The following is a 128,094-nucleotide window of genomic DNA, read 5'->3' as shown; positions in this document are numbered from 1 at the left end:
AGCCCAGCAATCTCACATGACCTCACTCGTCTCGAGTGTGGGAAATGCGTCAGAAACCAGTTCACTTCCTCTGGGCTCCCTCTCCTGGGATATCGATACTTCTGAAAGCTCAACCTAAGGACAGGCATTTCTAATAGTGGAATTTCAGGACTCTGTAAGGGACGAGCCTGATTGAGGGGAGATGGGGAAGAGGAGCTCAGAACACAGCCTTTTATGGCACTTCCAGATCTGCCTGCCAGTGGAAAGAAGGGTGAAAGGAAGAGGCAGGCTCGTGCCAGAGCGAGAGACTGGGCAGTGGCCACAGGCAGGCCTCATGCATGCGGCAGGGGGTAGGTTTGTGTGTGTGCGCCCAGCCATACTCACCTCTGTAACCCCAGGGACTGTAGCTGCCAGGATCCTCCATCCATGGGATTCTCCAGGCAAGAATACTGTAGTGGGTTGCATTTCCTTCTCCAGGGGATCTTCCCAACCCAGGGATTGATCCCGTGTCTCCTATGACTCCTGCATTGGCAGGCAAATTCTTTACCACTGTGCCACGTGGGAAGCCCAAACCCAGCTTCTTTGTGTATAAAATGCAGCCTCCAGTGAGGGCAAACCTCATGTGGATTTGGGAAGTCATCCAGCCCCGGCCCAGGAGCTGATAACTCCCTTCCGGGAGTGGACGGCACCCACTGGTCCTCACCCCACCATCTGCCTGCTCCGTCGTTCCCATTGTTCAGCCTGGAGAACCAATCAAGCCAAGGGAAGCCTGGGCCTTGAACCCTCCAGCTACGTACTGCCTTGCACTTGGGCCCACAGCCCAGGAGGGTGCCACCGTGTGATGGACGCTGGCAGGCAAATTGTCCTCTTATTTTTGGTGCAAGGAATTTAATTTGCCTCACCTGTCACTGGTTACAAAAGCTGTCGTGAGCCTACTTACTGCTCAATTAGCCATAATTAAGGCAGTGGGACTGGGGGCGTGGGGAGAGTGGAAGGGAGAACACGATGGGGACTGTGTGTGTGCATGGGGGCACATGTGCATCAGTGCGTGCAGGGTGGAAAGAGGGGAGGGGCTGTGACAGAAGAGGGGCTGCACTGGGGGAGGTGGTGAACTGCCTTCTAAGTGGCTCCCTCCAGGCATGGGGTTTGGCCATTGTCACAGTCTGGCTGGGGCTCAGGTCTGCTCCATCATCACCTCTCCCCCATCATCACCTCCAACCCCCCCCCCCCGCCACCCCAGCAAATCCTTCTTTGTTCCTTTCTTCCCTCAGCTGCACCCTCTGTCCCAGGAGCTTCTTCCCCACAAGTCAGCCTTCTGGAGTTTAGAGCTGGGGAGACGATGCTGGGGGGTGCTGGGGAGACAGTTGACCAGAGTAAAGTCAGCTGTTCTCCAAGGCAGGGAGCTTTGCTGGGGCTGCAGGAGCCCGGGCCACCACTGGAGTTTATCACAGCGTGAAGCAGTGACATTATATTAACAAATGATAATAATTATGGTGGGCTTCCCAGGTGGCGCCAGTAGTAAAGAACCCGCCTGCCAGTCCAGGAGATGAGATGAGGGTTCGATCCCTGGGTTGGGTAGATCCCCTGGAGAAGGAAAAGACAATCCACTCCAATATTCTTGCCTGGAGAATCCCGTGGACAGAGGGGCCTGGTGGGCTACAGTCCATAGGATTGCACAGAGTCAAATATGACTGAAACGACTTTGCATGCACACACAAGCGTGCAAAACTTATGGTAACAATAAAATATGATAGCAGTATAAAAATAATAGCAATGCTCAAGCTAACTTTATTTGGACATCATCTCACTGAACTGTCAAAACCACCCTCCAAAGCACAAGGAGGTTAAGTCACTTATCCAGCATCACACAGCTCAGCAGCATCAGGGGCTGGAGGTGAGCTCAGCTAGCTCTGAGTCTGCATTTGGCCCTGGCCATGCTGCCTCCCGTTGAGGCTCCTTGGCCGGGTCTCAGGGTGGAACACCGGACTGGGCAGCAAAGTGTGTTTTATTTATTTACTTATTTATGAGTGTGCTCTGTCTTTTGTTGCTGCATGGACTCTGTCTAGTTGCAGTGAGCAGGGCCAGCTGTCTAACTGTGGTGCCCAGGCTTCAAGTTGCAGTGGTTTCCTTGTTGGGGAACTTGGGCTCTAGGACACATGGGGCCCAGTAGCTGTGGCATGTGGGCTTGCTGGTTGCCCCGAGGCACAGGGGATCTTAGTTCCCAGACCAGGCATCAAACCCGTGTCCCCCAAGGCACATGGGATCTTAGTTCCCAGACCAGGCGTCAAACCCGTGTCCCCTGCGTTGGCAGGCAGATTCTCAACCACTGGACCACCAGGGAAGTCCCAGAGTGGGTTTTTCACTTTTCAGAAAGATTGTGTCTGACAGGAAATGCCTTTGTGTTTGTTGAACTTATGTTGATGGTAATTGTTATGTTTTAGGGTTCTGTGCTTTGACCTGTGGTTTGAGTCAGGTTTCCTGAGATAGATGTTGGAACCATAAAAGGCAGAGACTTAAAGCCAGCTAAAGGGACTCAACTTTATTCTGAGGTTTGAGGGGAGCCCCCGAAGGTTCTGAGCAAGTGGGGAACCTGGTGGGAGCAGCACTGGGGGTGTAATCCTGAGTGTTGTGTGTCAATGGATTTAGTGGACCAGAGTTGGGAGAGAGAAGCCAGTGGGGATCTGAGAGTCATCAAGATGACCAAGCTCTGTAATTCACTAGCTGTGTGACCTTGAGAAAGTCCTCTCCCCTGTCTGGCTGGCCTCTCTTTTGCACATTCGTAAAAGTGAGGTGGTTGGAACTAGAAGACGTCTAAGATGTCTTGGGCATTCTGTGATTATTTGGATGACCTCAGCTGGTCAGTAGATGTTGGAAGAAAAGAGGACAGGAAGAAGGCTTTAAAGAGGAGGCTCTAGAGGATGTGGGATCTGACTGGATAGACAAGATGATGGAAAGGTAGTGGTGGGGGGGATCAATGATGGCTCCAACCTGCAAGGATATATTGATAGAATAGGGACATTGTGGGAAAGCAGTTTGGATTATACAATAGGCTGATAAACTTCTGCGTGCACACCCAGTAAGGCAGACCCCTCCCAGCAAAACAAACAGACCAAAAAATAAATAAATATCTAGAGAGAGAGATGGTAAGTTAATTAAAATGGCTAGATTAGTTAAAATTGAACATTTCTCTGTCAAGTTACATGGAAAAGATGCTCTTTTAGCATTTATGTAAGGATTGTGCTATTTCACAAAATTTGGTTTTTAACTTTTACATGTGGAAGGACAGCGTTTAATGTTTCAGACTTCTCAAGGGTCTTCATGGGACATGCTGGGCGGAGTTGTTTATGAGTGAGAGGAAAGGGAGGTTCGAGGTTCCTTAGGACTGGGGATGTTTTGGGCCAGTAACCAGTGAATGCTAAGGTTATGGGAGCATGGTTAGCCACCTACCAGGAAAAGGTCTAATGAGACCCTGTGAGAAGGTGAAGTTTCCAAGGGAGAGAAATTGGGGTGAAGAGGAGTCCACGTTAGTAAAGGACATTGGTTGGCACAGTCTCCCCAAATGTTGAAATGAGGGGATAATTTGGCTTTCTGATCTTCTTTTCCTGAACCAATTCCCCCCACCCTTCCAGACACAGTACCACCTGGCTCCCACTGGCTCAATCATCCTATTTACTTCCTTCATCTCATTTCTCAGGAAAATCACTTGATTTATTCGTTTAGTTCCAGAGTGTGAACTCCATCAGGAGAAAGAACCTTGACAAAGTTTGTCTGCGGCTGTATAATTCCTGGCCTTTAGAACAGAGCTGGCATAGAGCTGGAGTTCGTCAATATGTGTTGAATAGATCCAGGCATGCAGGCTTCCCAGGTGGCGCTAGTGGTAAAGAACCCACCTGACAATGTAGGAGCCATAAGGATGAGGGTTTGATCCCTGGGTCTGGAAGATTTCCCTGGAGGAGGGCATGGCAACCCACTCCAGTATTCTTGCCCGGAGAATCCTGTGGACAGAGGAGCCTAGCGGGCTACGGTCCATGGGGTCACAAAGAGCTGGACACGACAAGCAACTGAGAACGGCACAGCACAGTGGATACGCGCGTGCACACGTGGATAAACACAACGCTGGTATTTCAGGCCTCGAGAAGCCTGGGCCGGGAAGAAATTTAGGGCAACATGACCTTCCTCATATAACTCAGACAGCACCTGCTGCGGGGGCTGCCAGGACCATCGCTGGGCTGCCTCCCTCCTGATGGGCTCAGCACACACAGTCTGTCTATGGCTCTGTGAGAAACTCTGAGAAGCTATATATATCGTTCCCCTTTTGTTCTATTTTTTCCCTAAAATAATAAGGAGGTTTGAGGTGTGTGTGTGTGTGGGGGGGTGCTCAAGGAAGGCTTACAGCCTTGACAGCACTCCAGAGCAAGTGGGGTGGGGGAAAGCCTTTGCCCTCCACCGCTCACTTGGCTGCCTTTCCTGCAGCTGAAGCGGTTTCCCACAGCCCCGTCCCTGTCCAGATACCCGGCTTTTCTGTTAGCCCTTTGGGCTTCCCAGATGGCTCATTGGTAAAGAATCGACCTGCAATATATATAGGAAATGCAGGAGATGCAGGTTCAGTTCCTGGGTTGGGAAGAGCTCTTGTAGGAGGGTATGACAACTCACCCCAGTATTCTTGCCTGGAAAATCCCACGGACAAAGGAGGCTGGCAGGCTACAGCCCAAAGGGTGGTAGACTCAGACACGACTGAGCGCACACATAAGCCCTATGGACGGAAAGAGGTGTGTTGGGGTGGTAAGTGAGGGGATGGCCACAAGGTGTTTGGGTTACCCTTTTCTGTGAAGTGAAAATGTTATTTTCTTAGTCATGTCCTACTCTTTGTGACTCCATGGACTGTAGACCGCCAGGGTCCTCTGTTCATGGGATTTCCCAGGCAAGAATACTGGAGTGGGTATCCATGCCCTCCTCCAGGGGATCTTTCCAACCCAAGGATAGAAGCTACATCTCCTGTATTGCAGGTGGATTCTTTACCGTCTGAACCACTAGGGAAGCCCACCCTTTTCTGCACCACATGGTAAATCACCCCGGGTTTTACTAAGAGGCTTAAAAACAGTGCCATTCCATGTGCTCTGGTAAAGATTCTAGAAGGGCTGAATGGGGGAAATGAGCCTCTGCTTCATGAAGGTAGCATTCGCAGGTCATTCGCAGGACAACAGGACCTCTCTTGCTCCAGGGGGTCTCCCAGCAGATTTGAAGGGTTTCTCATATGGCAGCTTGTGGGCCCCAAGAGTATACGTAAAAGTGGAAGCTGCCAAGCTACGCCGGAACTGGTGGAGCATCACTTCTGCTGACTTGGATTAACTTAAGTGAGTCTCAGGGTCTGCCTGGACTAGAGGGGAGAGGGCAGGGTCATCAGTGGGGGCATATTCCCATGGGCGTCACCAATGCAGCAGCCTGCCAGCCTTGGGCCAGGTCTGGGAGAAGGGGGTCACCCAGACCTGACATGACATCTTTGCCCCAATACTGGGGTTCTGGATTTAGATGTGGGCTCCTGTCCAGGCTTGGCCAGCTGCCTGACCTTCTTTGCACTTTGATAGCTCACCCCCCACAATGCACCCCCACACTGGTGGGAAGGGACATCACCTTTCTTACTTCAAATGCAGGAGCTCCAGGGAGCTGCCATGACACAGACAGGGGAAGGAGGGTAGCTTGCTTGGGACGGTGCGGCCGCCTCCCCCCGCCGGCCCCCTGCACATCCCCTTCTGCCTCGCTGGCCTCACTGGCCTGTCACCTGTGCAGACAGGCAGGGAGACCACAGCTATGGGAAGGCCGCCCTGGGGTGCGCTGCTTGTCCTCCCTCTCCTCTCCACTCCTCCAATGTCCCACTCCTGCCCATCACCTTCCCGGAGACCCTGATCTTTCCCACCCAGAGGCACTAACATCTACCCAACAGGTGCTCCACAGGCTGCCTCGTATTTTTAATTCCCTCTTTACAAGTCCCTTCTGTCTCCTGCCACCTGAGTAGAAAAGCCCTTTGAGCTTCAAATCTGGGCCCCAGAGCAGTAGGGATTGCTTGTCAGGGTGAACAAGGCAGGCTGGCACAGAGAAGGCTGGACAGATGGCCACTGTGGTGACTGCAGCTTCCTAGCTGGGAGGCCCGGGGGTGGTGACGACAATAGCCACCCTGGTCTCCAGCCAATGAGGCCGTATGTAATAGGCCAAGGAGCTGGCTGGCGAGGTGAGCAGCTGGAGGGAAGAGGCAGGGAGGTCTGAGGCTGGGGCTGAGGGAAGGGGGCTCTCTTTCGGAAAACCCTCTGCCTTTGCAGGGGACCACAGCCCTTGGTTTCCTTTCCACCTCCTCAGGCTCTCCCCAAGACCTGGTCACACAGATAAGGTCACAGGGTTGGTGAGGGGCAGGGACCAGCTGAAGGTCTACCTGATGCCAAGGCCCCTGCTTTCCTACCAGCCAATACAGCCGCTATCAAAGCTGCCCCTAACCACCCCCCCGCCCCCGCATCCCTCCCTCCCCCACTGGCGGGAAGGGACATCACCTTTCTTACTCCAAATGCGGGAGCTCCAGGGAGCTGCCATGCCACATCCAGGGGAAGAAGGGTAGCTTGGGAGGGCATGAGAAATGGCATTCTTTATTCATAAATAAAAACATAAAATTACCAGAAATAGTTTACATGGCCAAAAGGGGGCATCAAAAATAAAGCTGTCAAAAGCAGAGCAAACCAAACAAGACACAACCAAGAGAAAAATGACTCTGTACATAGTCTTCCAAATGCCAGTCCATCCATAGTGAGCCTGGGCCGGGGTTCGCGCTTTGCTGAAGAGGAAGCGCAAGGGGGACCACAGATAGATGAGGAAGGCAGAGCATGGAAGCACACAGGCGCACACATAGGCGCGTGCCCTCCTGGCAGGGACAGCTGCGGCTCTGACCGCCCAGCCTGCCTTACCCCTAAGATCTCTCTCTCCTAAGAAGTGGCCCAGGCTAGGCCGGGAGGCGAGCAGGGGCAGAGGCTTGGCGGGTGCTTCTCAGGGTAGAGGTGCCCCCCAACCCCACCCCAATGCAGTCCCCATGGAACTCGGTGCTCATGGGGACCGACTGTGCCCAGCAGGGGTTAACCCGAACGCAGAGACCAGAGGATAAATCCAGGGTGGGCGCCGTATGAGAGTCTGGTCACTCCAAAGCCCAGAGGCAGAGCCGCCCTCGGCGTGGCTGACTCCTGGCTCCCAGCAGAGAGCTTCACCATCCTTTGGGTAGCAGAGCCGCGGCTCTGATCCAGCGAGCATGCGTGCTAGCAGCCGCGCTCGGGGAAAGGGGCGGCGAGCTCCCGCTGGCCCCGGGCCAGGCCGCCTGTTCCGAGGATTGCGTGGCCGACTTCTCCAGCCCTGCTCAGCCTCTGCTGCTCAGAGGCTCCTTCCGGAGAGAGGCTGGGTTTGGCAAGGTCCAGGAATAGCACGGAGGTTTTAGCACAGGGAAGGGAGGGGAAACCACACCGCGCGAGGTCGCTGTGCTATAGGACACTTGGATTCTGGGGCAGCTGGGCTACCCTGGAGCCTCGGGCTGGTGGCAACCCGGGGAGGGCTCCATGGGTTGGCCTGGGGCAGAGATGGGGATGGGGTGCAGGGCACTGTCACACTGAGGCGGAGCTGCTGTACCCCTGAGCTCCAGCCCCTGGGGCTTAGCCCCCACCTCTGCTCAATCTTAAGGGCAGAGCAATGGGCTTTTGGCTGCCCTTTGGGAGGGGAGGTCTCCAGCCTGAGGAGGGGGCAGAAGCCTCCTTTTCTATCTGGCAGGACAGTCTCTGGGAGGAAAGGACTCAGACAAGGCATAGGCTGGTGGAGATGGAGCAACCAAGAGACAAGGGGCGGGAAGTCTTTGACCTGGGGAACGGGGGTGATCTGCCTGTGTCCTGTGGAGGGGACTGGCCTCCAGGCAGAGAGAGGGCTCTGGGCCTGTGGATTCCGGGCTTAAGTCTAGCCTATGACTAAGGGTAATGGCTTGAAATTCCAGAAAGGCTCCTCTGTCACATGAAAGCAGGACAAGCGCAGCCTAACTTGGGGAATGGAAGGCAGACCCAGCATCCGGGAAGGCGGCCCTGCTCTCAGTCTAGGCTCAAGGAGGGACCCTGGCAGGATGGGGGGCTGGAGGAGAAGCAGCTCCCCACTACCACCTGGGGCCTGGAGGGGTCTGCAGTCGGGGACAGAACTGGGGAGCAACGGCCTGGGACTGCTGCATACTCAGACGTTCGGTGAACCCCCCTCAGCATGCGGGCGTGAGCCCAGGAATCCAGCCGGGGCTGGCTGTCCCAGGAACAGCAGCTGCAGCTCGAGGCAAAAATAGAACATGGAACAGCCTGGCTGCCTGTGAGATCTGGCTTGTGTCTGAAAAGACAAGAAAGGAAAAAGAAGAAGAAAATTCCCTGAACCAAGCAACTGAGAAACAATCTTTTCTCCGCACATCTTTGAAAGGGAAGGCCAGCCTTCTGCAGGCTTCTGCAGGGGTCCTTGACTACAGGGCTCAGGTGGGGCTAATGCAAGTGGCAGGGGTGCAGCCGGGGGCCCCAGGGTCGTTCAGAGGCTGTGTTTGAGCCTCTTACTGTCTTTGGACACTGGCAGTTTGCCCCCCCCCCCCCCCACCCCGACCTGTAAAGGCTCTGTCTGCACTTGGCCCTGGAGGTGAAAAGGGACATGACCGGCAGCAGGATGGAGCTGAAGGTGAAGGGGGAAGGCCGAGCCCAGCTGACCCTGTGCCATCTCAGCGGACACAGGTTAATCTGAGTTCAAGCAAAGACTTGGTTCTTAGGAATGAAAACCAATATAGGGTAACTGCTGAGCAACTTGAACAGGAGGAGAAATCCCTATCTCTGGTCTCATGATGAAAAGATCTGGGGGCTCCCCTGGGGACAGCTTGGAGTCACACACTCCCTGCATCACTAAGCCGTCAATCTTTCCTCCTCAGCACCCACCCCAGGGCCTTGGGGCTATGGCTATGAAGAGATCAAAGGCCACCAGTCACCCAGAGGCTGCTCACGTCCAGTCAGCAGGGCTAGAGGGTCTGGCTATCACCACCTAGCTTCTCCTTCAGACCCCCTCTGGTCTGGCTGAGTCTCGACACCCCCGGGGTGGCCCCAGCTTTCTTTCCCCTCCTTTCTGAGACCAACAGTGTCAGGAAGCTCTGATTGTTGTTTGGCCAGGTTCTCCACATCCCACTCCAACCCCTGTCCCTCCGGGGCTGGGGGAAATAGCTCAGGTATGACCAGGTCCGATTCCAAAGCTCCTGGTCATAAATGCTTGTGTTCTGTTCCCAAGGGGCATCTCAGTGTGTCGGGAGCGGGGATGGGGGGAGCGAGAAAAGTTGTAGGAAAAGAGGTGGAAGGGAGCTTCCGTCAGTCACCACCCTCTCTGGGACAGCATTTAGGGCACCCTCTAAATGCCTAGAGGGTTCAAAAATCTCTAAGCATTTTGAACAAAGACCAAGTTTTAGGAAGCCCTTAACCAAATCTTGATGATCCCAGGACTCCTCTCTTGGCAAAGCTGGAGGTCTGGCCGGCTGCAGGGCTGCTAAGCGCTGGATCTTGGGAAAGGCCAGGAGAGGCCCTGCAGCCGCAAGCGTCCCCCCACCCCCACCCCCCAACCAGTCTCCTCGCCCTGAAGTCTGCGCTGCTTTTCTCTGAGGCCTGAGCAGGGGAGCAGGGCACGGGAGCCCCCACTGACGACTCAGCTCCCGCCGCCCAATGCCAGGTCCCGCGCCCTCCCCCAGGAGGCCCCTCAGATCTCGGTGGCGATGATGTCCTCGTAGGGGATGTCAGCCCCTTCAAGGTCGATCTCAAAGGGCTCCCCCGCCCCGTCCCCGCGGGCCAGCTGCTGCAGCGCCTTCTCCAGGCGCTGGTTCCGCTGGTACATGGCCAGGTAGCTCTGCTGCAGCTGCTTCTGGTACTGGATCACTTTTTCCTTCTCCTCCTTCCACACCAGCCGCTCGTGCTGGAAGCCGGAGGACATCTGGTCGTGGCCCTGCCGCTGCTCCTGGAGTTCTGCGCGCAGCCGCCCCAGCTCGCGCTGCAGGGCGGGCACGTCGTCCGCGGCGGCGGGCCCCAGCGCGGCCGCGTCCCTGCCCCGCTGCAGGGCGGCCTGGGCCCGCAGCTCCAGCAGCTCCTGCTCCAGCAGGGTCACCTTCTCCCGCAGCAGCTCCGCCTCGTTCTTCTTGCGCTGCAGCTCGTTTTCGCAGACCTCCAGCTCCAGGCCCTTGGTGCGCAGCGCGCTCTCCAAGTCCTGCGTCTTCAGCTCCAAACTCTCCAGCCGGCCCCGCGTGTCCTTCAGCTGAGCCTTCAGGTTGAGGATCTCGCTGGCCTTGGCGTTGATCTCTGTTTGGGACTCCTTCAGCTGCTGCTTCAGGAGGGAGATCTCGCCGGACTTCTGGCACACCTGCCATGGGGCAGGGCAAGGCAGGGACAAGAGAGAGCCAGGGGGTGAGAGTCTGCACGTAGGGGGCAGGGGTCACACCTCACTGCTTAAAAGCACTTAATCCTACGCGATCCAGTGATTGGGACTCGTGGTTTTCACTGCCGATGACGCGGTTTCCATCCCTGATCGAGGAACTAAGCTCCTGAAAGCCACCCAGCGCGGCCCACCCAGTCCCTACAGGGTGCCTGGAAAGAGTCCCAGCATGGTGGTCTGGGTGACCCACGAAGGCCAAGCCCCTCTATGAGGCTCCTTTCATTCTGAATCTTGCTGGGTCTGTCCACAAGCCTATCTCACCCCCAATTCAGAGTCTAAATCTCAGTCCATACCCAAACCCATGTCCCTGCTGTTTAGTCGCTAAGTCGTGGCTCTGAGACCTCGTGAACTGTTTTTGTAGCCCACCAGGCTCCTCTGTCCATGGGATTCTCCAGGCAAGAATGCTGGAGTGCCATTTCCTTCTCCAGGGGATCTTCCCCACCCAGGGATCGAATCTGTGTCTCTTATGTCTACTACTTTGGCAGGGAGATTTTTTTTTTTTTTTTTTTTTACCACTGGGGAATTCCACCCAAACTTATAGTTATGTATAAATTAAGGGCCAGTGGTTTAATCTGCCCACAGCTGGTAGCTCCACTATCTACATTAACATCAATGATGTCAATTTTGGGTCTGCCTAATTTCTATCATCTGTGTATACTCTCTCACCCTCTGGCCTCACCCCTGCACATACTCTCTTCTCCCTCCTCCTGGGATAAAGACAATATTCACACAATCATGACTGCACCCCAGCAACCAACTGTGCTCAGAAACAGTGCCCAGCTGGCATCTGCCAAATGATGAGCCATTGTTCTCCCCAGTGCCCTCCACCATTTCTACTCCAATCTCCATCAAAAGTTGGCTAACAGCAGCAAACAAAACTAATGATACCAATGACACTGACTCAGACCCATGTGTCTGTGGAGTCCAGGCCACTGGGGGTCATGTGTCCAAGGCCAGTCTGTCTGGCTGAGTTACAAGAGCATTTTCTGCTGGCCTGCAGGGAAGATGGCCAGAATGAAGGCCAGGGCCTGGGCCTCCACAGAACAGATTCTTTGAGCAAGACTGGAAGTTTTAATATTTCCTCTTTTTTTCTTGAGATAGAGCCACCCCTTGCTCTCATGCACCACCTCCGAAGTGTGCACAGCCCCACCACCATGCTTGGCTGGGGCTGAAACAGCCTTCCGAGGGTGAGCCTGGATTTGTGTCTTGGAGGGGGCAGCAGAGCCGTGGCTGAGGACGGGGCCTCGCTTTGAATCCTGGCTCTACCAGAGTGACCCGGCCAATTCTGCATCCATTAGCACAGTGCCGTTATGAACATAAAACTCTGAACTCTGGGACCTAATTCAGGATCAGATCCTGGCTCTGATACCTGCTATATGGTGACTTTGGCAAGTCATCTAAGGAGCTCTTTGCTATTATAATTGTTCTCCATGCTTCAGTGTCCTAAACTCTAAATTGAGTTTCATAGGGCTGTCATAAAGCTTGAATGAAAGGACCTGGGGCCTGGCATTAATAAACACTCTATGAATTATCGTTATTACAAATATGTTTGTAATATATGTCTATGTTTTTGTGAAAATTTACTTCATTTATTGTTTTACTAATACTCTGGACACCCTGGGAGTGAGATCACAGCCATGTCCAGCTTAGTTCTAGATTAGACAAGCAAGGATGGATGCATAATGCTAGCATTGGCTTATGTTCTGAGATGGGCCAAAGTGTTCCCAAGTCCTGGCTGAGAAACCATGGCTGGGAGAGGGTCTCCTGAACCAACAGTGATGAGAAGAAGAAAAGCACTGGTCCCATGGCTGAGGTCCCTCCCTCTTTGGGAGACCACGCAGACAGAAAGTGACACTCCCTGCCCACCTCTCTAGTGCCTCTGTCCATCACTTCCTCAGAAAGGATCTTTCTCCTCTCCCCTTGGTAACATCTGTCGCTCTAATTTCCAGAGTAAGTACAGGAGATCAGTTCAGACAGATGGCTGTGTAGCTGATGGTGCGTCACCCCCACCTAGGGGTGATGCTGGTCTAACCAGACCCAGTGAGCCCTCAGCCCCTCCCCAGGGCAGAGTCTCTGGGGTGAATGCCATGCACGAGCCTCTTCTGGTCCCTGGGACCTTTAGAGGCCCATCAGGTGAGAACAGTGAGCAGGATGCGGGGCTTAGGCTGTTCTCCAGTGAGACCAGGTGCAGCCACCGAATTTCCAGGTGTGCCTGAGGATGTGCGTGTATATCTGAGTCCTCTTTCTTCCTGCTCTGTTCTTCCATCTCAGCCACCAGACAGAAGTTCCACTTGCACTTCTGTGAGGACTGGCCAACTCAGTCCCTGAGACCTGCATTGCTGTGACCACTCCCACCAGTGGGTGGAGTCCCTTTCCTCAAAAGTCACAGACGAGGGACTTCCCTGGTGGTCCACTGGTTGAGACTCCATGCTCCCAACGCAGGGAGCTTGGGTTCGATCCTTGTTCAGGGAACTAAGACCCCACATGCCATGTTGTAGCCAAAAAGTTAAAAAAAAAAAAAAAATCCCGCAGCTTTGGAACTGTGACGTTTTCCGAGTACAAACAGAGCCTTCCATAAAGAAAACAACAACCACAAAAAGATGAAGAAAAAATATCACAAATGGTGCTATGGTCTTTTGTGGCTTTGGGACCATCATGAACCAGGGATGGTTTGCGATCCTGCAGAGCCTCTGTGAGCAGATGCACCGAGGTGGCCCTCAGACAGCCTGGCTGGGACTTGGTTCTCTTGTTCGTTTCTCAGCCAATGACTCAATTAGTAAATTCAATTCTGGCCATGAGGCATGGGCTTGGGGAGATGAAGAAGCCCAGACTAAGAAAATCTCCATCATGGTTTCCTGGGGAGCCCTTTCTTTGGGTTAGGAAGCCAGCACTCCAGCCCAGTTTTCCAGGGCAATTGTGTTCCCACCCTTGTTGCTACGGTAGCTCAGCTGGTGAAGAATCTGCCTGCAATGCAGGAGACCCCGGTTCAATTCCTGGGTTGGGAAGATTCCCTGAAGAAAGGATAGGCTACCCACTCCAGTATTCTTGGGTTTCCCTGGTGGCTCAGATGGTAAAGAATCTGCCTGCAATGCAGGAGGCCTGGGTTTGATCCCTGGGTTGTGAAGATCCCCTGGAGGAGAGCATGGCAACCTGTTCCAGTATTCTTGCCTGGAGAATCCCCACGGACAGAGAAGCCTGGCGGGCTAGAGTCCATGGGATTGCAAAGAGTCGGACATGACTGAGCGACTTCACACTTCTCCCTGTTGCCTAGAGCCTGGAGGAGACCTGGAGAAAGTGGTGGGGAACGCAGGCACTGAACCCCTGCCCACCCCCCTGCCCATGCCCTCATCCTCACCTCCCACTGCGTCTCCTCCAGTGCGGGGGCAAAGCTGGTCTTCTCCTTCTCGTAAGACCTGAGTTTGGTCTCCAGCAGATCCTGCTCCTTCATGAGGCTCTCGAGTTCCTGCCGGAGCTGCCGTTTCTCCTGCTGGAGCTGGAGCACCTGGAGATGCAGGACCTGCTGGGCGCGCTGGCTCTTCTGCGCGGCCACCTTCAGCTTGCCCTTGGCCTCCAGCCCCTCCAGCTCGTCCTTGCCACGCCGCGGCCGCTCCTCGTAAGGCTGGCTGGCGGCCAGCTCCTTCTCCTCGAAGCTGCGGTGCAGCCTCTGCAGGTCGCCCTCCCTCCCCAGCAGCTGCTTCTCCAGCTCCTGGATGGTGCCCTGGTCCGTGGAGATGGGGGAGCGCACAGAGCCCTTGTCCTTGCTTGCGTGGGCCAGCTTGCTGCCCCCGTCAGAGAAAGACAGGGCCTTCAGGCTCATCATGTTGCTGTCCTGGAGGACAATGCCCTGTGTGATGTTGTGGGCTGAGCCCCCAAACCGGCTGGCGGGCCCCACCGGAGTGACCAGCGGGTCCAGCTGGTAGCTGCTGCTGGTACTGTGGGTGGGCAGGCTGGACATGGAGTTCCGGCCGGAGTCGGACAGTGCCCCAGAGCACAGGCTGGGCTTCAGCTCCTGCTCCTTGGGCTTGTCCAGAGGCACGGGATGCACCTGGTGGCCAGTGCTCTCAGGGGATGAGTGGAGGATGGCGCCTGACCGTGGCAGCACTGGCTTGAAGGCCGTGGGTCTCACGGCACCCTTCTCGGAACCCTGGGGAGGAAAACAGCCATACTTACCCGGTGTCTCCCTGCGTTGAGCCCTGAGTCAGGTATGTATGCCAGCTACATGGCACCTTCCTGGTCACGGGCTGCAGGTGACCTCACCTGTTACTCTGAAGGGGCCAAAGGTGGTGAATCTCCCTCAAGGAGGAGGAATTCCTCCATGCCTATCCTTAAAGATCATCGGGCCCTTTGTTTTGTGAACTACCAACCACTTTGTCACCAGTTTCTCCGAGACGACAGCCCTTTTAGGTTCAGTGGCTGAGGCCCCCATGCCAGGGTTCTGGGGCTCCGTGTGCTGCAGGTAAGGACAGTGGACACAGTCCTCAGGGAAGTTCACCCCGCTTCTTCCCCATTGCTTCCAGTTGGCCAGCAGCTGGAACTCTGGCCGTGGCCTCCCCCAGTGGTTGGGAGAACTGCTTGAAATAACAATCTTTTCCCTAAAGCCATCATTTTCATTATTAGAGGACTTCAGAGTTTACAAGCTCTTTACTTTGAAAAGCTTAAAACTCTGTCCAACATGTGGGCCATGTCCTAGCATATCAATGCATAGATTCATCCTCCCAGGTGAGGCCAGGGTGCTGACAGGAACAATGCTTCTAGCCTCGACTGGCAGGACCCATGAGAACTTAAAGTGGGACGAGGGCTGGATTTCTGAGCTCCTGGCACTCTCTGCCCTCATCCTTGCTACATTGGCGAGGATAACCCAAAGGATTTCCCTGGTGGTCCAGTAGTTAAGACTCCATGCATCCACTTCAGGGGGTGCGAGTTCCATTCCTGGTCAGGGAACTAAGATCCTGCAAGCCACAGAGCATGGCCAAAAACTAACTAACAAACTCACAGCTCTTATCCCGCCAAAGATGCTTTGGGGCTGGTTTGAGAGAGAGCTGCTGTCCCACCAGAGCAGTGGAGGAGGAGAAAGCCCACCTCCGTGAGTCCTAACAAGAGAGCCTGCCAGATCTCTGCAGGTGGGCTTTCCACCTGCTTTTCCAGATGGTAAGTGAGCCCCTCCCCATTCCCATGCACTTGAAAATGCTGCTCTTGGTCCTGCCTTGGCTATCCTGAGTTACAGTCCAGCAGAGTTCAGAAAGGCTTGCATTCTCTGATTGCTCTGTGCTAAAAGCTCACCCAGGACTTTTGCATTATGAGACTGATCAATGTGTTTATTCCTTTGTCCAATCTTGACCTCGGGTGTGGCTGAGTACTCCTGCCCTCTCTGCATCACTCAGTAATGTAAGCGTTCTCAGTGATGTAAGCATTTAAGACCTTCACCACCACCGCTTTCAGCCCCAGGCCTCTTTCCTGCCTTTCCAACCCAGCCACCCACACCAGAGACCTGTCCACTTACCATCTCCAGCTGATTGGAGAAGGGCATGAGCTTCGGTGGGGTGGACGGGTCGAAGTCCACCCCTGCCTGGCCCCCTAGGTCCCCGCTGGACAGTGCCGTGTAATCAGGGCGGTGGGAGCCCCGGGCCTTCTGGCTGACCTTGATGTAGAAGAAGTCTTCGCTCTTGCCCATTTTGGAGCTGGACTTGCCATGCCCCGAGTCCTGGGAGAAGCCAAACCTCAGCAGCCCGTCCGAATAGCGGTTGAGCTTCTTGAGGTGGGAAGACTTGCGCAGCTTGTATTGCGAGGCCCGGCAGTGCTTGCTGTGGAAGCCATGGCCAGAGATGAGGCTGCTGACGCTGCCCATGGTGATGCGGGCGCCGGGGACAGCTGGCGCAGAGCGGGGACCTGGCGTGGCCGGGGCGGCGGCGAGCGGCAGTCCTGGCTCCGAGAAGAGACTGCAGTCATAGCAGAAGCCTCACACGGCCTGGGGGAGCCAAGACCTGGAAGGAGACATAAGCAGAAGTCAGCCTGGATGGGGTGGTCATGGCACGTCCCCACTGGTGACCAACCTCGAGATCTGAGCAGCAGAGAAATGCGTGTTTCCCCTAACAGAGGCTCAGCCCTGTCTCTGTCTCAGCGGGCTCCCCTCTCATTCTTCCTTTGTCCTCTAAGCCAGCAAACATCTGCTAGAAGCCTACTATGGGATGGCCCTCTTCTTTTTCTTTTTTTAAATTTTTATTCTTTAACACCGAAACCATTTTGTATTGGGGTATAGCTGATTAACAATGCGGTGATGGTTTCAGGTGAACAACAAAGGGACTCAGCCATGCATATGCATGTGTCCATTCTCCCTCAAACCCGCCTCCCATGCAGGCTGGCACATAACACTGAGCAGAGCTCCACGTGGTATACAAAGTTTTCTGTTGGTTATTCGTTTTAAATATAGCAGTGCGTATGTGACCTTCCAGAAGTCCTTAACTATCCCTTCCCCCCAGCAACTGTGAGTTTGTTTTCTAAGTCTGTTAGTCTTTTTGTGTTTTTTAAGTCAGCTCGTTTGTATCATTCTAGATTCCACATAAAAGGGATGCCATGATATTTCTGCTTCTCTCTCTGACTTACTTCCCTCAGTGTGACACTCTCTACGTTCATCCATGTTGCTGCAAATGGCCTTATTTCATTCTCTTTAATGGCTGAGTAATATTCCATTGTACATATGCACCACCTCTTCTTTGAGATGGCTCTCTTCTCAGCACTGGGATGCAGGGGTGACTGGAAGTTACAGTCCCTGCACTCATGGGGCTTGTGTGTAGCGTAGAGTGGACTGGCCATAAACAGATCAACGTGTGTGACCTCAAGCGATCTGTGTGCTACAGGGGAGATAAAGCCAAGTGAATGGGATGGAATTCTGTTGTTGGGCTAGTTGCTCAGTCAGACTCCTTGTGACCCCACGGACTACAGCCCACAAGGCTTCTCTGTCCATAGAATTTTCCAGGCAAGAATACTGGAATGGGTAGCCATTCCCTTCTCCAGGGGATCTTCCCGGCCCAGGAATCGAACCCAGGTCTCCCGCACTGCAGGCAGACGTTTTGCCGTCTGAGCCACCAGGAAGGGGAGGTGGCTGCTTTATGCAGGGAATGCGAAGTATGCCTCTCTGTTTGGTGTCATTTAAAGAGACCCCAAGAAAATGAGGGAGAAAGCTATGTGGATACCTGTGGGGAGAAAGAGGAACCTCAGGGGTAGCCCCAAGTGCAAAGCCCTGAGTCCCTGAGTGGAATGTGTTGGGCATTTGTGAGACCAGCAAGAAGGCCGGTCTGGCTGGAGGGTAGTTAGCAGTGGGGGTTTGGAGGACGCAGACGTCAGAGAGCTAGTGGGGGCCAGGCAACAGATAGCCTGACTGGCCATAAGGGTTTCAGCTACAGTCTGAGATAAGAAGCCTCCAGATGGCTTTAAGCAGCTGACAACTTGGTCTGACTTGCGTTGTGGAGGGCCACTCTGGCTGCTGTGTGGAAAAGAGCCACTGAGGAGCTTGCGTGGAAGTTGGGCCTGTTATAGCAGGTGGGTGACTAACATGGCTAGGCTAGGGTGGTAGCTGTGGATTCAATTTTTTTTCAATTTTATTTATTTTTATTTATTTATTCTTGACTGTGCTGGGTCTTCACTACTTTGCGGGCTTTTCTCTAGTTGTGGAGAGAGGAGGCTATTCTCTAGTTGTGGTGCATGGGCTTCCCATTGCAGTGGCTTCTCTCGTTGCAGAGCGTGGGCTCTGGGGTGCACAGGCTTCAGTAGCTGCAGCTCCCGGGCTCCAGTGCACAGGCTCAATATTTGTGGCACACAGGCTTAGTTGCTCTGCTGCATGTGGGATCTTTCCAGACCAGGAATTGAACCCATGCCTCCTGCACTGGCAAGCAGATTCTTTACCACTGAGCAAGCAGGGAAGCCCTGGATTCAATTTTAGATGTAATTTTAAAGTTGAGCTGATGGTACTAGTTAAAAGATTGAATGTAGGGAGGGAAAGAGAGGAATCTAGGATGACTTCAATGTTTTTTATCCAAGTATCCAGAAGAAGTAAGTTGCCATTTATTGAGATGCAAAAGACCACAAAAGGAACCAGTTTAGGATGAAGTGGGGGTGGAAATAGGACTTTGGTTTTAAGACATTAAGATTGCAAAGCCCATTAGACATCCAAGCAGAGATGGAGAGTAGGCAGCAGAATGGGTGTGGAGCAGGGCAAGCGGCAGATTTCCTTGTATGAGTTGTTTGTGCATAGTCTCGGAGCTAGTTCTGAGACTAGATGAAAATGCAAGGGCAAGAAGGCAAGAGAAATGTGAGGACTGGTTCACAGAGCCCAGGAAGATGAGTGGGGATGAGGAAGAGACACTAAGAAGTCTCTGACAGGCATGCAGGAGCCCCGTGAAAGGTAAGGATGAAGATGGTGTCAAGTGACGCTGAACTAAGATGGCAACTAAGAATTGGCCAGTGGATTTGGCTCTGTGGAGGCACAAGTGACCTTGACAAGAGTGGTTTTGGGTGGAATGGGGTGAAGAACGGCCTGACTGGGGAAGGCTCACAAGAAGAGGCGAGAGACAGCTGCACCCTTGAAAAATGACTAGCAGCTTGGCCGACTTGGTTTGGGTTCCCAGTCATGCTCCCTGCCAGCCATGATGTGGGAGGTTAAACTCTCTTACATCTTTACCTTCAGTGTCAGAAACCAACGCTAAGATACACTTAAATTTTTTTTTTTTTTTTAAGTAATAGGACTGCATCTTATAATCAATGTTGAAAACAATAGCAACGGCCTTGCTGGTCATCAGACAGAGGAATGCACTAGAAGGCGATGCAGGCACCCTATAAGGCAAATTGCTCAAGGCTGGGTCACCTGATTTTCAGAGCTCGGAAATGCTGTGTGATTGTCATGCATTGAGAAGGAGTATTTCTCAGTCAGTCAAAAGACAGATGATTCAATTAAGAAGCGGTGGGAGGGGAGGGACATGGCAAGTTTAATAAAATAGGAAATGCAGAAGGAACCCTGAATTCTTTATTCTGCTCTAAATTACCCTGTCAACTGAAAGGGGCAGAAGACATCCCAGGTGGGTGATAAGGGGGTATTATGGGCACAGCTAAGGGAACCAGAAGACTCTTCAGACCCTGAAGATGAAGGTCAGGTTCAAACATGCATTGTTATCTTGAAAAATAAAGTAGCTATGACATGAATAAATACATCCTACATTCCTGGGAGGAATTGGGGGCAGGAGGAGAAGCGGACGACAGAGGATGAGATGGCTGGGTGGCATCACCCACCCGATGGACATGAGTTTGGGTAAACTCTGGGAGTTGGTGATGGACAGGGAGGCCTGGCGTGCTGCGATTCATGGGGTCGCAAAGAGTCGGACACGACTGAGCGACTGAACTGACTGACTGACTGACATTCCAATCATAAGAGCACCACACAACAAAACAGCGTTCCGTAAGTGTAATATATGCAATTCTATGAAAAGCTTTTATTAAATTGATGGTTTCTCTTAGAATCAGGGAAACATGATGATACCTCATGGGGCCATTATGAGCAGTTTATTGGATCTTACCAGAAGCTAATAGGTCTGATACATTTATTTAAAGCCTAGTATATAGTAGGCACTCAATGAATAGGAGGTGTTTTCACTGGTATCTATGATATATTATCATTATTTTTCTCCCCAGGCATTCAGCAGCCCTGTGTTATCTTCAATGGCCACATCTCATTTTCCAGAACTAGTTCTCTCCTCTCCAAATGCAAGTTTCCTGCATCCCATTCCCTGACAGCACTACTTAGGTGCATGAAGTTCCTCTGCTAATTAAACAGTTGACAATGACAAAATGTGTTTCTCAAGCCCCGGGTCATCCATCTCTTGCTTAGTTGGGGCCCAGGGGGCCTATGAGGCAATATTTTACTGCTGTCCATATATTGGGAAGCTATTTTTGGCCAAAAGACTCTTGTGCACTCTGCATGTGCTACCAGTTGGACAACTGGTGACTCGCTTTTTGCTCATCCAGTTACACATTTGTGGACATCTGCATGGACAGTGTTGTAGAGGTAATACCACAGGCTATGGCATCAGAGAGACTGGGATGTGAAAATTAACCTCTCTGAGGTTTCTTTGCCACAAAATGGAAATAATCAGGATTCCACAGGCTCAGTATGGGGACGAAGCAAACTCACAGAAGTCAACTGCAATGCCTCAGACATGGTAGGTGCTGGCCAGGGAGTCCACGATCAACTGAAAGACAGGATTAGGGTGCCTTCTGGAAGTGTGTAATAGCTGGAACAGAACTATAACACCAGGAAGACATGTGAAATGAATCTGTTTGCAGCTCATGCAATTCAATAATAAAAAATGAACAAACTTAATTGAGGAACGGGCAGAATATCTAAATAGACATTTTTCCAAAGAAGACATACACAGGCATACAGGCTGACAGGCACACAAAATGATGCTCATCATTGCTAATAATCAGAGAAATAAATATCAAAACTACAAAACCTCACACCACTTAAAAGGACCATCATTAAAAAGTCTACAGATAACAAATGCTGGAGCAGGTGTGGAGAAAGGGGAAACTTATACTGCTGATGGGAACGTAAACTGGTGCAACTCTATGGAAAACAGCATGGAGGTTCCTTAAAAAATGAAAAATAGAGTTGCCATATGATCCAGCAATCCTGCTATACGATGTCTATCTGAAGAAAACCGTAATTCAAAAGGATACGTGCACCCCGGTGTTCACTGCGGCACCATTTACAATAGCCAGGGCATGGAAGCAACCTAGCTGTCCATCAACAGATAGGAATGGATAAAGAAGAGGGGGTACATATATACGATAGAATATTACTCAGCCATAAAAAGGAATGAAATAATGCCATTTGCAGTAACATGGATGAACCTAGAGATTATCATACTAAATGAAGTAAGCCAGACAGAGAAAGACAAATGCCATATGAATACCACTTATGTGTGGAATCAAAAATATGACACAAATGAACGTTTCTACAAACAGAAACAGATTCGCAGACATACAGAACAGACTTGTCGTTGCCAAGAGAGGGTGAGGGAAGGATAGATTGGGAGTTTGGGATTAGCAGATTCAAACTAGTGCGTATAGGATGGATAAACAACAAGTTCCACTGTATAGCACAGGGAGCTATATTCAATATCCTGTGATAAACCATAACAGAAAAGAAAATGAAAAAGAAAATAAATACAGATAACTGAATCATTTTGCACTACAGCAGAAATTAACATTGTAAATCAACTATACTTCAATAAAGCTAAAAAAAAAAAAGAATCTGTTTGCAGCTCTCCTGCTGCACTGCCGTCTCCTTTCACTTGGACCCTGAGACAGCCTCCAAATTTATCTTTTCCCCATCTGCTCATCCTAAGCATCTGGAGTGTCGAAGTCCTCCCGCTCACAGGTGAAATCCTTTCAAGGCTTCCCATTCCTTGTAGAGTGAAGCAGGCTCCTCACGAGTTCAACGGGCTCGGCAGTCCCTGGTTTGTCCACCACTCCAGTATCGTCACCTCAGTGATGGCCACATTGTTTTTCTTCTGCTGGTGGAACACGCCAAACCTCTTCTTATCGAGGAGCTTTAATGCTTCTGTTGCCTCTGCTGACAACTCCCTGCCTTAGCTCTTCCTCCTCACACACATTTCCCTTTCGCACACTTTAGTTTTCAATTCAAATATCACCTCCACGGCTTTCCTAGTTACTCATAGAAAAATATATTTCCCCCATTCCTCTCTGTTAGAACCAATCTGTTTATTTCCTTCACAACACTTGATTTAATCAGTCAATTCTAAAGAAACCAACCTTGACTCTTCACTGGAAGGACTGATGCTGAAGCCGAAGCTCCAGTATTTTTGCCACCTGCTGCAAAGAGCTGACCCTGATGCAAAGAAAAGACCCTGATGCTTGGAAAGATTGAAGTTAGGAGGAGAAGGGGGTGGCAGAGGATGAGATGGTTGGATGGCATCACTGACTCAATGGACATGAGTTTGAGCAAACTCTGGGAGATGGTGAAACACAGAGAAGCCTGGCATGCTGAAGTCCGTGGGATCTCAAAGAATTGGACACTGAACAACAAAATCTTTTAAAACAAAGCTTTATATTATATATTGGAGTATAACTGATTAACAACGTTGTGTTAGTTTCAAGTGTATAGTAAAGTGATTCACTTATACATATACATGCATCTATTCTTTTTCAAATTCTTTCCCCATTTAGGTTGTTATATAATATTGAGTTGAGTTCCCTGTGTAAGTAAGTCATTGCTGCTAACCTATAAAAATCTGCTGATAACTTATAATAATAACCACCAGAATTTCAGCTCTATGAGAGCAGAGACTTTGTCTCTAGACTCCTAGGGTGAAAATGAAGCAAAACTCAGAGGAGCTAGATGTCATTCAACTGGCCAGTGACCAAGGTGGGATTTGAACCCAGACCCAAATTATATGATCTTCACATTACAGCGCACTGCTGAGGACTATAGGTAGAGGCTCAGAGATAGGGTGCCTAGTTGCTGAGTCATAGCTGACTCTTTGTGACCCCATGGACTATAAACTGCCTGGCTCCTCTGTCCATGGGATTTTCTAGGCAAGAATACTGGAGTGGGTTGCCATTTCCTATTCCAGAGATCTTCCCAACCAAGGGATCGAACCTGCATCTCCAGCAGCTCCTGTGTTGCAGGTGGATTCTCTAGCACTGCGCCACTTGGGAAGCCCCCAGAGATTATTAGGGGGTCCTATCCTGAAAGGCAGGTCAGTTTCAAGGGTTGACAGAAAGAAAGTCAGGAAGGGAAATTAAGCTCGTGGCCTCCAGCCATAGCTTCATTTCCCAACTGGGCAGAAGACAAGGTTTTAGGTATAGGTGAGTTCCTTCCCTGATGGGAACGGCAGCCTGGAAGCATTGTGCTGGGCCCCAGGGGACTGAGAGGGAGAGGACAAACGGTGCTGGGAGCAAAGGCGTGGGGTGGGGGAAGGATGCTGGCTCTGATCCTGAGAGCATTGCTGTCCCTTAGCCCTGGAGCCTCTGCTCGCCATTCCCCAGGTCTTATTAACACACAGAAGAGCTTTGAAGTTTGAGATTCTCCCCCAGATATATTTGAAGCTAACCTAATTACCTTTAAATGTCTAGACTTGTTCGGTTTTCAACTTGGAGAGAGCATCACAGAAAACCTGGCCGTGATCCATCCTAGTTCCCAAATCTTGGGTCTTCCCACCCACCCCCTACCAGACTCATTGTCTCTGCCCTCAGGCAGGCAAGGGGAAGGGCACACTTTTCATCCTGGGAAAGAAATCCCCACTGGCCGAGAGTGTGGGATGTGGAATGAAAGTGAGCAACCACAGAGATCTTGGAGACTGCAGAGGGGAAAGGAAGAGGCAAGAAGGACTGGAGAGGAAAAGATGAAGGAGCCACAGCTCCTCAGGCTGGGCTCAGTTATGTGAGCTCTGTGATCTCCATGGATGTTACAAAAGAGATCCAGCAAGCATTAGACTTTAAGAGAGGAAAGAGAAAGGAGCCCCTAGGATACACTTCTCAGAATCTGGCCCCAGGGAACTGAGGGGACATGCCTCTAGAAGTGCCAGTGCCTCCCCACCCTGCCACGTGGCATTCCCCACCGAGGATGCTTGCTGCTCAATGGCGAGGACCACGGAGGCCTGGAAGCCCTGGACTTTGAGCTGCTGCTCCTCCCATGGCAGCTGCTCCCTCCCCATCCGTCTTGTATTCTTTTAACCAGGGCTCTCGCCAGGGTGACACATTCCTCCCTTTCTGGAATATGGAGCTGGAGACACAAACATGAAAAGGGGTCTGTCGGGACTCAGGAAGGTGAGAACTATTACCACCTCCCCCTCATCTCACACCAAGGGGAGAAGCAGCTATGGCCTTTGTTGTTGTTCAGTCACTATGCCGTGTGGACTCTTTGCGATCCCATGGACTACAGCATGCCAGACTTCCCTGTCCTTCACTGTGTCCCAGAGTTTGCTCAAACTCATGTCCACTGAGTCAGTGATGCCCTCCAACCATCTCATTCTCTGACGCCCCTTCTCCTCCTGCCTTCAATCTTTCTCAGCATCAGGGTTTTTTCCAAAGAGTCTATTCCTCACATCAGGTGGCCAAAGTATTGGAGCTTCAGTCCTTCTAATAAATATTCAGGATTGATTTCCTTTAGGATTGACTGTTTGACCTCCTTGCTATCCAAGGAACTCTCAAGTCTTCTCCAGGACCATAGTTCAAAAGCATTGACTCTTTGGCTATCAACCTTCTTTATGCTCCAACTCTCACATCTGTAAATGACTCAGGAAAAACCATAGCCTTGACTATATAGATTTTTGTCCACACCAAACCCAGACTTCCCACCTGGGTAAAGTGAGGATACACAGCTGCCCTCCTGTCTGCCCTCTTTGTCTGGAGAGACCACCTACAAGATCAGGATGCTAGCCTCCAGCCACCCTGCTATGTCTCATGCCTCCCTTTCTCAGTCCAGGTCATTCCCTGACTTCTTCCTTTATCCTCTCCCCATCAGCACCCAGGCCAGCCTATGGGGCATCTCTGTGTCCTTCTCAGCACTCTCCCACCAGCTGCCTCCGTCCGGGGCACCCACAGGGCTGTGCTGCTGCTGCTGCTGCTGAAACAGGGGGAGCCCTCGCTGAACCCCGAGGAATTCTCCTCCAGCATCCATGGAGAGGGGGAGGGTGCCCACCCCAGAGCACACTCCATGGGGTGTGTCCTCAGTGAGCAAGTAATCTCACCTGTGGGCTGAGCTGATGGGGTTGCTGGGTAGGGGTTCACTGGGTCACTAATTCAACAAATATTTCTTCCTCATCTGACAAGGGCCAAGTACTATGCAAAGTGCAGGTGAAAGAGGGTGAGGAAGGAAGGAGAGAAGAAAATGCATAGAAGGAAAAAAAGAAAAGCCAGAGATGAAAGTGTCAGTTGTGTGTGTGTGTGCGTGTGTGTGCATGTGTGTGTGTGTTTTCTACTTTAGTTGCAGTGTCCGGGGAAGATCTTGGAGAAGATGGTATTCAGGAAGAGCCAGGCTGATGAAGGTTTTGGTAGAATGGTCTCTAGGCTCTGATGCAGGAATGGGCTTAGGGGTTTAGAGCAGAGGGGTCTCCAGGGTGGTGACCTGGCAATATCTGAAGACAAGACTTCTTTGCCTGTCACGACCAAGGGTGCCACGGGCATCTGGTGGCCAGCGCACGGGACAACTCCCGGGACAAAGAATTATCTGACCTGAACCCTCAATAGTACCGAGGTTGAGAAACCTGGATTTAGAGGAACAGAAAGAAAACGAGATTTAGAGCCTCAGGTCTGCCGCTCTTGGGGTGTGACTTTGAGTAAGTGGTTTAAGCTCTGTGCCTCTGTTTTCTCACTTGTAAAATGGAAGTAACCACATTTTCTCTGTCACAGGGCTTTATCATGAAAGGAAGTGAGGGCTTAGCATACACCAGAAAAATCACCAACGCTGGTTACTGTGTGATTTCTCACTGTGATCCAGGACAGTTCTCTGAGAGATTCTATTACACAATAGGGTTTCTCTGAGAAGCACCATGGGGCTGCACCCCAGTACAGACCCTGGCCTGGACACAGAAGTCTCAGCATGAGGGCTGGCCTCCCACAGCCCCCATGAACTGGGGCGTGGACAGAGACGGGGCTGGAAGATGTAACAGTCCTCCCCTCAGCTGGTGCAAAGCTGGGCTCAGTTTCCAAACAGAACACGAGGGGCTGGATTCAGCTCAGCTCTTCTCTGAGACCTGAGAATTTAATCTCCTAAGATCTCCTGAGAGCTATCCACACCCTCCTCACAAAAATGTCACCTCCCACCCCCCCACCCCACTCCAACATTTTGACTATCATGTCTTAGAATTCCTTGACCCCAAACACCCCTCGATGGACCTAGTTTAAAAACAGATGAATGCATCCTGCTCTGGGGGATCAAACATGAGCTCTGGAGTTCCAGGTAAAGGGGCAGTCGCTAAGTGGTGTCCGACTCTTTGTGACCCCGTGGACTATAGCTCTCCAGGCTCCTCTGTCCATGGAATTCTCTAGGAAAAAATACGGGAGTGGGTTGCCATGCCCTTCTCCAGGGGATCTTCCTGACTCAGGGATTGAACTCAGGTTTCCTGCATTGCAGGCAGATTCTTTACCACCTGAGCCACCAGGGAAGCCAGAATGAGTAACTTGCCTTAGATCATTGACTTAACTAATGACTCCCTGTTTCTCTTGAGAAGCAGGGGAGGAAGTGAACTAAAAGAATCATGTGCCACCTCAGTGCAGCCCTCCACCTCCTACACTCAGGATCCCATGACTTGGACATATCTCAGACCTACTTCAAAGGGAGTCGTAAGGTAAAAGGCTAGTTGGAGTGGGCAGCTACCTACCTACCTACCAGGGGATGAATAAGGCTCCCTTGGGCAAGATTTTCACCAAAGCTTACCCCAGTTCCTCATGGGCCATTATTAAAGCTTTCTTCTATTCAATTCTAATTTTAATTGATTTTTAAACTATCAAAATCCTATAAAAATCACCTAAGTAACTCATGCAGAGGTGACAACTGTTAAAATGTTGTCATATCTGTTTTGGAAATAAAACATCTGCAAGTGGAAATCCCCCTTCCCTGCTCCTTTTTCCTGCCCCATCTCTCCCTCCCCAGGGGAAATCCTTATCATGACTTCTGTGGGTACATTTGTTTATCACTAAATGCATTCTTCACATATGAGAATAGTCTATGTACTGCTTTGATTTTTACTTTATAGAAATGGTATCCTGGGACTCAGCTGGTGGTCCAGTGGTTAAGAATCTGCCTTCCAATGCAGGGAGTAAGAGTTCAATCCCTGGTGGTGGAACTAAGACCCCACATGTCACGGAGCAATTAAACCGGTGCTCTACAACTACTGAAGCCCAAGTGCCTAGCGAAGCCAAAAGAAATCATATCCTGTTGTGTGTATCACTCTGCAACTTTGCTTGCTTTATTCAATGCTTTATACTCGGGATCCATTTGTATGTTTCCTTTGGGTTTCTAGGTGGCTCAGATGGTAAAGAATCTGCCTGCAACGCAGGAGACCCGGGTTCGATCTCTGGGTCAGGAAGATCCCCTGGAGAAGGGCATGGCAACCTGCTCTAACCTTGCCTATGGGGGCAGTGATCCTCATATATCCTTCACCAGTCCCTGCTCAGATGTTCGCATTTCATTGCAAGAACCCTCTGTTAGGTGATTACTTCTCCACATGTGTGGGAATTTTTCTAAGGTTCATTTTTCTCTGAGTCTTGGAAGCTGTTTAGTTTTTAAAGCCACTCCCCACCCCCTTAAGTTGAAATCCTGGAGGAGAGGAAGCATCTGAGACCCTTATGGGCCAAAACATCAGAGAGTGTGAGGAGCTGGGAGGAGGCCTCCAAATCACACTTGGAGTATTACCCTGGGGTTGGGGGAGGGCACAGCCGCTGTTATTAACAAGAGAGTGTCACCAGGACAGCAGAGGCGGGAAGGAGGGGCCTGGAGGAGCCTTGGCCAAACAGACAGGTCCTCCGCTGCAGGTGATGAGGCTGCTCTTCCTCACTCCGAGGCAGCCTGGAGGCCAAGGGTAGCATCTTCCCTAGTCAAATCCCAGACTCTGGAGCCACGTGGGACCTTTACTCCAATTCCTTCGCCGCCCAGAGGTGACATGGAAGTCCCAGAGCAGGGAAGGGACTTGCCCAAGTCACGTCACAACTTCCGGACCTGAGACTAATATCCTTTCCATGAATCCATTTTCCAGATGAAGGGTGGGCAGTTCCTCCTTCATGCGGGCCATGTGTGTAAGGAGGAGGTATGGAGTGAGTGTGTGTGTGTGTGTGTGTGTGTGTGTGTGTGTGTGTAAGGCTGCCTGATACAAATGAGATTCTGTCCTGTGGGCGGGCGGCATGCTCCATTCAGAGATGCTCAGCCTGTGGGTTTGGTGCCGGAGAAGGCAGAGGAAGCTGCTGCAGGCTCTGCGTGGGCCCCAGCCCTGGGTGGCAGGGCTGGCTGGCCTCCAGGAATAGCTGGAATAGCTGGTGGCTGCTGGGCTGGGACTGGAGCTCTGCCTGCATCACCAGCCTAGGACAATTGCTAATCTTGGGAACCACACCTTTGCGGTCTTGTTCAGTTCCATCTGTGGGACTTAGCAAACTTCACACTCACTGTTATTCATCCACATGGTCCTCAGGGTAAACCATGTGCAAGCTTGGGTGTTGAGAAGGAGGGAACAAGTCTTCTCACAAAGAACTTGAATGTGGTTGTGAAACCTTAGCTTCCTTTTCTTTTTTCTTTAATTTTTTTTTTTTTTTTAAGGCTGCAACATGCAGCATGTGGGATCTTAGTTCCCCTACCAGGGATTGAACACATGTACTCTGCATTAGGAGCATGGAGGCTTCACCCCTGGACCACCAGGGAAGTCCCAACCTCAGCTTCCTTTGAAAGGAAGACTTGGTTTCCAGACCTGGCTCTTTTCTCTCTACTGTGAGAAGCCCCAGTGACCACAGGAAGCCCCCCACTCTGGGCCCAGAGCTGCATCTCAGCTCACTTGGCACTCAGCCTGCACAGCCTGCAGACAGCTCTTGCATTTCTGAGTTTTTCAGAAGCGAAGGGTCTTTAAACTTTTTTAAGGCTAGGATGGCACCCCAGAGCTTCCTTGTATCTCACATGGTATGGTGAACAGTGCTGAGAACACAATACATATTTTTTAATGAAATCAGCTCACAGAGAGCTCAGGCTTTACTGACCAAGCTCAGCGGGGAGGATAGGTGACTTCAGCGGGGGTCCCACACATGCAGACTGTATGTATGCCAAGTCTACAAAACTAGAAGACTAGGAAGCCACGTCTACGAAACTAGAATCCAAGCCTGGTTTCAACCCAAACTTCCATCTCTTGGATTTCATTGGAGTCAACAGGTCACCTTGGAAAGAAGGAAATTTACCCTCTCCTTGACCTCCCAGTCCTGTTCAAACCTGGGGCCAAAACAGAAATACTGGGTTGCCCAAAAGTTCATTCAGGTTCTTTTGCAGTATGAACTTTTTGGCCAACCCAAGAAAAAGCAGAGTATCTGTTTTCAATGGCTGAGTTGAAAGATAAGATAGAGACACTTAAAGAGAGTTTAAAAGGTAGCACCAATTTAACTAAAGATGCAAGACAAACTAGCAGGAGTTTGCTGGATTAAAGCCAGCTCTCTGACTCCAGCATATGATAAATTTTTAATTTTTTCTCTTATATAGGAGTGAGATAATTGTCTGCTGTGAATGCTTGTGTGCATGCATGCTAAGTTGCTTCAGTCATGTCCAGTTCTTTGTGACTCCATGGACTGCAGCCCACCAGGCTCCTCTGTCCATGGCATTTTCCAAGCAAGAATACAGGAGTGGATTGCCATTTCCTTCTCCAGGGGATCTTCCTGACCCAGGGATCAAACCTGGGTCTCTTGCATCTCTTGCATTGGCAGGTGGGTTCTTTACCACTAATGCCACCTGGGAAGCCCTTATGAATGTCTGTGTCCCACTAAAATTCATATGTTGAAGCCAAAAGGGATGGTGTTGGGAGGTAATTAGTTTTAGATGAACATGTGGGTGGGGTCCTTATGATGGGATTAGTGCCCTTATAAGAAAAGATCAGAGAGTACCTGTTTTTTGTCTCTTTCCTATTCCCTTGTCCCCAACCACACCCAATGTGAGGACACAGTAAAAAGTCAACCATCTAAAGAAAAAAAAAAAAAGCCATCTATAAGCCATCACCAGAGACAGAATCTGCCAATGCCTTGATCTGGGACGTTCCAGCCTGCAGAACTACAGAAGTGTCTATTGTTTAACTCCCTCAGGCTGTAGCTACTTTGTTTTAGCAGTCTGAGCTAAGATCGGCTTCCCAAGTGGCACTAGTGGTAAAGAACCCACTTGTCAATGCGGGAGACATAAGAGATGTGGGTTCCATCCCTTGGTGGGAAAGATCCCCTGAAGAGGACAAGGCAACCCACTCCAGTAGTTTTGCCTGGAGAATCCCATAGACAGAGAAGCCTGGAGGACTACAGTCTATAGCATTACAAAGAGTCAGACATAAGTGAAGTGACTTAGCACCTATGCACCGGAGAAGGCAATGGCACCCCACTCCAGTACTCTTGCCTGGAAAATCCCATGGGCAGAGGAGCCTGGTAGGCTGCAGTCCATGGGGTCACTAAGAGTCGGACACGACTGAGCGACTTCCCTTTGACTTTTCACTTTCATGCATTGCAGAAGGAAATGGCAACCTACTCCAGTGTTCTTGCCTGGAGAATCCCAGGGACGGGGGAGCCTGGTGGGCTGCCGTCTATGGGGTCGCACAGAGTCGGACACGACTGAAGCGACTTAGCAGCAGCGGCAGCAGCACCTATGCACGAGCTAAGATGCTGTCCCCCTCCCTGCCCTCCAGACCCCCTGGCAGAAGATGCTGTCTGGGCTGTCAGGTCACCCCGTTTCTGGCATTGTCCTTTCCTTATATTCTTCCCTCCTGCTCCTCGGTTCACGTGGTGAAGGCAGCCTCAGCCTGCAGACATGCCACGCTTTGTGGGGAGCTCCATAATGGACAGACGCTTGCTGAGAAGTCAGGTACTCGGAGCTCCAATCCTGGTTCTGCACTCCACACCCCTCACCCCTTCCCCAGCTCTTGGACACCAGCAACCAGGGCGCTGTCTGGCCCCATCTGCTATGACTTGCCTGCCCCTTCCACAGGAGAGAACCCCAGACATGATAATATATGATAAATATACATTTATCAGATCCCATCCCTGGAGCCTGTTCTACTTGCATTATTGTGTGAGGCCCTCAACAGAGAACCACAGAGTGATGGGTCTGTTTTGTCACCTGGCAGAAGAGTGAACATTTCAGCATCTCTATTTCCTTCTGTTAGATAAGCACAGCTGATTCCCACACCTCGCAGAGCAACCGTCAGGATTAAATGAAACCACATTTATGAAAATGCTTGACCACAGTAAAAACAGTACACACAGGATGAATTTAAACCAAGTGCTTGTGGAATTATAAAGCAGTATGGAAAGATGCTAGAACTAGATCCTCCTGTATCTTTAAGTTAAAAGGGCGAATCTTTAGGGAAGGACTACAGCACCCCCCCTAACTTCCACCTCCCACCCCCACCCCCATCTCCCGCTATCTCCCTTTGGTGACAGGCTGGTGTCCTGGGGACCTGGCAGCCGCCAGATCTGCCTCTCAGCCTCCAGAAGGGCAGCTGGGGCTTGCAAGGCTGTGAGAGCAGTCTCGTGGCATCTGCCAGCTGGGGCTGGGAGGTGGGGGGGGAGGGGCTGTGGGGAGGGGGGTGTTGCTGGCTGCACCAGGCTGGTGGGAGGGCCCCCAGCCAGCTCCCCAGCAGAGGTCTCTCGGGGCTAAATGGGGCACGTGCCCAGGATTAATTGACTCCCCTTTTAAGATGCCTCTCCCCCTGGCCCCTCTGCCCCTCCCCACAGCATGTTGCCTGATTCAGCTTTCCTTATCTGGAATTCCAGTGCTAGTATTCCTGTCCTTGACCTCTCCTCCCATTTGTCACTCTAAAGGAAGGTCAGGCAGGGGCTGGGGCCAGGGCTGGGGCAGGGGTGAGCCAGGGAGCTGGTTAATCATCTCAGCCCAGTCTGCAAACCTCCCAGCACTCACTTGGTTTCTTGCCTGGAGGGCTCCACGTGCAAAGCACAGTACATCTTTTTTTTTTTTTTTTTTGAGTGAATGGATGAATGAAAGAGAGGCGAGGATGAAGGAGGGAGGGGGTGGCGAGCATGGGCAGCCAGAGGAGAGGATGAGGGGGAGCAGGGGCCCACGCAGCTCTCAATTAAGTGTACTTGGGTTCCGTGGAAAGGCAGAGAGTGAAAGAAAAATCGCTGGCAGGCTGAATCACACCATCGGGGTGAACAATCGGAAGCAATTCTCCTTCCCACTGCCGGGGAGGAATCAAAAGCCATTCTGCCCTGCCGCCTTTTGTGTGCAGGCTGCGGCGCTGCAGCTGAGCCCTCCTCGTCCCGGTGGGCAGCTTGTGTCTTAGCGGTGCTGACTGACGGTTCTCCCCAGGAACCAGATTACCCACCAATCCCAACCTGCCCTTCTCCCTTCCAAAAATAAAGCCGCAGTTACATGCAAAGCTCATGCAAATTTAACCCCACAGCTGCTAGTGCAGTGGCTGCTCCCACGTGAGGGAGCAGAAGGCGAGCCTCATGCACATTCATGACTCGGGTACCACTGAGCCCCTGGGCCCGTGAGCTGGGGAGTGCGGTTGAGGGGAGCCACTTCTCCTCTTGGTCAAGGGGGAGGCATATAAAGAACCAGAGCTTAAGTAGGGGAGACATGAGACATCCAGGAGGGCTGGGAATCTGGCTAGACTTCTTCCCGTCCTCTCTGGTCAGAGATTAAAAACCCAGGAGCAGTTGGGCTTTGGAGGCCTGAATGCAAGGGACAGATGAGTCCCCTTGTCTGCCAAACCCTTGCCAGCCTAGAGTACAGACCAAGCGGTTACTTCCTAGAAGGGTCTGTGTCAGAACCAACAGGATCTTGGACAGGCATTCAAACTTAGGTTTGACCTATTTACCATCTACAAAGTGTTAGTCAGTTGTGTCCAACTCTTTGGGACCCCATGGACTGTAGCCAGGCTCCCCTGTCCATGGGATTCTCCAGGCAAGAATACTGGAGTGAGTTGCCATCCCCTCCTCCAGGGGATGTTCCCGACTCAGGGATCGAACCCAGGTCTCTTACATCTCCTGCATTGCAGGCAGATTCTTTACCATCTGAGCCACCAGGGAAACCCTATCTCCCATCTTGGTGGCTGTCTAAAGAATACTGAGGTCAGATTCAGGTTCAGTATGGACAAATCTGTGTTAAATTAGCCACTTGGGTCATGGGCTTGGGAAAGGGCAGTGGTGACACATGGTTAGCTATGTGACATCCCTGGTCCACGTGCTAAAGTTGGTGCTTCGTTGCTGTTGTTGTTCTTTACTTGGTAAATTGTGTCCAATGCTTTTGCAACCCCACGGATTGTAGCCCACCAGGCTCCTTTTTCCATGGGACTTCCCAGGCAAGAATACTGGAGTAGGTTGCCATTTCCTTCTCCTGGGAATCTTCCTGACTCAGGGATCAAAACTGAGCCTTCTTCATTGCAGGTAGTCTCCTGCATTACAGGTGAATTCTTTACCACTGGGAAGCCCTGGAACCTGGTTAGTCTTTGGCAAATCAGATGACTCAGCATCTTAAGCTGAGTGGGATTTGTCTCGAGTTCTCTCAGAATCTGACACCGTGGAATGCTTCTGTGGCTCCACCTCTGCAGAATCATGACCCTTCCTTCCCCTGGCCCAGCTCCACACTGGGGTCCTCCTTCACTCTCCAGACCAGGTTCCTGGGTTCTGAGGAAATCAGCAGGGGAATGACCTCACATTCCATTTCATCCTAGGAGCCAGGGAGAGGGAAATGCAGGGAGTCTCTCACTAGAGTTGCCATTTGATCAGGAAAAGGGCTTGAGGCTCCTTCCGGGGCATCACAGATATACCTACCTAATCACGCCACCTGTGCGTGAGGTCCATCCTAAGACAGTGGGAGCCCCCAGGGAAATTGGTAGGACAAGAAACAAGTTGGTACCAGATCACAGAATGCAGAAAAGCTTTGAGAGACTAGAGGTGCTGCTTCAATGCTTCACAATAAGAGGCCAGAGAGGTGAGGTGACTTGTCCAAGGACACACAGCAAGGCAAGTGCAGAGCTGGGGCTAGAGGCCTGCCTCCTAGCTCCCCAGATGGCTTACTTCCCACTTACAGCTTTCTCTAACAAGAGAGAAGGAAGGGCAGGAGTGAAAATGTCATTCTTTGTTGAGAGGTGCTGATTTAAAAAGTCTCAGATGAGGGACTTCCCTGGTGGTCCAGTGGTTAAGAAGCCACTTTCCAATGCAAGGGATGCAGGTTCAATCCCTGGTCAGGGAACTAGAATCCCACATGCTGCAGAGCAACTAAGCCTGCCTCCCACAACTAGAGAAAGGCTGTGGTGCCACAGTGATGACCCAGAACAAAACAAAAGACAAAAAACTCAGATCAAAGGATCCAAACTAAAGATGAGATGAAGTCCCCACCCCACATCACGGCAACCCGCGCTGTGTCACCATCAGCCATACACAGGGGCTGAGGGCAGGTAATAAGTGGTACCTCTCCATGAAAAACCAATGGCAAACTGGAACTTGTAAGTTTGGCTGGTGCAGGGCTGTGACAAGGACTTCCCCGGGGCTCAGGGGTGAAGAATCTGCCCTGCCAGGGCAGGAGACACAGGAGGTGTGGGTTCAGTCCCTGGGTTGGGAAGATCCCCTGGGGGAGGAAAAGGCAATATTCCTGCTGGGAAAATCCATAGACAGAGGAGCTGGTGGGCTACAGTCCACGGAACTGCAAAAGAGTCAGACACAACTGACACTCACATATAGGGTAGAAAGCTCTTGACCACCTACAACACCCTAGGGAGAGCTCTGCCTCAGGAATAAAAGAGAGAGATCTTACAGCAAAAGGCTCTGTGTCTTCCAGAAGGTTGTAGGTGTGAGAGAAGGATGGAGGGTCAGCGCAGGAGGGGAGTGTTTGTTCTAAAGAAGCTCCCCTTCCCTCCTCACCTCTCCCCTCATCCCCACCACTGACTGGCTTTTATACCCACTGAGTGTATTCAGCACACAGGCCTCCCCAGGGGCCACTACTGGTAAAGAACCCGCTTGCCAATGCAGGAGACGTAAGAGACGCAGGTTCGATCCCTGGGTTGGGAAGATCTCCTAGAGGAGGCATGGCCACTCACTCTAGTATTCTTGCCTGGAGAATCCCATGGACAGAGGAGCCTGGTGGGTTACAGTCATGGGGTTGCAAACAGTCGGACGTGACTGAAGTGACTTAGCACACACAGCGCTGAGTGTGTTCGGTATGTGTGAGTTTATGCGTGGGGTGGGAGTGGGGCTGGGCATCTGGTGAGTTTCAGAACTCAGAAAGGAAGCGGGAATTGAGGAAGCCCTTGTTCTGGATGCTGGAAGTGACCTAGAGCAGCTTGAAGAGTTTAACCTGGTCCCTTAGGGAACGTACCCCTCAGTGTCTGGGGTTGTCTGTGGGCATCTGAGCGCTCTTTGTGGGCTCAAAGGAATGGCTTGTCTGTTGAGATCTCTGTGCATAGCAGGGGAACCTCCCCAAACCCCGATCATTTCTGACAAGTCTCTACAGGTCCTGAGTTAATCCTTTCTTCAGAGTATCTGATGTGTCTGGCCAGGGAGTTTTGACTTCTGCGTCAGCTCTGCCCTGATCCCTCAACCTTCTGCTTCTTCCTCCTCCAGGGCACGTTCCTGGCAGTGAACTAGGAGCCAGAACAGGAGCCTCTGGTGAGCCTCAAGCACCCCCCTAACTTCTTGGAGCCCCTGGCCCATACTGGCCCTGACAGTGGGATAGTTAACCTCTCTTCAAAGCCCAGGGATCCCACAGGGCTGGCCCATGGTGGCCCCAAAGTCCTCATTGCTGTCCCCCCACCACTGTGACTCTGCACCTGGTAGACGTTACCATCTGACAGAGCCACAGGTGTGCAGGGCTCCAAAGGACCACGTGGCGATGCTGAGCCCTGGGGGTCTCTTCCGCTGCGCTTACATCCCTCTTTGCCCTGTGCCCCAGAGAGGCTGCAGGGCTCCTGGCTGTCCAACTGGCCCCTCAGGGCTTTCTAGCATGCTCCTCCCTCTGCCAGGAGGACCCCCCCCCCCCCCCCCGCCGCCACCCAACCTTGGCTGCTTCAAGGGGAAAGATGGACAAGCACCTTTCCCTTCCCACCTTCTTCCTCAAACTGTCTGAAGGGAGGAAGGCCAGTTCTGTACCCTGCTAGGACATCACATTCAAGGACACAAATACACACCCCCTGCACTCTGGGGAGGAGGGCGGCTAGGCTGGGGATTGCTGCTGGGGATGTCCTAGCAGATGCTGAGATCTGGGCTGGGGAAGGGGTTTAGACCAGGACTTTAAGATTATTGCCCCTGCCCCAGGACTGTCATGAAGATTTCTCAGGCTGAGCTGTCCTCTCAAAATGCAAAGCTGGGGCACAGGGTTCTGAGTCCCATGTCCCCAGCCCACAGATTCGTTCCAGGGTACCCCTGAGTAGCCTGTGTGTTGTAACCCACTGCTCTGTACCCAGGTGGAAGAAAGCAGAGGGTATCAGGGCTCCCCAGTCCCCACTGGGGCTTTGGTGCCCCTTCCCTGGGGACCGAGCAGCGTCACTGTGAGATCGGGCTGACTGCAGCCAAGGAGACTTGCATGCAGCATCAACATGCCAGCTAGACTTGGTTCTCTCTGTGTCCGACTAAAGCCACTGACCTGCAAACATAAGCTTTCCCAGGGACACACAAACTCTGAACAGAGCACAGGCTCTAGAGAGCATGGCCATATAATCTGGACACTGTCATAGTCAATGGTAGGGTGGTTGGGAGGGAGGCTGAAGACAGAGGGGATGTATCTATACTTATAACTGATTCACTGTTGTACAGGGGAAACCAACACAACATTCTAAAGCAATCATCCCCCAATTAAAAATTAAAAAAATAAACAAATAAAACAGGTAACAACAACAACAAAAGTTAATGGGATCACTAGTATTAAATACACTAGGACAACAGACATAAACTAGGATGTGTTTATGTATCAACCATATTTCTTCTCATGAGGGCCAGACCAGGGGTAAGGATGTCAAGCAGGAAGTCTGACATCTCTTGACCTCCTGTCCCCTTCCTTTAGTCACTTGAAATTTTGTTGACTACATAAGGGACAAGGAAAGGGAAGCAGCTAGGAAGCAGAGTCCCAGCTAAATGGACCACTTACCAGGTGCTTTGCATACAGTGGTCTGTAGGGAGCTATGGCCCCTGATACTGCAAGCTCCTTTGAATTGGTTCCTGATCTCATCTGTCCTTACAACAACCATGGTGACTCAGATGGCAAAGAATCTGCCCACAGTGCGGGAGACCCGGGTTCGATCGCTGGGTTGGGAAGATTCCCTGGAGAAGGGAATGGCAATCCACTCCAGTATTCTTGCCTGGAGAATCCCCTGGACAGGGGAGCTTGGTGGGCTACAGTTCACGGGGTCTCAAAGACTCGGACATAACTGAGTGACTAATACACTCTGGGGTTCTCAGCTAAAAGAACTGATTCTAGAAGCCAGGACTGCTGGTCCTGGGCCAGAGCTCATCGACTGCCTCGGACAGCCTTGTCAGGGAGCAGGCAAGGTGAAGGCAGGATGGATACAGCCGGTGGGTGCACGACACCTCCCAGTACTTGTGTCAGCGATGCCGCGACAGGGGGGAGCTGCTGGGAGCACCCGTGTCTTTGTTCCACATTCCCAAGTATTTGGTGAGCACTTATGTGCAGTCATCATCAGGACCGTGTAGATACAGCGATGAGCAGACAGGGTCTACCCTTCCTGACATGTAGCATTGTGTCAGGAAGGGACAAATGTAGCTTGCCTTCAAGGTGCTGTACAATGTCCCTTCTCTTTACCTCCTGTTATGGTGCTTCCCAGCGGGTAAGGGCACAGGGTCGTACACACAGGGGTGCATCTGACATTGAGAGTGACCTCCTTGCCAGCATCCCTGATGCCCTCGAAATTTTCCTGTCTCCATGCCTTTGTTCATGGGGCTTCTTCCTATCTGAAGTTCAGATACACACACACTCTCTCTCTCAGGTCCAGCCCTCCCTGGTTTCTCCTGCTCAGTAGACTTTGTACTTTTGTTACCAGATAGTAAATACCTTTTGAGCCCAGATTCTCAGGGACACACCAAAGAATCAAGATCTCCTAGCAAGCTTGGACTGTGACTGCTGCCTTTTGAGCTTCTCAAGTTACATCTATTAAAGCGTCTCTACTCTAAGCCCTATACCCACTTCTGCATCTTACTCCCTGTAGGCAGCTTCATCTCTACAAGCACTGGGAGGAAACTCCATCAAGTTCTTCAACTCCTAAACTTACATGCAGTTGACATGATTCTTGCCTGTCTGTACCTGTCACAGTGAACTTATATCAGGCTAATCCTTCCAGCCCTGCTATGATTCCACCAACCCCAACCATCTCAGAGGTCTCCTCTAAGAATCATGTCCTTTTCTTCTATTTCTTCACATTCTTGCTTTCTGTTATTCTTAACAAAGAGCACTTAAACATGCAGAAGTCTGCCAACTCCAAAGAAACATCTGAACTCCATTTTCCCTCCCTCCCCAAATCGTCATCTTTCCTCTGGTGCACAGTCAGCTGCTGCTGCTTCTTTTATGAAAACATTTATTTCTTTGGTTGCACCAGGCCTTATTTGTAGCACACAGCATCTTCCACCTTTGATGCAATATGTGAGATCTTTTAGCTGCGGCATGTGGATTCTTAGCTGCGGCATGTGGGATCTAGTTCCCTGACCAGGGACTGAACCCAGGCCCCTTGCATTGGGAGTGTTGAGTCTTAGCCACTGGACCACCAAGGAGGCCCCCAGCCAAGCTTCTTGAGAGAGAAGGTTATCCTTACCTTTTCCACTTGCTCCTTACCACTTGGCCTTAGTCCACAAAAGCTTGGCTTCTGTCCCTCCCAATCCACTAGAATTTCTCTCCAGGGATGGTGCTCATCCAGCTGATACGTCTCAGTAGCTATCAAACTCGACCTCCCAGTCACTCCAAATTGTTTTCCAGCTCCATCCTTTCGGGAACACTCTTTCCTTGACTTGCTGTGCTCAGTCACTCATGTGATATTGCATCTCTTGACTTTTCTCCTATCACCTTCGGCTACTCCGTCTGTCACTTTTATTTCTTTCTTCCTGGAAAGCTGGTGGCTCTTCAGGGGTCCACGGTGGACCCTGTTCTCTGCTCCTGGTTGGCCTCTTTTCCCATGGTTTCAGCTGAACCCACACCATCATTTTTGGATTCAGGCCTGCAGCCCAAACCTCTCTCCCAAGCTCCTGACTTGGAACATCCAGCTGCTCACCTTCATTGGGATGGGCCAAGGCATCTGAAACTAACGTGTCCAAAATGGAACTCGCCATTCTCTCCTCCCTGCTGGTACCCACCTCCCCACAACAGGTCCCTCCTTCTGAGCTGCTAGGCTTGAAGAATGGTACAACCCAGCCAGAACTCTGATTCTGAGAAATCTGACCAAGACAGGAACCCTTGATCCCTTCTCCTTTCATCTTATATCTGAGCAGCCACTATGTCTTATCTTATTTTTTTAAAACTTAAAAAAACTCATTGCACATCCAAGTGGGATCTTTAGCTGTGGCATGCAAACTCTTAGTTGCAGCATGTTGGATCTAGCTCCCTGACCAGGGATTGAACCCAGGCCCCCTGAATTGGGAGCTCAGGGTCTTAGCCACTGGACCACCAGCGAAGTCCCAATCCTATTTTTATTATTGATTTTTCTAAAAACCATCATTTTCCTCCAAATCCACAGCATTGTCTTAGTCTAGTTCCATCCTATTTCCCTTGGGATATTGGTAGGCCTGTATTTTGCACTTTTCCAAGCTTTCCCAAAAATTCCCTATTGCCCAAAGTTTAAATAAAGTCCAAACTTCCTAACATAGCAGAGGAGACCTTTGTGATCAGAACTATTTATCTTGTATCTTCATATTTTACAGCACCATGCCCTTCCTTCCCTCACCTCCATCCATTTTCTGTGGATTTGAGTTTGAGAAACATATAGTATTAGTATTGTCCAATGACATTCTTCCAAGTTTTCCCACACTGCTCCCTATACCCACGTACTCAGGACTTTGCTGAGATAGGACTTCCAGTCTGAGGCCTTCCTTCATGTCCTCAATGTGTCCATATTCCTATCATGGCTTAAATCACCCCACAATGCAAGTCCTCTTCATTCATGTCTCTTTCCCAGCAGACTTTAAGACTATGTTTCATTCAGTGCTGTATTCTTAACTCCTAGCATTGTGCCTGATCCAGAGCTTTATAAACATTTTCTGAATGGAGAAGCATATGTTTGACAATCATATTCTAGGGACTTCCCTGGTGGTCCAGTGGCTAAGACTCTGTGCTCCCAAAGCCGGGGGCCAGGGTACGATCCCTGGTCATGGAACTAGATTCTGCATGCCTCAGTTAGGAGCCTTCATGCCACAACTAAGACGTGGTACAGACAACTAATTAAATAAAATAAAAGCCATATTCTATTTCAGTGCACGGATTCTGTGAGCTGCAACACCACAAAACACTTCACAGTGGTGTTTGTAGACATTCTCACCCTAAGCCCGATCCTGGGGGGCTCCCTGGAACACAGCTGTGACCGTCCCCGCTTGGCCACACTCCAGAGAAGGCTCCTTTGGGTAGCACTAGTGTCTCAGTAGCACCACGTCATGAGTGTCCGGTGGGTACATCGGAGTGTCTTGACCTGCTAGGCCTCAGGGTGTGCGCTATGTTCAATGCCCCTATCGGCATCAGGTTTTTTTGGGTCATCTGCACTCTGAACTCCATCTGTGAAGACTGTGGGACTCACAGAGCGACCACCCATCCTGCTGTGCCTAGAAGTTCCCTAGGAGGCAAGACTTCAGCACCAAAACCCGGAAAGTCCCAGTAAATCTGAGATGAGCTGGTGGTCTCAGCGAGTCTGGAGGGTGGGATTAGCACAGGTGACTGAATTAGCCCTGGTGACACCCTGACCTGCCGCTTGGCCTCTCACTGAGCGGCTGCTGTCTGCGGTGATGTGACAGGAAACCGACGGAGGAGGGCTGCCTCAGTACCTCTCGGGGCTGTGATCTTGGGCTCCTGGAGGGAAGTGTCTGTAGGCACGCTGTGTCATCAGTTGGGGTGGGCATTGGCAAAGAAGAGTGTATGTGGACGGGATAGGTGAATCGTTAAGTTTGAGGGAGAAAGAAAGGGGAGAATTGAGCATATGGGTTAGGCCTCATGCCCAACATTCCAACAGGCCTCAGAGAGACAGGGAAGCAGCAAGTGGAGGAAGGACCTGAGGGAGGAAGAAAGGGCGATGAGGAGGAGGTCCAGGAGGATCTGAGAGGGGGAGGGTCCAAAAGGCTGAGGGGAGCGCTCAGAAGGGGGGAAGAGGATGGGAAGGAGAAGATGGAGACGGCGGGAGGAAGACGGACAGCGCCAGTTGGTCCAGTGCGCAGCAGCAGAAGGAAGGACCAGACAAAGAGCTGGGGTGAGGGTGGGGCCTCATTGTGATGTAAATGCAGTGATGGGGAAGGGGGGGAGGCTGACGGAGAAGGGGTGAGGGTTCAGTGCAGAAACAGTCGTGGAGATGAATGCAGAGATTATATCAGAGCTGCTGCTCATGGAGATCTGATTTCTTCTCTGCAGCTGTCACAGGCCGGCTGAGCTGTTATTAACTAAAAGAAGTCAGGGCTTAGCAGAAAGGAGGTGTGTGGTTGAGTGCGTCTTAGCATGGCAGAAGAAACCATGTGGCCTGCAGAAACGCAGCTTTCAGGGACAGGGCACATTTTAACAGCAAGAGACATCTGTGAAGCTAGCACCTGCTACTCTCTCCCCCACTGCCAAAACCCAAAACATTTAAGAGTAAGAAATAAATAAAAGCAAAATGAATCTTCAAAACCTCCCAAATTAAAACAATTTTAAAAGATAAAATAAATTATAGAATCCTTGAAGATACTTGTTTTATTTGCTTTAAAACACAAAACGACTTGGACTTCCCTGGCAGTCCAGTGGTTAAGACTTCATGCTTCCAATGCAGGGGATGCAGGTTTGATCTTTGGTCGGGGAAGCAAGATCCCACATGCCTCAAGTGGTGTGACCAAAAAGAGAAAAAAAAAAAAAAAATACAATGACCTGAAGAGTGGATACCTATTAAAGGTATTTTCAGTACTGGACATCAGAAGTGAAGGTAAGTATACAAAAGTGGTGTTTTAACAGGACGAAACCAAGAAAAGAATGGTCTAAGAACAAGGCTTTTAACTGGGGATTTTCATTCTTGAAAGTCATTGAGTCAAAGGGAAGAGGGAAGAACACTAGAAAAACCCTAGGAGCCTTGGGATGGCAAACTCCTAAAAGCACCATTCTCTTCTGTTTCTCCCCACTGAAGAGCAGGATGTGTCAGGGCCATCTGTGTCTATTGCTAATCCTGGTTTAGCACAGAGTGTGGGGGTTCTGGGGCTGGATGGAAGACAGCAGTAAGAGATTATGTGTGGGAGCCCCTCCATCACCCAGGGGGGTCCTGGCGCCTTAGCAAAGAAGGGTAGAAACAGCCCCCCGATTGTGAGCCCTTGGAATGTGTCACCACTGTATCACTGAGCACAGTGCCGGGCACGCAGTTGGAGCTCAATAAATGTTCAGTGAACATATACATAAAACAGAGAACCAACAAGGACCTACTGCATAGCACAGGGACCTATACTCAGTACTTTGTAATAACCTATAAGGGAAAATAGTCTGAAAAAAGAATATATATATATATAACATGACTGAATCACTTTATTGTATACCTGAAACTGACACAACCTTATAAATCAAATATACTTCAATAAATTTTAAAAAAAGCTTAAAATAACATGTTTTCAAAAAGTTCAATGAATGAATGAACGAACTTCCTGCCTTAGAACTCTCCTGGTGCAAATGGATCTTCCCTATTCTAGCAGCTTAAGTTTCATTTCTAAAACACAGACCTGATTGCTTCAGGCTGAGATTCTTTACAGCCTCTCCCCCGTGGCAACAACTGTCCTAATTTCCTTCCTCAGAGACTTGCACTCCCAGGGCACTGTTCCCAGCCCCCCTTTTCCAGCTCTGATCCACCCTTCACCCTCCACTGACTGCTCACATTTCCTCCAGAGACCTGTCAGAACATCCTACATCCAGGGCTTTGCTCAGGCTGTTGGCTCAATCTAGAATCTCTTTCGCCACTTGCCCCTGTGACCCCAGCCTTCAGCCTGTGATAACCCCCTCTCCAAGGTCCCACTCAAATATCACTTCCTCCGGGAAGTGCTCCTGTGTCTCCCTTGCTACTTCGCTTGTCATTTCACAACAGGGGGCCGGAGGTAGGTGAAGCCCTGCACTGGTTTCCTCCTTTCTCTTTAAGTCCTTTATTCTTTACTTATATTCTGCCCTAATCTTTGGGCTTCTTGAAGACTAACACTGTTGTCTTTGTCTCCACAGACTCAGCTACATGACTCTTAAAGAAAGCCGTGAAAGTGAAAGTGGCAGTTGCTCAGTCAGGTCCGACTATCCGTTACCCCATAGACTGTAGCCCACCATGCTCCTCTGTCCATGGAATTCTCCTAGCAAGAATACTGGAGTTGAGTTGCCATTCCCTTCTCCAGGGGATCTTCCAGACCCAGGGATCAAACCTGGGTCTCCTGCATTGTAGGCAGATTCTTTACCATCTGAGCCAACAGGGAAGGAAGGAGGTAGCCAAAGAGGCTCAAAGAGGTTGGAAGAAGAAATGTTAATGGGTTGGTGTATAAAATGGCAGATTTCCCAGACTTCCCTGGCGGTCCAGAGAATGCTAAGGCTCCACATTCCCAATGTAGGCCCTGGGTTTGATCCTTGGTCAGGGAACTAGATCCCACATGCTGAAACTAAAGATTCTGCATGCCATAACAAAGATCAAAGATGCCACATGCCAGTAAGACCTGGTGCAGCCAAATAAGTAAATAAACATTTTGTTTTAGGGACGTCCCAGGTGGTCCAGTAGCTAAGATTCTGCCTTTCCAATGCAGGGGGCTGGGTTTGATCCCTGGTTAGGAAACTAGATATCACGTGCAGCAACTAAGAGTTGACATGCCGCACCTAAAGATCCTGCAGGCTGCAAAAAAGAAAAAAAAATTGTATACTTATTCACCTTTAAAACATATAAATACTTAAAAAATGGCTAATTCCCTGGCTTTTTGCCTCAGAAATTGCTGTCATCAGCACTGAACTTCCTTCTCCTGACACAGTTTCCATCCCAAGATGTACAATTACTACTGAGAGGAGCCGGAGGACCCCTGGACCACCCTCCTATCAGAGCAAGAGTGAAGATGCTCTCATTCCCTTAGGCACCCCACCTCCATTCTGAGTTTCATCAGAGATAAGATGAGGGGGGATTTCCCTCCTTTTCTCAGTTCTTTCTTTCAAAGAATTGGCTGTGATCTTCTCAGAGCATCCCACAGTCAGCCCGCGCCCTTCTTGCTTTAATCTGCCCAGTAACAGCGCTAATTGGCAGGACTTGGGCTTTTTCTCCAGTCCTGTTTTGTCAGGCGTAAAAGTCCTCTCTAATTTTCTGTTTGTGGACACTGTTCCCGCCGGCACTCTTCCTTGGGAGTTCCATTGTCACTCGGGCCTCATGAAAGGCCCCTTCCAGCTCGCTCACTTACTGTCCCTCATTGTCCACATCCATTCACTGACATTCATCGGGATAATTCCCCCTCCCTGCTGCCACAGGCATGCAGGCACGTGCACACGTGTTCAGACCCCTGGTCCCATTAGCAGTAGGGACACTTGAAGCAAAGGACAGTGCTGCCTGAATGGGGAACCACCCTCCCCGTCTAATAGCTGAGGAGTCCATTGTGCTCATGTGATTTCAAGAAGTATCAGGAGGATTGGTATCCTCTGCAGAGCAGGCTGGGATGAAGGGGCGGGTTGAGGGGGGGTCCTAATCTCAAACACTGTCAGCTACATCACTCTAGACAGATAGCTTTACCACCCATTCCTCCCAGAAGCAGCTAGTTCTGTTAGAGGAAACATTGAAACCGTCCACCCTGGCCAGGCACCATAGTAACTTCTCGCACGAGTTATCTTACAACAGGAGGTTTGGATAAGGAACATGGAACTAAAAGCTACCACCAACTGGAAGAATTCGGCAAAAGTCAAAAGGAGAGAGGAGATGCCAGTCCATATGTCCTACCAACCTCCCAGAATCCTCCTTGCTGGAATCTATCTTGCCTAAGAGATGCACGCGCCACCAGGAAGGATCCTGAGTCAGAGTGATTGACCAGAGATGACCTGGAAACTAACCCGCCACCATAAAACCTGAGTCTACGAGCCGCGTGGCAGAGCACTTCTGGATTCGCTTACTCTGCTGCTCTCTGCCCGGGCGCCCTTTCCCAATAAAATCTCTCGCTTTGTCAGCACGTGTGTCTCCCTGGATAATTCATTTCTGAGTGTTAGACAAGAGCCCACTCTCGGGCCTTGGAAGGAGTCCCCCTTCCTGCAACAGTTCCAGAGACTCAATCTTCACCTCCCTCTTGGCGGTCAGCCTGGCATTCAAGGCTCCAGAGGACAGCTCTCAAGTGCCTTTCAGGCTTTTCTTCTATTTCCTCCCTACAGTGAATTCCATTCCAACCAGCCAAGTCTGCTTCTAGGATCTGTGGCTCATACTTGGCTTATGCATTCTCTCCAACCACTGCTTAGGGGCTGGGTGGTCGTGATGGCAGAATGGCTGTTCTATCTGAGCAACTCAACAAAAACAGTTTTCAACATTTTTTAAGGAAATAGTTAACAAGATGGTTGTTAGGACTGTGAAGAAAGTCATTAGAGGAAGCAGAGCAAAAGTACGTCTCTTACATAGGAGATATAAGAGAAAATAATCAGTGGACCAGACGGGCTTTCATTATGATCTAACTCTATCACCTGCCCGTCAAACTATAGGCCCAGCCCCTCCTGACCTGAACCCAAAATCAGGCTTGTTTCTCCTTAATTAGGATAGCAATACTCCCCTGAGGACTGAAATCCCACCACCAGGCCTTCCAGGACCTACTCTAGGCCTGCCCTTCCATGAGAGAGACACGCTCTGCTCCCCACCAGGGCCTGCAGTCCTTCTGATGGCTGTGGGCTTTATGGCAGTGCCCTCACGCAGCACTCAGAAGGGTCCTGCTTGCGCTAACTGCGTAGGACCCTATGGGGCCTGCCCCAGACAGACCCTCCCCTTTATCCTCGGCTTTAGCTCCTCTGGGAAATACCTAGATAATACAGTATTTGATGCACATTTCCTGAGTTGTTTTGCAGAAGTGACCTGCTCCCCTCCCCCAAAATGGAGGACCTGATTGAAGACCATGAGCACATAGCCCCAGGCCTCCTGGAGCCTAAGGATAGAAAACGCTAAGCCCCGTGACATCACCCCACGATCAACCAGTCAGACAACTATGCACAAGCTGATCAAGTACTGAGAGACTTTCGCCCCACCCCCCACCCCCACCCCGGCTTTTTTTTTTTTTTTCCACCCCGGCTTTTAAAAATGCTTTGCTGAAACCTTCTGAAAGCTCAAGGCTTTTTAGGGCATGAGCCATCCATCTCCTTGCATGCATGCGCGCGAGCATATCCAGTGCTTCATTCGTGTCCGACTCTTTGCCACCCCATGGACTGTGGCCCACCGAGCCCAGAGGTCCATGGGTTTCTCCAGGCAAGATTACTGGAGTGGGCTGCCATTTCCTTCTCCAGGGGATCTTCCCAACTCAGGAATCAGACCCGTATCCCGTGCATTGCACTCAGATTCTTTAATGCTGCGCCACCAGGGAAGCCTGTCTCCTTGCATGGCCTTGCAATAAACCTCATTCTGCTCCAGACTCCAACGTTTCAGGTTGTTTGGCTTCCCTGTGCATCGGGTACACGAGCTTGTGTTAACACATGTGCACATGTAGCTATTCAGATGACAGCCCCGATGTCTGGAGGGAAGAGGCAGGGGTTCATAACTCTGTGATTCCCTAGAGCACCCGGTGGGAAAAGTCTGCACCAGAGCAGCTGCTCCCAGGCTCCCTGACTGGCGGTGCAGATCAGTGTTTGCTTGTCTAGTGAGAAACGATGACGTTTGTTCTGCCAGGAGACAGGACCTGGTGGGTCACTGCTTTTGAATAGGGGCATTTTGTAGTCAAAAGATCACAGGCTTTCAGATCACACTGATGTGAACTGTACTGTCCCTGGCCATGGACTACTAGCTGTAAGACCTTGGGGAAGCTACTTAACTGCTTTGAACCCCCAGTCTTTCCTTTTGTTCTTGAAAATTGCAGTTGCATTTCTTGGGCTAGAGAATTCTTTATTATAAGCTGTAGTCCCATGTATTGCAGGAAGTTTAGCACCATCCCTGGCCTCTATTTACTAGATGCCAGTTGTACTCACTCTCTGCCCCACTTCCCCTGCCCAGGCATGACATTGAAAAATGTCTTAAGGACTTTCCTGGTGATCCAGTGGTTGAGAATCCACCTTCCAATACAGGGAATTAGGGTTTGACCCCTAGCTGGGGAACTAAGATCCCACAAGCTTTGGGGTAACTAAACCTGCATGCTGCAATTAGAAAAGACTGCGTGCCACAACAAAGATCTAGTACAGCACAAAAAGAGAAAGACTTAGATATTGCTAAATATTTCCCATGGGAGAAAAATGGGTCCCAGTAGAAAAGCACTGATATATACAGCCCAGGGTTGTTCTTAAGTTTGTGCTTAGTTGCTCAGTCTTGCCCAGCTCCTTGCGACCCCATGGACTGTAGCCCACCAGGCTGCTCTGTCAATGGGACTCTCCAGGCAAGAAAATTGGAGTGTGCTGTCGTTCCCTTCCCTAGGGCATCTTCCTGGTTCTGAAGATTAGATGACGTGATAGTGAATGTAAAATAAAGTATTTGCATAGAATAGGTGCTCAATAAACTTTAGTTCCATTGCCATTTTAAGTAGAATTTGGCATTTCCCTTCCATCCTCTGGGGCTTCAGAAGTGGGTGAAGTGGGGATGGCTCAGCTTGGTGGAGGATGGCTGAGCCCAGGGACTTCCCCCAGAAGCTTCCTTGGTCTCAGAGGAGACTTTCATTCATGCTCAGGTGTGTCTAGAAGTATCTGATGGGAAAGGGGCGGTGGACCCGGAGGTCCAGAGATGGATGTGGGTTCAATAGTTTCCTCTAGAAGACTTTTCCAAGGAGACAGCCTGTTTTGGCTTCAATTTCTCCTCCCTGCCTGGCTGTTCCAGGAAGACACATGGTCAATTCTAGACAAAGGACCACAGCTCACAAAGAGAAGCAGCTCACAGCAGGAAGGACTGTGGAAGTACTGCTGAGATGCTACAGAGGGTGGGGCACAGGAAGGAAGGACTCGGAGGATCCTGGCTGTACTGCAGACCCCCAGAGAACAGACTGCCAGCCCACCTTGGCCTCAGCGCATCTGGCCAGTGCAGCTACCAAGTCCTGCCTGCCCGGCTCCAGGCCTTTCCATGGAGGCAGGAAGACAGAGGAAGGAGAGAACTCTCCAGAGGCTTCACTTCCTACTGGGCCAGAATCCATAGAAATCTTTCAAGTTCACAGTTGGGTTCCCATGGCAGGCAACAGTGACCCAATATAGGGAATCTCAGAGATGCTCGTTATCCACACCCCTACCACCCACCTCCCCCTAACTCCTGTGTGAGTTTTTTGGCTCTTTTGTTGATGTTGTTTAATGGTGGAGTAGTAAATATTTATCAGAAGGACTGAAGCTGAGGCTCCAATACTTTGGCCATCTGATGCAAAGAGTGACTCATTGAAAAAGACCCTGATGCTGGGAAAGATTGAGGGCAGGAGAAGCAGGCAGCAACAGAGGATGAGATGGTTGGATGGCATCATTGACTCAATAGACATGAGTTTGAGCAAATTCCGGAAGATGGTGAAGTCAGGGAAGCCTGGTGTGCTGCAGTCCATGGGGTTGCAAAGAGTCAGACATGACTTAGCAACTGGACAACGACAACAGCAAGTAATGACAATGGCCTAGAGGCTTAAACTTGCTCCCCTGGGCTGTTGACTAGGACGCTCTTGAGTGGTTCTGAGTGAGTAATTCTCTCCGAGGCTCCTCTCCATCCTCTGCTCTTGGACATCGAGGTCAATAGTCTCTATACAGACACTTTAAGAGAAACTGATGAGATCAGAAACCAAAGTGGCTTTGAATGGAAAGACAGGATTGTTGGTGTATACCCACTGCCAAGTTCAGCCCCGTGCTGAGAGAGCGCAGCCTGCAGCAGAGCTATTTAAAGAGAGTCCTGGGATGAAAGAACCAAGTTAAAAGAGTGAGCACAGACCACAGTTGGCCATCTCCGAGAGACCAGAGCAGACTGTCCTCGGAAGATTAACGAGGTCAGTGTGTTCAGAGCTGGGAGCCTGCAGCCTTCTGCTGGGGAAAGGGGCCCAGCAGAGCAGTGGGCAAGGTGGGGAGAATTTATTGTGTTTGGTTTGGCTTTAGTCATGATAAGGGCTTTCCAGGTGGTTCTGTGGTAAAGAATCTGCCTGCCAGTGCAGGAGATACATGAGATGTGGGTTTGATCCCTGGGTCAGGAAGATCCCTTGGAGGAGAAAATGACAACCCACTCCAGTACTCTTGCCTGGAGAATCCCATGGACAGAGGAGCCTGTTGGGCTACAGTCCATGGGGCTGCAAAAAGTCAGACACATAGTCAATTCTAGACAAAGGACCACAGCTCACAAAGAGAAGCAGTTCACAGCAGGAAGGACTGTGGAAGTACTGAGCACAAAACCCAGCAACAACATGAGAAATGGTAAAAGAAATGGACATTTCACAGGTTTTGAAAATGGGAAACTGAGCTTCAGAAGCCCCAGAGGTACTTTCCTCAGTGGATCTGTCCCACGCGGAGGGAGCCGTGCACCTGACTGGAGGGGTAACTGACCACCCTCTCTCTGTTCCCACTCCGCCCTCCCCGAGCATCTGTGGCATCTCTCCCTGGCATGCGGCGTGACCTTTAAGAGGCCCTGATCAGGGGCTTCCCTGGTGGCCCAATGGTTAAGATCTCATGCTTCCAGTCAAGGGGCTCAGGTTCGATCTCGGGTTGGGAAGCTAAGATCCCACATGCCACATGGAAATGCCAAAAAAAAAGGAAACAAATAATTGTTAAAAGGACTTCCCTGGTGGCACAGTAGTTAAGACTCCACACCTCCACTGCAGAGGGTGTTGGTTCAGTCGCTGGTTGGACATGTTCTGTATGCCATGTGGTGTGGCCATAAAGAAAAGGTGTGTGTGGGGGGGGACCTGTGTCTCTTTCCATTAACCCTTCTGAACAAAGGTCTTCTAAACACAGATTTCAACACTCACATCACTTATCTTCCTGATAACCTTTTCCTGCTCCAAGGTCTCATCAAGACCCACAGCACCATCTGATAGTATCAGCAAACTTCTGCCTTAAGAGGGGAAATCAAGACTTGTGCTTGATGCCTGTCTTCCCACTGACTTCCTCATGGACAGAGCTCGGCCAAGACGCTTAATTCTCTGAGTCCCTTTCTTATCTCTGAGAAGGACAGAAAGATCTTACATCCATGAAATTAAAAGACACTTGCTCCTTGGAAGAAAAGCTTTGACAAACCTAGACAGCATATTAAAAAGCAGAGATATCACTTTGCCAACAGAGGTCCATATAATCAAATCTATAGTTTTACCAGTAGTCACGTATGGATGTGAGAGTTGGACCATAAAGAAGGTTGAGCATCGAAGAATTGATGCTTTTGAACTGTGGTGTTGGAGAAGACTCTTGAGAGTCCCTTGGACTGCAAGCAGATCAAACCAGTCAATCCTAAGGGAAATCAATCTTGAATGTTCTTTGGAAGGACTGGTGCTGAAGCTGAAGCTCCAATACTTTGGCTACCTGGTCCGAAGAGCTGTCTCACTGGAAAAGACCCTGATGCTGGGAAAGATTGAGGGCATGAGGAGAAGGGGGCAACAAAGGATGAAATGGTTGGATGACTCAATGGACATGAGTTTGAGCAAATTCCAGGAGATTGTGAAGGACTGGGAAGTCTAGCATGCTGCAGTCTGTGGGGTCACAAAGAGCTGGACACAACTTAGCAACTGAACAACAACATAGCTATGCAGTGAGGATCAATTACACAGTGGAGAAAAACTGTGGGTGCAGTATCAACATTACATCCTATTCAGGTCTCTGGGACTTCTCTCAGGGTTGATTCAAGGTGGTGTTCTGGGCTTTCCTCATGTCTCAGTGGCAATGAGACAATGCAGGGGACTCAGGTTTGATCCCCAATCTGGGAAGACCCCACATGCTGCAGAGCAACCAAGCCCGTGCAACACAGCTGGAGCCTGAGACCGGGAGTCGCAGCTACTGAACCCACACGCCACAGCCACAGGGGCCCGGACACCCTGAAACCCGTGCTCTGTAACAAGAGAAGCCATCGCAGTGAGAGGCCTGAGCGCCTCCACTAGAGAACAGCCTCACTTGACCAAACTAGAGAAAAGCATGCATGCAGTAACGAAGACCCAGCATAGCCAATAAATAAATCAGTACAATTACAAGGCAGTTTTCTTATGGTTCTTGTGTTGTTTCTCTCCATGGGATTCACCTTCCTTTAGCTGGCCCAGCAAATCCTGCCCTCGAGAGCTCACTGACTTTCCCAACCTGATGGCCTCATCCCCTTACTAAATGTACCCTTAGTAGCGAGTCCCTTACCCGCCTCATCTTTGGCACACAGATAGGAGTTGGCAAGCTCCAACAACGTGCTGGGGGTTTACCTGTTATCTCATTTAACCCTTGCAATAAATTTAGAAAAGTCTCTGGATACAAGGCCAGTATATAAAAAACAATTGACTTCTGTATACTAACAATAAAGAAAGAAAAATTTTAAACATTAAAAAAAAATGTGTATGCCTGAAAACAACAGAAGGTATACATGACCTCCACACCATAAACTGTAAAGTAGTATTGTGATAAATTAAAGAAAATCTGAATGAATGCAGACATATGTCAAATTCATGGATTAGAAGAGTCAATATCCCAAAGATCCGAATTCTTTCCAAACTGACTGATTTGATCCCAGTCTAAACCCAGCAGTTATATATCAGAATGCAAAAGACCAAAAATAACCAAGACTATCCTGAAAAAGAACAAAGCTGGAGGGTACATGCAGCCAGATTTCAAGATTTATGAAATAACAGTAATTAAGACAATGTAATAGACACAAAGGCAGGTAAATCAACAAATAGAATAGAGCGGAAACATTCTTGCACATGTATGATTGCTTGATTTATGACAAAGAAGATAGTGCAGAGCAACTGAAAAATAAAGATCATTTTTTAAATTGCTGTTGGATCAGCTTGTATCCATCTATTTAAAAAGTGAAACTTGATTCCTACCTCATACTGCACACAAATAATTTCAGATGAACTGTAGATATAAACGGAAAACATCACACACTAAAGCATCTAGAAGGAAGCAGGAGAACAATTTCTTGGCTTTGGATAGGCAAACATTTCTTTACCAGGACAGAAAAAACAGTAACCATAAAGGAAAATTACTGAAAAATGAAGAATCCATCTTCATCAAAGGTCTCCATTGACAGTGAAATGGCCAACCAGAGAGTGGAAGAAGATATTTATAATACACTTAACTGACAAAGAACTCCTATAAGAACACAGAAAAGAACTCTTATAACTCTCTAATAAAAAGACAGAAGCCAGGGGCTTCCCTGGTGGTCCAAGGGTCAAGACTATGCCTTCCAATGCAGGGGACACAGGTTCAATCCCTGGTCAGGGAGCTGAGAACCCACATGGTGTGGAGCAACTAAGCCCAATCACGGCGACTACTGAGCCCGCACATCATGGCTAGAGAGGAGCCCACACGCCATAGAGCCCGCACACCACAGCTAGAGAGGAGCCTTGTGCCGCAAACCAGGAGCCCACACTGCAATGAAGACCCAGCCCAGCTGAAAAAATAAAAGAACAGAAGCCAAATTAAAAATTAACACCAAATTTGAATTAGGCACTTGATAAAATAAGATATGGAAATGGCCAAAATGTATACACAGGTGCCCACTATGACTGGTTCAGGAAAATGCAAATTAAAACCGTAATTGTGTGTGTTGAGTCACTCAGTTGTGTCTGACTCTTTGTGACCCTTAGGACTGTAGCCCACAAGGCTTTTCTGTCCATGGAAATCTCCAGGCAAGAGTACTGGAATGGGCTGCCATTTCCTCCTTCAGGGGAACTTCCCAATCCAGGGATTGAAACCTCGTCTCCTGGTGCCTTCTGCATGCAGATGGATTCTTTACCCATGCACTATAAGTGAAGCGAAGTCACTCAGTCGTGTTTGACTCTTTGCTACCCCATGGCTCCCCCCATGGAGCCCACCAGGCTCCTCCATCCATGGAATTTTCCAGGCAAGAGTACTGGAGTGGGTTGCCAATTCCTTCTCCAGAGATCTTCCTGAACCAGGGATCGAACCCAGGTCTCCCGCATTGCAAGCAGACGCTTTACTGTCTGAGCCACCAGGGAAGCCTATAAAGGCAAATTAAAAAGTCTGCCCAACAGCATCAAGCATTAGTGATGATGTAAAGCAAGTGACATCTCCTATACCACGGGTAAAAGTGCAGATATGTTTAGCCACACTTGAAAAATACTTGGCAAGGTCTATTCAAGTTGGACATATGCACACCTAATGACCCAGAAATCTGACTTCTAGATGCACACCCAGTAGACACGATCACATGTGTTTCCTAAAAGTCCTAGCAGCATTGTAAGAGTCCCAAACTGGAAATATCTGGAAACCTACACTCTATCCAAAGTAGAATAAATGAGCCATGGCCTATTCTTATAGTAGAATGTTATGGAGCAATAAGAATGATGGAATTAACTGCTATATGGACCTGTCTCTTAGAAATGAATGCATACTATATGATTCTATTAATAAGAAGTTTAAAAAGAGGTATCAATTATGGTGCCAGGGTGAGTGACTGGTAGGGGGCCCAGAGGAGTTTCTAGAATACTTCTAAAGCTCTATCTTTTAACTTGGGCTATATTTGTATGAAGTTCTTGAAGTTCACCTAGTTGTTCATCCATGGGTTGTGTACACTTTTGTATATAAATTATACTTCAATAAAATTTTCACTTAAAATTATTCTCATAATAACTTCTCCAAGGTGGTTTTCTTTCTAACTCACCAATGAGGAAATGAGACTCGGAGAAAACAAAGAACTGTTCCAGTGTCACATGGGGATGAGAGGCAGATGAGGATTCAAATCCACCCTACGTGCATTCCTAAACAGTGTGTCCTGACTTTACACGCAGTGCTGTTCTCTCCCAAGTGTTCCTCACTGGGGTTTTGTGCCCTCAGAGGCAGGAACCCTCATTTCTACTGGTCTTGTGCTCCAAAGGCACTGCAGCCCAACAAATGCTCAGTGCTATGGACTGAACGTTTCTGTCCCCCAAATTCATGCGTCTAAGCCATAACCTCACATGCGATGGTATTTGGAGGTGGGCCTTTGGAGGTGATCAGATTTAGATGAGCTTGTGAGGGTAGGGCCCCCATGATGGGATTAATGCCCTAATAAAGAACAGAAAGATACTAGGGCTTCCTCTCTCTCTACCACTCGAGGAGACAGCAAGAAGGTAACCATCTGCAAACCAGGAAGTGAGCCCTCACCAGACACCAGATCTATAGGCAACTTGATCTTTGACTTCCTGGCCCCCAGAACTGTGAGAAATGACAGGTCATTTTTTAAGCCATCTACACTACGGGATTTTGTTACAGCAGCCCCAGCTGACTGAGGCGCTCAGTGAGAAAGAGAGGAAGGCCAGAAGCTAAATCTATAAACCTGGCTACCCACTCTTTTTCTCTCTGTCCCTCGTGTTTTCCTTTCCACCCTGGTTCCCCAAAGTGCTCCTGAGCTTGCCTGGTTCTTGACTTGGCCTCCCCACTTGGCAGAGCGATGTCACCTTTAGGACATGGGAGGCAGGGTGACCTCGGCAGAGCTCCAGAGTTGGGGTGGTGGGGGAGGAGGGGGAGGAAGAATGCTGTCCTGGCTGCCTTCCTCTCCCCCAGGCCACCTGCGCCTGCGCCACCACCAGGCAGGGTAGGGTCTTTTCCACTCAGCTGCTCCTGGTGAGGTCCTCAGGGTGAGGGGAGGGGGCTGGACCGACCAGCCCAGCTCCCCTCTCTGGGCCTCCAGGGCATGGTCGTGCCTCCTCCACCTCCAAGTCAGCTTTCCTCTTCTGCCCAGCGAGAAGAGGGAGTGGAGCTGTCTGTGACGGCAGATCACCAGAGCAGGGATTCCTTCCCTCCAGCTCCCTCCCTCCCCTACACAGCTGGGGGATGTTTGAGTCTCTGCCTCGCCGAAGAATCAGGACCTGGATACAGTCAGGAGCCTCCTCTGAACAGGCTGATCGCCAGCCTCCCACAGCTTAGGAAGGGGGTCGCTGCCAGGAAAGGCTGGGGGTGGGGGACAGCCGCCTTCTCCTTCCATTTCCTCTGGCCAGAGGAGAACGCTCAGCTGACCTGCAGAGTCTGAGGATGTCAAGCAGGGGGACTGGTTTCCCCTCAAACTCCCACTGCTGCCTCCTCCGGTCTTGGACTCAGCACTGTTCACACATGATGGGACGCAGGCTGCCCCCCAAGGCGCCCTGAGAGGGCACTATCATCATCCGCGTCTGACAGAGGCAGGAAATGAGGCCTTGGGTTGTGTACTAGCAAGTGGCCATGCCTGACTTTGAACCTGGCTGAGGCCAACAGTGCTCTAGTTCTTTATCTCCAACGGTGTCAGGGTCGGGCATGCAGGGCCTGGCCCAGGGCAGACCTCACCGCCAGTCAGGGAAGCCAGCTCCCACCCAGGCTTGCAGGCTCCTCTAGACCTCACCTTCACTGTGTTTGCTCCTTCACCAACCCGTGTACTCCGGGTTGGTCTATAATCCCCTTTAACCTTACATCTGAAGGAGTTTTTTGGGCCTAGAAAAGAGAACAACAGTCTCAAAGGCCCCTTGCTGAATCATCTAACTTCAGAGAAAACAGAGCATAACTTTAGTTCCATCCTGATGCTCTAGGCCAGTTGCATCTATCTGGGACTTATCACCCCCTGTCCGGAAACCTACCACCCCCTACACCCGCCCAGACTTATCACCCCCTGCCCAACTACAAGTGTCATCTCAACAAAAGAATACTCAAAATATCCCGCCTGATTGACATTTCCCTTATCGCTTCCACAAAATAGGGATGAAGCCTCCCTGATCCCCTTCGGGCGCTCAGCCTGGTCGTTAGGCCGACTGTCGCCCCTCCTTGCCTGAATAAAGGTAACCTACTTCTGTTGAGGTCGTCTTTCCTTTTCTGTCTTGCCAGAACTATGCCTTACAACATCCCTAGTCTTGGGACCTTGCTCTAAGCTTCTGTTCCTTGCTTGTAAACTGGGGCTGATTGCAGTACCTACTCCATAAGGTTTCTGTATGTACTGAGTGATGTTTTTTTTTAAATATCAAATGAGACTTTGTTACAATGCAATTGATAAGAAAATTTAGTTACTTCTGTGTCGCACAACATTATAGGATAATAAGAATTACCGTAACATTATACCAGGACATATCATATTTCTTAAATTTCATGTAATTTCTAAAACACTTATATTACTAACACTCACCCATACAATATAACCTAAGACTTTTTCCAGATAATATAGAGTACCAGATAAGCCTAATGAACGTAATATGTCTCTTTCTCTCTCTCTTGTGATGTTTTATTTGTAAATCATTCAGGATACAATCGAAAGCTTAGTAAACGGCAGCATAGTTTTTGCTTTTGTTTATTCAACATACAGGATTTGGTAAATCAAGATACTATTGGGGTCTAACCCTAGGCTGAAACTCTTGATATATTTTTCTCCAACTTTCCCTGGGCTCTATTCCTTTTCCTTCATCATCTAAAGAACTGGGGACACTTCCGTTTTGGACCTTTAGAGACTGTGTGTGTTGTGCTCAGTCGTGTCTGACTCTTTGCAGCCCCACAGACTGTAGCCCACCAGGCTCCTTTGTCCATGGGACTCTTTAGGTAAGAATACTGGAGTGAGCTGCCATTTCCTCCTCCAGGGGATGTTCCTGACACAGTGATCCAACCCACATATCCTGTGTCTTCTGCTTTGCAGGCAGATACTTTACCTCTGAGCCATTAGATTTTTTTTTAAGATGAGTAATCAGTATCCGTTGTTAGTCAATATTGCTCTTAAAGTGCTTAAAAGTCACAGATCTGACCAATAGATAGTAAACTCCCTGAGGACACTGATATCCCTGGGGACTGTCTTAGAGTCTGCCAGGCAGGAAGAACTCAGCATGTTCAAGGAGAGGAGGAGAGAGTCGGAAACGCGGTACAGTACGTCCAGCTTCCTGTTGGGGTGATACAGAAGGTCAGAGGTTAGGATGTAGCTGGAGCCACCTCCCTGTGCCCCCTGTAAGCCCCCTGAATCCCAGCCAGCTAACACCTGCTCAAGCCCAGGTACGGATGAGATGAGACTTGTCTGTCTCCCCTGGAGGCATTTCCGTGGGTCTCTGGCTTTAATGTTCCTTTGGGCCACCCCTTACCTTTTGCCTACATGTTTAACTCAGGTTGTTTTCGTCACCACCTCCTTGTTGTTACTTAGCACTAAATTGTGTCTGACTCTCTTTGAGCCCAAGAACTACAGCACACCAGGCTTCCCCGTCCTTCACCACCTCCTGGAGCTTGCTCAAACTCATATCCATTGAGTCGGTGATGCCATCCAGTCATCTCATCCTCTGTCTCCCCATCTCCTTTTGCCCTCAATCTTTCCCAGCATCAGGGTCTTTTCCAATGAGTCAGTTCTTTGCATCAGGGGGCCAAAGTATTGGAGCTTCAGTTTCAGCATCAGTCCTTCCAATAAATATTCGGGGTTGATTTCCTTTAGGATTGACTGGTTTGATCTCTTTGCTAACAAGAACACTTGTAGGTTCCCTTTTCACCTGAGTCCAGGGAGGGGAGAAGGGAGAATGGAGTTGAGGAACCCAGGGTACTGCCTCCACTCCATGCTGAGGGCAGGGAGAGTGACTCAGAGCAGGGCCAAGGCTGGTATGCACCCAGCAGCAATGCTCAGTTTCCCAAGGGATCTGGTACACGCTGAACACCCTGAGATGAGACTTTCTGGCCAAAGAAACCTTTATAGTTACCACTCTTAAAAACCAGACTCTCCCTTATGGTGGCAACACATTTGTCGGCAAAGATTGAAATCCTAAAAGGCCTTTCTGGTCCTCAGGAGTGGCTCATCACCAGGGTCCTTTGCTCCTGTGGCCTCAAAAACACTGAGCAGCCTGGACAGGCCTGCACAAGGCAGGAAGACTATGCTGCTGCTCCCAGAAACCCCCATGGCCTCCCTGTCCATCATTCAGCCACTCCTGGGCCAGGCAATAGAGCACAGTCCTTGTTGCTGGTGGAAAGGATGGCAGGGCAGGGAGGGAGGAGAGAAGGGTTCTGGGGAGAGGAGGAGGGTTCTGGTTGAGGGGAGAAGGTTGTCATCTCTTCATCTTAACTTCCTGTCTTAGGACACATCTCCCTGTGGCCCTGCTGGGTGGAGAATCTTAACATACACCACTATATCCGACTCTTGGCAGACTTCCCTAAAACCACATCACGCCAATGAGACAAGACCTAATTCTGGGTTGCCTCATGTGGCTTTCACAAGCTCTACATCTCAGCTTCTGAATCCAAGAAGCAAGGTCAAGTGGGAGTTTAATAGCTGCCAGCCTGGGATGGTGCAGAGGGCAGTCCTTTGAACTAAGTTTCCCACCATCCCTTAATTTAAAGGAGGAGACAGAGATAGCCCGGAGGCAAGTCCCATGGCTTCCTTTGTTCTGGGCGGCTCACTGAGGTCTCTTCCCGTTCTCCAAGTCTTAGCATTTGCTGGCCCCTCAGCTGAGTTAGCATCCCCTCTCCCAGAAGTTCCTAAAAGCCAGATGCTCTGTCCTCAACAGATCTCAGCATGCTAGAATGGAGAAATTGCTGGACTCGGAAGATAAGACCTAATGTTAGATCAGGGAGAGGAAGTCACCTCGATTTTCTGGGTCATGCCATTACCATGAGAAAGTTTTCTCCACTAAACACACACACACAGGGACTTTCCTGGGAGTCCAGTGGCTAAGAATCTGCCTCTCAATGCAGGGGACCAGGGTTTGATCCCTGGTTGGGGAACTAAGATCTTACACGATGCAGAGCGACTAAGCTTGCACCACAACTAGAGAGCTGGGGCACTGCAAGGAAAGATCCCCAGGACACAGAAGAATCTTCATGGCAGACCTAAGACTCAATGCAGCTAAAAATATGAATATTTACACACAAATACACACACACAACCGCAGAGGAGGAGGAAGAAGGCAATACTGAGCTCTCCTGGAAGGAGCATGAAACACCAGTTTGCTTGTCCCTAGACAGGACTCAGGTATGGGATCCTGGGAACTGACTCTGTCCCAAAAAGGAGCCATTTCTCCTGGGTTCCCCCAGGCGGCCTGCGCCTATCTTAAGAGTCACTTGCATGCGTGCATGTTCAGTCACTCAGTCATGTCCGACTCTTTGCGACTGCATGGACTGTAGCCCACCAGGCTTCTCTATCCATGAATTCTCCAGGCAAGAATACTGAAGTGGGTTGCCATGCCCTTCTCCGGGGGATCTTCCCGACCCAGGGATCGAAACTGCGTCTCCTGCACTGGCAGGCAGTTTCTTTACCTCTGAGCACCTGAGAAGCCCTAAGTGCCACGGAAGGAGAATAAAGGTCCCTCAGATTCTCCAATGTGGAATTCAACCCCCTCAGCCCCTTGCATCCTCCTATGGGAGACTCTGCCAGACCTGGGCCGTCTTGCAGCTGTGCATCTCCTACGGACAGAGTGCAGAGACAAAAGTTTCATTTTATTTTTCTTTCTTCTCCCTTTCCTGACCATACATGCTACCTAATCCAGAAAACATCCAGATCGTAAAGACATTGCCTTTGAAGCCAGAGGCAGGAGGAAGAAAGAGATGCAGTCTAAACCACTTCTCTCCAGCCACTCACCCTGGGGAGATATCTTCCTCTCCTAAACTCTGTCCCACACACGTGCACAAGATGGCTTTGTGGGGTCTTCCTGAGGCAGCAGAAAACCCCAGGGTCTCTGAGTAACCCCCTCTTCGCTCCTCCTCCTCTGCACACACATTTGGCACAAGCCAATGTGAGCACCAGGGCTTCCCTGGTGGCTCAGATGGTAAAGAATCTGCCTGTAATGCAGAAGATCCGGGTTTGATCCCGGGGTGGGGAAGATCCCCTGGAGAAGGGCACGGCAACTCACTCCAGTATTCTTGCCTGGGAAATCCCATGGACAGAGGTGCCTGAGGGCTATAGTCCATGGGGGCTCAAAGAGCTAGACACTATTAAAGCGATTTAGCACAATGTGAGCAAGAGATTCACTTTCAGTGCTGAGCCTTGATGTCAGAGCACTCAAAGATGTCTTGCTCATCTGTTCTACATAATTTTATAAGTCAATTTTAATTTAGTCAATTTGACAATGGCAATGGGGATCCAGAGTGACAGAGGTGGTAGGGATTCCCTCCCATCTGTTTTCAGTTACAATTATCCCCCTTCGCCAGAGTGAGCAGACAAGAGGGCGGCTGTCACAGGCATCACTGCCTGACCCCTTGGCCGTGTACCTGGACCAAGGGCTCAGACCCTTCTGCGTGGACAGCTCTGCCTCCAGGTTTCCTGCCCTTGGAGCTGATGGAAAGGGGATGAGACGGACAGGGACTGAGCCCCTGCTATGGTCCACGTGCTTTGACTTACACTCGCTCTTGCAGTTTTCATAAAATTTCTATGTGGGACACAAAACATTTTACAGATGAGAGAGTTGAGGCTCAGAGAGGCTAAGTGACTTGCCCAATATCACACAACTGTTTGGTAGCAGAGTGAGATGTGAACACTGGTCTGATCCCCAAACATACATTCTTTCTGCTATCCCCTCCCAGACTCATCCATAGGGCTGGCAAGCATGAAAAAAATCTATGTTTTACCTCTATTAGGCTTCACCTACTCTCTCTACTAGAACTGAAGGTTGACACCCAAGTGAGAAAGAACTGCTCTGGGAGCCTAAGAGCATGTGGCATGGGCTGGAATGTTTTGGGAGAAAGAATCTGTCTCCAGGTCTCACTGGAGTCTCCTCACTGGAGACTTCACAGGACACTGCCACGGCCTTGCCCTTCCCTTGGCTAGCTAGGTTTTAGCAGGTAAGAGGTCGCTCTTGGGTAGGTATCTTGCTTGAGGAACCTTCCAGAGGAAGATGGGGAATGGGGCTCCGAGAGCTTCAGAGATCAGGGCAGGGGACTCCCGGCACCCTGTCCTTCTGAAACTGAAGGAGGTCCCTGACTGATGAGACCAGCCTCTCCAGGCCCTGGAAGGCATGCCTGCCTCCTGTCCAGGAGTCTCTCCTGATGTGGCATCAGACATGCTGGGTGGCACCTGCAACCTTCCCATTTAAATGTCCCAAGCTAAAACTGAAGCTCCAACCCTTTGGACACCTGATTCAAAGAGCTGACTCTTTGGAAAAGACCCTGATGCTGGGAAAGCCCGAAGGCAAAAGAAGAAGGCAACAGAGAAGGAGATGGTTGGATGGCATCACCGACTCAGTGCACATGAATCTGAGGAAACTCTGGGAGATAGTAAAGGACAGAGGAGCCCGGCACACTGCAGTCCGTGGGGCTGCAGAGTCAGACACGACTTAGCAGCTGAACAATAGCAGCAACAAATCTCATTTAAACTGAGCACATGTGAGACAGGGGCAGAGACCTCATTTCTCATTTTTGAAAGATGGCAACTGATAACTACGGCCACTGGCCTCGTAAACCTCACTGTCATGTTAGCCGGGAGCTCCTCAGAACTTTTTGGACAAAGGAACCATCGGAGAAACAGAAGGACATAAAGCATCCAAAGCACTCAGAGAAATAAGACAAGAGAGAAAAACAGAGACTGTGGGTGTCAGCTATCTCCGGCACACAAGGAGAAAGCCTCAAAGCCTGGGAGCACCCACTGCTGACAAGCTCTCAGACGTGCCCTTGGGCAAACCTTCCTGACACCCCAGGTGGAGGACCTGATGCCCCCAGTCCTTGTCTACAACTAGCAGTGGGTGAATGAAAGGAGTCTGAAGTGGGAGCGCCAGTCCTGGTTCTGCACAAACTAGTTGTGGGACCCTGAGTAAATAAGTCCCTCTCCTGCCTAAGCCTCTGTCTCCATACATTAAAAAACAACAACAGCAAAAAGCCCAGGGCTTCCCTGGTTAAGAATTCATCTTGCAATGCATGGGTCACTGCTTCGATTCCTGGTCTGGGAAGATACCACATGCTGCGGAGCAACCAAGCCTGAGGGTCACAACTACTGAAGCCTACGCACTGAGATAAGTGTACTGAAATAAGAGAAGCCACTGCGATGGGAAGTCTGCACGCTGCAACGGAAGAGCAGTCCCTGCTTGTGCAACTAGAGAAAGCCCTCATGGAACAATGAAGACCCATCACAGCCAAAAAACCCTCCACTCCCTCATCCTCCTTGATTTCTTCCAGGTCCAAAGCTACGAGGTGTTCCCTATGCCTTCTGTCATAAATAAGGCCTAGACCCTGCACACTGACCTCTGACCTTTGAACCTGGACTAGGAGCGCCCCTCTCCTTGAAGCCTCGGCCACACCATATTTCCAGACTGCATGGGATCTCTGGGAACATGTGCCATCAACTGGGACACGGGAGGAGACTAGAAAGGCATTCTAATAAATAATGTTATTTCTAAAAAGAAGCCTCTCTACCTCAAATCCATCCTCTACTCTGCTGCTGGATGAACTTCTCAAAACCAAGGTCTGTTCAACACCACTCTTCTCCCTAGGACTTCAGTGGCTCCACACTGCCTGCCAAACTCTGAGCCAGACACACAAGACCATCCTTGATCTGACTCAATTTGCCTTTGTCTCCCTGCCACTTCGGGCCCCTATCTGTGCCGCCCACTCCCCCACCTCTTTGAATCACACCCAACCCACAGGGTCCTTCTCAAACTGTATCTTTTGAGAAGACGTTTTTAGACCAACTGGGCTTTGTACTGTGATTTTGTAAAATGTGTCTGTCTCCGGTCCCAATGCAGGATGCTCCAGGATTCAGCAGAGTATTTGCCACGAACCTAGCATTCTGTGACTTTAAAAGAATGAAACTAAAAGAGAACAAATTGTGTTCCTGGAGTCTGAAACAGCAGCTCTTAGGGATAAGTAGAAAAAAGACTTGAGGAAGGTTTTGATGCGACTAGATTGGGATTTAAGGGGATTCCCTAATGGTCCATTGGTTAGAACTCTGCGTTTTCACTGCTGAGGGCACAGGTTCAATCCCTGGTCAAGGAACTAAGATCCCTGTAAGCCCTGTGATGTGGTAAAAAAAAAAAAAAAGACATTTAAGGGTCCTTTCCACCCAGAGACCTTGTGTTTTATGCAGAGTAGGTTGAATTGCTTCAAATAAGTCTCTTTAGTTTCCTAATAAATCTTGGAACGCTGGCCTTGATGGTCCTGTGACAGCTCCAGCATAGAAGTGAGTATGTCATCTAGAGAAGTTTCTAAGTCAGCAGATGGCTGAGGCACTGCTAGGAGGCCTGGGGACACTGACAGCCCTGCACTCCTGGTTACCCTTGTAGATGAGACATCGGCTCGGGAAAAGCCAAGCATCCTGCCCCTGCCTGACCGCAGCCAGCCCGGAGCCTTTGAGCCGGGCAGCTGCAGGCCCTCTGAGGGGAGGGGCACGGGCAGCTGGGGTGCCTTCGCGGGTCCCTGGGGTGGGGCCCTCCCTCCTCTGTGCAGGTGGACGGCTGGGGGCTCTGCCCACTGGCTCTTGTTTTCCCCACCTGCCTGCAGCGCGGTTTGCCTGCCGGCGCCGACAAGGCGTAGGGGCTGGGGGAATTTGATCAGCAAGGAGGGGGAGGTTGTCTCCCTGAGATATGAGCACAGTCTAATCCCTCCCAACCTCCCTCCTCCAGGGCAGGCAGGCTTGCTGCTGAGAAGCCCGGCAGGCGGGGGAGCAGACAGGAGCTGAGGCTGAAGTAGCTGAAGGCTGCCATGGGTCAAGAGGTGCCCTGGGTGCCTCATTGTCCTTCTGAACCTCTGCTGCCCTGACCTCTTGACCACTAAGGTGCTGAGGCAGAGGTGGCCCAGGCATCCTCCAGGCGCTGCCTCTGAGCAATTGGTGGAAGGTCAAGGGCAGATTCAGGGCTCCTTCACCCAGACTTATACCCTTTGATATTCTCAGCGTGGTTCCCTGGTGTCCCTACCTCCCTTGCGGTGTGGAGGCTTCTGTTCACAGGGTTTTCCCATTATCAAAAGGGTGGGAGGGAAAGGAGGATGGGTCATGGGCCCACCAGGTTTCAAACCAGCTGGGGCTGGCACTGAGTGTTTCCAACCTCTCCCGAGAGACCAAACAAATGTTATCAGCAACTCAGAGAGCCTCCTGTCAAGGTCACTCTGCTCTGCCTGATGCTGTCTCTGCTGTTTGACATGAGAACTGACTCCGCTGCCCACCAGCTCCAGTGCGCCGATGACAGTCTTGAACCCTGGCTGGAGATCACAGGGGGCCTTCCATGCCAGGATGGAGGGCCTCCAGGTTTCTGCTTCCTTAGCTGATCTGTTCTTTTGTGGTATTAACCCTTTCCCTCCGTGAAGCTTCCTCACCAAACCCTGTAAGCTCCCTTGTGATTCCTCCTCTTCTCGTGTGCCTGGGATCCCAGACCCTATGGTCCTAGGGCAGCAGCTTAGGAAGTGTTAGTCTCTCAGTAGCCTCGCATACTCCTCTGTCCATGGAATTCTTCAGGCAAGAATACTGGAGTGGGTAGTCATTCCCTTCTCCAGGGGATCTTCCCAAGCCAGGGATCAAACCCGGGTCTCCTGAACTGCAGGTGGATTCTTTACCGTCTGAGCCACCGGGAAGGGAGACCTGAAATGGCTGGGTAGAAGGACCACCATAGCCCTCACCACCCTCAATCTCGACTATGTGGGGCTCAGCCCCGAGTGTGTCCAGGGTCTGGTGCTAGGCACAGGGGGCATGACACACTTTCTTTTACAAGGTTTATCACTGAGAATTCCTGGGCAGTTCAGTGGTTAGGACTCCAAGCTCTCACTGCCGAGGGTCTGGGTTCTATCCCTGGGTGGGGAACTAAGATCCCACCTGTGCAATATTGCTAAAAATAAAATTTTAAATGTTTATCAACTAGGCAGGGAGGAAGGATATAAGTTACATTTTAGTTCACGGGAACAGATGTTCAAGGGAGAAACAAAGGACCAGACTGGGCAGGGCAGCCCCAGTAGTAAGTGTGCCCCTCTCACCCTGGAAGGCCTGGGGCTCCTAACAGTCCAGCACCCACTCACCTATGGCCCAGTGCCCCACCACCCAGAGTGGCTGGGGTCACGGGGACAGGTGCCGGCAGGCCTGAGTTTTGTTCTCCCGCCTCCTTTGCTTTCTGTTACCTCCTTCCCTCTCCCCTTTGCTTGCATGCCTATGCTCAATTCTCTCTCTCTTCAGCAGGAATATAATGTTCGGCTGCTTTCCACCCACTCTCTGAATGCTGCCAGCGAATAATGACTAAGGTGGTGGGTGGAAGTACAGCAAGTTGAGACCAATTTAGCAGTCCGGGGTGCCAGGAGGAGGGTGATTTAGCAGCAAATAGCTTTGCAAACAGCAAGGAAAGTGAAGATGCCCCCGAAGCCAACAGACCAGTGAGCCAAGTGCACAACCCTGCCCCGGTGCCTAGGGCAGGGACTGTCTCAGCCGCCTGGCAGCCTCTGTGGGGAGGTTAGGTCATGTGAGGGGCAGGACTTGTCTTGAAATGCCAGCTCATTTTCAGAGCCATGCCCACCCCTGATCTCAGCTCTACTTTGGATATCTTTGAGGGGCCCATGTCCCTATACATCCCTGGGGCTGGCAGTTTCACTAGATAGGTCCTTCTTCTTCTAATGGATGCTGGGGCCTCAGATCTACAGCCCTGAGGGGCTGATGAGAACTGGACAGACTGCTCTGGGCATGGCAGAAACAGAGGTCCTGTGGTTTCGGGGGAGGGGGCTATCCCCAGCACGCTGTGGACCATGCCCCAGAAAGAGGCCTACCCAGGTGGACACTGGTGTGGGGCTTGCAGGGCCTGCCAGCCAGGAGTCTTGAGGACTGGTATTATGGGATGTGACTGCGAGTGTGGTGGGTATCAGAGGAGAGCTCACCTGAGATGCAGAGATGATGAGAATGCATGGGATGTGTGTGTGTGTGTGTGTGCACATGTGTATGTGTGTGTGCACATGTCTGCCCACAGTCATCTTGAAGGCAGTTCTCTTCTCTCACAGTGATTAGCTGACATGGAAGCAAATCTGTGGGTGATCTGGGGAGGGCGGCTCTATCCTGCCTTTGTTCCAGACGCTGGACGAAACCCACGTCACATCTGTTCAGATACCAATTTGGCCTGTCACTTAGGAAGAAAAATCACCTCTCTGCTGGATTGATTAGGACAATTAGTTTTAGCTGTTAGGGCACATATGCACCCGCACATAAACACACACACACTCACTCACTCTCTCCTCTGTCTCTTTCACCCTCCCCCTGTTCCCCACCCCACAACTCCACTGCGTCCCCTCGTTGGAGCCCCACTGCACCCTCTTGCCACCAACCCTCCATCCAATTCTCTCATCTGGGAGGCAGCCTCCATATGTGACCACCCCTGAAGTCTGGTTTCCACACACTGCTCACATTACCAACGAAGAGACTGCTAATCCCATTTTAGCTTAGGACTTCGTTGCATATGGATAAGGTGGGAACACTGAATTAGATTATGGATGAAAACTTGGTATTCCAATGAAACGTCATTAATTCAGACTCTGTGAAGACAAAATCTGCATAATTTCAATGCAGCATGGACTAAACTTTATGAGTTGACTAGCTATAAAGAGAAAGAACCGACATAAAATACATTTCATTCCTTAAAGTGCATCTCAAGTAGAGATCCCATTATGCCAGATACTTATTTCTTGTTTACTGAGCTTAAGCTATATGCATAACAAGTGTTTGGGGATAAGAAGGGGGTACACAGAAAAAGGGGAGAAAACTCTAAGACTTTCATCAAGCTTGAATTATAATAATTACAGAAGTAAACGAGTTCTTATAATTTTAAAAATCTCTCTTCTTTCTGTACGTTAATCACTTGACAACAATTCACTGAACCTAAATCTATTTACTTAATTTGGCTGTGTGGTTACTGCTCGGATTGGGAGTCAAGATGGCCCAGTTGAACCCCAGAATTCCACTTAAAGTCTTGAGTAAAACTCTACTTCTCATTCAATTTTCTCATCTGTCAAATTGCAGAAGAAATGTAGAGTTGTAAATAACAATAATAATCCGTTTAAAGTTAAAAAGTGCTATTAAAATCACTACAATAGGAAACCCAAGGATGGTTAGGCTGTCTGGTGAGAGCCTGTTGTCTGGCAGGAAGTAAGAAAGAGAAGCAAGATGGAGATTGCAGATACAGAGGCAGCATGCAAAACAGCAGCAGCTAGAAGCCCAACTCACCCCACCTGACTCTGGCTGACGCATCCGGGCCCACTTTTCCGGACCCCTGGAAGAGCTCATCTGCGGCTAAGCTATACAGTCGCTTGGCTGGAGGCAGTTGTTAAGAGCAGAGTTACCTCCCACCCGGCATTGCCCAGTTTTGTCTGGTCTGCATGGCTGGTCAAGCCAGTTAAAAGGAGGTAACAGGCTCCCTCCAGGGGCTCCCCTTGGAGAGAGAGACCCATCTCCTGGACTCTGAACTTGCATCTGGGAGCTATGACATTGCTGTTATGCTTCCTCTCTATAGGGAAGGTATAAATCTCTTCCTTAGGTTCAACTTCAAGGTCTCGTTCACAGCCACCTCTTACTCCCTCCTGGGGAACAGCTGCCATGTTCAAAGTTGTCCTGATGCAGTTTTCAACGTACTTGTCACTGATTTATGGGGGCTGGCTCCTCTTTAATCCTCATCACAAGTTTTATTTAGCCAGACCATTATTTAGTCATTTTGTTTATCCCCCATCACCCTGGCACCTTGCATGGATGAGACTTTTAATAATGCAGCAACTTAGCATGCATGCACATCCATATAAGGTGCCAGGGACATGAGGGATAAACTGGGCTAGGGTGGCATAGTGGTAAACAATCTGCCTGGTAACACAGGAGATGCAGGTTTGATCCCTGAGTTGGGAAGATCCCCTGGAAGAGAAAATGGCAACCCATTCCAGTATTCTTGCCTGGAAAATTCCACGGACAGAGGAGGCTGGTGGGTTACAATCCATGGGGTCATAAAATAGGCAGACACGACTGAGCACAAGCATGAAAGAACGCAACATGTGAGATTTTCAAACTTGGGCGATGATCTTTGAAAGAAAAATGAAAATCATCAAGGACCTCTGAGAAAGCATGTGAAATCCTGACACGAGGAATAACGGGGTGGTGCAAAGGGCATGGGAAAGGAGTCAGCGGACTCTGAACCATGTGACCTTGGGCAAATCACGGCCCAATGACCTCCCCAAACATGGGAGCAACTTACACTCCCAGCAGAACCGTGAGAGTGTCCATTTCAGAAGAGTGTTTTTTAAACTGCAGCAGCACAAAAATCTATTCAAAAGCCAGCTCAGTGACCCACCATGTAAATCGTCTAAAGATTTCCCAGGCAGTCGGAAAGATTTCCCAGGTTTGTTGGCCAGACCCCAGAAACACCTCATCGCTGCCCTGGAACCACTGCCCCCTGGGGGTTCCAACTGCAGGATTTTGAAACCTCAAATCTAGATCACACCTATCACCTCCTACTTGTATAATTATACTTCTCAGTCGAAGGACCTGGAGATAGAGTGCGTAGGCTGGCAGGGTGGGTGGAGGCTGGGTTTTCTTTAGGCTCCCAAACTACTGGAGGCAGGAACCAGGATGGAGGAGCCCAAGTTAGGCAGAAGCCCTGAAACAGCTGGCCCAGTAATACAGACAGGAAAATCAGAGGTCACGCCAGTCAAGTCTCCTTCAGCAGAAATCTGCTGCTGGGAAAAGTGCTCCCACCAAGAGTCTCTAATACCTCTTTTCTGTCCAGTTACTTTATTAAACACGCATTTCCTAAGGACTTCCTCCTAGAAGCCAAACACTACTCTGAACTGGGAATTGATGACACATCTCTGCCTCTAGGAACTTTGGAGGCTCTTCAGGAGCCTGTGGGTAAATGCCAGGAGAGCGAGGAATGACAGGAAGGCAGGTGACCCAGACTTAAAGAGAGAAGGGACACGTTGTTGGAGGAGTTGATCCTGTATGGTTAAAACCTGAAGCGCAAGCGGGGGCTAGTTGGGTGGAGGTAGAGGAAGAGAGCAAGAATATTTTGCACAGAAGATACATGTTCAAAAGTAGCAGAAGAATGTGCAAAGAGCCAGGGTCAGCGCCAAGCTGAGCTCAGACCCTTGCTCCTCCATTTCCTATCCTGGCAATGGGATTGAAGTCTCCGCCTCTAATAATCATACATACCCTGCGGGGCTCTGCTGAGAATTAAAGGAGATAATGAGCCAAAAGTACTGGGCACACAGGGTACTTAGTGAAGGGTATTAAATGTTGCTAAATATTTCCCATCACACTAGTCTGTAAGATGCGTAACCACTGGGTTGCCATCATCGGTTTATTCATCTTTGTAGACTCACTTTCAGGCCCAGAGCCTTGCCTTTTGTAGGCACGGAATGAATATTTTTTAAATGAATGTTGAAAAAGTGCAAAGGTGTATACCTATGTTTTCGGGATCAGAAAGCCATTTTTCCATAGCTAGAGCCCATCTATGTCTGTGGCCATATAGGCAGATGCACAGTTTCTCAAAATAGCTCAGCAAATTTTTCCCTCACATGGTCCCAATGCACTGGCTCTCCCCAAGCCACACTACCCAGCTGCACCCCTTCAACGGCAACTATACTGACACATATCCACTGGGACACACGGGCAGACAAGGGGCTCCTCCTATAGACAGACAGGAGCAGAAGCTGAACTATTAAAACAGGTTCTACTTGTGAAACACAGAGGCTGCCATCAACATTCAAAATCCCCACCATCTCTAATGTCCCATCCTCCCTCTAGCTCTCATGCTGGAACCTTCAAAGAGACACCCTTCTTTTCCAACCTGAGTTTCTTCTCATCACCAACAGATGAGTGTCCCCGGGTCATGTCCACCCAGCTGATCCCTCCTGCTTGGACTCCCACTTGTTATGCCTGACTTTGCTCCCATGAACTGTGGACCTCAGGAGTCTTGCTGCTCTGTGGCCTCACTTTTTTCACTGTCAGAACACAGAGAGTCAGCAATGCTTCATGCTCACCTGGTAGTTATGTCTCACGGGTAAAGGAGATAACAAATGAGATAACGTCTATGATGCACAGAAAACACCTCAAGAAGAAAGGCTCTGGATAAATACAAGGTGTAAACGCCACACCTGATTAGCGTGTATGCCTCTGTCCACAGTCTTCAACCATAGACTCCACTCTCCTCCACCCCTGAACATAAACACCCTTCCTACCTGTAATCGCTGTCTCTGCTACACATCTTCATGTGTGTACATATACCCACAGACTTCCAGCACATGTATTTCCCCCAACATGCCCAGGGAAAATTGTTTTTGAACTCAGAGGAAGCTCAGGTTACAAACGCTCTCTTGCCCCTACACACAGGCTCTCTTTCAGGACGCAGGAAGAAGTGCCAAGCAGACAGCTTATCTCTCAAGCAGGGCACCTCAGCTCCCACCAGGAGGCTGCAGGAGATCCTTACCTCCCACAGCTCCTGCCAAGGGCTCTCCAGGATGAGGTGCCTCCTTACTAGTTTGCCAGCACCCAAGACCAGAACAGAGGGGCAGCGAGGGGATGTGCTTAGAAGGCCAGAGGAAGGACCCAGACACTTCAGATGCTCAGCGCCCTAAGTACTCCTCATTCCTGGGAAATTAGGGCCCTGAAGTCAAGGAATCAGGAGCACTTTCCTGGGCATGACACAGTCGTGGGCAAGCAGACCGCCCAGGCCCTCCCCAATTAGTCCTTTTCACCTGGAGCGAGAGCTGCAAAGCCTGCAGTGGTTGGCGCATGTTGCTGCTGAGTTCTCTGCTCTAAGGGCTGGAGAAGCGTGTGGAAGGGCGTGTGTGTGTGTGTGTGTGTGTGTGTGTGTAGGGGAGTGGGGAGAGAGCGAGGGGCTGGCTGCTGTGGTGGGTGAGAGAAAGAAATGAATGTGATATGTGTGTAGGTGTGAGACTGTGTGTGTGTTGCTTTGGCTGAATGACTCCAGGCAGTGCTAAGTTGTTTCACTCTGTCTGACTCTGTGTGACCCCACGGACTGTAGCCCTCCAGGCTCCTCTGTCCGTGGGATTCTCCAGGCAAGGATACTGGAGTGGGTTGCCAAGCCCTCCTCCAGGGGATCTTCCTAATCCAGGGATGGAACCCGTGTCTCTTACCACTAACCTGCATTGGCAGGCAGGTTCTTTACCACTAGCCCCACCTGGGAAGCCCCAAGCAGGCAGGGGGCCACTTAAATACCCAGGTTCATCACCCGCCTTCTCTATCGATCTCAGCCTCTGTGACCTATTCCTTCAGTGGAACAATCTATACTTCCAACTGCACCCGCGTCCCTGCCACCAGTGCGGACACACACAGCCCATCTCCAAAGTTCCAGGCAGCAAAGTTCAGTGGCCCGGCCGCGGCTGTCAGACCCTGCTCGTACATCTCCCGCTTCCTCATTTCTGGACTTCGGTGTCACCCAACACCTCTGCCCCCGCAGACCAGACTCGGGACGGGGAGTGGATAAACCCGGTCTGTAGGAGACAAAGCCGGAAGGACGGGCGCACCCTCCTTTCTTCCAGGCGGGGACCAGACTCGCCGCACGCGCCCGGGCAGAGGGGAGACCCTGACAGTCACATGCGGAGACAAAGACACCTGGACAGACGCCGGCACAGACAGACAAAGACAGACTGACGCGCTGGCACGCCGCGGGGAGCGCAGTTTCCCCGGAGCCCGGCTCCCTCCTTGCGGACTGAGCGAGACCCCTGTCCACCTCACCTTGTCTGTCCCTGCGCCTGGGGCTGACTTCAGGGTTTGTTTGGTTTTTTTTTCTTTTCCAGTGTGTTTGGCGATGTGCTCGCGTCTCTCTTCTCGCGCTGGCCGGGCGGGTCCCGAGATTGCTCGCAGCTCCGGCTCGCTAGCTGAGGCGAGCAGAGTAACTTTCTACCTCGCTTCCCGCCCGGCGCCGCCCTTCTCCCGCCCGGCCGCCCGCCCGCTCGCTGGGTCCCTGAGCGCCGGCCCCAGCGCGGGTCCCGGAGCCTCGGGCGGGCGGGAGGGCAGGGCGGGGCGGGCGGGCCGGGGCGGGGTCGGCGCCGCTCATTGGCCGGGGCGGGGCGGGGCGGGGCGGGGCGGGGCCGGCGCCGGCGCCGCTCGTTGGCTGGGGCTGCCGGCGGCTCTTCCTAGCGGCTCGGCGGCCTTTGTTCCCAGCTGACAGCTGGGGTTGCCCTCGACCTCCAGCTCGCCTGCATCCGCCCCCCGCGCGGGGTCCCGACTCCCCCAGCTCTCCGATCTCACTTTCAGCAGATCCCTCCGGGTGCCCCGTCTGCTCGATCTTTTTCTCCCCCCTCTTTCACTTCCCCCATTCCTCGGTTTTGTCTTTTTCTTATTTCCCCCTTCTTTTCACCCCCTTCTTCTTACGTTTCATTTTCCCCAGCACCATCTCCCCACTTCAGTCTCTTGGATTTCTAGGTTCAAAGACGGCACCAGCAGCCTGGTAAGAGGCATTGGTTCGCCAGGACTGCAGGTTGGAACCTAGACCACTGGACTACCACTCCGAAAAGTTTAAGGTGAAAGTTGAGGACTGTTTATAGCTAGTAATCTTACCCAGTACCACTATCATTTTCTCTACCACCCACTTTCAGCTTCTAGCATTTGAGCCAGGAGGGAGCCCAAGTTTACAAGATTTGGTTGGACAAAGGGCCAGTTTATTGGGTTTCCAGGGGTTGCATGAGGCTGGGATCCTGAGGATGCGTGGAATCTAATTCATTAAAACCAGGCATGACCCTGCCCAGGGAGTGTCGAGGTGGGGTGTGGGGAGACTGAAGTGCCTGGCTTCTGATTATAAGTAGAATGAGGGAAGGTGGCCTGAAGGGAATCACACCATATTGTTTCTGCCATTTCTCCACCTGAGACCCTGTAGAGGATCCTCACCACCTCCAGTTCTTGACCCTAAAGACTCCATCTTTCAATTCTTGGCTTCCTGGGAGGCATCGAGGCATGAGGTTTAAGGGGTCAGTCAGATAAGCTCTGCTACTTAAATGTATGACCCTGAGTCACTGCCTTAAATTCCTTATATCCCAGTTCCTTCCTTTATAAAATTGGGATAACAATTCCCAGAATGTAAACTCCCTGAGAACAGGGGCTTTCTTTTTTGTTCATGAATGAACTTGATTCCTTTTGTTCACATATATCCCCAACACTCAGAACTTGGTACATAGTAGGCACTCAATAAATAATTGTTGAATGAATGAATTTCTTATTTATAGATTTGTTGTGAGGATTAAATAAGGATCCCAATATGTGGTAAGTATGGGTTTCCCAGGTGGTGCTAGTGGTAAAGAACACACCTGCCAATGCAGGAGACATAAGAGATGTGGGTTTGATCCCTGGGTTGAGAAGATCCCCCAGGAGGAAATGGCAACCCACCCCAGTATTCTTTTCATACTGTTCATGAGGTTCTCAAGGCAAGAATACTGAAGTGGTTTGCCATTGCCTTCTCCAGTGGACCACATTTTGTCAGAACTCTCCATTATGACCTGTCCATCTTGGGTGGCCCTTCACCCATGGCTCATGGTTTCATTGAGTTAGACAAGACTGTGGTCCATGTGCTCAGTTTGATTAGTTCTCTGTGATTGTGGTTTTCATTCTGTCTGCCCTCTGATAAGGATAAAAGGCTTATGTAAGCTTCCTGATGAGAGAGACTGACTGTGGGGGAAATTGGGTCTTGTTCAAGTATTCTTGCCTGGAGAATTCCACGGACAGAGGAGCCTGGTGGGCTACAGTCCATGGGGTCACAAAGAGTCAGACACCACTGAAGTCACTTAGCACACATGCAAGCACGTGGAAAGTACATATGTGTGCATGCTAAGTCGCTTCAGTGGTGTCTGACTCTGCGACCCTGTGGACTGTAGCCCACCAGGCTCCTCTGTCCATGGAATTCTCCAGGCAAGAATACTGAAGCAGGTTGCCATTCTCTTCTCCAGGGGATCTTCCTGACCCAGGGATTGAACCCACATCTCTTATGTCTCCTGCATTGGCAAAGAGGTTCTTTACCACTACTGCCATCTGGGAAGCCCTGAAAGTGCATATACATGGCAACTATTATAAATCTTGTGGTTGACACAAAGAAATTGTAGCATTGTTTATAACAGCTGCCATGAAAGTACATATACATAACAGCTATTATAAGTAATACTACAATTTCTTTGTGTCAACCCCAAGACTGGTTACTCAGTTTTCTCAGACAACACTTCTTACCCACCTTTGTATGTACTCATTCCTCATTGGAAAAGTCATTCTCTATTTGACAAAATTTAAGACCTAAAATGCATTCTAGGGTTTGATGTACAGCCCACTTAGGACTGAGTTAGACAAAGGGTCTGGGCAGAGCAGTGATGTGTGCGAGAGGTGAAATCCAGAAACAGTATGGAAGAATAGAAACCCCCGGTGCAGGGAAGCTTCAGAGATAAAGTGGGGTGTGTGGAGAATGGGGGCAGAAGTAAGGATGAAGAATGAGAGAGGAGAGCCATGATGGTACAGTGTGTGTGCGTGTGTGTGGTCATAAAAGCCTCAGGAATGTGGTCTCCTGAAGTACGAGGCCATAATTAGCTTCCTGATTCAGCTGTTGGGTATGGAAATGCAATGCCTGGGTGTGCCTGCCTCTGAAACCTCTGGTGGGGTTCTCACTGTGGCTCCTCTTCCTTTGTCTAGTGAAGGTGTATTCCCCTCCTAGGCCCTGGCTATCCCATTTAGCCCTCTGCCTCTCTTAGGCTCTCCCTTGCTTGAGGTGAGTCTAGAAAACTGGGTCACAAATTATGCTCTTATGAAATATTCCCTGCCATCTTCATCAACTCATTATCTGAGGTTCAAATGGCTTACTGTTCTAGCTTATTATTCTGTTACTCAGCTCTAGGACCTCAGATTGGCCACAGAGGACCAAGCCCATGGCCCAGTAACCCGACAGCTGGTCTGAGCTAGAAGCACATCTGCTTTTTTCAATGTACTTTCTCCTATCACAATTTAAATAACTGCCTGACTTCTTGTTTGTCTTCAACTCTCCTGTGAGTTTCTTGTTCAAAGCCCAACATCTTTCTTATTCGACATTGAATCCCTAGCACATTGTTAGTATGCAGCAAGCACTCAAAAAGTACTTAAATAAATTCTATGGTGGAAGGCAGGATGATGTTGCAGAGAGAGGAATGAACTCATATACAAAAGATTCACATCTAGTCCCGCTTTTTCAAACTTGTTGTCACCCTATTGAGACTCAGTTTGCTCATCAGTAAAATGGGCCTAATAATATTTGCCCTGTCTGTGGCAGTGATGCAAATATGAAAAGGATTATTGAAATCAAAGTGGTAAGAAAAGTAAAAAAAATGTTAAATAACAGTTTAATGTTATTTTGAGTCTAAAAATGCAGGGCTTTGTATTGGGAGGTAAGAAAGGATGACTGTACTTAACTTAGGCTGGGTAATCTCTGAAAGCAGGTGAGAAAATATTATCATGCTAGATCATGTGGTGCTAGTGGTAAAGAACTCACCTGTCAGTGCAGGAGACATAAGAGACATGGGTTTGATTTCTGGGTTGGGAAGATCCCCTAGAGAAGGTCATGGCAACTCACTCCAGTATTCTTGCCTGGAGAATTCCATGGACAGAGGAGCCTGGCAAGCTACAGTCCATGAGGTTGCAAAGAGTTGGATACGAATGAAGTGAGTTAGCATGCAGCAGAGCACTGAGAAAAGCTTTAATGGATCAACAGGCTTCCACTACTCCATCTATCTTCCAGCTAGCCTAGGGAAGCAGGGGTAGGTTGGCTTTCCTGCAGGCAAAGCCAATGCCTCCTGATCTTAGAAAATGCCCAACCAATGTCCTGTCTCCCTCCAGGATGTGAAGCTCTTAGAACCAGAATTTACATTTCTTACTTGTACATCTCCGGGCACCTTACATCTTGCATCTCTGGATATCACTAAACTCCTGTGCTTTGAGAGGGTCACCTCTTCCTTGACTTCTCTACCTGTTAAGAAAACAAGTTAGATAAAATGCAAATAGTGTTTGTCCTTTCCTAGAAAGTACTACATGACTTCCAGAAACTGTTTAGCATTATTGTTATCACCATCATTATCATCGGTGACATTATTATCTGACATTATTATATTATTATTCTGAATTCTTAACCTATATTCCCATTCAGGAAACCAGGGAAGTTGTGGAGGGAACAAAGACTCCTTCAGGCCCTGGAGAGAATGTGCTGACCTCAGAATTCCTATCCTGGGATGACTCATCTCCATTAAGATGTTCAAGTCACCTTAGGAAATATGTCCACCCCATTCTTTCACCTAAAGGAAAACCGAGTCAAAGAGCAAGATAAGAGGTTGGCCCAGCTTCACTGGGACACCAGGGTGGTAAGGCATGGCTCCTGTGCCTGCCTCAGCAACTGCGTGGCTGATCCAGTGCCAGATGCGCTTTGGTTTGGGCAGTGGAGACCACAGGCAGGCAGCCTTCCCCTGAGCAGAGAACAGTAAAGCGGTCACCTCAGGTAAAGCAAAGGGTTCGAATGGCATTCATGCATTTTAAGTTGCTTCAGTAGTGTCCAACTTTTTGTGACCCTATGACTGTAGCCTGCACGTCTCCTCTGTCCACAGGATTCTCCGAGAAAGAATACTGGAGTGGGTTGCCATGCCCTCCTACAGGGGATCTTACTGACCCAGGGTTCAAACCCACAGCTCTGGCATCGCTGTGGATTCTTTACTGCTGAGCCACCGGGGAAGCCCGTTCAAACGGCACTAACTAGCTTTAGTGTGAAGAGGATTTGTCCAGCCACCAGCCAGCAAAACTCACAAGATAACTGTTTAGCAAATACTTCAATGTAAATCAAGGTTAAACTAGATTATGAAAAAACTGAGAAGAAAATATTCTGACTTGATTCCTCCTATCCCAACACCATTTTCAATAGGAGATGGTCGGCTATTTCTCATTCAGCATCCTTGCTTTGAGAGGTTCTGGACTATATCACCTGCTAGGGAATCTGTCTTCCAGGGTTTGGACTAGTTTGTCTAAAAGTCTGAAGCAGGCAGATGTTTCCACTTTGTTTCTCCTTACAGTATTAGGAAAGCTTGAATCAAACTGGGTTAAACAAAAGGAAAAAAAATACTCAGGAATGAATAAGTGAAGAGATCAGCTCCCAGGTTAGTGCATGCCATGGATTCACAATATCATCAGAGATCAGGTCTCCATTTCCTGGTTTGGTATCTTCAGAGTAAGTGCTTTGCCCTCAGAATGATTGTTTAGGACTACAGGCTGGATCCTTCAGTCCCACTGGCACACCCAAAATCCAGCAATAGTTTGAGGATTCAAGTACCTTTGTTTCTGCATCTCTTTCCTAGGATCAAGAAAACCTTTCCTGAAAGGTGAGAGAAGTCTTTCCTGCTGACACTGAACAAGCTTAGCCACATCAGCAAGCAGTCATTGGCAAATCCAATGAGATTATTTTGATTGGCTTTTACCAAGGGATTGGAAGTGGAATAGATATCGGGACATAGCTGTATCTCTTGCCTTCAAGGGAGAAGGGGGAAACTTGTGGTGAGAACTGACAATCATTGCTTGTCTATTTCATTCCTCTACTCGGCTGGGCATCTTATATACATTATCTTACTTAGTTGTAGAAATCATTATTATTTCTATTTTCCAAGTGAAGAAACTGTAGCTTAGAGTGGCTAAGTAACTTGCCCCAAAGTGTAAGTGAAAGTGAAGGTGTTTGTCAGTCAGTCATATCCAACTCTTTGCGACCTCATGCACTGTAGCGCGCCAGGCTCCTCTGTCCATGGGATTTTCCAGGCAAGAATCCTGGAGTGGGTAGCCATTTCCTTCTCCACGGGATCTTCCCAACCCAGGGACTGAATCTAGGTCTCCTGCATTGCAGACGGATTATTTACCACGGAGCCACCAAGGAAGCCCTCAGCCATCAAGTTTAAATTTCTTTCTTAGCATCTCTGCAGTGTGCCTCTCTCTTACCTGTGCATTCCTTTTCTTCCCTCCTCCCAACAGATATGTCTTTTTACTTCCACACAACTTCCCCACCTCCATCAAGGCCACCACCATGCCCCTGCCTCCCTTCAGGGCAGAATGGAAGTGTCTTTCAAGGCCCTCCCCAAGCCCTGACCCTGCCCTCCTGCATCCCATACTCCCACTCCATAATTGGAAGTCCTGTCAAATTGCGTCATGTCCGTGTCCTGCTCTGCTTTCCTTCTTGCACACTTTGTTACTTGTGCTTTCTTGTTTTAGGTGAATGCACCTTATTTTCCTACTAGATTTTTCAGTGGCCAGCTCCATGCTTAGTCCATGAGAGGGCCTTCCACAAATACTTAATGACTAAGTGAGGGCAGGGACCAACTCTTACTTCTCTATCTCCCTCGTAACACTCAGCCTGCTGCTGCCCATGGGTGGTGACTAATGGACTAATTGGCTTTGGGCTGATTCCTCCCCAGGGCTGAGGAACGACAGGCAGACAAAGAAGCTGGCATGACCTTTGAGAGTACTGAGGGAGGCCTTCGGTAAATGGGCCCCGTCAAGCCCACATTTGCTTGCAGCCCTCAACTCATTTAAGCAAATAGAGCATATGAGACCGTGACTTCTGGGAAATCATTTAGTTCCCCTATGGAGCATGTTGCCAGGCTCATTTCCTGTGTCCAGGGGGGAGAAAAAAAAAAAAGCAGAGAGGCTTTTGAGACCCTGTGTGCTGAAATAGAATTTACACATTTACTTAGCTGTTTCTGAAGAAGCAGTTCAGGGAGGCCCAGACTGAAAGGCTGATGCTGTCCCCTAAGAGTTGGTGACATCAAGACGGTCACCTGGGACCTGCCCTGGACTTGAGCTCCTGCTGGCCTGCCTGGCGTTCTTCTTTTTTGGGTGTGTGTGGGGGTTGGGGGGTGTGTGTACTGGATCTTTGTTTACTGTGTATGTGGGTTTTTCATTGTGGCATGTGGGCTTTTCTAGTTGTGTCATTTAGCTGCCCTGTGGCATGTGGGATCTTAGTTACTCAACCAGGGATCAAGCCCAGGCCCCTGCACTGGGAGATGGAGTCTTAGCCACTGGACCATCAGAGAAGTCCCCTGCCTGGCTTTCTAACTGAATCCTCCAGGTTACTCCACTCCTCAAGTAGTATTGCCATTCTTCCCTCCCATCTTCTGGGACTAACCTCACTGCCTTTACTTTGTGTATCGATTTCTCTAGGTGTTCACCCTATATTTTGTCTTTATTCCCAGACTCACTGTATTTGATCCATGCTGACCATTCCTTTTGCTTTCATTCCCAGAATGATTGAGAAGGCCTCCATCTCACCAGCTCCAGAAATAGAGGAGGACAGAAAGGGGGCCGAGAAGGGAAGGTGGCAAGTGGCTATACGAGGTGATCTCTGAGGTCGCTTCTGGCATTTTCTGACTCTTTTTACCTAAGGTGGCTGGGAGCAGCAAAAAAGGACAGCTGCAGGTGCTGTGTGAGCACTTTGGCAAGAAGAGGCTCTTGGTGATCTTGAACTAATTTTTCCTGTGAAAGAGCCTCAGTTTGCTTGAAGTTCCCTATTACACCTGCCTTACAGAGTCGCCTTGAGTGTTTAATGCATCAACACCTCTGACGTGCTGAGCCCAGCATCCCACGTACAGGGAAACCTCTCAGTTGCTGTTGCTCTCTGTGCCACCTATCCGCCCCCCATCAGAAACCCAGGGCCTTTTCTACCCTATTTCTTCCAATTAAAAGCATCCTCATGATTTGGCCCAAAACCCATTCAGTATGGTGAAGTAGAAAAGAGAACAACATTTTTAAAAATTTATTATTTGTGGTTTTTGGCTGTGCTGGATCTTTGTGGCTGCACTGGCTTTCTCTAATTGCAGAGACCAAGGGCTACTCCTCATCGTGGGCGCGGGCTTCTCATTACAGTGGCTTCTCGTTGCAGAGCACAGGCTCCAGGGTGAGTGGGCTTCAGCAGTTCTGGTGCACAGGCTTAGCTGCTCTGAGGCATTTGAGATCTTCCTGGTTCAGGGATTGAACCTGTGTCCCCTGCATTGGCCGGTGGATTTGTATCCACTGCACCATCAGGGAAGTTCCGAGAACAGCATTTTGAGTCTATCGATTGCAATTGGAGCCTTGAGTTTGAATCAGACTCTGTCCTCAGTCCCTATGTGATCTCGGCCAAGTCTCTTGCTCCCATGTCCTCTGCTTCTGGAACTTTTGAGTGATTTTAACACTATAATCCCACAGAGAGGGATGCAAGAAAAACTACAGGTGATTAAAATAATATCTACACTACTTCCCTGGTGGGCCTATGATTAAGATCTGCTTTGGGGTGGGGCGGGTTCGATCCTTGGTCAGGGAAGTTCCATAGGCCTCAAGGTGTGGCCAAAACAAACAGCTACAATTCTGTGGGTTCTGTAATTGTTTTTTTTTTTTTTTTAATTGATTTTTTTGGTCTTAGTTGCAGCACACAACCAACCCAGGTTGGTGCTAGCGGTAAAGATCCCACCTGCCAATGCAGGAGATGTAAGAGAGGAGGGTTTGGTCCCTGTATCAGGAAGGTCCTCTGGAGGCGGGCACAGCAACCCACTCCAGTACTCTTGCCTGGAGAATCCCATGGACAGAGACTGGCGGGCTACAGTCCATGTGGGTCACAAAGACTGGGACAAGGCTGAAGCGACTGACCACGCAGCGCACATCTTCCCCACGTCTTGCAGGATCCCTCCTTGTGGCACATGGACTCTCTAGTTGCCGAATCTGGGCTCCAGGCCTGCAGGCTCAGTTGTTCTGCGTCATGCGGGATCTTAGTTCCCCGACCAGGGGTGGAAGCCATATCCCCTGCTCTACAAGGTGGCTTCTCAGCCACTGGGCCGCCAGGGACGTCCCCATGACACGAAAGAGCCCTTCACACCAGGGTGAACATGACTCGTCCTCCACAGCTCAGGGCCGCTCCCTTTCTGCTCCACTGCTGCCCACCCCTTCCCTAAGTTCTGAATTTTCTCTCAGAAGATAATCAGTCTCAGGGAATGCAGCAGAGGGCACCTCCTGGCACAAGCGGTGGGTGGACGACACTCATCTGTCCTCGAGCTCCATGAAGCGAGGTTCTGAGCAGAGAGCTGTGATGCCCAGTGGGAAAGAAGTCGCTGGAAGTTAGGAGGGCAGCCCAGGGAATGGGTCCAAAATGGCAGCTTGCAAGGAAGTAACCGGCTGCGGCTCTGGAACCTCACAGAGCAGTGTTTAGAATGTTCTCTCTCATTAATCCTATTTAAAGCCTGGCTGCTGGGAGGGGAGGGGGAATCCTGTTTCAACTAGCAGTGCTGAGGTTCCCCGCCACCCCCGCACCACCCCACCCCACCCCACCACCCTGCAGTGGGAGGGGAAGAGGGTTCAATGGGGCCACCCTGCAGGCATCTCAGCCTCTCAGAGGAGCGTCTCCAGCTTCCCCTCCCTGGAGACCTGCATTTTATTGGCCTGCCCCTGGACCTAATCTGTGTGGAGGGAGCAGCTGCTTGCCAAGAAGGCGGGAGGTGTGGACTGGCAGGCTGCCGCGCTGGTGATGAAGGGGTGCTGGAGAAGGTGAGGAGCCCTGCACTGAGGTGCAGAGGGAGGAAAAGACAGTGGGGGCTCTTGTCCAAGAGGGCTTTCTGGGAAAGTCCCGCTACCTCTGGCATGGGGAAGTCTCACTGGTTTAAAAGCTAAGAACAAACATTCCCAGCGTCGAAAGGCCAGGTCTAGGGAAAGGGGGCCTCCCTGGCCTTGACAGGAAAAGTGTGAGTGAACCTACCGTTTATACTGCAGGATGAGTGGCTGCCAGGATGGGAGGGGAGTCTGGGGGAGAATAGATCCATGTATGCTGCGCTGTGCTCAGCCACTCAGCCACGTCTGACTCTTAAAGACCCCGTGGACTACAGTCCACCAGGCTCCTCTGTCCACGGAACTCTCCAGGCAAGAAGACTGGAATGAGTAGCCAGTCCCTTCTTCAGGGGATCTTCCCAACCCAGGGATCGCACCCGGATCTCCTGTACTGCAAGTACATTCTTCACTGTCTGAGCCAGCAGGGAAGCCCCAGATACATGTGTATGTGTGACTCAGTCCCTTTGCTCCTGTCCAGCCACAACATTGTTAATCAGCTATCCTCCAACATAAAACAAAAGTTAAAAAAAAAAAAAAAATAGTGCAGAGTCAGCCTTTTGCAGAGAGAGAGAATAATGGACAGTGTTTACCTCTGTGGTATTATTTCTGGGAGACCAAAAAGAGCCTTTCCAAATAAATCCCTGTAAATGTGAGTCAATCCTTGAGATTTATTTATGAACAAAATAGCATCTTCTAGTGTTGTTTTCCAAAGGCCAGAGTTCATGAGTATCTCTGTCTAGCTGCATGACCATGAATATCATTTCACCTCAGCTGATTACCTTTAAAGTGGAGAGATTCCCCCTCCTCCCACTCAGCCCTGCCCCCCACTCCCATCTGACACACATCTCACTGAGTTATTACCAAGACCAAATCAGGTGACAGTGTGAAAGTGCTTTTGAGTTGAAAGTCACTGTCTACACTTGGAGGGCGCAGCTCTAACTCAGCTTCCTCCCGTCTCAGGGAGACTGTAAGCCCCTCACTGGTGCCTGTTGCCCAGTATTCCGATCAGCTGTAAGAACCAAACACTGAAATTTCACAACAGAGACACGCCTGCTCTCCTGGTTACATCCTCTTGTTCTGAGACACTTTCTTTGCTTGGGGCTCCCTTGGGTTGTCTGAGAAGGTGCAATGAAAAAGCCTTTCCTAGCAAGATTGGTCAGGATTGAAAAGTCTGCATGCCACGATCCTAAGAGTGGATTGGGAGTACAGTCAACCGATGGGAAAGGCAAAGTCATTGAAAAGTGTCTGAAGATACAGGAGTAAGAGAACTGGGCCAACAGGAAGCCAGATTTGTAGGTTTAGGTCTAGCCCTGGTAGGATCAAGGTCCTGTATCGTTGTTGTTTAGTCTCAAAGTCAGGTTCACGTCTTTTGCAACTCCATGGACTGTAGCCCACCAGGCTCCTCTGTCCATGGTATTCTCCAGGCAAATAGACTGGAGTGGGTTGCCATTTCCTTCTCCAGGGGATCTTCTTGGCCCAGGGACCGAACCCGGGCCTCCTGCATTACAGGTGGATTCTCTACCACTGAGCCACCAGGGAAGCCCAAGGCACTTTACAAAGGCATTTAATTGTTTTGTACCTTAGTTTTCCTTCTCAATGTAATAGGAATAATAAAACCTATCTTGTGTTCCCATTTAGCTTGCATGAAGGTTACAGGGAATTGTGAATGAAAGGCTGCAAAGGTATGGTTATTTGGGATTGTCAGGCTGCCCTTGATAAATGCCCATTTGGCGGTGCTGTTGCTATCTTGAAGAACAGTCAACTTCACTACGATTTGTTAAATTCCCACCATGGCAGGCACATTCTCGTTGCCTTGAAAGCAGTAAAGCAGTGGGGTAGAATATGCTATTTTTAGCACTTAAAACTGAAAAGCAAAAAAAAAAAATCAATGTGCCCATAAAGGGATAATTTAACAGGATTGTGCTCATGAGGGAAGAGAAGACATTATGTATTAACTTCCACCCAAGTGGAACTTGACATTTATGTAGCAAGTGAAATCACCACAACTAAAAAAACAAATTAACAGCCCTGTTATCACCAGGCAGGGAGACAGAGAGAAGTGCAAACTATCTCTGAGATGTCTAGGGGGATTTGAGGAAAAACACCCTTGTTTTAGATTGACAGAATCTTGGCCCAGGCATCAGATGTGGGCCTTCAAGATTTCCTTTTTCTCAGCAGAGCAGAGACTTAATCTATTTGTAGAGCACTTCATACTTTTGAACTTCAAACATTCTCTTGTTTGATCTTTGCCAAACTTTTAATGTAGGAAGGGTAGGTATGATTTTTTAAAAAGCACATTGAAGTAGAGTTGACTTACAGCCTCCTGTTGATTTCTGCTGCTGCTGCTCAGTCGCCCAGTTGTGTCCGACTCTTTTCGACCCTAAGGACTGCAGCATGCCAGGCTTCGCTTTTACTTCACCATCTCCCAAAGTTTGCCCAAGTTCATGTCCTTTGTATTGGTGATGCTATCCAACCATCTCATCCTCTTGATGCCCCTTTCTCCTTCTGCCCTCAATCAGGGACTTTTCCCTCAATCAGGGACCTTTCCCAGCAGCGGGGACTTTTTCCAATGAGCTACTTGTTCGCATCAGGTGACCAAAATACTGGAGTTTCAACTTCAGCATCAGTCCTTCTGCTGTACAGCACAGTAATTCCACTTGTACATATGTATACATATGTATATGTATATATGTATATGTATATATGTGTGTATATATGTATACACATATGTATACATGTATGCATATGTATACATATGTATATGTATATATGTTGTATATATGTACACATATGTATATATATGTATACATATGTGTATGTGTATATGTATGCATACACATATATAAACATATATACATATGTGTATACATGTACAAGTGAATTACTATGCTATATATATGTACACATATGTACATATTCTTTTCATATTCTCTTCCATTCATATTCTTTTCCGTTATGGGTTATCACAGGATATCGAATATAGTTTCCTGTGCTATATAGTAAAACTTTGTTGTTTGTCCACCTTATATATATGAGTTTGTATCTGCTAATCTCAAACTCTCAATCCATCCCTCTCCCACCTCCACCCTCCTTGGCAACCACAAGACTGTTCTCTATGTTTGTGAGTCTGTTTCTGTTTAATAGTATGTTCCTTTGTGTTGTATTTTAGATCCCACATATAAGTGATATCATATGATATTTGTCTTTCTCTTTCATACTTACTTCACTTAGTGTGATAATCTCTGCATCCATCCATGTTGCTTCACATGGCATCATTTCATTGTTTTTTATGTCAAGTCAGTCATCTCAACAAGGATCCCTGAATCCTTTTACTGGAGAATGGTAAACCAGCATTTGCTCTAATCTGCTCATTGTTTTGAAATTGGAATGTCATTGCCTTTAGGCACTGTCAGGGCTAGAAAGTAAAAAAGAAACAAAAAAATTTAAGTCATTCGGTTGTGTCCAGCTGTTTGCCACCCCATGGACTGTAGCCCACCAGGCTCCTCTGTCCATGGAATTCTCCAGGCAAGAAAACAGGAGTGGGTAACCATTCCCTTCTCTGGGTGATCTTCTCCACCCAGGGATTGAATCCAGGTCTCCCACATTGCAGGCAGATTCTTTACAGTCTGTGCTAGAGAGTAAAGGTATGTAGTAATATATTAAACTGTGTATCCCTACAAGTCTATGTTATTTCCACTATTACTCACCAGTTCCTAAGTTAAGCTAAATAAGAGTTCCCACTGATGTCACAGACTCTAGTCCAGAACTACATGGTTCATTTTATTCTTTTCCCCTTATCTGTAACCTCCTACTCCAACTATGAGAAATTTAGCTTCTACCATTCTCTATCCTTTTACTTATTTTTTTCAATCCCAGTGTTCAGAACTCAGGGTTCTGACTACCAGTCCAGTACTCTGACTACCAGTCCCTACCATGCTAATTCTGCTCATTGAGCAACCCAAGTAAACAAATTCCCTTTTCCACTTGAAAATCTTGCAGAATTTAAAAAATCACAATCTGGTCCATTTTTAATTACTCATTTCCAAATTTAATGTTCCCATTCCCCAACCCCCCACCCCCACCATTTTACTCATGCAATATGATTTTCTTATTTATTCAACAAATATTTCAAGAGAACCAGTCATGCTTTTCACTGTGCTAGGAACAGGGCAGCGAACAAGACAGATACGTCCTTGTCTTCATGAAACGTACAGTCTTGGTAGGGAATATGGTCATTGAGGAAGTAAAAGAGGGTGCAGTAAATGTGATGCTGTAGGAGGTACAGAGAATCCAGGAACTATGTTGAGGGGGCTGCCTAATCTATGCCATCACTAATCATCCTTCCTTATAGCTGTGTGCCCACACCTGTAATTAGGGTCACCATAGAGTGTGGGGCCCTGAAGAGGTCACATTAATTCAAATATTTTTTAATTGTAGTATAATTGCTCTACAATGTTGTGCTAGTTTCTGCTATACAATGAAGGGAATCAGCTGTATGCACACATATATGCCCTCCCTCTTAGATCTCCCTCCCACCCCCTTCCCATCCCACCCCTCTAGGTCGTCACGGAGCCCTGAGCTGAGCTCCCAGTGCTATATGTAGGTTTTCTTACACATGGCAGTGCACGAACATCAATCCCAATTTTCCAATTTACCCCCCGTCCCCATGACCACATATCTGTTCTATATGTCCGTGACTCTACTCCTGCCCTGCAAATAGGTTCATCGGTACCATTTTTCTACATTACACGTATATGTGTTAATATGCGGTATTTGTTTTTCTCTTTCTGAATTACTTTACTGTGTATGACAGATCCTAGGTTCATTCATGTTTCTACAAATGTCCCAACATTGCTCCCTTTTTATCACTGAGTAATAATCCATTTTGTATGTGTATCACATCTTCTTTATCCATTCATCTGTTGATAGACACTTAGGTTCCCTATTTGGAACCAGTCTGTTGTTCCATGTCCAGTTCTAACTGTTGCTTCCTGACCTGCATACAGATTTCTCAAGAGGCAGCTCAGGTGGTCTGGTATTCTCATCTCTTTAAGAATTTTCCACAGTTTGTTGCGATCCACACAGTCAAAGGCTTTGGCATAGTCAATAAAGCAGATTTTTTTCTGGAACTTTCTTGTTTTTTCGATGATCCAGCAGATGTTGGCAATTTGATCTCTGGTTCCTCTGACTTTTCCAAATCCAGGGTGAACATCTGGAAGTTCACAATTCATGTATTGCTGAAGCCTGGCTTGGAGAATTTTGAACATTGCTTTACTAACGTGTAAGATGAGTGCAATTGTGTGGTAATTTGAGCATTCTTTAGCATTGCTTTTCTTAGGGATTGGAACGAAAACTGACTTTTTGCAGTCCTGTGGCCACTGCTGAGTTTTCCAAATTTGCTGCCATATTGGGTGCAGCACTTTCACAGCATCATCTTTTGGGATTTGAAATAACTCAACTGGAATTCCATCACCTCCTCTGGCTTTGTTCATAGTGATGCTTCCAAAGGCCCACTTGACTTTGAACTCCAGGATGTCTGGCTCTAGGTGAGTGATCACACCATTGTGGTTATCTGGGTCATGAAGATCTTTTTTGTACCGTTCTTCTATGTATTCTTGTCACCTCTTCTTAATATCTTCTGCTTCTGTTAGGTCCATACCATTTCTGTCCTTTATTGAGCCCATCTTTGCATGAAATGTTCCCTGGGTATCTCTAATTTTCTTGATGATTGTGTTAATTTTCTCTAGTCTTTCCTGTTCTATTGTTTTCCTCTATTTCTTTGCACTGATCACTGAGGAAGGTTTTCTTATCTTTCCTTGTTATTCTTTGGAAATCTGCATTCAAATGGGTATATATTTCCTTTTCTCCTTTGCCTTTTGTATCTCTTCTTTTCCCAGCTATTTGTAAGTCCTCTTCAGGCAACCATTTTGCCTTTTTGCATTTTTTTTCTCTTGGGGATGGTCTTGATCCCTGTCTCCTGTACAGTGTCACAAACCTCCATCCATAGTTCTTCAGGTACTCTGTCTATCAGATCTAACCCCTTGAATCTATTTGTCACTTCCATTGTATAATCATAAGATATTTGATTTAGGTGATACCTGAATGATCTAGTGGTTTTCCCTACTTTCTTCAATTTAAGTCTGAATTTGGCCATAAGGAGTTCATCTACTCCAATAAAAATAAAATAAAATGAACAACTCTATATTGCAATAAAAGGAATGGGGACAAGTATTTCTCTCCACTAACCCTAGACGTTTAACCGTGGATCTTAACCATTAAGCTAAGAATCAACCAAGAATATGGTCCTTGTAAGGCATAGTTCGGGCGAGGCAGAAAAGGAAAGGCGACCTCAACAGAAGTAGGTTACCTTTATTCAGGCAAGGAGGGGCGACAGTCGGCCTAACGACCAGGCTGAGCGCCGAGAGGGATCAGGGAGGCTTCATACTTATAGGGAGGTTTGTGGCAGCGATAAGGGAAACGTTAATCAGGCGGGACATTTTGAGTATTCTTTTGTTGAGATGACATTTGTAGTTGGGCAGGGGATGATAAGTCTTCTGGGCGGGTGTAGGGGGTGGAAGGTTTCTGGACAGGGGTTGATAAGTCCTAGATAGATGCAACTGGCCTGGAGCATCCGGGTGGAACTAAAATTCTGTTTTGTTTTCTGCGAAGTTAGATGATTCAGCAAGGGGCCTTTGAGACTGTTGTTCTCTTTTCTAGGCCCAAAAGACTCCTTCAGTCCTCCCCATCAAGGCTGGGAATCAGCACTAAATTAGCTCAGTGGTGCTTCCTTGCTTCAGTCTCTACTTCCCAGGGACCAGCTATGGCTTCTTTGATGAACCTTGCTGGGACTTCTGGGCAGTTTAGTTTATCCTCAAAAGCTCTGAAATGGATCAGAACAATCCTCTAGTTGTATAAGCACAAGACTCCTCTGTACCTCTCGTTGACAGATGACTCCCTTTCCCATCCCAAATTATATCTGACCATATTTTCTAACAAAGCATATCAGAGGTTCTTTAATAAAATTAAACGACCCACTAAAATCTTCCAATTGCAAGTTATGTAAAGACAATTCAATAATAAAATGTCAACAATTTAGGAATGCCTCAGATTTGAATATAAATGCCCCTCTTTATCGAATTCCCAGGGAGAATTTAAAGTTCAAAGACTGAATTTCCTCGCCAAGTCAAAGTTCAAAGAAGCTCATCTCCATAATCAAATTCTCTTGCTTTTATAAGTTACAGTTCACAGAAATTAGACTCATCCTCTTCTATCTTTTACTCTACCTAGACTCAGCCAGAGGATGGTTGTGTTAAATGAAGATTCCTTCAGCAGCTGCACCCTGGACTCTCCCTGATGGTGGAATTCCTTCAGAGCCTCAGGAGTTTTATTAATCCAATGCCAAGCCACAACGATCTCACTTTTAAAAAGCTTGTTTGCTTAATAAAGCACATAGGTTATCACAGTGGGAGCTCCATGTATCCCCACACCACTGACAAAGGTTGTCTCCTGTTTTGTTGGTTTTTCAGTTGTTTACTTATTTGGCTGCCTCGGGTCTTAGTTGTGGCATGTGGGACCTTTGTTGTGTCATCACTGACATGTTTCAGCAGTTACTGACTGCATGCAGGCTTAGATGCTACGAGGCATGTGGGACATTTATTCCCTAACCAGGGATCAAACCAGCGTTCCCTGCATCACAAGACAGATTCTTAGCCATTGGACCACCAGGGAAATCCTCAAAGATTCACTTCTTGACCAGACTTTAATCAGTCTCCTCTGAGCTCTTTCTCAGCTAGTCCTGGTCCTTGGCCATGTTCTCAAGAGCCCAATTTTAGCATGAATGTTGCTGAGTCAGTTTAGCCGGAATCCCCCATCCTTAATATATGATCACCCTTGCCAGCCTTCCGGAGAAGGCAATGGCACCCCACTCCAGTACTCTTGCCTGGGAAATCCCATGGACGGAGGCACCTGGTAGGCTGCAGTCCACGGGGTCTCTAAGAGTCGGACACAACTGAGCAACTGCACTTGCACTTTTCACTTTCATGCATTGGAGAAGGAAATGGCAACCCACTCCAGTGTTCTTGCCTGGAGAATCCCAGGGACGGGGGAGCCTGGTGGGCTGCCGGCTCTGGGGTTGCACAGAGTCGGACATGACTGAAGTGATTTAGCAGCAGCAGCAGCAGCAGACAGCCTTCAGCAAGAATCCTCTTAGGATGATTTAACGAAAATCTCCCCTTCCTCCTGATGTTTCCTCTTAGTAATTTTCCATTCACTGACACCCCAGCCCCCTACCCCTAGTCCTGCTCTTTGGCTATAAATTACCACTTTTTCTTCTTGTATTCAGAGCTGAGCCCAGTCTCTCCCTTACTGCAAAATCCCATTGCAGTAATTCCTATAATCTATTGTGATAGTTCCTCCAAACAAAGTCTGCCTTACCATTCTTTAACAACGAATGTGAATATTTTTGTCTTTAATATCTCCAATTAAGAAAGCCAGTCAAGGGACTTCCCCGGCCATCCAGTATTTAAGACTCCGTGCTTCACTGCAGAAGAGTTTGATCCCTGGTTAGGGAACTATGATCTCTTATGTCTTCTACATTGCAGGCCGATTCGTTACCCATTGAGCCAGCTGGGAATGAATCTCAATAAAGCTGTTAAAGTGCAAACTTGTGTGCTTCATGGAAGCAGAAGCTCAAGCTTCTTTGTACAATGAGTATGAACGAAGGAGTGGGAGTCCTTGATTTTGCCTTTGGTTGCACTCCCACCTGACAAGGCTTGATAGAATTGATAACAATGAAAAGATTCCATTTTTTTTTCTTTTTTTTCCCTTGGCCTTGCTCGGTCACTTCAGTCATGTCTGACTCTTTGTGACCCTGTGGACTGAAGCCTGTCTGGCTCCTCTGTCCATGGGATTTTCCAGGCAAGGATACTGGAGTGGGTTGTCATTTCCTCCTCCAGGGGATCTTCGCAACCCAGGGACTGAGCTCCAGTCTCCTGCGTCTCCTGCACTACAGGCGTATTCTGCCTTACCATGCAGCATGTGGGATTTTAGTTCCCCGACCAGGGATCAAACCCATGCTCCCTGCACTTGAAGCAGGGAGTCTTAACCACTGGACTGCCGGAGAAGTCCCCCAGAAGGTTTCATTTCTTAATGACAGTTCTGCATATCAAAAAAAAAAAAAAAAGACTGCATATCAAAGAAGTAGAGTTCCCTACCCAGCCTCATCTTTCTTTTGCAGCTTTTTTTTAATAAAGATTTTTTTTGATGTGGATCATTTTTAAAGTCTTTATTGAATTTGTTACAATATTGCTTCTGTTGTTTCTGTTCTGAACTTTTGGCCCCAAGGCATTTGGGATCTTAGCCAGGGATCGAACCTGCATCCTCTGGAATTGGAAGGCAAAGTCCTAACTACTGAACCACCAGGGAAATCTGGTCTTAGCAGTTTCCTTAAGGAGCTTGAGGGAGGCTGGGTCCAGAAATACCAGGAGCAAGCGCTGGAAGGCCAGCCCCCTCCTGTGTGTGCCCATGGCTGTTACACAGGCCCCTGCAGTTGAATGGACCTCGCCCTGACCCCGTTGGTCACTATCATTCACAGTACAGGGGCGCATGATCGGTGCCTCAATTCTGTCCAGACAAGTGAGGGACCCTCTAGGCAGCCCTGAACCACAAACTCTCACAGGGCCTGCTGGTGGCCCTCCATTCCTGGAGAACCTCTGCGCTGAGACTTGTCCATAGGCATTCCCCATCACCTTATGCTGAGCACTGACCCTAATGCCACCTCCAGAAAACCAAGCCCGAGGCTCTTACCATGTTGAACCCAGAGCACCAGTTCCTTCTCCTTCTGCCTGCTTCCACCATCATCCTCTTCCCTTCTCCACCCTCCTCCTAGAGTTTCCAGCTTCTTTTTTGCCAAGTGGGATCACTTGGAGTGACAGAGAATTTGAAGTCAGAAAAACCCTAATTACCACCTGCCCTCTTCCTGCTGTTATCTGTGTAAACTCTGCAAACTGTGTAAACTCTGTAAACTGTGTAAAGTTACTTAACCCCTCTGAGCCTTTATTTTCATTATTATTAAGTAGTGATGATTATAGCTTCCTGGGGTAGGGGGAGACTGAGTGATGATTAAATGAGATAATGTAACTTAGGCATTTAGCATAGTGTCTGGCCCCTGGGAGGTGGTCCAAAATTGGTAGCAGCTGTTATTATTTCCGCCTTGGACTTGGGCTGGAAACTCACTGCAGATAGTGGGTGTGAAGGCACCCTAGGGTGCTCAGCCCCACAAAGCTCTTTGTCTGTGTTGTTCCCAGGGGACTGGGGTTGGAGGCTCTTCCTTCCCTTTCTTTTTCTTTTAATACTTATTTATTTGGCTGAGGCATATGGGATCTTTAGTTGCAGCATTCGAACTGTTAGTTGTGGCATGTGGGATCTCGGTCCCTGACCAGGGATCAAACCCAGGCCTCCTGCATTGGGAGTCTGGGATCTTAACCGCTGGACCACCAGGGAAATCCCTTCCTTCCCTTCCTTTATGAATTAGCACTCCCCGAGTGCTTTGAGGAGAGGCAGCTGGCCCAACCTCCACATACAAAATAATGTTTTCCCAAGTTTGGCGTTTCTAGGTTATTCCTGGGATGGGAGCTGGAACAGAGCAGAAAGGGCTCACAGCTGCCACCCAGGATTTCCACTGCCCTGCCTCAGGACACTCATCTATACCCTCCGAATCATTCAAAGTTGGAGTAAAGCCAGCCCTTCTTGGGACATGTTTGCATATGCAGGAACTTCTCTGGTGGTCCAGGGCTAAGACTATGCTCCCAGTGGAGGGGGCCTGAGTTCAATCCTTGGTCAGGGAACTAGATCCCATTCCACAACTCAGACTTTGCATGCCACAACTAAAGATCTTGCGTGCTGCAATGAAGATTGGAGATCCTGAGTGAGACAACTAAGGCCTGGCACAATCAAATGATTAAGTATTTTCAAAAAATGCATCCATGCACAGAGACCCCACTTTCTGGCGACTTTCCACCCCAGCCTCTCGCCAGCCCCGCACCCTTCAGTCTGGCCGCAGCTGTTCTTTCCCAGGGCTAGTGGGGTCCTTGCAAAGTCCCCAGGCAGCTGTGAAGCCCTGGACTTGAGATTCTCCTTCTCGCTTCCTCCTACTGCACAGTCCTTGGGCTGTGCTCAGTAAATGCTTCTGGGCTGATTAGCAGCGTGGGCTACTTTCCTTCCCTTTCCTCCTCTGAGAGCCCAGCTGAGTATGGAATGAAAGGGAAATGAAATAAACATCTCAGGCCCTGCAGCCCACTGGGGTCAGGATATTCACAGTGCTGCTGTGAGTCAGAGCTGACCCTTCTGTTTCACCTACTGAGTCACCAGAACTGAGAGCGTACACAGAAGCGGAAGAGGAGGAGGGCTTCAGGACGGGGGGTTTGTCCCTGGGCAACGCTCTGCCAAAGCCACAGCTTCCAACAGTGAACTTCTGGGAGAAACGCTTTTTAGGCCAGACCAGTTGGCCAGTGAGCTTTTGTACACAGCATCCCATGAAATCTTCATAATGCCTTAGCAAAGGGCAGTTTTTCACAATAATTCAGTCAGAGCCATGATCGTGTTTTGTGCTAAGTTGCTTCAGCTGTGTCTGACTCTTTGCAACCCTATGGACTGTAGCCTGCCAGGTTCCTCTGTCCATGGGATTCTCCAGGCAAGAATACTGGAGTGGGTTCTTCTCCAGGGGATCTTCCCAACCCAGGGTTCACACCTGTGTCTCTTTCATCTCCTGGGATGGCTGGCAAGTTCTTTACCAATAGTGCCACCTGGGAAGCCCAGAGCCAATGACTTTTTACTTTACCTTATTTTCAAAGAGTTTCACTGCATTAGGGAGGGAGGTATGTGCTCTGTCTAGTCAGGTATGTGGCCAGGACTTGGGAAAGGGGAACAGACGCTTCATCATTCATTGTTCCTCACTGTCTGGGGGTTCACGATTCAAAGTTAGGCTTTCAATTTTGTCTACAGGTCTTTAATGGAGGCATTTTAGGGCCATTTCCTTGGGGACTTGTAATAAATGTTGTTGAACTTAAAGCTTTTCTTGAATTGAAACCCTTTCTTACCCATTTTGGTTTACAGATGCCCATCAACTAGAGTTAGAAACATTTAAGTGACTTGCTCAAAACACTACAGTAAATTGTGATGTGATGAAGTGCTAAGTAGCTTCCGTCATGTCCGACTCTTTGTGACACTATGGACCATAGCCCACCAGGCTCCTCTGTCCATGGGATTTTCCAGGCAAGAATACTGGAGTAGGTTGCCATTTCCTTCTCCAAGGGATCTTCCTAACCCAAGGATTGAATCCATGTCTCTTATGTCTCCTGCACCAGCAGGCAAGTTTTTTTTTTTTTTTAACCACTAGTGCCAACAGGGAATTACAATAAATTAGTGTCAGTAGTAAGACCAGAACCAAAATTTTCTGTTTCCCAGTTCGTGACTCTTTTCAACTCATCAAGCTGGTTACTCCTGATGTTTGTGCCTTATTTGCCCTTCAAAGACTGTGAGCAGAGACTTGGAATGCTTGCTGGCCTCTCAACTTACTGGGTTTAAGGGAGTGGATGAAAATAAAAGAGAAGAGTTTAAATCTCCTGCCAACGTCAGCTCCGAAGAACACAAGTTGTGGCAAATGGCTCAGAAATGCAGGGTTCTGTTGATCTGGCTACTGCCAAGTTTCTTTAACAAATAATCCCATGCAATAAATGATTCTCTTGGCCCATGTCTGCGTAACATCTTACAGTGAAACAACATATACATGAACACTTGCATCTGATGAGATATGTTCGTAGTTAGTCACTAACCTGATATGGTTAATATCATCTGTATGTTGATTTTGGTTTCCTCATCAGATCATAACTTTCTTGACAGTAAGGACTATTCCTTAAGTTCCTTCGTAATTTCAAAATATCTAGCAATGCTGAATGTTACGATTGTCATATTGTCAAGTGCTAGAGTATGTTGCAGGCTTCCCAGGTGGCATAAGTGAGTGGTAAAGAATCCACCTGCCAATGCAGGAGACATAAGAAATGTGGGTTTGATCCCTGGGCCGGGAAGATCCCTTGGAGGAAGGCATGGCAACCCACTCCAGTATTCTTGCCTGGAGAATTACATGGAGAATTCCAGGCTCAGAGGAGCCTGGCAAACTACAGTCCGTAGTGTTGCAGAGAGTCTGAGCGCCTGAGCACACATGCAGAGTGTGTTACAGAGTGGATGCTGAACAAACATGAATTAAATGGGATTATAAACAGAGCTGAGATGAGCTCTCCTGGGTCTACTATCAATTTGTGCTAGTGCTTCTGCTTCCTTAATCTCTCACCTCCTCAGACATTGCAAACAGTAGACTAGCCACTTACAGGTCAACTTTAGAAATCATGAGCTAGGTTGGAGGAGAAAAAAGAAAGTTCTTGACTGCATATGGAGATCTAATAACTAAGAAGATGTTAAAGGTATCAAGACACCATAGGGGTGAACTAGCTTGAAGCTTCTCATTGTTTTTCTTCTGAAGCCAAAGCAGAACAAACATCTCCCCAGGAATGGTATATACACATTTCTTTGAATTGATGTGTTTTTTATTTTAAAAATCATGTATCTATGCCTGCTGACTTTCTGCACCCACTGGGCTATAAGGCCCGCCTCCAAGCAAAGTGAGTGAAAGTCACTCAGTCATGTCTGACTTTTTTGAGTCCCCACAGACTATACAAGTCCATAGAATTCTCCAGGCCAGAATGCTGGAGTGGGCAGCCTTTCCCTTCTCCAGGAGATCTTCCCAGCCCAGCGAGGATGAACCCAGGTCTCCCGCATTGCAGGCAGATTCTTTATCAGCTGAACCTCAAGGGAAGCCCAAGAATACTAGAGAGGGTAGCCTATCCCTTTGCCAGCAGATCTTGCCGACCCAGGAATCGAACCGGAGTCTCCTGCATTGCAGGTGGATTCTTTACCTACTGAACTATCAGGGAAGCCTCCAAGCAAATTTTTCACTTAACTAATGCATTGGCAGACCCCTTGTCCAGGCCAGGGTATTCAGATTCAGTCTACTGGGGAATTTAGAATTTAAACCAAGACAGACTAGGAGTCTAGAAGGACTTCTGCTGCTGAGGTTTTCATATTTGCCCTGGCTCCAATGCCACAGTGTTCAGACAATGAGATTCTCCAATATTCCATCAATACTTCCCTTTTGTTCTTAAACTAGTTTGATTTGAGTGGACATCTGTTCACTTGCAAGTACAAGCTCTTTAAAAAATATATGTCTGTTTTATACTCAATTCTGTTCTCACAAACAATTATTTCTGACATTTTAATTTAATTAGTAAAGTCCTTTGCCCCTGATTTAGGTATCCTATGATTTTTACTAGTGTAACACACTTTGCTAGAGTAGTTCACAAATAAATGGAGGAGAAAGTGTATCGGACTGAATCGTATTATGTGACTGATATGTGACTATTTTTGAATCTCTAGCCATTCCAAATGGTTAAAACTAATATATCTTAAACTAACTGGAAGGAACAATGAGGGACGTATGAAGCATCCAAACAGTCATTCATCCTCTCAATAAACATTCACTGAGCATCCTTCTATGCAGTTCAGTCCATTAGAAGCTTAAGGATCACAAAAAGGAATGATATATAGACTCTATACTCATGGTGTTTATATAAGGTAGACAGTGATGTATATGATAAATGAGGCTTAGATTGAGTACTTGAGACAGGAGAGGAAGATTTTTTTAAGAATATTAAAGTTTTCATGAATGAGATTCTGTTAGAATTGGGCTTTTAAAGATAGGTAATACTTCTGAAAGTGAAAGTTTTAGTTGCTCAGTTGTGTCTGATTTTTTGTGACCCCACAGACTAAAGCCCCCCGCCAGGCTTGCCTGGGATTCTTCAGGCAAGAATACTGGAGTGGGTTGCCATTCTCTTCTCCAGAGGATCTTCCCAACACAGGGATCATACCTGGTCTCCCGCATTCTAAGCAGATTCACCATCTGAGCCACTAGGGAAGCCCAGGTAATACATTCAAATATTTTGGATAAGAAAAGTATTCCAGAGACAGAAAAGAAAGTATGAGCTGGGAGAGAAAGAAGAAAACTGTGAAATTATGGTTTGTACCCAAGAGCCAGAAATAAATGTCTTGGATAGAACACAGGAAAGGAAAATCATGGTGCAGAACATCATAAGAGAATATTGTAGCCAAATCATGGAGAACTTTGTAGCAATGAGGAATTATAAAGGTTTTTCAATGCCAGCATGCTGTAATTAAAGTCAAATTACAGTAAGTTCCCTACATACAAGCCAATTTCTTTCTGAGAGTACATTAATTTGTAAGTCCAAGTTAAGTCCAACGAAGTTAGCCTAACTAACTAGCCCAACTAACATAATCAGCTATGGAGTACTCTAATAGGTTTATAATACTTTCCACACAAATAATACATGTGAAACAAATACAAAAGATAAAGAAAACATTTTGAATTTTACACTACAGTATCTTGAAAAGTACAGTAGTGCAGTCCAATGGCTGGGATATAGGGGCTGGCCCCAGGTGAGCAGGGAAGAGTTACTGACAGGAGGGAGAGGAGATGGGAGATGGAAGAGTGAAGGGATGTCAGCAACAGGAGATGGAGGGCAAGCTGCAATTCACTCTCGCCTGACATTGATGGAGCACATGTTTGCATTTTGAAAGTTCACAACTTGAAGTTTCATATATGGGGACTTACTTTATAGGAAATATTACCAAAAAGCATGAGGAGGTTGAATTGGAGTGGAGATGACCCATGACAATAGTTCACGAGCAAAACTATCGGAAAGAGCTAAGGCCACAGCTCTAAGATAGACTGTTGAGACTTTGCCTGGTCTAACTAGACCAAGGGGACCATGCACAGTGTTGATTCTCTTTGATGCTTCAGAAATGAAGATCAGTCATATGGCCTCCAATCTATGAGATTCTTAGAGAAGAGACTTGCTTCCAACAGGCTTCCTACATTAACCTGAAGTAAGCAGACAGTCAAAAGGACTTGTGCTAAACAAGAAAAAAAATACCAATTTGGAACTCATTTATTATAACTTTAAATACATATTTAAACATGCACATTTTTATGTCTATAAAAACACAAAGTCTGGACACTCAGGGTGCCTATGTGCTCGGTTGTTTCAGGTGTGTCCAAGTCTTTTCCAACCCACGCCCTGCAGCCTGTCAGTCTCCTCCATCCATGGCATTCTCCAGGCAAGAATCCTGGAGTGGGCTGCTATTTCCTTCTCTACGGTTGAACTCATTAGTGAGGCCTCAATTCACTTCTTTTATTTGCTCTTAGGCAATTGCAATCCAGTGTTTCTCAGACCTATGAAAGCCAATGTACAAAGAATTCTGAAGTTTTAGCCAAGAAAGGCTCTCCAGGTGAAATAGGGTGACAATAAAAATAGGTCTGAATGTTCACCCTGTATTTCATCTTCTGGGAGGTCTCCCACATGTAGCCTTGTTGGCAGAGCCACACTGGATGTTTGGATACTGTTCTGGAGCTCTCTGTTGCTCAAACCAAGGAAGGGTTGGTGGCTATAGACAATTAGAAAACTAGAAAAAAAATCTGAGACCAAAGTTTCTTTACATTGCACAATAGGCAGTACAGGACTGTGGTCCAAGAGAAAGAAAAAAAACAAAACAAAACGGTGAGCTCTAAGATTGTTCTAGCTTCTTGCCTAAAGGCACTTCCTGTCATCACAGGGAAATAATCCCGAACAGAACACAGTAGTCTTTCTGAGTGGAACGAACAGAGAACACAATTTGGGAAGGCTAAGTAAGTCAGAATTTCTGGAACCATGTGCCAGAAATGAGTAAGCTGCTTGGCAAAAGAGACCCAGAAGTCTGTATACTAGTCCCCTTAAATCTATATCTTAGTATTAGACTACACATGCATAGGTTGAAACAAAGACAGGTCAGTCAAAGAATAATTCAGGAAATCGCTGACCTTAACACAGTCTGGAGGTGTCAGAGTTCGACCACGTGGAGAGGAGAGTCCTCACTGAGCACTCAGGGCTTCCTGTGGAAACTTCAGAGAGGTCTTGCCTTAACAGTGAGGCTAAACTAATGATAATGTAAGGGTTCCTCTAAACATACTTAATAAAGTTTAAAAACAAGCTGTGACAGAATCAAACTGACCCACAGTGAACTTAACTGTCTGCCAGAATAAAGTCCAATACTCCCAATACCTTTAAAAAATCCAACACATAAAATATAAAACATGATTTATAGCATCCAGTTAGAGATTACTAGATATGTGAAGAAGCAGAAATATGTAACCCATAATCAGGCGAAGAATCAACTGATAGAAATAGACACAGGAATGATGGAAATAATGGGGTTAGCTGACAAGGACTTTTCAAACAACTAACACAAATATGCTCAGAAATTCGAAGGAGTACTTAAATAAAAGAAAGAAATCTATCAGAAGAGAAACAAGAGGAATTTCTAGGAATAAAAAACAAAAACATGAAACTAAAAATCCACTCAACGGAATTGACAGAAGTTTAGATTCTCAGGGACAGGGAAGCCTGGCACGCTGCAGTCCATGGTGTTGCCAAGAGTCACACATGACTTGACAACTGAAGAACAAAATAGAGATTGCAAAAGAAAAGATTAGTGAACCTGAAGATATAACAATAGCAACTTAGTCAAATAAGCTGGACTTCTACTTTAAAAATATAGGGGGGAAAATGAGCAAATCAAACCTAAACTAAGTACCTAGAAGGGAAAACAAAGAACAGAAACAACTGAAATATATAATCAGCAAAAATAAGGAAGATTTTTTAAAAAGCACAGAACAAAAGCTTATTCTTTAAAAAGACAGATAAAATGTATTAATCTCTATTTAGACTTATCTCAAATAAAAAGAAGACATCAATTAATATCAGGAACAAAAGAAAATACATCACCACAGACACTGACAAAACTGGCATATTTCTTTGTTTGATGGGTGGCAGACAATGTCTGCCATCATGAAGAATCAGATTGAGAGCAGAAAGAGGGGACAACAGTGAGAAAGGGCATGTATTTTGGGTAACCCTTGCAGAAATCTTAACTTAGTCTAGTCATGGAGCGATGTTACATTTAAAGAGTAACAAGGAGGACATCAGCTTCTTACTGGTCTCGCCCACAGTTGTTCAAAGGAATGTAAGTACAGTCTGTTTTCTTTAGTCACTAAGTTGTGTCTGATTCTTTGTGACCCCATGAACTGCAGCCCGCCAGGCTCCTCTGTCCATGGGATTCTCCAGGCAAGAACACTGGAGTGGGTTGCCATTTCCTTCTCCAGGGGATCTTCCCGACCCAAGGATGGAACCTGCATCTCCTGCATCACAGGCAGATTCTTTACCGCTGAGCCACCGGGGAAGCCCATAGTCTGTAGGGTCTCCTATTGTGTAACATCCTCTATCCTCACCTCATCTCTAGCGTTTAGAAATTCCGGGAAGCCTCTAAGTCACCTATCCTAGAAAATAATCTTACTCTCCAGGCTTTCCTATCTTTACAATATTGCTCTCTTCAGCCGTCTTTCTTGATCTGTCCAAGTTCTACAGAAATAAGTGCTTCAAATACTTGATCCCTCTATCCTGCCATGTAAAGCTCCCTAGGGAGTGTGTTTCATCTTCTTTTTGACTACTTTTTATTTTTGGAATAAGAATTGTTTGGATTTTGTCCATGTCTTGCTCTTAAAATAGAGGAAAAGATGAAGCCCATGGTGTTGGTGCTGATAGGGGGATAAATTTTTGAATTCCCACACAAACATTTTTAATTGACATACTTGTAAATCTTGGTTACTCAGTTCAGTGTTATTTTAGGCATTTATTTTCCCTTTTTATTCTTAAACTTTCAGCAATGTTTTGTTGGGAGTTTTTATCATGTGTGCTATTAGAAAACAATAAAATTTGTAGATAAAAGTTAGCATAGTATGTCCCAAACCTTAAGAATATTCATTTCTAAGAAAAAAAAAAAAAACTTAATGAAATCATCATGAAGTTGTGCAAATAAACTATCTACAAGAATATTTCTACAATAATGTTTATAAAAAGTAATGTATTAAAAAAAAATAATGTATTAGAAAAAAACGCTGGGACTTCCCTGGTGGTCCAGTGGTTAAGAATCTGCCTTCCATCTCTAGTTGGGGAAATAAGACCTCACATACCTCAGTGCAGAACTAAGCGCATGTGCAGCAAGTACTGAGCTCATGGGCTCCAGAGCCTGTGCTCTGCCACAAGGAAAGCGCATGTGTCTCAAATGAAGACCTAGCACAACCCCAAAAAAATAAAAAGAAAGAAACTGATGTGAAAAATGGTAGAAACCAAGTGGAAAAGGCTAATAAAATAAATTATGATAGGCATCATCTAAAATTATGCTATGGAATACTTCTCGATGGCAAGGTTTTAAAATGATCATAGAACATATTATTAAATAATCATGGAAAACAATAAAACATCTCACTCTTTAATTGAAGAATGTACTTTATCTTTATTCAGAAAAAAATTGTCATGTGCAACAAAATGTCATTGTAGTTGAGTAACACATGATTTTTCAGCTTTGTGCTTTTCTCTGTCTTTGACAATGTACATGTATGTATATCAGTTAGGAATACTCTTGGATGCCTATAAATTATAGATACCTGACTTTAGTGGCCTACTTAAGTCGATTCTCCTTTCTTTTATTAGACGGCTGAAATGGATGGCTGCCATTCCTGGTTCTTGACAGCTGGAGAGGACAGAATCTTTGAGATTCTTGTGAGCTTTTCTTCACATTTGCCACCTGAACCGCAAAATGGCTGCTGAAGCTCCAGTGGTCATGCCTGCATTCCAGGCAGAAAGAAAGAAAAAGGGGAACGTGGCCACACAACAGATTATCACTTCAGATTAATTGGCCAGAATTGGAATGCGTGTCCTCTGCTCCTCCTCAGCTCCACTTTATTTTTTATTTATTTATTTTTTCATTTATCTTTATTAGTTGGAGGCTAATTACTTTACAATATTGTAGTGGGTTTTGTCATACACTGACATGAATCAGCCATGGTTTTACATGTATTCCCCATCCCGATCTCCCCTCTCACCTCCCTCTCTACCCGATCCCTCTGGGTCTTCCCAGTGCACCAGGCCCGAGCACTTGTCTCATGCATCCAACCTGGGCTGGTGATCTGTTTCACCCTTAATAATATACATGTTTTTGGCTCCACTTTAAAGTGAAAGTTGCTCAGTTGTGTTCAACTCTTTGCCACCCCATGGATTATAGACTGCCAGGCTCTTCTGTGCATGGAATTCTCTAGGCCAGAATACTGGAGTGGGGAGCCGTTCCCTTCTCTAGGAGATCTTCCCAACCCAGGGATCAAACCCAGGTCTCCTGTATTGTAGGCAGATTCAGATTGCAGGCAGTTTCTTTCCTGTCTGAGCTGCCAGGGAAGCTCTCAGCATCAATGGATGCTGGCAAACCGAGTATTTTAGCTTCTCCAACCTCACAACTACAGACAAGAGACAATTGTTCAAGAATGTCTGGTTAAGCTGACTTCTGGTGTTTGTACTATTTTTCATGTGTTATGTATGTCTGTTAGTATGTATTACTTTGATAAAGAGATTAACTTTTAAAGAGTTTACTAAAAATCAAAAGGTCATTTTAAATGGAGACAAATAATGTAGAATACAGAATGTGATATCTTTCAATGAGTTGTTTTGTTTATAATATTTGCTATATACACAGCATTGTGCAAAATGGTGTGAAGGAAAAGGACACAATGGGAAACTGAAGACTTATAATCTAGCCTAGGAGATATGTCCTATACTCAGAAAAGAATCTAGGATAGACTGTAACAGGAAAAATGCGTCAAGCCAATGATAAAAGCAAGTACCTGAACCTGAATTGTCAGCAAACAAATAGGTATGACCACTGGAGGAGAGATGAACTGAGCTGGGCTTTAAAGCACGTGAGGATTCAGAAATGTGGGTGTAAAGAAGCAATCTTCTTTTTTAACCTATGACCTGACTTCTGGGGATTACGCAGGTGTATTTTAATAAATATTTTTATTTATTTGACTTAGCACCAGATCTTAGTTGCAGCAGGCAGGATCTTTGATCTGTGTTGAGGCATGTGAACTCTTAGGTGCAGCATGTGGGATCTAGTTCCCCGGCCAGGGATAGAACCAGGGCTCCCTGCATCGGTAGCTCAGAGTCTTAGCCACTGGACCACCAGGGAAGTCCCACGAAGACTTCAAACTTGGCACAGCCCCGGGGAAGGCTGGAGATGTCAATGGAAATGCCAGGTGTGACTGCATGGGAGTTGGGTGAACCTGAAGAGTAAGGAGTGCTACGAGGGACTTGAAACAGTTTTCAAACACATATTGGAATATTTTCATTCCAAGGTGATGGGAAGGCCAGTTTGTGCTCCAGGAAGCCCTGACTGCATTCCTGGGACATCTGTCTTGCTGACTCAGCATCTCTACAGGTCTTTTCCTGTTGATTCCAAGGGGCCTGGATGCCAAGAGCTGACCCCTGCCATCAGGCACCCGACTGCACTTTCTGTCTCCCCAGGGATGGCCCAGCTTTGGCCTGTGGCTCCTGGCCCCGTGCACCTGCTTTGTCGACTCTGCCAACTCTGGTTTTCTACCACCCACCAGGAAGAAGCCAGGCCAAGACTTTGTGAGGCCGCTTCAAGTGCCAGCATCTGGGGTTTGTGCTTTATGCCGTGTCACTGGGATCCTTGACAAGATGCTTGAAGGTGATTTTATGCCCCATTGGAAATAAGAGATGAATGATAAGTGTAGTATTGACCTGAGAAGTATTAGTGGATGTGTGTGCTCAGTTGCTTTGTTGTGTCCAACTCTTTGTGACCCTGTGGACTGTAGCCTGCCAGGCTCCTCGGTCCATGGAATTTTCCAGGCAAGAATAATGGAGTGGGTTGCCATTTCCTATTCCAGGGGATCTTCCCAACCCAGGGATCGAACCCAGGTCTCCTGCATTGCAGGCAGATTCTTTACCAGCTGAGCCACCAGGGAAGCCCAAGAATACTGGAGTGGGTAGCCTATCCCTTCTCCAGGGGGTCTTCCTGACAGAGGAATTGAACTGGGGTCTCAAGCATTGCAGGCGGATTCTTTATCAGCTAAAATACTAGGGAAGCCCTGCCATGAATCAAATATGCATTCAGGATGGTCCCTTTCTGTTAATACTTCTTGGACCTCAAGGGACTTCCCTGGCGGTCCAGTGGCTAAGACTCTGAGCTTCTGCTACAGGGGGTCCAGATTCGATCCCTGGTCAGGGAATAGATCCCACAAGCTGCAACTAAGAGTTCACGTGCTGCAACTAAAAGAACCTGCTTGTCACAACACAGATGGGAGATTGCTCACGCCACAACTAGACTGAGTGCAGCCAAATAAATAAATAAATAAAAATAAATACTAAAAAAAAATGCTGCTCAAGTTGCTTCCAACCTGAGGAGGCAGACACATATATTAACACTGCAACATAGTGAGGTTGCAGAGGGTTAAGTCAGGGAACTGGGAGCTCAGTGATTCAGGAGAGGTTCCATAGAAGAGAAGATGTCTGAGCTTAGCCTACTGTGAGGAGTAAATGTTGAAAAATAGAGCGGTGATCAAATCTAAGAGACAGTTATTACCCAATAAAGCTGCCAGGGACACGGATCATTGACCATCAGCTCCTGGAGATTGGCTCCACTCTGCTTCTGTTTTACTAGTTGCTTCTTTCACACACAGGTGAGCAGGAAGAAAATGAGACATGGAATTCTCAGCTACTAGTAAGTGATGATGTGACCTGAGCATGCGCTCCGTCCGTCTGCATCACAGTTGCCTCTGCTGTGAAACGGGGCGGGGGGTGGGGGGTGGGGTGGTTGATGGATGTTGCCATTGAATCTCTTCCTTGGTTGTGAAATCCCGCCTCCAAAGACTCTTGGTCAGAATCGAAGTCCACATCTCACTAAAGACAGTAAAAATATGCGTGTTTCCTGTCCTCCTCTGCAGCCAGGGTGGAGACTGGTGACCGAGGCTCTCCTGGCTGATATGCACTGGTCAGAGTCTGATCCAAAAGAATAGAGGACAGAGGAGGATCCTTCTGGCAGCAGTAGCTTCACAAACAGGACTGCCTCACCTGGCAGCAGCGGCCACAGTGAAAGCTGAGAAGTTCTGGGCCCAGGGAGCAGTTGAGGTTTTCTCATCTGATCCGGATGTTGGGCTTTGCTCCAGGCCTGGGTCTCCAGCTCTCCCAGTCTCTGTGTTTTTTTGTCTTGCTTTTAGTTTTTATTTATTAGGCTGTGCCGGGTCTTAGATGCGGCACTCAGGGTCTTTTAGTTGCGGTGTATAGGGTCTTGTGGTCTTCCCAGGTGGTGCTAGTGGTAAAAAAATTGCCTGCCAGTGCAGGAGACGAGAGAGAATGTGGGTTCAATCCCTCGGTCAGGAAGATCCCCTGGAGGAGGGTATGGCAACCCACTCCAGTATTCTTGCCTGGAAAAATCCCATGGACACAGGAGGTTGGTGGACTATTGTCCAGAGGGTTAGTTGCACCCTGTGGGATCTAGTTCTCTGATCTGGGATTGAACCATGGGCCCCTGCATTGGGAGCTCAGAGTCTTAGCCACTGAACCACCAGGGAAGTTTCTATCCATTTTTTGATAGGCAAGCAGTAGATTTATCACTATCCTTGTCAAAGAGGTTGCAGCAAAATCAGTCAGTTCAGTCTCTCAGTCGTGTCTGACTCTTTGCGACCTCATAGACTGTAGCATGCCAGGCTTCCCTGTCCATCACCAGCTCCAGGAACTTGCTCAAACTCATGTCCATCGAGTCGGTGATGCCATCCAACCATCTCATCCTCTGTCATCCCCTTCTCCTCCTGCCCTCAATCTTTCCCAGCATCAGGGTCTTTTCCAACGAGAAAAGACCTTTTTGCATCAGATGTCCAAAGTATTGGAGCTTCAGCTTCAGCATCAGTCCTTCCAAAGCATATTCAGGACTGATTTCCTTTAGGACTGACTGGTTTGATCTCCTTGCAGTCCAAGGTATTCCCAAGAGTCTTCTCCAACACCACAGTTCAAAAGCATCAATTCTTTGGCACTCAGTTTTCTTTAGAATCCAACTCTCACATCCATACAGAAGATGTTGAATGTTCCAGGTCTTGAGCGAATTCCTGGGACGAGCCACCAAGTGAAAGGTCCTTGGCTTAGAGCAGGAAAAAATTCAAGAGCGAGCCATAGTAAAGTGAAAGCTGGTTTATGGAGAGAGCTACACATTCCATAGGCAGAATGCAGTCTGTCTCAAAAAGCGAGCGCAGACCTGGGAGATACACATTACTTAGACAGACTGTCTCCTTATTGTCCTTTTTTGAAAGGATTTTTTTTTCTTTTTTTGATGTGGACCATTTTTAAAGTCTTTATTGAATTTGTTACAATATTGCTTCTGTTTTATGTTTTGTTTTGTTTTGGCTGTAAGGCATGGAGGACCTTAGATCACCTGGGTTTGGATCAAGTTCTCTCCAAGGTTCCTTCCAGCTCAGTGTTCTGTGATTCTAGAGTTTGCGTTTAGACCGGTAGGTTCAGTTTTAGCCCCTTAGTAAATGCTGACTGAACAAGGGACCAAAGGGGCCAGGATCTCAGCTATAGACTTTCCCTTCTGCATGCTTTTCACTATCTCCTTCAGTGATCTAAGTGATACCCACATGCAGGCAGCAGGAGTCACATCAGCAGGAAAGAGAAATGCTGATCCACAAAGCCCTTTTGGCAAATCAGTCACCAGAGAAACACTGTCTCCTTGCACGGTGCTCATCCCAGGAGGATGCAGAAGAGGTGGAGACATGTGGTCTGTCCCCAAAGAACTATAATTAGAGAGATGTATGTGTGCTCAGTCAAACAGTCGTGTCTGACTCTTCGTGACTCTACGGACTGTAGCCCACCAGGCTCCTCTGTCCATGCGATTCTCCAGGCAAGGATACTGGAGTGGGTTGCCGTGCCCTCCTGCAGGGTCTCTTCTCCACTCAGGGATTGAATCCATGTCTCCTGCTTCACAGGTGGATTCTTCACTGCTGACCCACCCGGGAAGCCCATTAAGGAGATGAGACTAGCACATTTTAAACTTTCGGTGCTGAACAACGGGAAGGAAACATAAAGACTCAGAGTAGAGAAATCAGTGGATGGACAGAGGCAGGGAGGAAAGAAAGGTCAGAGCAGAGAGTATATGAAAGTTTGAGTAGGATCTAGATCAGACTGTGTTTGGTGAGGAATGCCACACCAACTGGGGTGGGAGACCCCCAGAGCAAGAATGAGTCAGACAATTATGCAGTTTGCATAATTGTGGGGCAGAGGGTTCACACTGCAAGGTGGCAGGGATAGAGGTGAAGTCTCCGGTATTCTTGCTTGGGAAATCCCATGAACAGAGGAGCCTGGTTTGCTACAGTCCATGGGGCAGCAAACAGTCGGACACAACTGAATGCTGCTCTGCGCTTTCAAGTGCCTTGATCGCTCAATGCTTTGGGGGAAAAAACACAGTTTACATATTTTCCTTCCTTCCTTCCTTTATTCCTCCTCCTTTCTCTCTTTTTCTCTCTTTTCTCCCTCCCTCCCTCCTTCCGTCCCCCCTTTCTTATTAAATTGAAGTACAGTTGACTTAAATATTACGTTAGTCTCAGGCGTACAGCAAGGTGACTCAGTTACACATACACATGTATTTCAGATTATTTTCCATTATAGGTTATTTCAGAATATTGAATGCTGTTCCCCATGTTTTAGTAAATCCTTGTAGTTTATTTTATACATCTTGATGTGTCTGTTAATATCATACTCCTAATTTATCCCCTCTCCCTTTCTCCTTTGTTAACCGTAAGTTTAGTTTCTATATCTGTGGATCTGTTTTTGTTTTGTAAATAAGTTCATTTGTATTATTTTTAAGATTCCACATATAAGTGATAGCATATAATATTTGTCTTTCTCTGTCTGACTTCACACAGCCTGATAATCTCTCGGTCCATCCATGTTGCTGAAAATGGCAATGTTAGTTTTTAAGGCTTAAAAAGTTGTGTATGTGTATGTACATATATATATGTACATACATATACATGTATGTACATATATATACATACACACAGATATATGTCACACCTTGTTTACCCGTTCCTCTATTGATGGACACTTAGGTTGCTTCCGTGTCTTAGTCATTCCAAACGGTGCTGCTGTGAACACTGGGGCACAGGTTTCTTTTCAAACTTGAGTTTTCAGCTTTCCTAGGTATGTGCCCACATATTGGATTGCTGCATTATATGGTAATTCAATTTTTAGTTTCTTAAGGAACCTTCATGCTGTTTTACATAGTGGCTGTACCAGTTGACATTCCCACCAATCAGTTCAGTTCAGTCCCTCAGTCATGTCCGACTCTTTGTGACCCCATGAATCGCAGCACGCCAAGCCTCCCTGTCCATCACCGACTCCTGGAGTTCACTCAAACTCATGTCCATCGAGTCGGTGATGCCATCCAGCCATCTCATCCTCTGTCGTCCCCTTCTCCTCCTGCCCCCAAACCCTCCCAGCCTCAGGGTCTTTTCCAATAAGTCAGTTCTTCGCATCAGGTGGTCAAAGTATTGGAGTTTCAGCTTCAACATCAGTCCTTCCAATGAACACCCAGGACTGATCTCCTTTAGGATGGACTGGCTGGACCTCCTTGCAGTCCAAGGGGCTCTCAAGAGTCTTCCCCAGCACCACAGTTCAAAAGCATCCATTTTTCGGTGCTCAGCTTTCTTCACAGTCCAACTCTCACATCCATACATGACCACTGAAAAAACCATAGCCTTGACTAGACGGACTTTTGTTGGCAAAGTAAGGTCTCTGCTTTTTAATATGTTCTCTAGGTTGGTCATAACTTTCCTTCCAAGGAGTAAGCATCTTTTAATCTCATGGCTGCAGTCACCATCTGCAGTGATTTTGGAGCCCAAAAAAATAAAGTCTGACACTGTTTCCACTGTTTCCCCATCTATTTCCCATGAAATGATGGGACCAGATGCCATGATCTTAGTTTTCTGAATGTTGAGCTTTAAGCCAACTTTTTCACTCTCCTCTTTCACTTTCATCAAGAGGCTTTTTAGTTGCTCTTCACTTTCTGCCGTAAGGGTGGTGTCATCTGCATATCTGAGGCTATTGATATTTACCCTGGCAATCTTGATTCCAGCTTGTGCTTCTTCCATCCCAGCATTTCTCATGATGTACTCGGCATATAAGTTAAATAAGGAGGGTGACAATATACAGCCTTAACGTACTCCTTTTCCTATTTGGAACCAGTCTTGTTCCATGTCCAGTTCTAACTGTTGCTTCCTGACCTGCATATAGGTTTCTCAAGAGGCAGGTCAGGTGGTCTGGTATTCCCAACGCTTTCAGAATTTTCCACAGTTTATTGTGATCCAGGCAGTCAAAGGCTTCGGCATAGTCAATAAAGCGGAAATAGATGTTTTTCTGGAACTCTTGCTTTTTCGATGATCCAGTGAATGTTGGCCATTTGATCTCTGCTTCCTCTGCATTTTCTAAAACCAGCTAGAACATCTGGAAGTTCATTGCTGAAGCCTGGCTTGGAGAATTTTGAGCATTACTTTACTAGCATGTGAGATGAGTGCAATTTTGTGATAGTTTGAACATTTTTTGGCATTGCCTTTCTTTGGGATTGGAATGAAAACTGACCTTTTCCAGTCCTGTGGCCACTACTGAGTTTTCCAAATTTGCTGGCATATTGAGTGCAGCACTTTCACATCATCATCTTTCAGGATTTGAAATAGCTCAACTGGAATTCCATCACCTCCACTAGCTTTGTTCGTAGTGATGCTTTCTAAGGCCCACTTGACTTTGAACTCCAGGATGTCTGGCTCTAGATGAGTGATCACACCGTAGTGATTATCTAGGTCATGAAGATCTTTTTTGTCCAGTTCTTCTGTGTATTCTTGCCACCTCTTCTTAATATCTTCTGCTTCTGTTAGGTCCATACCATTTCTGTCCTTTATCGAACCCAGCTTTGCATGAAATGTTCCCTTGGTATCTCTAATTTTCTTGAAGAGATCTTTAGTCTTTCCCATTCTGTTGTTTTCCTCTATTTCTTTGCATTGTGAGGAAGGCTTTTTTTTTTTTTTTACGTCTCCTTGCTATTATTTGGAACACTGCATTCAAATGGGAATACCTTTCCTCTTCTCCTTTGTTTTTCTCTGCTCTTCTTTTCACAGCTGTTTGTAAGGCCTCCTCAGACATCCATTTTGCTATTCCCACCAATAGTGCAGGAGTATCCCCTTTATTTTGGCCACCTGATGAGAAGAACTGACTTACTGGAAAAGACCCTGCTGCTGGGAAAGATTGAAGGCAGGAGGAGAAGAGGATGACAGAGGATGAGATGGTTGGATGGCATCACCGACTCGATAGACAAGAGTCTGAGTAAGCTCCAGGAGTTGGTGATGGACAGGGAAGCCTGGTGTGCTGCAGTCCATGGGGACGCAAAGAGTCGAACACATCTGAGCAACTAAACTGAACTGACAAACTGATTCCCTTTTTTCTTATTATTTATAGATTTTTTGATGATGGTCATTCTGAGCAGTGTGAGGTGATACTTCATTGTGGTTCTGATTTGCATTTCTCTGATAATTAGCAATGTTGAGTACCTTTTCATGGAGCACATTTTATTTATGAGTTCAGAAAGCAAATAAACAAATTAAAAACATCAACAACAAAAAAGGAAATCACTATACCCAGTTCAGAAGAAAGTTATTCGGACACTAAGGAGGAGAATTCACTTCAATTCTCTAAGTATTTGGCCTGGCTACTATGGGTCAGATACTGTTCCAAGTACAGGGGTACAGCCACAAACAAAGTGAATCTATTCTCCTGGAGCTTGTTCTCTCTCAGGATCAGATAGATTTCTCTCTCAGACACACACATATTAGGAAGCCATGAGTGTCTGAAGAAATTAAAGCCCTTCTAAGGGTATACTAGAGTGCCACTGTGAGAAGAAGGTGACTTGTATATGTGGTGGTGACTTGTATATGGAGATATATATATATGTATACACACACACACACACACACACACACATGCACACACATATATGACTTGTTTATCAGGTCACCTCTCTGATATGCTGACGTTCAAGCAGAAACCAAAAAGCAGAGAGCAAGTTATTTGGATAACTTGTCTGTTCTAGACAGTGGATACAACAAGTGCAAAGGCCCGGAGGCAGGAGCATGCTTGTGAGTTCAAGGAACAGGTAGGAGGCTGGTGTGGCTGAAGCAGAATGAGCCAGGGCTGAGTGACGGGAGAAAGGCAGAGAAGTAGTGGGGTGGTGGGTGGGGGGGAGGGGTTGATCCTAATGGACCATGGGAAAGCACACCTGAGGAAAATAGCCCAGGTGGTGTACCAGGGTGACCCTATCTGCATTTTGATGATCCCCATCATTGTGTGAGGTCTTCCTCAGAATGTCCCACTTCTTTTGCTCTTTTATACCATCAGCAAATCTCAAACCATCAGGCAGGAAGCTGACTTGAGCTTAAGCTGTCCCTGGGCCTCTCCTTGTCTTTGACAACAGGAGATGGGAGCTGATTTTCTGCAGGTGACTACAGAACCAACAACTGGGGGAGGTTTCCTCGGGAGTTATGCTCTGAGAGCCTATTTAGGCAGTGTCAGCCGTCTCCAGCTGGCTGGGGTCCCGTATCTGGTCCACTGCATGCTTCACTGTTTGCTCAGCCATAACTGATGGCAGTGACTTCACTCTGCATCAGGGCACAACCACAGCTGCACTGAACATTACTTTCGACAGACCTCTGAGTTTCTCTCCACCTCCCTCTCTCTTTTTTAACATATTTATTTTTATTTGGCTGTGCTGAGTCTTAGTTGCAACACACAGGATCTTCATTCCATCATGTGGGATTTTTCATTGCAGCCTATAGACCGTCTAGCAGGCCCCAGAGCACGGGCACTCAGTAGTTAAGGTTGCATGGGCTTAGTTGCTCCAGCGCATGTGAAATCTTGGTTCCCCAACCAGGGATCAAACCCACATCTCCTGCATTGGAAGGCAGATTCCTAACCACTTCCCTGGTGGCTCAGATGGTAAAGAATCTGCCTGCAATGCAGGATACCCAGGTTCAATCCTTGGTGGGGAAGGTCCCCTGGAGAAGGAAATGGCACCCCACTCTAGTATTCCTGCCTGGAAAATTCCATGGACAGAGGAGCCTGGTGGGCCCGTCCAAGGGGTTGCGAAGAGTTGGACACGACTGAGCAACTATGACTTTATTTCCTAACCACTGGACCACCAGGGAAGTCCCTCTTACCCCTCTTTAGGGGGACCCACCAGGGTCTTGGTTCCCTACTGCCCAAGAGGTGGTGGTCTTTTGCCTGCAACCTCAGTCTCCTCAACAGTTAATGCTGAGAGGGTCCACTCTTCCCTAGCACCTTCTGAAGATCTCTCCTATTCTCGCTAGACTTCTCCCTTTGCTCTTCCACCACTTACTCGCAGAACAGGAGAGACAGATTGTGTGATTGTCACCAGGTGATTTGAAGGTTAGGAGGGAGGTGCCTTTGGGAATTTAATAGCAACAGAGCAGAGTGGAATTGCACAGAAACGTAAAGTGGGGGTGGGGGGAGTGGGGATTGGAGCTGTTAGGGATTTCTGTTTTGGGAGCCTGGCTAATCTCAGGCAGGCAGGAAAACCAGACTGCCTCTTAGAAGTTCGATATCAGCTGACTCTGAGAGCTCGCGGGGGGGGGCTCGGGCTGTCCTTGTAAGGAGAAGGATCCCAAGAGTGGGGGGCGGCTCTGAGTGAAGTGCCGCACTCTTCAACTACGCCCCTCTCTAGGACTCGGCAGGCTCTCAGTGACATCACGCCCTCCCTTCAGCCCCTGCACCCTCAGGTCCCCTGTGACTCTGACATGAGATGCAGTACCGAGAGTGCAATGCTTAAACACACAGATGGCCTGGATTCTATCTGACTCTGTAGCTTACGAGCGTGAGACCTTGGGGAACGACTTACCTCTATGCCTAAGTTGTATTATCTACAAAGCCGGCAGAATGATAGTCCCTGCTTCAAAAGACAGTTTGTGTTGGTAAATACAGGCAAAACTCAGAATCACTGACACATGGAAAGAATCCAGTACTTACCACTGTTGTTGTTCAGTCACCAAGTCATGTCTGACTCTCTGTGACTCCATGAACTGCAATGTAACAGGCTTGCCTGTCCTTCACTATCTCCAGTTTGCTCAAACTCATGTCCATTGAGTCAGTGATGCCATCCAACTATCTTATCCTCTATCTTCCAGCATCAAAAGGGGCTTTTCCAATGAATCGGCTCTTCCCATCAGGTGGCCAAAGTATTGGAGCTTCAGCTTCAGCATCAGTCCTTCCAATGAATATTCAATGTTGATTTCCTTTAGGATTGACTGGTTTGATCTTGCTTTCCAAGGGACTTTCAGGAGTCTTCTCCAGCACCACAATTTGAAAGCATCAATTTATTAGCACTGAGCCTTCTTTTACTGATATAAATGACTCCACAGCACTTGTTGGTTCCATCTCAAGGTCTGGGGGCACCAGGGTTGTCTTTATCTCTGGCCAGAGCTCCCCCAGCAGGAACTATGCTCACAGATACAGGTACTCACCTCTCCTTAATGAACAAAAAGATAAATGAAAGAAGATGGAAAGCCTCAGATCTTCAAGCAAATAGATAAGTTCTCCTTGGAGCTATAGGTTCATTTTGCCTTTAACAGGAGAATCAGGGTGAGGGAGAGTTCAGGAAAGTGGTCTTGTGCAAAATGAGACCCTTCAGTTAATATTTATACTTGGCATTGGACTAGGTCACCATAGAAAAGAGTTAAAAACAAACCAGGGGCATCCCTGGTGGCTAAGTGGTAAAGAATCACCTGCCAATGCAGGAGACATGGGTTCGATCCCTGGTCTGTGAAGATCTCACATGCCATGGAGCAACTAAGCCCATATGCCACAACTATTGAGCCTGTCTCTAGAGCGTGGCAACTGCAAATATTGAGCCCATGTGCTCTAGAGCCTGTGCTTCACAAGAGAAGCCACAGCAATGAAAAGCCCACGCACTGCAACGAAAAGTCGCCACTGCTCGCTGCAACTAGAGAAAAGCCCGCGCAGCCATAAATAAACAAAATTAGAAAAAACGAAAACAAACAGGTATGATTTCTGCCCTCTAAGAACTTATAGTCTTATTAAAGGATAAGATGAAAGAAAATTACCTATTGAATCACAGAGAGATTTAGAGATGAATGTCGATGAGGACTAGAGTCATCTGAGAGAGGGTCTTCATGGCAGACATGGAAACATCAGGGATGAGGATGGAGACATTTGAACAGGTAGAAGAGAGATCATTTCAGGGGTAGAGCAGGCACTAAATCAAGAATGAACATATATTTATTCATAAAGAGAACCAGGAAAGCAATTTTACCTTCCAAGGATGGTGCCAAACTATAGGCATACACATCATTTACATTCCTTTCCAGGCCATCCTCTTAGTTTGGGGTAGACCAGAAGTCTGGATTTCTCACAGAGGCCTCTTAACATCCTCAGATTATAAACATAGTATGAAGAATAGATTCAGCTCATAGCTGTTGGGGCAGTCTTTTAAAGTAGACCTCTGTAATACTCTTCCACAGTGACGCTGAAGTTGATTTTTCTGTATACGTGTATTTTACAGATGGCATCAGGAGACAAAGGTGTACATCCAGCCTGCAGAGCTGGTGAACGGCAGAAATGAGGTTTGAACCCGGCACTCTGCAGTCGTATTCTTCCTACGGCACCTCACTGCCTTAAATACCCAAGGCCTCTGACTTTTCTTGTTGCAAAGAAAGGTGAGCAGACCTTTATGTTTGCTCTCTCTCCCCCAGATGATGAGTCCACGAACAGCCATCTCTGGACCACCTCCCATACTTCCCTTATCCTCCTAGCTGCCCTTCTCCTCTTTGCAGAAGAATGTTTCATTCTCCCAGAACCTGGGGCCGGGAGCTACAGGGGTAATCAACTCAGGGTGAACAAGTTTGGCAGTGAATGCCAGCAGAAAATGAGGGAGGGAAACTTCCCTGGTGGTCCAGTGGCCAAGACTCTTCACTCCCAAAGTAGGGAACCAAGATTCAATTCCTGGTTAGGGAACTAGATCCCACAAGCCTCTCATCCTGCAGCTAAAGATCCCGTATGCTGCAATTAAGACCCAGTGCAGCCAAATAAATAAATATCATTTTTTTAAAAAAGAAAAATAAATGAGGAAGGAAAGCACAGGCCTGGGAATCAGGATGGTTGCTTGTCCTGGATCTGCTGTGAGCTGTGACTATGTCACTTTCACTGATGAGGTTCAGTTTTCTCACCTTTAAAATAAAAGGTTTGGACTAATGGAGCATGTGACCCATTTTTTTTTTTTTTTGTTCTAGCATTTTAAGGCTCATGACGCTGTGTGAATGAAATTGCAGGATTCCTCTTTGCTTTATGCTCTCACTATGGGCTGATAACTCTCATTCAAGTTGGGGGCTAGAGGCTTCCTCTTGCTTTCTGTTCCTTGCCCTTTTGCCAGCTCTCTTATCAGGAGCCTGTGGACTTCCCAGCTGGCGTTAGTGGTAAACAACATGCCTGTCAATGCACAAGAGAAGCGGTCCAGACGATACCGTGGAGGAGGGCACAGCAACCCACTCCAGTATTCTTGCCTGGAGAAGCCCACGGACAGAGGAGCCTGGTAGGCTACAGTCCATGAGGTAGCCTAGTCGGACATGACTGAAGTGACTTAGCATCAGCAGTCTGAACTGTCTGTATCCCCCAGGAGCTGCAGAATCAGGAGCCAAAGACGTCTTTCTTGTCCTAGTGCAGTTGCATTTCCCCGGGGTGAGGTGCAGGAAATCGGATTGGCTTGGCCCTGGCTCTCTGGTTCAGGCAGGTGGGGGAAGGCAGAGAATTGCTGGTTATATTCAGTGTCAGGGGATTTAGGGAGGGGGGCACCTGGGGGCCTGGCTGAATTTCCTCACAGCTTGGAGGCCCCTGGGACTGGGGGCACTGCCTGGCCAATTCCTAGCACTCAGGCACAGATGGCTGCTGTCAGCCCTTGAATGGGGGCTGGTTCTCACTCTGGTGAGTCTAGGGGGAGGGGTCTCCAGAGGCCTCTGGCCAGCTGGCTATCTCCTGCCTGAAACTGTTTAGTGTAGAAGGAGGAGGGAGCAGGACCAGATGGGCCAAAGGCTTTGGGCCTCAAGGTGCAAACTCTATCCCAATCTCCATCCTATTGAGGAGGGAAGGGGAAACACCTCCTGGTTAGGCAGCTGTTTGTTTGGCAATTAAGCTGGGGGCTTGGAGGGCACTCAGGATTAACACCAGAGTGTAGCAGCAAGCTCTGTCGTTGAGATCTTAGTAGGGTGAGCTGGGGGTAAGGAAGAGTCCTTACAAGCTGGCTGGCCCGTGTTGGGTGCCTGGACCCCGCCCAGTGAGATTTCCGTTGCAGGTGGAGGGCCGTTTGGAGGGGATGCTGTGGGGGGGAGACAGCCCTCAGGGAGGATGAGGAAGCACTTCTCCAGACTCTGTTCTGGCTCAAGGCTTCAGGGGAGCGAGTCCTCCAAAGCAAATGGGCCAAGAGAAATTTACTGGGCTTGCTAGTTGCTCAGTCATGTCCAGCTCTTTGAGACCCCATGGACTGTAGCCCCCCAGGCTCCTCTGTCCATGGAATTCTCCAGGCAACAATGCTGAAGTGGGTTGCCATTCCCTTCTCCAGGGGATTTTCCCAACCTAGGGAAGGAACCAAGGTGTCCTGTATTGCAGGCAGATTCTCTACTGTCTGAGCCACCACAGAAGCCCAAAATAAGTTGTGAGCCTTAGTTTAGGGCTGAGATTAAAGCCCTGGAGGTGCTGGGAGTTGAACTTCCGGCTTAGTTGGTTAGAAAGCCCTTGACAGTCACTCTCCTCCCAGGCTGCTGCTGTGATGTTTTGCTGCCTAAAGCCATTATTCTTTCTGCACAGAGGCTGATCCTGTGTCTCCTGAAGGCTCTTGGGACAGAACTGTCCCTACCACCAAGAGGGTTGTCCTTTCATGCTGGCACGGGGCCTTAGAAACCGGAGGGCTGGAGAGAGCCTGTGCCACCAAACCTGGGCACCTGCTCTAAGCTGGCCAGGAATTCCCCTTTGCCATGGCTGTAAGGGAAGTGATGGACATGGGTGAGGGTGGGCTCAAGGGAGATAATGGAGCACATCTGCGGTTTTGAGTCTTTCTTTCCCACCTGTGAGCTAAGCAAGGTGTGCAGTGGTAAAGAATTCACCAGTCAATGCAGGAGATGCAAGAGACCTGGGTTCAATCCATAGGAAGATCCCTTGGAGGATGAAATGGCAACCCATTCCAGTATTCTTCTCTGGAGAATGCCATGGACAGAGGAGCCTGGCAGGCTACAGTCTGGAGATAAGGGGTCGAAAAGAGTCAGACATGATTGAGCACGCATATACACATAGAGCTAAGGAAACCTGAGCAAATTGCTTAAATCTCTCTGAGACTCAGTTTTTTGAGAAAAAAATGACAGTAATAACATTCACTGGGTAGATCTGAGGACAAAATGAGTCAGTACAGGTATATATGCTGTGTGGACTCTCAGATACTAGAACAATGTTGTTTTTTAGTGTTGTATCATTTATTACTAAGTAAAGAAGAGATGGTGAGAATAACTTTGGGTGTGAGGACCAGGAGAAGGTTGGACAGCCCTGACTATGCTGGGGGTGCAATTCTAGCTTGTAGTAAACAAGAAAAAAAGAAAAGCAAAATATACCTTGCAAGTGCCGATTGCTCTGCTGGTTCAGCAGGTCAGGAGAGATTATGGGATGGAAATCAGGGTCCTTAGCTAGTCCAAACCCCTGAGGACTTCAAGGTAAATTATTTCAAGGGATTTTCTAATTCAGAGGCACAGGGAATATTTTAGTCAGTGTGAATAAATAATGTTTCCCTGTAAAACTGTTTTTCCAATGTGCATAGCTACTGTTGTGATTATTAAAATATAGATTCATTTAAAAGCATCATGGAACTCATGGTGGCTTTTGGTTTGATGAATGCTCTTAAGTAAGAGAGAGACTATTTGGTGGGGATAATGGAAGATTTGGTAACTCTAAAGGATGGCTGGAAAGAAACAAACAAAAAGGATGGATGGGGACCACTGTTGCAGGTGTCTTCATGGAGATAAGAGAAGAGGCATCTGGGGCTTCCCTGGGGGCTCAGTGGTAAAGAATCCGCCTGCCAAAGCAGGAGACATGGGTTCAATCCTTGGTCTCGGAAGATCCCACATGCCGTGGAGTAACTAAGCCCATGAGCCACAACTGTTAAGCCTGTGCTCCAGAGCCCAGAAACGACAACTATTGAGCCCACATACTGCAACTACTGCCGATTTCGAGCCCTAAAATCCATGCTCTGCAACAAGAGAAGCTGTGCATGGCAAGTAGAGAGTAGACCCCTCTCTCTGCAACTAGAGAAAAGCCCAAGGAGCAGTGAAGACCCAGCACATCCGTAAATAAATAAGATTATATAAAGAGAGAGAGAGAGAAGATGCACCTAAAGAGAGAGGGGCTAAGGACCCAGGGCTTGGATGAGGAGTGAGGGTGGAGGCTGGGTGATAGATAACAGACTGTGCGGTCACACCCTGGGAAAAGTCTGAGCCCAGACGCTCAACCAGGACTGGCTTCAGATCCCAATCCTGCCCCTCTCCCCCCTCACATTGGCCTTGGGTAGTAAACAAATGTATGCTGTAATCTTCAGCCTTTCTAGAATTTATAAGGATCAAATGGAAGACTATTTTAAAACCATACTAAAGCCTTGAAAGTATGAGTTGAATAACAAAAAGATGGCATTCTCTCTTTGACAGAATACTTCTCTTATATTTTCTCTAGTTCTCTGTTCCCTAGATTAGGAGCTCAAAGAAGCAGCTCTAAACTTAGAGAGTTTAATTAAGAAGAAAAACAACCTACGGTGTTTATTTTCTCTCTAAGAAGCAAGAAAGGGGAGGAAGTCCATTATTTAGCCCTTGTTTCCTTGAAGGAAGGAGCTGCACAATTTTCAGTGGGTTTTCTGGCTGCATCTCAGTCGTCTGGTTGACAATGCTGGTTGTAGGGGTTCAAGGCCTGGATTAAACATCCTTCCTACCATCAGGGGAGCTTTCCTGGTGGCTCACCGATAAAGAATCCACCTGCAAAGCAGGAGCCGCTGGAGAAGTAGGTTCGATCCCTGGGACGGGAAGATCCCCTGGAGGAGGGCATGGCAACCCACTTCAGTCAGTACTCTTGTCTGGAAAATCCCAAGGACAGAGCAGCCTGGTTGGCTACAGCCCATGGGGTCACAAAGAGTTGGACACAGCTGAAGCGACTTGACACGCACACATGCAGCACCATCAGGAGCCCACGAGGCTGCCAGTGATAAGTGATGACCTGAGCGCCCCTGCCCTGAGGTCTGGGACTGTCCTTCATCTCCAGCTCAGAGTAGACGCTCATACCTGAGGCTGATGGATGAACAGATGAACGAAGGATTGAATGGTCAGCCCATGCCTTGTCTTGCCGGGGACGCTGCTAGAGTTTTCCAAGTGGGCCCCTCTTCTTTCTCCTGCCCAAATGGTCACCCAGGCCCATGTCAGAGCCCAGTTTGGGATCAGGGGTTGTTCTGAGTTTCCTTTTCCCAGATGAGTGTGTGCTCAGTTGCTCGGCCACGGCTAGCTCTTTTTGACACTGTGGGCTGTAGCCCTCCAGACTCCTCTGTCCGTGGGATTCTCCAGGCAAGAATACTGGAGTGGTTTGCCAGATCCTCCTCCAGGAGATCTTCTCAACCCAGGGGTCAAACCTGCGTCTATTCTGTCTCCTGCACTGCGGGTGGATTCTCTACCTCTGAGCCACCAGAGAAGCCCTTCTCTGAGGTGTCAGGCCCCAGGTGCAAGCTGTGTGGGAGCAGCACTCACTTCTGTCAGGCCCTAGGATTTGAGTCTCAACTTTATTCCATGATGGCAGGAGAGGGAACAGATGCCTTTCTTTTTTTTTTTTCTGAGGCAAACTATAGTAGGAGGGGGGCTGCCAAAATCACAGAAAAAGTCTGCCCCTCCCCTGCCCCCTCCAGTACCCCTGACCAACCAGAGTGCAATTAAAGATGCTAGACCAATTCACATCCCCTAGTATTAAGGTGCTAACAACTTGCATTGAGATCTCTCGGGGGAGATTTGCATTTGAATGTTTAGGGCCGGGCATGGAAGTTTGTGAACTAGGAGTGTGGAGGTTTGAATTAGGTCCCCAGGGCACAATAGACAGACATCCCTTCAACTTTAGGTGAGTGATCTCTCTCTCTCTGAATCTCCCTCTCTCTGTCTGTAACTTTGAAAGAGTTGGACTAGATATAACACGCAATATAACAGAGCTAGGATTAAGTGGTGCATTTTTTGTAATGATTTTATGAAAAGGGCACTATTAATGGTACCATTTCACAGATGAGAAAACTGAAGTCCAGGGACGCGCCTTGCTTGAAGTAGGTGGCAGTTTAGGAGCAGAACCAGGATGCAAACTCAGGCCCTATTCTGCCAGCGTCCACCTACCACCTCACTCCCTTCACCTTCCCCTCTCACATTGAGAAAAGATAAATGTGTGTTGTCACAACAAGCAAGAAATCACCGTGGGTGAGGCCGAGGGAAAGCTCACTTAGAGTCTGTTAGGTGTCTCCCCCCTCCTCCCTTCCCGCCCCAGGGAAGCTGGAGTTGGCTGGAGTTGGGTACTTTGCTGGACGTGTGGTGTTTATAGTTTCATGAGAGGCGGCCCCGGGCCTTTTAACCAGCTCCATGACCCGGCCCCTTTTTCACATATCAGGTAACATCTTGCACAAGGTCAGATCTTTGTCAGCACTGGTTTCGTTTTCTTTTTCTTTTCTTTTTTTTTTTCTTTTTTTTACAAGGAAAGATTTGCTTTATTTTTCTTACACTTAACAAACCCCAAAGCATTTTGCCCTTAACATCAGATTATTACATTTAGAATGAATAAACAACGAGGTCTTACTGTATAGCATAGGGAACTGCATTCCATATCCTGTGACAAGCCATATTGAAAAAAACTGCAAGAGAAGAAAGATTCTATGAGCATAACTGAGTCACTTTGGTGTGCAGCAGGGGTTGGTGCAGAGTCAAAAATCAACTATACTTTAGTAAAAAAAACGCAAACAGTGTCTAATGATGATAGTGGGTTTCATGAAAACAAAGATTCACCACCCCCCACCATATCCTGTGTGTGAAAACAACATAACCAACTATCAGAAATGACAAATAGAAGCAATCAAAATAGAATTAGATTGTTGGGTATGCTAAAGATGTGGTATGGGATGAAGGGTTGAAGCTGAGAAGTGTGTCCAGCAGGGATGTCCCCCTTCCCCACAGTAGCCTGGGTAGCCAGGACCCCAGTTCATAGTGGTGAGAGGTGTGGGTGGGGACAGGGAGGTGCCCACACTTTGGCCTGGGGTCAGGGGAAGGGGAGTGAGGTAGTGGGGAGAGAAAGTCGAGTTTCCTGGAAGACCTGTGCCGGCTCCTTGGGAAGCTGTTTCGATGGAGTTCAGGAGGCCGTGAGCATAGATTTAAACTCAGAAGCCAGAGGCTGGGGGACAGACACTGTCTGAAAGCCTAAAAGAGAACATGCAGTTAAACCAGAGTGAACAGGGAAAGAAGCACAGACATCTCATGTAAACCTCCCTGGAACGAGATGGAGTGCTGATAGTGAGGATCCTCGGAGGGGCAGGCAGGGCTCCAAGCTATGTCGCCAGCGGCCTGCCCCGTGGCTGCCTGCTGTTGATTCCCTGCTTTAGATGGGGCTGCAGGGCACCCAGGCCAAGACGCCTACTCTTGGTCAAGGCTGGAACCTGCACTTGAACTGAGGCTGACTCAGAGCCGTGCTCCTGGCCTCCTTCTGTGCCTAGGAGAGCAGGTTGACAAGATAGACGTTAGAGGGGAGGGCAAGAGGAGGCCAGAATCCCAGGCCGGAAGGAGCCCCACCTCTGTAAGGGCAGTGAGAGATGTCCTATTCACAAAATGGGGCCCCTCAGTTAGGCTTCACTGGGGTCCTTCATTGGCCTCCTTTTGTCAAACTTCTTAAAGGTGAAGATGGGCTACACAGATGGACAATCTAATTTTGCCAGCTTTAAAAGATCATTCTCATGGCTTCTTCAATTAGGATACCTGAGTCTGGACTCCCTAGGGGACCTCAGCGTGGGTCATTTTGTCCTGATTTCAGTCTTGGAGGAGCAGGTACTACTGTGGATGGAGTGGGGTAGGGACCTGGGGATCCGGGCAGTCTGTGTATGGACTTTGGTCCACCTCCCTTCTCAACCTTGCTTTCTGGATTTCTAGAACCTCTGCGGAATCTACAGGCAAACTGTCTCTCATCCTCTGGGTATTCCTCTCTGCAGGGTTTAAGCTGTAAACACTTTACTCTGATAAATTGGTTAGTCTTTCTCCACCCACTCCTTTCAGCAGCCACGAGCTATGCTGAGCCTGGTCGCCCAGTTGGGTCTGACTCTTTGTGACCCCATGGACTGTAGCCCACCAGGCTCCTCTGTCCATGGGATTCTCCAGGCAAGAATACTGGGGTGGGTATATTAAGCTGTAATTGACATAGAATAAATCATACATGTTTCAAACGTACTCCTTGAAAGATGTAACACACACACACACACACACACACACACACAGAGGGGAATACTACTTAACCATAAAAAAGAATAAAATAATGCCATCTGCAGCAACTTGGGTGGACCTAGAGATGATCATACTAATCAAAGTATGTCAGACAGAGAAAGACAAATATCATGTAGTATCACTTATATGTGGAACTGAAAAAAAATGACATAAGTGAACTTATTTACAAACAGAAACAGACTCACTGACAGAAAAAACAACAACAACAACAAAAAAATCCCCCAAAAACACCACTTGTGGCTACCAAAGGGGAAAGAGGGGAATGGATAAATTGGGAATTTGAGATTAAAAGATACGCTACTATATATTAAAGAGACGATCAACAAGGACCTACTACACAGTACAGGGAACTATACTCAATATCTTATAATAATCTATAATGGAAATGAACCTGAAAAGCAATACATGTATTATCTATATAACTGAATCACTTTGCTGTATACATGGAAGACTGTAATCAGCTGTACTCTGATAAAAAGCATGGTCCTTGGTAAGTTATGGCAAATGCACACGCCTATGAAACCATCACCACCATCAAGATGTCTATCACCTCCCAAAGTACCCCCGTACATCTTTAATCCACCATCCCATCTCTCCCTGAACACACCTGCCCAGACTCCAGTATCAGCTTTCTTTCACTCTCAATTTGAGGGCCTTTTCTAGACTTTATGTAAATGGATTCATACACTAAGTACTTTTTTTTTGGTCAGCTTCTCTAAGTGTATTACTAATTCAAGTATGTTAGTTTTAGAAAACAAGTTCCTATTTAAAATAAAAAGGAAACAATGTGACCATTTAGTTGCTAAGAAATTTTGCATCTCCAGTACCCCTGTGCCTGCCTCAGAACAGTCCTTAGTCTTTGCCAGGTTTGCTCTGGGTTGAGAATAGCATATTGCTTTGAGATTCATCCAGTAGTTACGTTCCGTAGTTCATATCCTTTAGTCACTGAGGAGTATCCACTGCATGGTGGGACTGTCTATTCAAGACATCCAGGCCCCAGTCTAACCACATCCTACCTCTAGAGGCAGATTCTGGTGCTCTGACATCCTCATTTTTACTTTCCTGGTGGCTTGGTGGTAAAGAATCCACCTGCCAATGCAGGAGATGCAAGTTTGATCCCTGGACTGGGAAGATCCCCTGGAGAAGGAAACGACAACCCACTCCAATATTCTTGCCTAGGAAATCTCACGGACAGAGAGGAACCTGGTAGGCTACAATCCATGGGGTCACAAAGAGTCAGACAACCTAACAACAACAGCATCCTCATTTAAAAAAATTCAGCACAATTGTATTTTTTAAATTTATTTTTGACTATGTTAGGCCTTAGTTGGGGCACGTGGGGTCTTTTGTTGGAGCGGTGGGCTCAGTTGCCCCATGGCTTGTGAGATGTTCCAGACCAGGGATTGAACTCCAATCCACTGCATTGCAAGATGGATTCTTAACGTCTGGACCACGAGGGAAGTCCCAGCACAACTGTATTTGGCAGATGATAAGCTCCCAAAGACACTGTTTTAGTTGGTTTTTAAATCTTTTCAAATATTTTAAATGGTGGAGTCCTCTTAGTAATAATAATAAGCTGTACTGATTGGTTCTTCTGTCTGTATTTTCAAAGTTGGTTGATACCAGGCTATTTCTTTTGGAGACAAAGTTGCTGAATTACTAATCCTTCCCCCGACTCCCAGCCATTTTACCTATCTCCAGGATAATTATATGAACAACAATATGCTTTATTATTATTATCTTTATTGTTGTTATAGGACTTTATTTTTCTAGATCAGTTTTAGCCTCACAGCAAAACTGAAAGGAAAAATCAGTTTCCATAATGCCCCTGCCCACCTCACCACATGCATAGCCTCTTACATTGATCAATGTCCCCTGTTAGAATGGTATTTGTTACAGCTGATGAACTTTCACGGATGCATCATACAAAGTCCACAGTTTACATTAGGGTTCACTCTTGGTGTTGTACCTCCTCTGTGCTGCGCTGAGCCGCTCAGTCACATCCAGTTCTTTTCAGTTCCATGGGCTGTAAGTCCACCAGGTTCCTCTGTTCGTGGGGATTCACCAGGCAATAATGCTAGAGCAGGTTGCCATGTCCCACCTCTAGGGGATCTTCCCAAACCAGGGATCAAACCCAGGTCTCCCGCATTGCAGGCAGACTCTTTACCACAGAGCCACCAGGGAAAGCCCAAAAATACTGGAGTGGGTAGCCGATCCCTTCACTAGGGGATCATCCCAACAATCCCCTAGGAATCTAACTAGGGTCTCCTGCATTGCAGGTGGATTCTTTACCAGATGAGCTACCACGGAAGCCCTGTACCTCCTATCAGCTTAGACAAATGTATCATGATCCATCATTATGGTATCATACCAAGTTTGTTCACAGCCTTAAAAAAAACCCTCCATGCCCCACATATTCATTCCTTACTGCCCCCAACCCTTAGCAACCCTTCATCTTTTTATTCTCTTCATAGTTTTATTATTTCCAGAATGTGATATAGTTGGAATCATACAATATGCAGCCATTTCATACTGGTTTCTTTCACTTAGAAATACGCTTTTAAGTTTCCTCCATATTTTTTCAGGGTTTGATAGCTAATTTCTTTTTAGCACTGAGTAATATTCTATTACCTGTTCACTCAGTCATGTCCGACTCTTTATGACTCCATGGACTGTAAGTCTATCAGGCTCCTCTGTCCATGGAATTCTCTAGGCAAGAATACTGGAGTGGGAAGCCATTCCTTTCTCCATGAGATCTTCCCAACCCAGGGATTAAACCTGGGTCTCCTGAATTGCAGGAAGATTTTTTTTTTTTACCATCTGAGCCACCAGGGAAGCCCCTGGATGTACCATAGTTCGTTTATTCATCACCTACAGGACATGTTGGCTGCTTCCAAGTGTTGACAATTATGAATGAAGCTGCTATAAGTATATCCACATCAGGGTTTTGTGTGGACGTAAGTTTTCAGCCCCTTCTGGTAACAAGGAGAGTGGTTGCTAGATTGTATGGTAAGAGTATTAGTTTTGTGAGAAACCACCAAACTGTCCTCCAAAGTGGCTGTGCCATTTTGCACTCTCACCATCAATGAATGAGAATTCTTACTGCCCCACATCCCCACCAGCATTCAGAGTTGTCAAGTTTCCAGGTTTTGGCCGTTCTAGTAGGTGTGTACTGGTATCTCATTGCTTTAATTTGCATTCTCTTGATGACATATGATTTGAATATATTTTCATACGCTTATTGGCCATCTGTTAATCTCCTTTGGTAATATATCTGTTAAGGACTTTGACCTTTTTAAAAATTGGGTTTTCTGTTCTCTCATTGTTGAATTTAACATGCTAATTTTTACCAAGAACTGTTCATTAAAGGGATAAATGCCTAGTCAAAGTTCCGGATTCACTATCAGAGATATCAAATGTCAAAGCTGGAATGCCTCTACAGACCAGCAATTTCCTGATTTGAACTGATTTATATCCTCCCTAAATTTATATTTTGAAGACCTGACCTTTAGTAGTACTTCAGAGCATGGTTGTATTTGGAGATAGGAACTTAACTAGGTTAAACTGCTAGTTGCTCAGTCATGTCTGACTCTTTTTCAGCCCCATGGTCTGTGGCCCTCCAGGCTCTCTCCATGGGATTCTCCAGGCAACAATACTGGAGTGGGTTGCCATTTGCTTCTCCAGGGGACCTGTCTGACCCAGGGATTGAACCTGGGTCTCCTGCAGGCAGATTCTTTACCATCTGAGTCACCAGGGAAGCCTGGAAAATGGTAAATAAGTTCAAATAAGGTTATTAGGGTCTACCTAATTCAACTGGACTATAAAGAAAGCTGAGCACTGAAGAATTGATGCTTTTGAACTGTGGTGTTGGAGAAGGCTCTTGAGAGTCACTTGCACTGCAAGGAGACCCAACCAGTCCATCCTAAAGGAAATCAGTCCTGAATATTCATTGGAAGGACTGATGCTGAAGCTGAAACTCCAATACTTTGGCCATCTGATATGAAGAACTGACTCACTGGAAAAGACCCTGATGCTGGGAAAGATTGAAGGCAGGAGGAGAAGGAGATGACAGAGGATGAGATGGTTGGATGGCATCACTGACTCGATGGACATGAGTTTGAGTAAGCTCCAGGAGTTGGTGATGGATAAGGAAGCCTGGCATGCTACAGTCCATGGGGTCACAAAGAGCCGGACACGACTGAGTGACTGAACTAACTGAACTAATTCCATTAGCTGGTGTCCTTATAAAAAGAAGAGATTAGGACACAGAGAAAAGACCATGTGATGACACAAGAAGAAATAAGCCATCTACAAGCCAAGGAGAGAGACTTCAGAAGAAACCAACCCTTGCTGACACCTTGGTCTTGGACTTCTAGCCTCCATGATTGTGAGAAAATAGATGACCGTTGTTTAGGGACACCAATCTTCAGTACTTTGTTATGGCAGCCATAGCAAACTAGTTCTGTCTCTTAGTTCAGCCAGCAATGACCAAATGCTTAGCACACGACAGGCTGGGTAGGGGGTGTATTAAGAGGGCAAAGATAAAGTTCCCATCCTTAGGAACCTATGACCTAGTTGTGTCATTTCACATTTGAAGAAACTTAGGCTCAGGTAGGTGAACTGACTTGCTTGAGTTAATAGCACAAACCTTCTCTACTTCCTCCTTTCAAAAAAGTTTTTAGTTTATTTGACTGTGCTAGGTCTTAACTGTGGCACACGGGATCTTTGTTACTACCTGTGGAGCCTTCGCTGGGGCATGTGAATTCTTTTAGCTGTAGCATGCGGCCTCTTTGTTGTGACATTCTGGCTCTCAGTTTCAACATTCAGGATCTAGTTCTCTGACCAGGGATTGAACTGGGGCTTCTTGGATTGAGAGCATAGAACCCTAACCACTGAACCACCAGAGAAGTTCCTTTACTTCCTCTTAATCCCTTTGGTCCCCTCCCCCGACCTCACAGGTTGATCCCATTTGTGGGCTTGGAGGACACTTTGATGTAGTGGAAAAGTGCCCTGAAGAAGGAGTCCTCATTGGTTGTGTGGCCTCTAGTTTCAAACACACCTCTGTGAAATGGGCATGATAATCCCCACCCAGCCTTCTCCCCAGGTGGCCCTGTGGACCAGAGGAGATAATATAGGTGAAGCACCACATGGAAAGAATAATTATTGGGACTGTGGAGGCCTGAGGGGCAGCCTCTTGGATCCCACTTAAGATGCAGGGCCCCAAGTCTGTACTTGCCCCCAGAGCAGGTGTTTACTACCTGGCTTCTGGGAGTGTTGCTGCTCTGAATGTGCTAATAACACAGGCCTAGGCATCCCTCTGCAATTACC

At 48.1% G+C, this 128,094-nt stretch overlaps 1 protein-coding gene across 3 annotated transcripts; it reads right to left on the bottom strand.

Moving 5' to 3' along the window:
* Positions 1-6,584: 6,584 nt before the first annotated feature.
* On the bottom strand, positions 6,585-72,468 carry LZTS1 (leucine zipper tumor suppressor 1). Of its 3 annotated transcripts, none has more exons than XM_043927642.1 (5): positions 72,198-72,468; positions 20,648-20,758; positions 15,971-16,451; positions 13,826-14,614; positions 6,585-10,398 (listed from the first exon to the last, which is right to left on the bottom strand). In XM_043927642.1, the coding sequence occupies exons 3-5, from the start codon at positions 16,313-16,315 to the stop codon at positions 9,745-9,747; spliced, it is 1,788 nt and encodes a 595-aa protein (XP_043783577.1). In that variant the 5' UTR covers positions 16,316-16,451; positions 20,648-20,758; positions 72,198-72,468; the 3' UTR covers positions 6,585-9,744. The 3 variants fall into 3 exon arrangements, with proteins under 3 accessions (XP_043783577.1, XP_043783579.1, XP_043783578.1); XM_043927644.1 differs by having other exon boundaries at positions 20,648-20,705; XM_043927643.1 differs by lacking the exon at positions 20,648-20,758.
* Between the last annotated feature and the right edge of the window lie 55,626 nt (positions 72,469-128,094).

Source organism: Cervus elaphus, chromosome 16, assembly GCF_910594005.1.
Source record: "Cervus elaphus chromosome 16, mCerEla1.1, whole genome shotgun sequence".
NCBI classification, from domain to species: Eukaryota; Metazoa; Chordata; class Mammalia; order Artiodactyla; family Cervidae; genus Cervus; species Cervus elaphus.
The sequence above is the reverse complement of the archived record's forward strand: the minus strand, read 5'-3'. Positions and strand labels throughout refer to the sequence as shown.

Bases quoted from the DNA above. Each gene is read 5' to 3' on its own strand.
- LZTS1 (XM_043927642.1), bottom strand. From the start codon at position 16,315: ATGGGCAGCGTCAGCAGCCTCATCTCTGGCCATGGCTTCCACAGCAAG. The intron at 14,615-15,970 runs GTAAGTGGACAG...TTTCCTCCCCAG, and splicing joins TCTCCAATCAGCTGGAGATG to GGTTCCGAGAAGGGTGCCGT. The intron at 10,399-13,825 runs GTGAGGATGAGG...GCCCCATGGCAG, and splicing joins TGGAGGAGACGCAGTGGGAG to GTGTGCCAGAAGTCCGGCGA.